The 144,179-nt window shown below is 41.7% G+C and overlaps 1 protein-coding gene and 1 long non-coding RNA gene across 3 annotated transcripts; both read right to left on the bottom strand.

Moving 5' to 3' along the window:
* Window positions 1-70,239: 70,239 nt before the first annotated feature.
* On the bottom strand, window positions 70,240-73,619 carry LOC117085624. Its single transcript, XR_004438018.1, has 3 exons — window positions 73,610-73,619; window positions 72,961-72,964; window positions 70,240-70,704 (listed from the first exon to the last, which is right to left on the bottom strand). It is a non-coding gene; the product is annotated as an uncharacterized LOC117085624 (long non-coding RNA).
* A 125-nt stretch (window positions 73,620-73,744) lies between these two features.
* Window positions 73,745-143,028, bottom strand: USP46 (ubiquitin specific peptidase 46). Of its 2 annotated transcripts, none has more exons than XM_033214699.1 (9): window positions 140,032-140,503; window positions 114,644-114,724; window positions 111,541-111,754; window positions 109,604-109,833; window positions 93,917-93,993; window positions 84,104-84,187; window positions 81,453-81,650; window positions 78,244-78,322; window positions 73,745-77,332 (listed from the first exon to the last, which is right to left on the bottom strand). In XM_033214699.1, the coding sequence occupies exons 1-9, from the start codon at window positions 140,044-140,046 to the stop codon at window positions 77,231-77,233; spliced, it is 1,080 nt and encodes a 359-aa protein (XP_033070590.1). In that variant the 5' UTR covers window positions 140,047-140,503; the 3' UTR covers window positions 73,745-77,230. The 2 variants fall into 2 exon arrangements, with proteins under 2 accessions (XP_033070590.1, XP_033070589.1); XM_033214698.1 differs by lacking the exon at window positions 140,032-140,503 and adding an exon at window positions 142,813-143,028 and having other exon boundaries at window positions 73,751-77,332.
* Between the last annotated feature and the right edge of the window lie 1,151 nt (window positions 143,029-144,179).

The following is a 144,179-nucleotide window of genomic DNA, read 5'->3' as shown; positions in this document are numbered from 1 at the left end:
ACACGGTGAAACCCCGTCTCTACTAAAAAATACAAAAAACTAGCCGGGCGAGGTGGCGACGCCTGTAGTCCCAGCTACTCGGGAGGCTGAGGCAGGAGAATGGCATGAACCCGAGAGGAGGTGCTTGCAGTGAGCTGAGATCCGGCCACTGCACTCCAGCCTGGGTGAAAGAGCAAGACTCCGTCTCAAAATCAAAAAAATAAAAAAACAAAAAACAAAACTTCTCTGAGCTAAAGGAGGATGTTTGAACCCATCACAAGGAAGCTAAAAACCTTGAAAAAGGTTAGAAGAAAGGATAACTAGAATAAACTGTGTAGAGAAGACCTTAAATGACCTGAAGGAGCCGAAAACCACAGCACAAGAACTTTGTGATGCATGCACAAGCTTCAATAGCCAATTCAATGAAGTGGAAGAAAGGGTAACAATGATTAAAGATCAAATTAATGAAATAAAGTGAGAAAACAAAGTTAGAGAAGAAAGAATAAAAAGAAATGAACACAACCTCCAATAAATATGGGATGATGTGAAAAGACCAAACCTACATTTGATTGGGGTAGCTGAAAGTGATGGGCAGAATGGAACCAAGTTGCAAAACACTCTTCAGGATGTCATCCTGGAAAACTTCCCCAGCCTAGCAAGGAGGCCAACATTCAAATTCAGGAAATACAGAGAACACCACAAAGATACTCCTCGAGAAGAGCAACCCCAAGACACATAATTGTCAGATTCACCAAGGTTGAAATTAAGGAAAAAGTGTTAAGGGCAGCCAGAGAGAAAGGTCAAGTTACTCACAAAGGGAAGTTCTTCAGACTAACAGCGGATCTCTCAGCAGAAACCCTACAAACCAGAAGAGATTGGGGGCCAATATTCAACATTCTTAAAGAAAAGAATTATTCACCCAGAATTTCGTATTTAGCCAAACTAAGCTTCATAAGTGAAGGAGAAAAAATCCTTTACAGAGAAGCAAATGCTGAGAGATTTTGTCACCACCGGGTCTGCCTTACAAGAGCTCCTGAAAGAAACACTAAACATGGAAAGAAACAACCGGTACCAGCCACTGCAAAAACAGGCAAAATTGTAAAGACCATCAACGCTATTAAGAAACTGCATTGGCCAGGCACGGTGGCTCATGCCTGTAATCTCAGCACTTTGGGAGGCTGAGGAAGGTGGATCACAATGTCAGGAGATCGAGACAATCCTGGCTAACATGATGAAACCCCATCTCTACTAAAAATACAAAACATTAGCCGAGCGTGGTGACCAGTGCCTGTAGTCCGAGCTACTTGGGAGGCTGAGGCAGGAGAATGGCGTGAACCTGGGAGGTAGAACTTGCAGGGAGCCGAGATCATGCTACTGCACTCCAGCCTGGGCAACAGAGCGAGACTCCATCAAAAAAAAAAAAAAGAAAGAAACTACATCCATTAACAGGCAAAATAACCAGTGAACATCATAATGACAGGATCAAATTCACATATAACAATATTAACCTTAAATGTAAATGGGCTAAATGTCCCAATTAAAAGACACAGACCTGCAAATTGGATAAAGATTCAAGACCCATCAGTGTGCTGTAATCAGGAGACCTGTCTCACGTGCAAAGACTCAGATAGGCTCAAAATAAAGGGATGGAGGAAGATCTACCAAGCAAATGGAAAGCAAAAAAAAAGCAGGGTTTGCAATCCTAGTCTCTGAAAAACTGACTTTAAACTAACAGAGATAAAAAGACAAAAAGAAGATCACTACATAATGGTAAAGGGATCAATTCAACAAGAAGAGTTAACTATCCTAAATATATATGCATCCAATACAGGAGCACCCAGATTCATAAAGCAAGTCGTTAGAGACCTACAAAGAGAATTAGACTCCCACACAATAATAATGGGAGACTTTAACACCCCACTGTTCATATTAGACAGTTAACAAGGATATCCAGGACCTGAACTCAGCTCTGCAACAAGCAGACATAATAGACATTTACAGAACTCCCCACCCCAAGTCAAAAGAATATACATTTTTCTCAGCACCAAATCACACTTATTGTAAAATTGACCACATAATTGGAAGTAAAGCACTCTTCAGAAGATGTGAAAGAACAGAAATCACAACAAACTTTCTCTCAGACCACAGTGCAATCAAATTAGAATTCAGGATTAAGAAACTCACTCAAAACTGCTCAACTACATGGAAACTGAACAACTTGCTCCTGAATAAATAACGAAATAATGGCAGAAATAAAGATGTTCTTTGAAACCAATGAGAATGAAGACATAACATACCAGAATCTCTGAGACACATTTAAAGCAGAGTGTAGAGGGAAATTTATAGCACTAAGTGCCCACAAGAGAAAGCAGGAAAGATCCAAAATTGACACCCTAACATCACAGCTAAAAGAACTAGAGAAGCAAGAGCAAACACATTCAAAAGCTAGCAGAAGGCAAGAAATAACTAAGATCAGAGCAGACCTAAAAGAGATAGAGGGACAAAAAACCCTTCAAAAAATCAATGAATCCAGGAGCTGGTTTTTTGAAAAGATCAACAAAGTTGATAGACCACTAGCAAGACTATTAAAGAAGAAAAGATAGAACAATCAAATAGATGCAACAAAAAATGGTAAAGGGGATATCACCACTGACCCCACAGAAATACAATCTACCACCAGAGAATACTATAAACACCTCTATGCAAATAAACTAGAAAATCTAGAAGAAATGGATAAATTCCTGGACACATACACTCTCCCAAGACTAAACCAGGAAAAAGTTCAATCTCTGAATAGACCAATAACAGGCTCTGATGAGGCAATAATTCATAGCCTACCAACCAAAAAAAGTCCAGGACCAGATGGATTCACAGCCGAATTCTACCAGAGGTACAAAGAGGAGCTGGTACCATTCCTTCTGAAACTATTCCAATAAATAGATAAAGAGGGAATCCTCCCTAACTCATTTTATGAGGCCAACATCATCCTGATACAAAAGCCTGACAGAGACACAACAATAAAAGGGAATTTTAGACCAATATCCCTGATGAACATCGATGCAAAAATCCTCAATAAAATACTGGCAAACCGAATCCAGCAGCACATCAAAAAGCTTATTCACCACGATCAAGTGGGCTTCATCCCTGGGATGCAAGGCTGGTTCAACATACGCAAATAAATAAACGTAATCCAGCATATAAACAGAACCTATGACAAAAACCACATGATTATCTCAATAGATGCAGAAAAGGCCTTTGACAACATTCAACAGCCCTTCATGCTAAAAACTCTCAATAAATTTGGTATTGATGCAATGTATCTCAAAATAATAAGAGCTATTTATGGCACATCAGCCAATATTATACTGAATGGGCAAAAACTGGAAGCATTCCCTTTGAAAACCAGCAGAAAACAGGGATGCCCTCTCTCACCACTCCTATTCAACATAGTGTTTGGAAGTTCTGGCCAGGACAATCAGGCAAGAGAAAGAAATAAAAGGTATTCAATTAGGAAAGTGGAAGTCAAATTGTCCCTGTTTGCAGATGACATGATTGTATATTTAGAAAACCCCATTGTCTCAGTCCAAAATCTCCTTAAGCTGATAAGCAACTTCAGCAAAGTCTCAGGATACAAAACCAATGTGCAAAAATCACAAGCATTCTTATACACCAGTAACAGACGAACAGAGAGCCAAATCATCAGTGAACTCCCATTCACAATTACTACAAAGAGAATGAAATACCTAGGAATCCAACTTACAAGGGATGTGAAGGACCTCTTCAAGGAGAACTATAAACTGCTGCTCAACAAAATAAAAATGGACACAAACAAATGGAAGAATACTCCATGTTCATGCATAGGAAGAATCAAGATCATGAAAAAGGCCATACTGTTCAAAGTAATTCATAGATTCAATGCCATCCCCATCAAGCTACCAATGACTTTCTTCATAGAATTGGAAAAAACTACCTTAAAGTTCATATGGAACCAAAAAAGACCCTGCATTGCCAAGACAATCCTAAGTCAAAAGAACAAAGCTGGAGGCATCATGCTACCTGATTTCAAACTATACTACAAGGCTACAGGAACCAAAACAGCATGGTACTGGTACCAAAACAGAGATATAGACCAATGGAACAGAACAGAGGCCTCAGAAATAACACCACACATCTACAACCATCTGATCTTTGACAAACCTGAGAAAAACAAGAAATGGGGAAAGGATTCCCTATTTAATCAATGGTGCTAGGGAAAATGGCTAGTCATATGCAGAAAGCAGAAACTGAATACCTTCCTTACACCTTATACAAAAATTAATTCAAGGTGGGTTAAAGACATAAATGTTAGACCCAAAACCATAAAAACCCTAAAGGAAAACCTAGGCAATACCATTCAGAAAATAGGCATGGGCAAGGACTTCATGACTAAAATCCAAAAGCAATGACAACAAAAGTCAAAATAAACAAATGAGATCTAATTAAACTAAAGAGCTTCTGCACAGCAAAACAAACTACCATCAGAGTGAACAGACAACCTACAGAATGGGAAAAAAATTTTGCAACCTACCCATCTTACAAAGGGCTAATATCCAGAACCTACAAAGAACTCAAACAAATTTAGAAGAAATAAACAAACAACCCCATCAAAAAGTGGGCAAAGGATATGAACAGACCCTTCTCAAAAGAAGACATCTATGCAGCCAACAGACATATGAAAAAATGCTCATCATCACTGGTCATCAGAGAAATGCAAATCAAAACCACAATGAGATACCATCTCATGCCAGTTAGAATGACAATCATTAAAAAATCAGGAAACAACAGATGCTAGAGAGGATGTAGAGACACAGGAATGCTTTTACACTGTTGGTGGGAGTGTAAACTAGTTTGACCATTGTGCAAGACAGTGTGGCGATTCCTCAAGGATCTAGAACTAGAAATACCATTTGACCCAGCCATCCCATTACTGGGTATATACCCAAAGGATTATAAATCATGCTACAATAAAGACACATGCACACGTATGCTTATTGTGGTACTATTCACAATAGCAAAGACTTGGAATCAACCCAAATGTCCATCAGTGACAGACTGGATTAAGAAAATGTGGCACATATACACCATGGAATACTATGCAGCCGTAAAAAAGGATGAGTTCATGTTTTTTGCAAGGATGTGGATGAAGCTGAAAACTATCATTCTGAGCAAACTAGAAAACCAAATACCATATGTTCTCACTCATAGGTGGGAATTGAACAATGAGATCACTTGGACACAGGGCAGGGAACATCACACACCAGGGCCTGTTGGGGAGTGGGGGGCTAGGGGAAGGACAGCATTAGGAGAAATACCTAATGTAAATGATCAGTTGATGGGGGCAGCAAACCAACATGGCACATGTATACCTATGTACCAAACCTGCACATTATGCACATGTACCCTAGAACTTAAAGTAAAAGAGAAAGAAGGAAGGAAGGAAGGAAGAAGGAAGGAAGGAAAGAGGAAGGAAGGAAGGAAGGAAGAAAGAAAGAAAGAAAGAAAGAAAGAAAGAAGAAAGAAAGAAAGAAAGAAAGAAAGAAGAAAGAAAGAAAGAAAGAAAGAAAGAAAGAAAGAAAGAAAGAGAAAGAAAGAAAGAAAAGAGAGAGAAGGAAGGAAGGAAGGAAGGAAGGAAGGAAGGAAGGAAGGAAGGAAGGAAGGAGAGAAAATAGATATACATTCATTACTCAGATTAGTAAACCTTGACTCCTAATATGACAACATTCCCTGAGTTTAACTAATGTTTGCACCTAGTTAAAATAGGAACCTGCTGAAAAAGATCATTAAGAAGGAATCAGTGGTCAGAGCTGGAGGCAGAAAGAGTGTGATGGGCTAAATTGTGTCCCCCCCTACCCCTGCCAAGATATATATGTTAAAACCCTAACTCCCAAGACCTCAGAATGTAACCATATTTGCAGATGAGGTCTTTAAAAAGTGATTCTCTTAAAATGATCTTTAGGGTAGGGACCTAATCCAACAGGACTGGTGTCCTTGTAAGAGAAAAAGATACCAGGGGTGTGTGTGAACAGAGGCCATGTGAGGACAAAGCAGCAAGAATGTGACCATGCACAAGCTGAGGAAAGAGGCCTCAGAAGAAACCAACCCTGCTGATACCTAGATCTTAGACTTCCAGCCTCCAGAAGTGTGAGAAAATAAATTGCCATTGTTTAAGCCACCCATTCTGTGGTAATTTGCTGTGGCAGCCCTAGCAGTGAAATACAGGAGAAAAAAGAAACCCTGAAGCAGGAGGATCTTTTTTCATGCATAAACCTTACTCCACAAATATGCTGACATTTTCCAGGAGAGCTTCCGTTGCACATCATTTTTATTATGCTCAATAAAATTATTTAATTCACAGCTAAAAGTGCCATTTTCATACTTTCATATGAATAACTTTTTATAAATCAGGGTGGAGGAAGCCCTTGTTGGGCTGCTGTATGAATTTTAATTCATTCTCTGGTCTTCTTTCCTGTAGCTGACAGGAAGACTTGCACATGAAGTTTGGGGCAGCCACACTTGGGATCAGCCCTTATCTGGCAGGCCTGAGGAACTGGGCAGTGGTAGGCAGAATTACAGCCCCCACCCCCACCCACCACCAGAGATTTCTACATCCTACTGCTTGGAACCTGTGAATATGGTCCACAAGACCTTGCAGATGTGACTGAATTAAGGATCTTGAGGCGGAGAGATTGTCCTGGATTCTCCAGGGAGGCCCAATGTAATCACAAAGGTCCTTGTGAGAGTAAAACAGGGGAATCAGAGTGAGTAGTAGGAAATGTAATGATGGAAGCAAGAAGTAGGAATGGTGCGAAGAAGGCACCATGAGCCACAGAATGCTAGCAGCTTCCACAGACTGAGAAAGGCAAGGAAACAAATTCTTTCCTGAAGCCTCCGGAAAGGACAGAGCCCCACTGAAACCTTCATTTTAAACTTCTGACCTGTGTTGTTTTAAGTCTTTAAATTTGTGGCAATTTGTTACAGCAGCCATAAGAAATGAGCACACTGAATATTCTGGTTTCCAGGCAGTAGGCTGTGATGGGCTTCTCAATTTAATGCAGATTTAGGGTTTGATGCATTGTTTTTGTTTTTGTTTTTGTTTCTGTTTTTGTTTTTGAGACAAGATCTCACTCTGTCACCCTGGTGGTGGATAATACAATAATGCAATACCACATGTTGCACTATTATTCTTTACATTGTACAGAAGTGCTTCATATACTCTAGTATAAAAAGTATGTTTTGCAATAACGTTTTAAAAATAAAAAATTGTTAAGAATTTTAAGACAAAGAAATATGTGAATTGGCTCAAGTCCAAGGTCTATGAAAGAAGCAAGAACAAAACTCAGTCTTCTGATACGTGTAGATTACAATTGTCATGGACAATTCTTCCCTAAATATGCTTAGATCAACATTAGCCCATCAAATGAGGATTCCTAAGATTTGCAGAATACTCAGTGCACATAACCTTAATTCTGAAGATGCAAGGGCTTTGTATAACGGACCTGAAAATCACTCTTGTTTTTTAGGGTTAATGTGTCTGAAAAATGATAATACATATAAAGTGCTAAAAGTGGTTCCTAGTACAAAATAAAGATTCAATAATTATTAATTGTTATTATTGACCTAGAGCTAAAGAATCATTTCAGAAAGTTTAAATTTCAGGGTGTTTAATGGAGTCAATATTTTACATCTTTTAACACTTTTATGTTGAGAACTGGATGTGGACTATGGTTTTTCTGAAATAGGAAATTAATAAAAAGAGAAATCTAAATTCACAACTATTGGAAGATTTGGCTGTGGTTATGAAGAATTCAAATGGTAGAATCTGGAAATCATTAGGTTTCAAGTGTTCAACTGCCAGAGGCTCTGGTGTATTTAACCTTCCACCTGCCTCCAGTCTCTTTTTGTGCTTGAATATTCAGGGATTCTATTGCCCTCAAGTTCCTTCCCAAACTGAGATGTCTCTTGGGATCTTTTCACATTAGAGGTCTTTATCCTTTCACTCAACTACCGTGTGCCAGGGGTCTGCATACTCTTGTTGATATTAACTTGGACAAGACAGAGTTGGACAGGAAAATCTGTTCCCCAACCGGGGCCTCCAACACCCACCCCCTTACTTCTTAAACTCCATCCTTATTTGGTTTCTCAGATGCCAAGAGAGCAAGCTAACTTGGGGTAAGAACAAAGACTCTGAAGTATGACAAATCTGGGTCCAAGTCCTGAATCTGCCATAGGCTAACAACATGACCTTTGCTGAGTTACTTACTCTCTCTAAACTTCTATTTCCGCATCCATACAAAGAGCCTAATATCAATTTCATAACAATTCATGACAATTTCATTATCATGAGCATCAAATCATATAATTCATGAGAAAGTATTTAGCACTAACAGTCACATACTAAACACTCAATAAAATGTTAACTATTTCTATACTCTCTTAGTTTCTATCAAGACCCTGCAACACCTCTGTTAGTTTCACTGCTTGGTTCCCCCTTCTCTACCTGCACCCTTAATGTTAGAGTTCCTTTTCTACTCCCACTTTGCACATCTGCCCAAGGGGACCTCACCCAGTCTCAGGACTTTCACTGCCACCTACTATGCACAAAACTCTGGGTGACAGCACACAGAGCTGTCTGTCCAACCCTGATCTTTTATCCAAGCTCTAGATTTGCATTTGCAATTATCTATTTATTGTGTCACCTTAGATACCCTATAGTTGCCCAAACAGAACCCACCATCATCCTCCTCTAACCCATTTCATTTCCTGTCTTCTCAAGCACACTTAATGGGGTCTCCCAGGGTAGAAATTGTGAAGACATTTACAACCCCTCATGCCCACTCACCAAGCCCTGGGATTAAAAAATGTCTCCTGACTCCAATATTGTCCCAATTCCTCCACCCTGCCACTGCCTTGGTTCTGGTCTTCCTTATCACACACTAGATGAAGGAAATAGCCTTCTATTTGTGACCTGTCAGCCCTCACACACTAACTCGCCCATATCCATTCATCCTCTAGTCCCCCACCCAATTCATCATCTTCAATACATGCCAAGGACTACAAAGATACTCTGAATGTGGGGAAAAGGGAACATCTTAACAAATATTTCACAGTGAAATATAGGGGGCATAAACATTAAGTTGAAGAAACAATCAAAAAAGACACCCGATTGTATTATTATTATTTAACATGGTTCTGGTTTTTATTTTTTTTACCATATTATTTAACTACCACCCTGATAGAACTAGTTGCTCTGACTTCTGGGGCCCCACTATGTCTTCACTACACATTTGCTTTAGCCTTTAATATATGTGGTAGTCCATCTGCCTTTCTCTGTTTAGCCTACATCATTTGCATCTTTTTACACCCAGAATCTGGTATCATGCCTAACACATAGTCAAAGCTTGCTAACCAGTAGAAAACAGTCTAATGATTGACTTTTCATGCTTCCCATTAGAAACTAAGAAAACTGACATTTTTCTTGAAATTGCAAAATGGTAGCATAAGTTTTGTTTTCAGATGAGGTTTTGCTCTTGTTGCCCAGGCTGGAGTGCAATGGCATGATCTTGGCTCACTGCAACCTCCACCTCTTGGGTTCAAGCTATTTTCCTGTCTCAGCCTCTGGAGTAGCTGGGATTACAGGCATGTGCCACTACTCCTGACTAATTTTGTATTTTTAGTAGAGACAGGGTTTCTCCATGTTTCAGGCTGGTCTCAAACTCCCAACCTCAGGTGATCCGCCAGCCTCAGCCTCCCAAAGTGCTGGAATTACAGGTGTGAGCCACCATACCCAACCAGTTTTTTGTTTTTTGTTTTTTGTTTTAATCAAAGTATTTTCCCTTCTTGAGAATTCAGGGTTTTTTATTTTGTCTTTATTTTGATCTCTTTTTCCCCTTCTAACGTTAAGTCTAGGCCCCAGGCATAGAAGGCAGATTCCAGCTGTAACTTTGAGTTTCAAACTAGACTTTTTATTAAAGTAATAGGAAGAAAGTCTCGAAGGAACCAGAGCTTGGAGGATTGACCGTGGAGTTATCACAGAAGGAGATACTTGAGGGAAGTTCCTGCCTCACTAGAAGGGGAAACCCTTTCCAGTGCTAAGAGGGAATCTGTTTTTCTCCTTTGCACACTCTAAACTTCAGCATTATCAGTGATCATGGAGCATTGAAGCTTATGATATCAGGCTTCATCCTAACTAAATTCATAAAAGAGCAATGTAGAAAGCACAATGTCACTTGTTTTATAACTGATACACCCATTTAACAAGGAAATGAGACACAAGATTAAGAATGCCACCTCTGGAGTCAACAGCAAGTGTGACTGGGGCCACATGACTCAGTCTGATTTTTTATTTAGTCCTTTAGCACAAACCTAAGAATGTTCCCTCAAACCTATAGAGTCTTGACCCTCTGTTCTCTTTGTACATGTAAGATCCTTAGATTAGCACATAGAACATAAGAAGAGACCTATAAATATCAGCCATACAAGCTGAGAGCCGAATCACATATGAACTCCCATTCACGACTGCCACAAAAAGAATAAAATACCTAGGAATACTGCTAAAAAGGGAAGTGAAGGACCTCTTCAAGGAGAACTACAAACCATGGCTCAGAGAAATCAGAGATGACACAAACAAACGGAAAAACATTCCATGTTCATGGATAGGAAGAATCAATATGGTGAAAATGACCATACTGCCCAAAGCAATTTTTAGATTCAATGCTATTCCCATAAAATTACCACTGACATTCTTCACAGAATTAGAGAAAACCATTTTGAAATTTATATGGAACCAAAATAGAGCCTGAATAGCCAAGGCAATCCTAAGCAAAAAGACAAAGCTGGAGGCATCATGCTACCTGACTTCATACTATATTATAGGGCTACAGTAACCAAAACAGCATGGTACTGGTACAAAAACAGACACATACACCAATGGAACATAATAGAGAACCCAGAAATAAGACGACACACCTACAACCATCTGATCTTCAGCAAACCTGACAAAAACAAGCAATGGGAAAAGGATTCCCTATTAAATAAATGGCGCTGGAAGAACTGGCTAGCCATATGCAGAAAATTGAAAATGTACCCCTTCCTTACACTATATGCAAAAATCAACTCAAGATGGATTAAGGATTTAAATGTAAAACCCAAAACTATAAAAACCCTATAAGAAAACCTAGGCAACACCATTTAGGACATAGGCACAGGCAAAGATTTCATGATGAAGACACCAAAAGCAACTGCAACAAAACAAAAATTGACAAATGGAATCTAATTAAACTAAAGAGCTTCTGCACAGCGAAAGAAACTATCAACAGAGTGAACAGACAACCCACAGAATGGGAAAAAAATATTGCAATCCATGCATCTGACAAAGATCTAATATCCAGCATCTATAAGGGACTTAAACAAATTTACAAGAAAAAAACAAACAACCCCATTAAAAAGTGAGCAAAGCACATGAACAGGCACTTCTCAAAAGAATACAAAGATACATGCAGTCAACAAACATATGAAGAAAAGCTGAACATCACTGATCATTAGAGAAATGTAAATCAAAATCGCAATGATACATCATCTCACACCAGTAAGAATGGCTATTGCTAAAAAGTCAAAAAATAGTAGATGCTGGTGAGGTTGTGGAGAAAAAGAAACACTTATGCACTGTTGATGGGAGTGTAAATCAGTTCAATCATTGTGGAAGAGAGTGTGGTGATTCCTCATAGACCTAAAAACAGAACTACCATTCAACCTAGCAATCCCAGTACTGGGTATATACCCAAAGGAATATAAATCATTCTATTATAAAGACACATGCACACATACTATTCACAGCAGCAGAGAAATGGAATCAACCTAAATGCTCATCAATGATAGACTAGATAAAGAAAATGTGGTACATATTCACCATGGAATATTATGCAGCCATAAAAAGGAACGAGATCATGTCCTTTGCAGGGACATGGATGGAGCTGGAAGCCGTTATCCTCAGCAAACTCATGCAGTAACAGAAAACCAAATACCGCATGTTTTCACTTGTAAGTGGGAGCTAAATGATGAGAATACATGGACACATGAGGGGAACAACACACACTGGGGCCTGTTGGAGGGTGGGAGTGAGAGGAAGGAGGGGATCAGGAAGAATAGCTAATGGATACTGGGCTTAATACCTAGGTGATGGGATGATTGGGTCAGGAGAGGAGCTAAAGTTGTGGACACCTGGTGTCTGTCCCCAGTGTGCTTCCTGAAGGTTGAACTAGAGTTCTGCTGCTCTTAGGCAATGTGTTATTTCTCTTTGGGCAATCTGTGGAAGCCAAATCATTAGTTGCTATTTGCTTGGTAAACATCTTGGCAAATAAGATTAAAAGCCAGGATGTCTGTTGGCTCACTGAGTCCTCCTAATGGGCCAGTCTCAGGCTGTCTTACTCTGAAGTATCCTCCACTCCTCAAAATCACAGATGAATGCTTCCAGCAAAAGTGGCATCTTGTTTATTTTCACAGAAGCTGCCATGTGTGCATCAGACCCATTTCCCCTTCTGCCTGGGCACACACCTAACCTTGTCTCCCAGCTTCCTTTTCAGTTAGGCCATGTGACATGCATTAGCCAATGCCATTGGTGTGGAAGCGATGTGCACCCTTCCTGGTCTTGCTGATAAAGTCCCCCCACAGGCAACCCTCTATGCTCTACAGGGACTTTGGAAGCCACATGCTGAAGACATCAGAGCCACAGGTGAAAGAAATCTGGGTCTTCGCATATTACTTGGGTGAGGCATCCGCTCATCAGCAATGCCCATTATGAACTTTATGTGAGGAAAAATAAACTTCTATCACATTTGCGCAATTACACATTCTTGAGTTTGTTTGTTACAAGTTCTAGGATTACCTTAACAAATACATCTGTCTCAATCATCATGAACCTATCATTCCTATAGCGGTGCCTGGTACACAATAAGAATTCATGTCTGTGGAAACTCTAGATTTTACTAGAAATCAGAGCCTGGTGTTTAAACAGAGTAAGAGTAATTATTGACATGCAGGAGACAGACTCTGGAACTCTGCAGACGAGTTTAGTTATCTACATTTCTGAAACATGAGGATGCCACCAGGAGAGGAAATATTAGATATTTTTTCCCAGTTTCAGTTCTCCTCAGATTTCATCAGTCTGATCATCCAGACTCAGAATTATCTGAAGTTATTTCATTCAGAGATGATAGAAACCGGGGCATTTAAGTATGCAGAGAGCAATTACATTCTGAGAAGAAACCTCTGAATAGCACAATCACTGATAGCTATTTAAAGAGAATAGAAGATTGAGACTACATAGGTGTGGAAAAGATCTTAGGTTTGACCTAAAGGGCTGAATAAAAATCCTAAAGGACACTTATGGCTCCAGAGCTGGTGCCTTCTGGGGGTGTGAGACCTGAACAGTTGGAGAACTGGCAGTAGTAACCAGAAAAGGATAGTATTTTGACAAACGCCTGAGGTTACATTCCAAATTCCTTCCACCTTACCCCACTTCTCATTCCCCAAATCATTATGCTCAAGGGAGGAGTCACAGTATATCAAATTTTCCATTGAGGCCATTAAGAGGTGTGTGTTGTTATACATCACCAGAAAGCATTTCCTTATTTCTCAAGGTCTTTTTTGATTAAAGAAGCAAAATCATACCAGCTCTTCCCAAACTCATCTTTCACTCTCCATTAAAGGGAAAAGCAAGACTATCAAGTAAGGCAAAGAGCAACCTACAAAATGCAATCTTGGACCACATGAGCAAGAAGATGAGCAATGGACAAGAGAATGGCATTGCAGGTGAGAGTTGGAAGTAGTATATATATATGGGACAGAAAAAGCCTTGAAATCTACAACCCTCATTGACCCCTCATAAGGGGTTATACTCAAAGCACTTCACCAAGCTTCTGCTCCATAAGCATAAATGGCCATGCCCTGCACCATGTGACCCCACCCCAGGCTATCACTAATTGAACCAGAGGTGGACACCCAACCCAAAGGTAGCCAATTTAGAATTGCCCAATAGCCTGCGAGATAGCCTGGTAAGAAATCTTTGTCATACACAAATAATGATGATAGAGGCATCAAATTATCTTTCTCTGGAATAGAAAATGAAGATGAAATACAGATATGATATAAAATGAAAATAAGGGGAGATTCTCAGGAATACGAAGAAGAGATAGAGGGAGAGAATCCATCTTCATTAGCAAGACAGAAAGAAAAAAAGAAGAAAAGGCAGGCAAGATTCTGAAGAATAATGAAAGGTCAAGAGAAAGCAGAAATTGTTATAGTAAGCAGAAGTTGTGAGGAGGCAGAAGTCCAAATATACATTAAGTAGAGCACAAGGGAGATGTTTAGAACAGGTTCAAGATAAAGGCAAAAAGGAGGTGGGCTCCATAATGCTAGACGTCTTGAAGATCAACAAATTCCAGCTTCTTGTATAAGCAGGGAGACAGGAGAGAGGGCTGACAGCAAGATCATCAGTCTCCAGGACATTTAACTGGACACTGAATGACCTTCTGCATGGGATGATTTATTCCGGGCTCTCTGGTGCTCTGCTGTCCTGTGGGTCTTGCTCTTCTTTGGATGTTATGTGGCTTTCCCCGATTCCCAGGAGGCCTGGCAACAAGCTTGAGATTCCTGTTTTCTTTAGTCCCACAAATATGCTAGCAAACTGTCCCCTACTTTTGCTTGAAGTAACACAGGTAAATGTATTCCTTGCTACCAAGCAGTGGGATATATTATTTGTACAGTGTGGATGTATGTGTTTGACCAGTGTGTTGTATGCTGGGAGGATGAGGTGAGAGGCCAAACGCAGAGGGCAGAATTGCCTTGATAAGTTGGGAGGACAGGGAGGTGATAAGGTAGGGAAGTCTGGGAATGGGAGTAATAGGAATGAGCAAACTAATTTAGGCTTCTTCACGTATGTCTGGCACCTGGTCTGTGGCTTCCTGAGTCCATCAGATTCCCTTTCTCTTAAATATACTGCATATCAAGAGAAAAGGGTACATGTCCCTTCTATGGACATTCCTAATCTATTATATTTATTCAGAAGGTCATCTCATCTTCCTCTAAAGAATGTGTTATAGGCCTGGAGTGGTGGCTCATCCTTGTAATCCCAGTAGTGTGGAGGCTGAGGCAGGAGGTGTGCTTGAGCCCAGGAGTTCATGATCAGCCTAGGCAACATAGTGGGACTCCGTTTCTACAAAAAAAAAATACAAAAATTAGCCGTGTGTGGTGGTGCATACCTGTACTCCCAGTTACTCAGGAGGCTGAGGCAGATGATCACTTGAGCCTAAAAGCTTAAGACTACTGTGAGCTATGATCGCACCACTGCACTCCAGCCCAGGCAACTCTAGAAGAACCCCGTCTTAAAACAACAACAACAACAACAAATGCTTTATAGAGTGTACTGGTCAGGACTCTTGGTCAAAAGAGGAAAAAACTCAATTTGGACTAGCCGAAGCTAACACCCTCCTCTTTTTCTCGCCTGTCTGTCTGTCTCTCTCTCTCTCTCTCTCTGTCTCTCTCTCTCTCTCTGTCTGTCTGTCTTTGAGACAGGGTTTCCAGGTTAGAGTGCAGTGGTGCAATCACAGCTCACTACAACCTCCAAGTCCTGGACTCAAGAGATCCTCCCACCTCAGCCTCTCTCAAGAGTAGCTTGGACCACAGGCCTATTCCAACACACCCAGCCCCTCCTCCTGAGTTTGCTCCTCCTGGCTTTTTGGGCACCTTCTCACAGCCTTGCTGTCTCCTTGAGGCTGAATCCTGAGAGCACAGATCCTGTGCTCACATCCTCGCAGCTTCACCTGCCCAGGTCGACACTCTTAGAGCAATTGCTATGACCAGAAGGGGACGGTCAGCTCCTATTTGAATCAAATGTTGAACTTTTGGCAAGAGATATGGGGCAGACTGAGCAAACCCACTAAAGGAGTTGTTGGGGTCCCCCACACTCACACTTTTCATCTGCTGCCAGAGCCGTTATTGCCCTCACTGTCTCAGATTTGGCCAGAACTTAGACTGCGGCTGCACAGGGACACTTCCCCTGTAGACCTGCTGCTCCCTTTTAGCCCAGTAGGAGGCAGCATTGCCCCTCCTTGCCCTGCGCCTTGCCCTGCTGTTTGATTCCAGGCTTCCAGCTCAGCTAGGAAGAGGGTCCATTAAAAAGATTTTATCTTCAGAAAACCTTATCACCCCTCAAATGTCAAGACTTTCGGAAATTAATCTAGAGTTTTCTCCTTTTCAGACCTCAAGTTTTAAAACAGAATCGTAAAATCCTAGAGCCAGGAGGAGCCTCTGGAGTCCTGTCACATCCCCCAGCCCTCTGTTTTAAAGATGAATAGATCGACCTAGGCAGAGACTCAATTACATATTCTAACATTTGGTACCAGATTGCGAAGTCATTGGAACCAAGCATAAAGAGCTATGAAGGAGAGATAAAAGATCTGAAGGAAAGGTTGCTTATCAATTTCTGGAAAGCTGGACTAAACTTTTAATGGGAAAACAATTTATAAAAAAACACCCAAGTAACCTTTAAGAATAAACACTTGCAAATAATTTGGACAAGCACTGTGCAATCGAAATACAATGTGAGTCACAAATGCAAGTCATAGGTGGAATTTTACAGTGGCTACTAGAAATTTTTAAAAAGGTAAAGAGAAAAGGTGAAATTTAAAAGACAGGTTAAGTAATACTTCAATAATATTTAACCTACATATCAAATATACTATTATTTCACCATGTAGTCAGTAAAGATGCCTATGAATAAGATATTTTGCCAGTGGCTACTGTGTTGGACGTTGCAGAATTGAACAACCGGTTCGTACAGAATCTTGTAGAGTCCTCAGGACAAGCTGCAGACATTTGAGCTCAACCAGGGCATTCTGGGGAAATGTATTATACCAACAGAATATAAAGGGCTGATATAGTTTATCAAAAAGAGCTGCTTGTTTGAAAAAATATATACTTTTAACTCCATCTCCTTTCCTCAGATAAGCTCCAGAAGGATGCCTGATCATTGCATCATCATTATTCTTAAACAATGAACTAAAGTGGACCAGTCAAGTGAATGCCAACGGGAGTTTGATGGAAGAGGGTGTCCTGTTCTCACCTAGAGTGACCTCACAATCTGTGGCCCAGGAGGATTTTATAAGATATCAGCATGCCTGCCGAGAACAAATGAATAGTTTTTTCCTTAGTGCTAAAAACACCAGAGGCAATTTTCACATACCCACCCTTCGTTTTTACAGGATGTGCTGGGGGAGTCAGGCTGTAATCACAGTGTGTTAACTGAGGATAAAATAGAGAGCATCAGCCAGATTGCTCTTCTTGAAAACAACAGCCAAAAAAGAAAAACAGCTTTCAGGATTTTGAGTTGCTTCACATGCTCAGGAGAGGGTGGCAGTTTCAAGCCCAACATCAAGAGGAAGGACAAAGTTGAGCCCAACTGGGCACCAGCAAGGAGTGGGTGCACCCATCCATGCCTCCACGCTCCTTCCTCCACAGTAAAAATGAGGGCTCCCATCATTTTGGGGTAGTGGGTGTTTCCCAGTCTGTTCTCCTCAGCAGCTTTGAAATTCTGAGTTCTGAATTCTGGTATTGTAGCCTGGCACAGAGTTGCAGGGACAAGGTTTGTTCACACCCTAATCTCCTACCCCAGCCTGCTGTCTTCCTGACTGTGCCACTATCTGAAGTCGAGAGTTTCTCACTAAACACGGAGCAGAGCTGCAGGCAGACCTTGACCTTGCCTCATATGTTCAAGTGAAATAAGCAACTACGCTAAAAAAGAAGCCAAGTTTTCCCTTTGTTGATGGATTCCTCCTTCTATGGAAGTATCTGTGATAAGGATACTATCACTGTGAACCACTGAGTCTTTTGTTCCAAAAATACTGATTGACAGTCATTGATCACTTATTGCCGGGTCCCTATAGTAACTCATTTAAAACTCTGCAAAATAATAGTCCTTCCACAGCCGGTTGTGGTGGCTCACGCCTGTAATCCCAGCACTTTGGGAGGCTGGGGTGGGCAGATCACTTGAGGTCAAGAGTTCAAGACCAACCTGGTCAACATGACAAAACCTATCTCTACTAAAAATACAAAAATTAGCTGGGCTTTGTGGAGGGTGCCTGTAATCCCAGCTACTCGGGAGGCTGAGGCACAAGAATTGCTTGAACCTGGGAGGCAGAAGTTGCAGTGCACTGAGATCACACCACTGCACTCCAGCCTGGGCAACAAGAGCAAAACTCCATCTCCAAAAATAATAATAATAATAAATAAAAATAAATTAGCCAGTTGTGGTGGCTCACACCTGTAGTCCCTGCTATTCAGGAGGCTGAGGCAGGAGAGTTGCTTGAACCCAGGAGGCAGAGGTTGCAGTGAGCTGAGATTGTGCCATTGCAATCCAGCGTGGGCAACAGAGAGAGAGTCTGTCTAATAATAATAATAATAATACTAGTAATAGTCCCTCCAAACTATCTTAAGTCCTTTGTATACTGTATTAGAGTCCTAGGTCCTAGGTCCACCATAACACAGTACCACAGACTGGGTGGCTTCAACAACAGAAATTGTATTTTTTCGCAGTTCTGGAGGCCAGGCATCCAAGATTTAGGTGTCAACAGTTTTGGTTTATTCTGAAGCTGTGAAGGAGACCCTATGCTACACCCCTCTCCCAGCTTCTGGGGGTTTGCTGGCAATCTTTGGTATTCCTTGGCTTGTAGATGCAACACCCTAGTGTCCACATTTGTCTTCACATGGCATTTTTCCTTTGTATGTCTGTATCCAAATCTCTCCTTTTCAAAAGGGCACTGGTCATGCTGGATTAGGGCACACACTAGTGACTTCATTTTAAGTTGATTACTTCTGTGAAGACCCTGTTTCCAAATAAGATCACCTTCTGAGGTCTTGGAGGTTAGGACTTCAGTGTAGGGGGACACAGTTCGACCCATAACACACATATTAACTCATTTATCTTTCCAACAGCTCTTCAAGGCAGCTTCCTGGATAATTTATCCCATTTGCATACATTTATCCCATTTGCAGAAGAGGGCACCTGGGACACAGAGAAAGTAAAAGACTTGCCATGGCCACTGCATTAGTCAGTTTTCATGCTGCTGATAAAGACATACCTGAGACTGGGTAATTTATAAAGAAAAAGAGGTTTATTGGACTCACAGTTCCACCTGGCTGGGGAGGCCTCACAATCATGGCAGAAGGTGAATGGCACTTCTTACACGGTGGCAGCAAGAGAGAAAACTTGTGCAGGGAAACTCTTCTTTATGAAACCATCAGATCTTGTGAGACTTATTCACTATCATGAGAACAGCACAGGAGAGACCTGCCCCATGATTCAATTACCTCCCACCAGGTCCCTCCCGAGACACGTGGGAATGGTGTGAACTACGATTCAAGATAAGATTTGGGTGAGGACACATCCAAACCATAGCAGTCACCAAGCTGGCAGTTGGTGGAGTCCCACAGGCTGTCTAGTTTGCGTGAGTCTGCTGTACAACCCCATAAGGATTGTTATTACTGTCTCAGACTTATGCCTGAGGAAACCAAGATATACAGTTCACAAAACCCACCAGTATTGCACAGTAAGTCATTGGCGGAGCTGGAGTTTGAACCCACTGCTGTTCAGCTTCAGCACCTGAGCTGGTAATCACTAAACTATGTGGCTTCTCTTACATAAAAATGTCTTCCCAGAATTCAGGAAAGGCTAATTTGCCACTCCACACTTTCCAAGGACTGCACAATTCTTTGGTGGTATTAGTTATGCATCACAGTCACCGTTGGAAGGGACTAGGGTTGGTCATTGGCATGGGGCAGCAGGGTGAGTTATCAGGAAATGGCAAAAGGACCCAGGGGGTCTGCAAGTGCTTGAGCCCCCACCCCTAGCACTGCCCTTAACCACCTCGGGCTCTGCCAAGGAACCAGGAAGAGGATGGGCAAATAGGAGGACAATTCTGGGCTGCTTTGGGTAAAATAAAAAGGGGACCGGAAATGAAAGGATTCAGACTGTTGAAAGAAGGGACTCAACAGATCCTGCCTTATCCTTTCTTCGTAACTGGAAGGAAGTGGGTCTTACTGTCCCATGAGGAAATGGGGGAGCCCAGCTCCTGGGCATTCAGGCCAATCTTGGTTTGATTCATAGTGTGATGATTTCTCTCTAATGTAGAGACACAAAAGCTGAGAGTTGAGAACTGTGTCTCATGAATGTCACAACTGGGGTCCACACCTACCCTCCTCAGGATTAGCTGTTCAATTCCTCCTGGAATTTTGGGAGAAATCCATTGAATCCCACCCCCCACTCCCTGTTACTAGTTGCTGGTGGTGGTTAAGAGAGCTTACGCTGTTTTCTTTTTTCACTTAGTTTGAGTCCTGTACACTCATTAAGTTATATCATTATCTTTCATTTCATTGAATCTAAACTATTTTCTCCCCATTTCCCTATTTAATGAATTTCCTCAATTTTGTTCTCACTAATTAAACACTATACTCGGTATCTAAAATAAATCCATTTTTTTTTTACACCCATAGTGTAAAACTCCCTGAAGGTAGTGATTTCATCTTTTGTTTACTTCTATATCCTGAGCACCTAGCAATATTGATAACGAAGGAATGGCTATGTGTAATTTTTTTCTCCCATTTTATATACATGGTGACTTGCTATACATACTGTTCTGCATATGTGTTTGTCTGCTTATCAATATATCATGGAGATTGTCAACATTTAGTGGGTCAACAGGCAGGGGACAGGACTTTTACATTTATTAAAATTACCTGCTTAGAGTTCCAAGCAGAATAAAAGCAATTCTCCATCCATGCATGCATAGACTAATCCCAGGAAGTAGCAGTCACCCAGCATGAATTAAATTTGCTATGCAAGGCATGCCTAGTATGCAATAGAGCTCTCTCACTTTTTTGTTGTTTTTAATCTGCATGACCGACACCATAGCCACTGTTTCTTAGGACACACCATTCATGATACAGCTACATTTTAAAATATCTATTTCACTCCATGGAATCCTTTTATCTTGCAATCACACTATACATGAGTGCCTTACACTTGATAGGTATTCAAGCGTGGGGAAGTGGTGTGAATGAAAAGTTAAGATATACTAAACCATAAAGTATATTAACTTTTTTTTCCAAGTTAAGGTAGAAAAAGGGATGAAATCAATACATTTTAATTTCTTTAAATGAGGTAAACTTTGAATAACCATGGAATTTAACCCAATAAACTATTACAAAATCATTTTGGTGACTTGTGCCTGGTGCCTGCCCATCCATCTACTTCATGACTTAGCACCAAGTTTTTTATCTGAATTTGAGGGTGTACCACTTCTGTAAGAAACAGCAAATTTGAGAGTGTCATCCCCAGATTGCAATGTCAAAGTTCTCATTTATGGCCTGCCGACAAAAACATTATAGTATGAAAAGAGGAGCATAGGCAGAATGATTGGAGTTTCAAAATTTGAACAATGTGAGACAAATGGGTGATCAGGGGTCAAAAAGGCTATTTATAGGGATTACTCTTCTCCTAGACTTTAATCCTCCGGAACACTTATATCATCCAGTGGAAGTATCTTGCCTGTGAGTTTTTGTTTATTCTCTATCTCCTCCCACTGTAAAGTATGTTCCATGAGAGCAGAGACTTCATCTTTGTTCACTACTATATATCTAGTTGCTGGCATATGGTACATGCTTAGTATGTATTTGTTGAATAAATGAATACACAAGAGAAGGATGAAGGTGACTTTTGGCTTCATCCCATTCCTATTGCTTAGGGGTCATTCATTTTAAGAACACTTCTGGAAATTACCAAAGAAAGTTTTTTCATACAAACAAGTAGGAGTGAAGCAGGTTCACTGTGCATTGATTACCAATTTATCTGAGTACAATGAGACAGAACACCCACACACAAGTTACATGAAACAGATTTATCACTTACAGATAAGCAGCAACGGATAACAGAAGTCAAGGCTTCATCCTGAGCTGGTCTCCCAAAGCTCACAAAGCTGCTTGGGGAGCACAGAGTCTCCAAGGCACATGCCCCACTTGCACTGCATCTGAGGGACCTGGAAAAGCAGTCTACCCTGGGCTTTACGCCCAGGGCCAAAGCACTGAAGGACATCCTATTTCTAGGGTGAGCTGGAACAGAGCCCAGGCTGTTCTGGCCAGTCCCCTACTATCTCACAACATTGCATTCCTAGCATATTCTACAGTTATTCTTAAGAATTACAAGTAAGAAAGTAGGGAGAACTGGGTCAGTCCAAGGCCACCTGGAGAACTGTCCTACAGGAGTCATTGAGAAGGGAGTGGCCATCTGGGGTTCAGTGGAAAATTTTCTCTTAAAATGTAGCTACAGCCTGGGGTCCATGGAGCTTGACTTTAATCTCACCAGTAATCTTTAGTTTTCCACTAACACCCTTTTCAAAGTCCTTCTGCCCACCACCCCATTCCATAGCCACGTCCACAATTTCAGGCTTCCATTGACTCTCCCAGGTACCTACCTCTGGATTAGTTATCAATTACTGATCGAAATATTACTTCAGAGTTAATGCCTTAAAATAAATACAGTATAATGGGAAATATATATCTGGTCTTTATCCTCAATTAGTGACCAACAGTTCTGAAACCCTTGGAATTCCCAGAGTGATAGGAGTGTTTTGGTATGTTAATGGTGATGACTCATGGCTGGTCACCCAAAAGACCAAGGCATGATTAGAGTGTTGTAACTTTTAGCCCAGCTCAACCTGCAGGACCAACAGCTAATGACTTCATAAACATCCCCTAACAATAGGGTTCAGGAAGCTTCCAGGCTGATGAACACATAAAGGTACTGGGAGGGTGGCATGCTAGAAAAAGGAATGGGAGCTCTGTGTACCCCTCCTTGTCCCTATACCTTGCCCTATGCATCTCTTTCATTTGGCTATGAGAATAAGCCAGTAAAAGTGCTAAAGTGTGCTCTTGAGTTCTGTGAGTCATTCTAGGAAATTATCAAACCTGAGGAGGTAGCAGATATGTGGCTGGTTGGTCAAAAGCACAGGAGGCCTGGGACTGAAGACCAGCATCTGAAATAGGAGGGACCGAGTCCTTCACCTGTGGGGCCTGCACAGGTAGAGTCAAAATTGGACGGAATCGAACACTCAGCTGGTGTCCAGAGAATCAGAAAATAGGTTGTTGGTGTGGAAAACCCCCATACCTTTCCGGTCAGAAGTGTTGTGAGGAGGCACAGCTCAATAATAAACATTTATTATCTCCTCATGTATGTGAGAAAGGAATTTGGGAGCAGCTTATCTGGTTGGTTCTGGATTGGAGTCTTGCCAAGAAGTTGTAATCAAGATGTTGTCCTGGGCTGCAGTCATCTGAAGACTTGACTGGGCCTGGAAGATTTGCATCCAAAGTGACCACTCACATGACGGTCTGGTGGTCACAGGTGTAGGCAGGAGGCCTGTTTCACCAGTTGGGGCTCTCCAGGACACTGCTCAGTCCATGACAGCTGGCTTCCTGCCCAGCAAGTGCCATGAGAGTGAAGTAAAAGCTGTAATGCGTTCTATTCCTAGCCTCCTAAGTCACAGCCTGTCATGTTTACAATGTCCTGTTGGTTACCCAGGTCAGCCCAACTGATTAGAGAAGTGAATTACACAAGAACATGAAGACCAGGAGGCGAGGCTCTTCAAGGGCCATGTTGGAGGCTGCCAATCCCCAGGGCTCAAATACATTTTTCAAATAAATGAACAAAGTATTTAGACAACTCCAAGTCCTCTGTACTCAGTCCGTTTGGATCTAACACGAGAGTTTAGGCTTCTGACAACATACAACGTTTTACTGGCTTTAGCATTTTCACTCTGGAAGACCTCAGACAAGTGATCTACTTTCATTGTGCCTCAAGTCTTAAAATAAGAACCGCAAGATCACCATGAAATTAAATAATTTTAGTGCCATGGAGAATGTTCATTAATGAAACCTTCCCACGGGATTGGCCCCACCCAAAATCATGAAGCTAAGGTAGCTTGCTTTTTCTAATGCATCTCCACAAATCTCCCCAATTTCCCCCACCCCTGCTCCCCGACCCTGCACATGCAATATTCAGTTTAATGGACAGAGGCACGTATTTTGCAGGATTTGCTTCCACATGCCTTGAAAAAGTACCAGTTGGAGATAATAATTGTGTATACATGCATGTTTCAGTAAACTCAATAAGGCCAATTTTTCCTGGAGCTTTAAAACATGTCACTGAATCTCAGTTGAACACCTGATGAAAATGGCTTACAAACACAAGTTGAAATGTATGAAAATCCTGAACACTGGAAATGTTTATTGTAGAGAGATCATCAAGGAGTGAGATCTCACTGAGGGGCAGTAGATTCCTACTGCTCATCTCAGGCTCACCTGAAGGGTGCATGAATTGAGTGGAAGGATGGATAGAGTTTGCTTGTTTGATCATTTAACATTTATTTTCCAAACACCTCCTTTGTGCCAGGCACTGTTCTAGGTGTTAATCTATACTCACTTGGGGTTTTTGCTCAAATGTCATCATTTCAAGAAAGCCTAGCCTGACTGCCATGTTTTAAATTGCAGTTTTAATTGCATCCTTCCCAATCCCTTATGCTGCTCTGTATTTTCTTGTTTCATAACATGTGTTATGTTTTACTACATACTGTGATTTACTTCTCTATTGCCTTTTGTTGTCTTTCTCCCCCCATCCAACTCCATGCCAGAATTTCAGCTCCAGAACGGCAGGAATCTCAATCTATTTTATTCATTGATACAGTGCCTGACTCATAATAGGAATTGAATTGAACACCCAGCTGGTGTCCAGAGAATCAGAAAATAGATGATTGGGGTGGAAAACCTCCATACCTTTGAGGTCAGAAGTGTTGTAAGGAGACACAATACAGCTCAACAATCAACATTTATTATCTCATCATTTCTGTGAGAAAGGAAGTTGGGAGCAGCTTTTCTGATTGGTTGATTGGTTAGTATTGAACAGTTGGTGAATGAATGCTGGCAGCGTAAGAGTGAATAAAACATATCAAATTCTCTGTCTTCTACAAATTCATTCATTCATTCATTCTCTCTCTCGCTCTTTCTCTCTCCATGTGTATAGTTGCCATTCACTGGGTTAAGTCCAGCTCTGATGCTATCACATCGTTCTGACCTGCAAATATCATTTCCTACAAATGCCCCAGGCAATCTGTGGCTTCTTTTCAGAGTAGTCTAAATGCCCTTGCTACAAAACCTAGATCCCTGGTGCACTGCATATTCTAATTTCCCATTTGTTTTTATGAAAATAAAGTTTGCCTTTCAAGTGTAAATGCTCCAGGGCCCCAGTCATGCTTCCTGAACTCTCTGCACAGCAGTACCTCTGGGTTTAGGGAAGAAAACAGATTTATTTTTACTTTCATATTGGTCTAACAAGGTTACAAAGCTATTACACACTTTTGTCAATAAAGTTAAGATTACCACCACCCCCCTTTCCAAACTATGAAAAAGACAAAACTCATTACTCTCCAAAAGCTACATAAAAGCAAAGACATTCCACTGACAGTTTAATAAAAAACAGGACATGCCAAACAGGAAACATACAGAGAATGACAACTGGGATTAACCAAGGGGGCTGGAGAGGACAGATTAAAGATTCTCAGTGAACACAATCAACAACAGGAATGTTTAAGGGAGGGTTTCATTAAAGTGCATGAAAATGGTAACTGACTTCAGTGATATCGAAAGCCTTTCAACACGGATAATGACCTTAGTGTATGAGATACAGAATAGACATCAGGAACTATTTTTCCAGATAGAAGACAAAACGAGAGCAAAAAGCCTTATATGTCAACACCCACTGGGTACAAAAACAGTGAAATGAAAACAGAATGTGAATAGAAGGGAAACATTGCTGAAACCAGCAATTAAGAGCTGTCTCAGGAATTTAAAGGAGTGTTTTGGTGGGAGGCATGGAGCAGGAAGGGACACAAAAAAATCTTTGTGGCTTTGTTTCTTTTGCTGAGGGATGAAAGGCCAGTCGTAGTCTTGGTCTTGCGAAGAAGGGAAAGAATTGTCAAACCTGCTTTTCAAGGGCTGAGCTATTTAACAAGGTAGCCCCTAGCCACATATGTGATTGAAAATTAAACGGAAATAAATTTTTTTATTATACTTTAAGTTCTAGGGTATGTGTGCACAATGTGAAGGTTTGTTCATACGTATACATGTGCCATGTTGGTGTGCTGCACCCATAAACTCGTCATTTACATTAGGTGTATCTCCTAATGCTATGCCTCCCCCATCCCCCACCCCACAACAGGCCCCGGTGTGTGACGTTCCCCTTCCTATGTCCAAGTGTTCTCATTGTTCAATTCCCACCTATGAGTAAGATCATGAGGTATTTGGTTTTTTGTCCTTGCAATAGTTCACTCAGAATTATGGTTTCCAGCTTCATCCATGTCCCTACAAAGGACATGAACTCATCCTTTTTATGGCAGGATTCCATGGTGTATATGTGCCACATTTTCTTAATCCAGTCTATCATTGATGGCCATTTGGGTTGGTTCCAAGTCTTTGCTATTGTGAATAGTGCTGCAGTAAACACACGTGTGCATGTGTCTTTATAGCAGCATGATTTATAATCCTTTGAAATGAAATAAAGTGTAAAATTCAGTTTCTCAATCACACCAGTCACATTTCAAGTGCTCAGTAGCCACACGTGACACACTGGACAGCACAGGGCCAGAACACTTGTTTCATCATTGCAGAAAGTCCTCTAGGACAGCATGCTCTAGGAGAATGGCAGATAGGAAAGCAAGTCTTGGTCAGTATCGACTCCAGCTTTACCTGTGGTTCTCTTACCCCCTAAAGAGCTACAGACTCCTAATGTTAGAGTCTGCAAGGACCATGCAACTGAAGTCAAAATTCTCATCACCCTTGAGGCTTCCCCCTCCACACACACAAATGAGGTTCAGAGCAGTTAGAATAAGGCATTTATTAAACATATCTTCATAAAGGTGCCAGGGATACTAAGGTGAATAAAACATAGACTAAAACCTCCAGGTGCTTACACCCTTCAGCCAGTAGGGTAGACATGAAAGAGACTAATGACATCAAGATGGTCAATACGAAAATAGAGATGCGTATGAGGCACTGTAGCATACTGGATTTTCAAAAAAAAAAAAATGGCCATGGCAAAATTTCCATTTTCACATGCTTTTCTAGATGCTTCCCTCTCCATCAAGAGTGGGAATCCATTTCTTCTCCTTTTCCAGCTAGGGAGCCTCATGACTGCTCAGCCCTATACAGTAGAACAGAAGTGATGCTATGTGACTTCTGAGACTAGGTCATATAAAAGACACACCTTCCTCCTGGCTTGCTCTCTCTCTCTCTCTGTCTGCCATGTGAAGTGCACACCTTTGTAGCCCTCAGCCACCCAGTAAAAAGTCTAGCTACTTTGAAGTTGTAATGCTAAAAAGACCATGTGGGAAAACAACAGAAATACAGAGAAAGATGCCCAAGGAGCCCCAGCTGTTCCATGCTCCAGAGGTTTTGCCCTTCCCAGCATCAGCCAAGCAAGTGAACATCCTCTCAAATGATTCCAGCCCAGGCTTTAAGTCTTCCAGGTGAGGTCCTATTAACACTCAAGGATGGCTGGAGTGCAGGCAGGTGTAGTAGAGGTAGGAGCTTCATTTATTCGTTCTCATTCATTTATCCAATAAATATATATATTGAACCCCATTGTGCCAGGCACGTGGTTTGTGCATCAGTTAAGACTGCTTTTGACTGAAAACAGCTGCACTCCCAAAAAAGTGGTTTAAACGCTAAGGACAAGTTGTTTATTTAATTAGAAAATCAGAGGGGAGCAGACCCAGGAATATGTTGCTGTTTCTAGCTAGCCTCTTGCTATCTTTCTCCTTCACTAACCTCAAAATGTTGGCTTTTTATCTGAATGCCTCATGGTCACAAGATGGCTGTAATAGCTCCAGGTATCACACCCTCCTAAGCTTCTCATGCCACATCCAAAGGGAGGAAGAAGAACAACACCAAAGTTTCCTCTTGTGTGCTCTCCACTTTTACCAGAGAGAAAAACATTTATCTGAAGTTTCCACCAGTCAGCTTCCCCTTATATCAGATCAACCAGGAGCAAATCACACAGCCATCCTAGCAGAGGGTAGATGAAATGGGGGGGGTGGGGGGAAAGTGAGTATCTGGCCTTTTCAGCTTCTACAGTGGAAAACAGACGAGGGAAAGGGGGATTGGAAAAATTAGGGGGAAGACAACCAGGAGGGCCTGCCACAGAGAGGCTCACCAAAGCAGTTGGGACATAATCCTGCCTTCAGAATGCCAGGGTAGGAAACATCCAATTATGCAATGCACAACCATGGAAAAGTATGGAAAGGCTGTAAGCAGCACACTTGCGACGTGGCACAATGGGAGGCAGAGGAGAGGAAAGGAAGGGAGATGGGTGGCGATACCTTTGCACTGGTGGCGATACCTTTGCAACAGGCAACCCCTACACACACACACACACACACACATCACACAATTACCATTTAATTCAATAAGAACAATAGGATGTATTAGAAAACTCTGCTGCCCTGTGGAGAGAGGTTGGATGGGACCAGGTCAGAGGCAGAAGAAAGACTAGATTTTTCTTTTTTTTTGAGACAGAGTCTCACTCTGTCACCAGGCTGGAGTGCAGTGGCACAATCTTGGCTCACTGCAACCTCTGCCTCCCAGGTTCAAGACATTCTCCTGCCTCAGCCTCCCGAGTAGTTGGGACTACAGGCGTGCACCGCCACACCCAGCTAGTTTTTGTATTTTTACTAGAGAGGGGGTTTTACCATGGGGTTGCTGTAACAAAGTATCATTAACTGGGTGACTTTTAGGCAACAGACATTTATTTCTCACAGTTCTGGAGACTAGGAAGTCCAAGATCAAGGCATCAGCAGATTTGGTGCTTAGTGAGGGCCCTGTTCCTGTGTTCTCACGTGGTGGAAGGAGTGAGTGGTCTCTGTCTGGGTCTTTTATGAGGGTATTAATCCCACCCAAGAGGGTTCTTCTGGCCTTGTGGTCTAATCAATGCCCAAAGGCCTTCCTTCCTCATACCATCACCTTGGCAGTTAGGATTTCAATGTACAAATTTGGGGAGACACATTCAGTCTATAACAATATAATCTACAGAAACATTAAAAATACCCTCCCTGGAATTCCTTTAAATTCAAATGGTTTATTTAATCAGAGAAATAGAATAGAGGAGGAGAGGCAGAAATCAATTTTTTTTTTTTTTTCTTTTTTTTGAGATGGAGTCTGGCTCTGTCGCCCAGGCTGGAGTGCAGTGGCCGGATCTCAGCTCACTGCAAGCTCAGCCTCCCGGGTTTACGCCATTCTCCTGCCTCAGCCTCCCGCGTAGCTGGGACTACAGGCGCCCGCCACCTAGCCCGGCTAGTTTTTTTTTGTTTGTTTGTTTGTTTGTTTGTTTTGTATTTTTTGGTAGAGACGGGGTTTCACCATGTTAGCCAGGATGGTCTCGATCTTCTGACCTCATGATCCGCCCGTCTCGGCCTCCCAAAGTGCTGGGATTACAGGCTTGAGCCACCGCGCCCGGCCAGAAATCAATTTCTTTAGATTAAAAAAGCTTTGGGCTGGGCGCAGTGGCTCAAGTCTGTAATCCCAGGCCTTTGGGAGGCCGAGGCGGGCGGATCATGAGGTCAGGAGATCAAGACCATCCTAGCTAACATGGTGAAATCCCGTCTCTACTAAAAATACAAAAAAATTAGCCAGGTGTGGTGGCGGGCGCCTGTAGTCCCAGATACTGGGAAGGCTGAGGCAGGAGAATTGGCGTGAACCCAGGAGGCGGAGCTTGCAGTGAGCCGAGATCGTGCCACTGCACTCCAGCCTGGGGGACAGAGCAAGCCTCTGTCTCAAAAATAAATAAATAAATAAATAAATGAATAAAAAGCTTTGCAGAGCATTAAGAGGGAACAAAGGAACTTACTAACACAAAGATAAGTGACAGTGGCAGACAATCCCCCAACCCTGACTCTCACACAAACAGTACACCCTTTCCCCATGCAGGAGGGGAAATGCTACTAATTTTTCACTGAACAATTTTCTCTTCTCCAGTCCAGGCTGGACTTAATAGATAGAAAATATTCAAACAAGAAATGACTCTGAGATATTGTAAAATAATAATTAAGCCACATACACAATTACTCTAGCTGAAAAGGTCTCTAAGCATTTTTCTGTGGATAAGAAATGCACATGTTTACCTGGGGGCTTCTGTGTGTTCATAGGATATGGAGAGTGTGATTAAACTGGAAGGTAGGCAAAACGTAAAAGTAAACTGGATTATTCTACTAAGAAAAGTTATCTTTTTGTTGAAAAATGAATCTACTACTAGGTCTTGCTTTTGTCTCAAGTAAGTGTTCAACCAGGAGATCTGAAGCTTCCACAGGATAAAAAAGGAAAATACGAACATGCTATGCGTATGGATTTTGAAAGGGGTTTGTGTATGAGGCAGGGGAAGGGAGGTGGAAGATTATATCTGAGATACTTACATCACTCTTTGGGCTTCTCTTCATCACTGAGTTGCCCCAGCCAGGTGTAACCCTGGATAAACTGAGGGGACCTCCAGGTACAGTGACAGTGGGGCCTGAAAAAGACAAGCAAATGAGTGTTCACTCAATCGCCTGAGTTGCTTGGCACTGTGCAGAGGCCTGATGGAGCCATACTCTACTCTTCCTGAGAACTCCATGCCCCTGGAACCAGTTACCCAGTTCCAGCAGGGGCATGGTGCATATGAGAGTGACGTGTTTGGTCATAAAATAGGAGACAGAAGAGTGACAATGAAACTGCTTCCTCCTACTCTCCCACAGCCCAACTCCCCCCACCCCTCTCTAATATAAGCATTGATGGTTAATTTTATGTGTCAACTTGGCTAGGCCATGGTACCCAGATATTTGGTCAAACATTATTCTAGATGTATCTGTGAAGGTACTTTTTAGATGATATTAACATTTGAATCAACAGACTTTGAGTAAAGCAGTGTATCAGTCCATTGTCACACTGCTATTAGGTTAGCATAAAATTAATTACCTTTAATTATTAATTTTAATGGCCAAAAAACGCAATTACTTTTGCACCATCCTAATATAAAGATACTACCAGATACTGGATAATATAAATTACCCAGGAATTTATACTATATTAAAGGAAAGAGGTTTAATTGACTCACAGTTCCACATGGTTGGGGCAGCCTCAGGAAACTTACAATAATGGCAGAAGGCAAAGAGGAAGCAAATACCTTCTTTACAAGGTGACAGGAGAGAGAGTGAGCACAAGGGGAGAGCCCTTATAAAATTATCAGATCAAATGAGAACTCACCCACTGTCATGAGAACTACATGGGGGAAACTGCCTCCATGAGCCAATCACCACCTCCCTCCCTCAACATGTGGGGATTACAATTTGAGATAAGATTTGAGTGGGGCCACAGAGCCAAACCATATCAAGCAGATTATGCTTCCTAGTATGGGTGTGGGTATGCCTCATCCAATCAGTGGAGGCATTAACAGAACAAAGTCTGATCTTCTCAAGAACAAGCAGGAATTCTGCCAGCACATGGCCTCAGGACCGTGACTCTTCCCTAGGTCTCCAGCCTGCCCACCCACTCCGCAGATTCTGAACTTGCCAATCTTCACTATTGCTTGAGACAATGCCTTAATCTCTCTCCTCTCTCTCTTTCTCTCTCTCTGTACACACACACACACAGGCACCCACACACATTCCATTGGTTCTGTTTCCTTGGAGAACCCTGACTAATACACACAAACACACACACACCCACACAGGCACCCATACGCACTCCTCCAAGGCATCAAATTCTTACTATTTAATTCAAAAAGACAAACTTGGGGTTTCTTAGATGTATCATCCACAGGTTTGACTGTGACTATCCGAATGGTCATGTTTCATCATTCATGACAAAGAATCCCTATTTCACAGTTTGCCTGTGATGATTAAACCAACCCCTCCATCCCCCACCCCAGGAGGAAGCACTCCTTCCCATAGTGCCTGTAAGTGTTGGCTGTTGACCGCTGTCAGCTGAGTCTCTCACCAGAAACTGTCCTTGGCTGAAGAGAATTATCTCAGCCAAGGTCACACACCCTCCCTGAGGCAATCCCACACAAGGCTGGAATGATGTGTGGTAAAGGGGTGGGGTTACGGTTTACCCACTTTGCCTCAATTTGCAATAAATCTGAAAGGTCGTCCAGCCCCAGAGCTCCCCTTGGAATCAGCTGTGGCCTTTGTTACACTGCGCCTTGGTTCAGCTTCTCTCTCTGCCCAAACGTGCTCCACTTACCACCGCCCTCAGCCACCACACTTGCTGATATTGAGACCACTCTCCACTATACCTCCTGCATGCAAATCTCTGCCTCAGAGCTCACTTCCAGAATCCCTGTGCTGTGGGTCCAGCCCACTTCCAAGCAGCCTTCTCACCATTAGTGGTATCCCGTACGTGAGGATTTGCCAAGATCTCAGGCAGTGCCAATGGCTTCCTGTGTCAATTGCATACCCCTATATGGATAGAATCAAGGAGGTTATTGTGGGCAGCACTGTCCTTAGACCTGTGCCTTATAGAGGGCCCTGTACCTTGGAGTGCCTTCATCAAAATCTTCTTTTTTTTTTCTTAGATGGAGTCTCACTCTTGTCACCCAGGCTGGAGTGCAGTGGCGTGATCTCGGCTCACCGCAACCTCTGCCTCCCGGGTTCAAGTAATTCTCTTGTCTCCGCCTGTCGAGTAGGTGGGATTATAGATGCCCACCACCACACCTGGCTAGTTTTTGTACTTTTAGTAGAGATGGGGTTTTGCCATGTTGGCCAGGATGGTCTCAAACTCCTGACCTCAGGTGATCCACCTGCCTCAGCCTCCTAAAGTGCTGGGATTATAGGCATGAGCCACCGTGCCCAGCTGCCTTCATCAAAATTTTCTAAGTCCCCCTCTGATGCCTGAGGGCAGTCAGGGCCAGCAGTGCCATCCAGGTGGGCCAACTCCTTCCTTGAGGTGGCTGCACCTGTATCTTCCAAGGGTATTCTAGCTACTAGACCACATGATTAGGCTCATGGCAATTTTTACAGGATGCCTAACAAACATGATCTTATTTGTCGTCTGCTCTGAATAAAAAGTGAAATATAGATTTTTGTTAGTGTTAGGTTGGTGCAAAAGTAATCGCGATTTTTGCCATTACTTTGCATGGCCTATAAGACTTAGACGTGGTCTCGGGGCACTCCCACTTTTCCCCTGCCACCACTTTGGCCAGGCTGTATTTTCTTCCTTTGGCTCTCAGCTTACAAGTAATCTTCTCTGTGAAGGCTTCCATACTCCACCCTAGCCCACTACTTCTCCTGCCACATGTCATACCATACCCCCAGCCCTGTGGAAATAATTCAATGATCCTTCATGTACTTCTACAGCATGTTGTATAAATCAATTTGAAAGTATTGGCCAGGCATGGTGGCTCACGCCTATAATCCCAGTGCTTTGGGATGTTGAGGTGGGAGCATTGCCTGAAGCCTGGGCAACAAAAAAATTAAAAAGTTAGCTGGCCATGATCATGCATGGCTGTAATCCCAGGTACTTGGGAGGCTGAGGTAGGAAAATGCTTTGAGCCCAGGACTTGGAGACTGTAGTGAGCCATTATCACACCACTGCACTCCAGCCTGGGTGACAGAGAGACAGAGACAGAAAGAGAAGAAGGAAAGAAGAAAAGAAAGAGAGAGAGAAAGAGAAGAAAAGAAAGAAAGAAGAAAGAAAGAAAGAAAGAAAGAAAGAAAAGAAAAGAAAGAAAGGAAAGAAAGAGAGAGAGAAAGAGGAAAGAAGGAAGGAAGGAAAGAAGGAAGGAAGGAAGGGAAGAAGGAAGGAGAAGGAGAGAGAGAAAGAGGAAAGAAGGAAGGAAGGAAGGGAAGAAGGAAGGAGAAGGAGAGAGAGAAAGAGAAGAAAAGAAAAGAAAAGAAAGAAAGAAAGAAAGAAAGAAAGAAAGAAAGAAAGAGAAAGAAAGAAAAAAAGAAAAGAAAGAAAAAGAAAGAGAGAGAGAAAGAGAAGAAAAGAAAGAAAGAGAAAGAAAAGAAAAAAAGAAAAGAAAGAAAGAAAACAAACCGATCAATGTGTGTTATTGTGAAGTGCTTATGTACATGTATGTTTCCCCACTAGACTGGGAACCCCTTGAGGAGGGAAAGGTTTTCTTTGTTGTTGTATCACCAACACCTAGCACAATGCCTGGTACATGATAGGTACTCAATATATGTTCTGAGTGTGTACAGAACTAAAAATACCTTATTTGTGTACACAACTCTTTGTCCTATCCATTTTTAATAAAGACATAAAGTTCTGCTTTGCTGGGCCATTTTGTAGCAAGACAAAATATGCTATTGTACTGTTTAGATATTTAAGAAACATCAGACAGGAGTCTTCTCATGCTTTCAGAAGAAAATACATGTGCTTTATGCTTCCACATAGTCAATGTATAGCACACAGGGTGTGCCCTGAGTTGAGTTGAATCACATCATTGCTTCAGGGAGAGCACTCTGAAGTTCCAAAACATGATTCCTAGAGAGTGCAAATCAACCTTGCTCCTTCATGGGAACTTCTGTGGCAAAACAGATATCTAAGCAATACTCCCCCTGGGGCAGGAAAGCTTTAGAAGTCAACCCTTACAATGAATTTTTTTCTTTTTAAAATTAACCTCCCTCATCTCTTTAATCTTCTTTAGAGATCTAATGGATTGTAGGGTTAGAAGTCAAAACCCATGATAGAATGTACCCAAGAGGTGTCTTCATCAGCTGTAATGGAAACGGAAATGTGTATGCTAATAGTACCAGACACATCAGAGCAACATCAGTTAATATAGAAGCACAGCTTACTGGAATTTTGTTGAAGTACCCCCAAGGCCAGACACTAAATCTGCAAAAGCGGAGTCCTGACGAAGATTCCATGGCAACCATCACTAGGGGAGATAGGCATAGTAAGAGCAAAGACTAACTGCCCTATTCCCTTTTAGAACTGTCCATTGGAAGAGCGAGCCAAATGCATGTCCCCCTTAGCCAGTGTGAGTTTACATTTTGTTTACATTTTGTCAGCCTGTTTGCTGACAACATTTTTTACATCTCTATTGTATCTTTATTTTTTTTATTTTTTTGAGATGGGGTTTTGCTTTTCTTGCCCAGGCTGGAGTGCAATGGTGCAATCTCGACTCACTGTAACCTCAGCTTCCCAAGTTAAAGCGATTCTCCTACCTCAGGCTCCCATGTAACTGGGATTACAGGCACGCACCACCATGCCCAGCTAATTTTTTCTATTTTTAGTATAGACGGGGTTTCACCATGTTGGCCAGGCTGATCTCGAACTCCTGACCTCTGGTGATCTGCCCACCTTGGCCTCCCAAAGTGCTGGGATTACAGGTGCGAGCCACCACGCCCGGCCTATTGTATCTTTATAAGTCCTCATAAATTAGTCTGGGAACAAAATGAGGAATAATGGAAATGGAGAGCACAGGGCTGTTGACTGGCTTTCGAGTTCACTTCCTCGAAAGTGGGCTTCTCTGGTATGATATCGAGCTAGAGATCAATAATTGTTTGTATGATAGAGCTCGATACCACTAATTCTTTTCTCCCGGACTGATAGGTTTTGCCAGAGAGAAATACTCCAATTTCTGCCTGGGATAAAGATGGCTGTAAAGCCTCTTTTCTGTTTTCATGTGTTTTCAGAACCTAGTGGAGAAAGGAATTAGGAAAGAGGGCACTAACTATTCGGTTGGTGTGCTCCTGTAATTTCGCCTTTGGTTGTTCCTTTAGTGTACACTGATGGTGGGAATGAGGTGGTTGGCTGAGGTAAGTGAATGTTTTCAACCTGCCAGAATTAACTGTTAAATCTTCCCATTGATGTCAGAGAGGGGTGGGTACCTATAAGTGATTGCATGAGCGAGAATATCTAGTGGCCATATGACATGGAGAAACACTCAGCTGAACTTTCTCTATTGGAAGCAAGGCTGTTCTTCAGTTTACCTGCAATTTCTTGGGCCATATTAACCTAGTGAGTTTTTTTTTTTCTTTTTTTTAAAATTATGCTTTAAGTTCTAGGGTACATGTGCACAACACGCAGGTTTGTTACATATGTATACATGTGCCATGTTGGTGTGCTGCACCCATTAACTCATGATTTACATTAGGTATATCTCCTAATGCTATCCCTTCCCCACCCCGCCACCCCATGACAGGTCCTGGTGTGTGATATTCCCCACTCTGTGTCCAAGTGTTCTCATTGTTCAGTTCCCACCTATGAGTGAGAACATGTGGTGTTTGGTTTTCTGTCCTTGCGATAGTTTGTTCAGAATGATGGTTTCCAGCTTCATCCATGTCCCTACAAAGGACATGAACTCATCCTTTCTTATGGCTACATAGCATTCCATGGTGTATATGTGCCACATTTTCTTGGTCCAGTCTATCATTGATGAACATTTGGGTTGGTTCCAAGTCTTTGCTATTGTGAATAGTGCTGCAATAAACATGTGTGTGCGTGTGTCTTTATAGTAGCATGATTTATAGTCCCAGTAATGGGATGGCTGGGTCAAATGGTATTTGTAGTTCTAGATCCTTGAGGAAACACCACACTGTCTTGCACAATGGTTGAACTAGTTTGCAGTCCCACCAACAGTGTAAAAGTGTTCCTATTTCTCCACATCCTCTCCAGCACCTGTTGTTTCCTGACTTTTTAATGATCACCATTCTAACTGGTGTGAGCTTGTATCTCATTGTGGTTTTGATTTGCATTTCTCTGATGGCCAGTGATGATGAGCATTTTTTCATGTGTCTGTTGGCTGTATAAATGTCTTCTTTTGAAGTGTCTGTTCATATTCTTTGCCCACTTTTTGATGGAGTTGTTTGATTTTTTTCTTGTAAATTTGTTTAAGTTCTTAGTAGAATCTGGATATTAGCCCTTTGTCAGATGTATAGATTGTAAAAATTTTCTCCCATTCTGTAGGTTGCCTGTTCACTCTGATGGTAGTTTCTTTTGGTGTGCAGAAGCTCTTTAGTTTAATTAGATTCCATTTGTCAATTTTGGCTTTTGTTGCTATTGCTTTTGGTGTTTTAGTCATGAAGTCCTTGCCCATGCCTATGTCCTGAATGGTATTACCTATTAACCTAGTGTTTTTCTAGGACACTTAAAGAAGTCATCACTGAAAGGTCCAGAAAAGAACAAGACTCTGTGTCTGCCATTGAGGCCCTAATCCACCTTCACTCGGTAGGGACTCCACATCTTTGAAACCACTGTTAGAGAGGTGTGGGTACATGCCAAGACAGTATGAGTTCACTTCCTCGAAAGGGCTCCTCCAGATTTCAGTACATGCTAGGGTCCTGCTGGTAGATGCCTTGTCTCCTTCTCTGTGACTGTCATCTCCAGAGTCCTCCCAGAGTCCTTCCCAGTGATGGCCCTCCAGGTTCAAATCTGAAAAGATTGGAGAAGCTGGAGGATTTGGGGAGGCTGCCTATTTTATTCGAGGCCCTCTCTTTTCTACATACCAAGGATACAACAGGGAAGAAAATAGGAAAACTCCTTGTTTACATGGAGCTTACATTCTCATGGGAATAAAATTTAAAGGCAGCAAGACCAATTTTAGGAAAAACGTATCCACTCATTCTAACTATAAGCAAAAGGTGACACGTGATGCATTTAGCTTCTAAATCTTAGGAAACAAGGTCTTGATAAACTCAAGAAGAGTGAAGACAATGGCCATCCAGGAGCAGAGTGGCAGACTGGTGAGTGGACAATGAGTCAACAAGGATCGCTGACTCCCAGTGGGTCCCTGGCCCATCCATGGAGGAGCTGGCAATCTCACATTCTCATTTCTATTGTCCGCATTTTTCTCTGTTGGGCATAGAAACACATGGATGTGCTGAGCACGGTGCCCAGGGACAAATGCTGATATTACAGCTGCTGGAGTCAACACCTGTTGCGGGAAGTCAGGGACCCTGAACAGAGGGACCGGCTGAAGCCATGGCAGAAGAACCTCAATTGTGAAGATTTCATGGACATTTATAAGTTCCCCAAATTAATACTTCTATAATTTATTATGCCTGTCTTTACTGCAATCTCTGAACATAAATTGTGAAGATTTCATGGACACTTATCACTTCCCCAATGAATATCCTTGTGATTTCCTATGTCTGTCTTTACTTTAATCTCTTAATCCCATCATCTTCATAAGCTGAGGATGTATGTCACCTCAGGAGCCTGTGATGATTGTGTTAACTGCACAAATTGTTTGTAGAGCATGTGTGTTTGAACAATATGAAATCTGGGCACCTTAAGAACAGGGTAACAGTGATTTTCAGGGAACAAGGGAGATAACCTTAAAGTTTGGCTGCCTGTGGGCTGGGCAGAACTGAGCCTTATTTCTCTTCTTTCAAAAGCAAATAGGAGAACAATCACTGAGTTTTCTCAGCAAGGAACATCCCTGAGAAAGAGAATGCATTCCTAAGGGGAGGCCTCTGAATTGGCTGCTTTGGGAACGTCTGTCTTTTATGGTTGTAGATAAGGGATGAAATAAACCCAGGTCTCCCATAGCACTCCCAGGCCTATTTGGACGAAGAAATTCCCACCTAATAAATTTTGGTCAGACCAGTTGTCTGCTCTCAAACTCTGTCTCCTAATAAAATGTTATCAATGACAATGCATGCCCAAAACTTCATTAGTAATTTTAATTCCACCCCAGTCCTGTGATCTCACACTGCCTCCATTTGCCTTGTGATATTTTATTACCTTGTGAAGCATGTGATCTCTGTGACCCACACCCGATTCGTACACTCCCTCCCCTTTTGAAAATCACTAATAAAAACTTGCTGGTTTAGTGGCTTGGGGGGCATCACAGAACCTGCCAACATGTGATGTCTCCCCCAGACACACAGCTTTAAAATTTCTCTCTTTTGTACTCTTTCCCTTTATTTCTCAGACCAGCCGACACTTAGGGAAAATAGAAAAGGACCCATGTTGAATACCAGGGGTGGGTTTTCCCCGATAAACACCTCTTCTTTCTACCCTTTTTTGTTCAAGGCTGTGAAGATAAATATAACGTAAAAGCCATTGGAACTCCCAAAACACTTGAAGTCTTGAGAAAGATGTGACTCTGATCTGAGTCAAATGTGGTTACAACATCTGTTCTCAGATTATAGATTAACTGACCAGATGATAGAAAACTCATGACTATTACATCCTCTGTAAAAAAAAAAAAAAAAAAAAAGTGAAATAGTTAAATGTACCCTTTCTAAATAGAAAAACTGCCTATAAGCAATTAAATTGCTGTAACTATGCAACAACCTTGGCTGAATAATGTTGTAATCCTGCTAAAAAACCCTTCTGGCTCTGCCAATATAAATAAATGAAACCTTAACTTTCCTATTTGTGAATGCTTACTCCATTCCTTTGGAGTTGGTGTTTCTGGGCGGTCCATCCTCACATTTTGCACTTGAATAAATTTTCTTTAAATTTGATGCTGACCATTTTGATTATTTTTAAGTTGACAATGCTGACAGAATATCCATATTTCCAGAAACATCTTTCTTATCTGAAACTTTATTTCCCCAGGATACTTGGATTCACACTCTAGATAAAATTTCTCAAGCAACTCTGAGTAAAACTATTGGGAAAATTGAGGTCTCCCTTTAATATTTAGGGGATTAAAGACTTCAGTTGTCTTAATGTAGAGCACAGGTTTAGGCAGGAATGGCAATGGGCATTTGTTGATTTTAGGTCATCCAGTATCCATAATAGGTCCCGTTTTCATTTTCTTTCAGAAATCCACGCTCACCTATTCTTATGTCATGTGGTTCAGATGCACACCAGCCCTCCCGCTGCTCCCAAGACATCACCCCATGAAGCACAGGGATGAAGAAGCATGTGACTAAAGCCAAGTGGCTCATTCAAACTCCTCACCACAGTGATTAGTCTGAGGTAGGAACACTGGTTCTAAGCAGAGCTAGTGAAATGCAATGAGACCTTTTGTGGAAATGCCAGAAGAGAAGCAGGTGCTCCCTGATGAACTTGAACCTCAGACATTGGAAGACCTAGGACTACAGCCATCTTTTAACCAGTTGGGCACTTGAGCTAAAATTGAGGAAAGACAGCTGAAAGACAGAGAGAGAGAAAAGGAAACACAAATGATACAAAAGAAAAGAAGGAAGACAGATTGGATCTTGGTGCCATTATTTGAGCCCTGAATCAAATTGTACTTGAAACTGGATATAGAGCTCAAGTTTTCATCCAGATGAATCAATAATTTCCCATTTTCACTTAAACTAGCTTGCAATACCTTTACTGTCATAAAGAAGAAGCCTAGTTGATAAGTTAGTGAGAAAGCAGAGAAGGGACGCCTCACTGATGTGACTCGAAGGAAAACAGGCCCAGGACCAGCAGACTTGATTAGAGAGATGTGCAAACAACAGATCAGAACTTAGGACTGCTAAGAGCTTGGGAAGAGGATGCCACTGTTTCTGTCAGGTAATGCAGTGCCTATGTGTTTATAAATCTGGGGAGGACAAGTGATTTGAGTGATTGCAATTAGGAAATAACAAACTGCCTAATAAAGTAGATTTCCTAGATCTCTCAGACCCCAGAAAGGAAAGTGATTCTCATAAAGTTCTACCATTTGGATTCACCAAAAAAATTCTGCAGCAAGAAAAAGAACCCAGTTCCTGCAAGCTAAACCCAGAAACTCTTCTTAATCTGAAATATAAAGTAAACGACCATAATGCTGCAGAGATTCAGCAGGCTCATGCCATATTTCCACTCTTTAAATTTCACGCTATGACAAACCCCTTCCGGTTGTTTAGAGGTTGCTGCGGTGATTTTGATAGCTGAGATTCCTGACCCGCAGTTTTGTCTGCCTCCCAAAACCAAGGTGCCTTTGTTTTCATGGAGTGGGCAGGTTTCATTTTGTGTTTTTCTTCAATTCCAAGTTTGAGCCTGGTGCCTAAAATAGATATGCTGCCCTTTGCTGCTGATCACGGTAACCTTCTAAAGGGTTTAGCCAAGAGAATAATCCCTGTTCATATGAAATACCCCTGCTGCGAAAGCTTAACTTAAACCACATTCCACAAATCACACCCCTCCCCCCAGGAAAAACCATCCTAAAGAGATGATTGCACTTTTTGTTTTTCAAATAGAGCTCCAGCCCCTGTAAATTGTATCAGGGATTCTCCATGGGATAACGAGATTTGGGAATAGGATTAATACCAGAGCATGTATCCCCAAAGTTTCAAAGAATTACTATATTTTAAATCCTGTTTTTCATTTTGTTAGAAAGTGAAGTTAAAGCGACAGCAAATTATTTGTTGGCCTGTTTGTTAGTTAAAACAGTATGGAGCAAGAATTTCATCTCTGGTCAGCTTTTTTAAAAAAATTATTCTCTACCCAACTGATATACTGTTGAATTCTAGAATGTGATTGCTATTTGGTCTGGGCAAAAAAGTAAAATAAAAGAAAACAAAATAAAACTAGGTATATATTGTCATCTGCTCAATTAGGTATGCTCACAAATAAACCCACTCTCAGTGGCATCACAGAAGACAACTGTATTTCTTGCTCCTGTAAAGCTCAACTGACTGTTGGGGAGGGAGCCTAGGGGGCTGCCTTCTAGCCGAGTCTTGGGGTTACTACATAGAACTTCTGCATCTGATCAGCAGAAGAGGGAAGAAGGTAGAGCAAGGAGGAGCATACAGGAGGATTTAGGTGCAGGCTGGAAGAAGTGAGCATCACTTATACCCCTCTGACCAGAACTCAGTGAGGAGTCCCTACTAACTGCAAGGGAGGCTGGGAAATGCAATCTTCCTCTGTTCCCAAGAAGAAACAGACATGGGTTTCGTGAGCCTCCCACTGTTCTCTGTCACTTCTGCTATGCCCATCACTCTAAGTCAGCATGCTGGCTTCTCTTTCTTCTGGATCTTCTCTGTTATCCACATCAAAATTATAATATTTGCATAATACTTTGCAGTTTTTAAAGCTTTTGCATGTCCAGTATTTCAATTAATCCTCACAACCACTCTGAGAGATAGCAATCATTAATCTCCACTTTAAAGATGAGTAAACTGAAGCAGGAGTAAATGAACAGCAGAGCTCAGTCTTGAACCCAAGTCTTACTGCTCTACTCTTCCAGGGAGGCGGTGTAGTGAGGTGGCCAAGGGAAGTGGCTCTGGTCCCAGATTGTCTGGGATGAAACCCCAGCCCTGCCACTGGTTGACCACACAATCTGGGGCATGTTATTAAGAAGACCCATCCCTGGGGACCTAGCCTGAGGTGGCCTTTGAACTGGGGATTCACATGCACTTTAACTATTTCATTTCAACACCATGAAAAATCTCTAAATATACCAACTCTACACCAGGTTTCTGTGGACTGTATAATTTACAAAGACATTTTCTCATTTGATCCTTGCCCCACATTCACCCCATGAGGGAGGCATGGAAGATATTATTCCCCATCTCTAAGGCTAAATAAACTGAGTTCTCAATTAAATGATCTTTCCAAGGTTATATGGCTATTAAATAGTAGGGTCTACACTAGAAGGTGCTAGCATATGAAGTGTTACTGCCTTTCTTAGTATGGAGTCTCCCAGAAGCAGACCTGAGACAAGGACTTGAGGGCAAGTAGTTAATTTTAGAGTCAATCCCAGGAAGTGAAGAAATAAGAGAAGAAAGGGAAGGAAGGCAGTAAAGCATGCATTATTGAGCAGGTGACTCTTGTGGGCAACTGAGGCTCATCCTGAAGGGGAACTCTGGGAGATGGTGTAAGACATGACCCTTGAGGGTATTTATCCTCCAGCCCCATCTCTGCTCTCACTGGCTGAGACCTCCTCCCAGGTGCATTCCCTCCCTGGCCCATTCATGCTCCCTCTAGCCAGGCTGATAGCAATCCTTTTTGTGGAGAATCCCCAGAACTTGCAGAGGTGACTCTGACATGTGCCTGAATGGTGAGGGTGACAGGGATGTTATTGGGCACCAATGCCTCTGCCAGGTTCCTGCTTCTGAACAGAGACCCCCATCATGCCCCTTCCTTTACCTCTACCCTATTCCTACTGCCTTCTCTACAGTGAGGCTCTTAGTAGAGATTGTGACTTTCCCAAGGGCTGCAAAGCATCCTGAGTGGGAAGGAATTCAAATTCTACATACCTAATAATGGAGTATAGATTAAATATTGAATCCAGGCCATTTCCTCAGGTAAATCAGCTTAACCTATTGGAGGTTATTTCCCCACCTGTAAAATAGGGATAATACCGATTGTAATAGATTATAGATTGGTAGGAGGATTAAAAAAAAAAAAAACTGAAGTGTAAGCCCCATGACAGCAGGAACCATGCAGGTCTCAATCATCAATGTATTATCAGCACTTAACACAGTGCTTAAGACATATAAATGAGTGAATGAGCGAGCAAAAGAGAGGAAGGAAGGGAGGGAGGGAGATAGGAAAGACTGAGAATATGAAATTGCCTAGCACAGTACCTAGCCCATTGAAGGCGCTCACAAAGTGTTGATTCTCATTCTGCCTTCTGTTTTCTTGGCCTGCTGATATACAACATTATGATAGCTGAATCAGGGAGAAAATGGAAACTTTAAGCAACACTAAATATTGTTTTATTTCTCATGGAAACCATGAGGTACAGAGCTAGAAAAGCATTTCCCCAAAAAATGGGCTGCATGTCTCTACCCCTTGCAGCCTCTGAAGTGTCACATGTCCCTGCCCTCTCTCCTTGCCCTGCCTCCACCTGGTGTTCCTTCTCTGACTGGTAGTTTACCCGCCCAGGACTGTCAAGTGCAAAGTGTAGGGGAAGCCAAAAGCTCTACTTTTCTTGCTGCCTTTGCACCTTTCTCCTTAACATCCTGCCTGCCATGCACCACCTCTACCTGGTCTCCTTCTCTCTCAACCTCCACCACACCCCAGCTGTGTGCCCAGGGGAGAACACAGACTCCTTTACCCATCTTGGGTTTCAGTGAATGTTACTGTGAATGCCTAAAACCTAAATATCATGAACTTTAAAGCCAGAAATCTCCACGCTTTTTTTTTTCTTTTTTTACAAAACACGTTCTGCTTATTGATAGCCACAAAGCAATGCTGAGACACCACAGGGCAAATTCACTCATACCACTATTATTAAGCAACTGCTATGTACCAGACAGTATGCTTGGCTCTGGGGATATAGTGGTGAATAAGTGGTGAACAAAGGAGCCTGTCGCTCCTCTTCTGGAACCTGAAGTCTAGTAGGCGTGGGAGGGAGTAAATAACTAATCACCAAATAAATATATTATTACTAAGTCATATGCAATGTGAAGGATATGTACAAAGCCTTATGGGAGCCTGTTATAGGAACATGCTACTTCATCTGTGAAGTTTCACTAGGTGTCCTCATAGTCTGTTTAGGTCCATAACAAATGCCACAGACCAAGTGGCTTATAAACAACAGACATATATTTCTTACAGTTCCAGAGACCGGGAAGTTCAAGATTAAGACACCAGCAGATTCATGTATGGGGAGGGCCTGCTTTCTGGTTTGCAGACAGCACTTCTCACTAAGTCCTTACATGGCAGAAGAGGCAAGGCTCCCTTGGGCCTTGTTTACACCAGCACTAACCCCATTTATGAGGGTTCCACTCTCATGATTCAATTGCCTCCCAAGGACCCCACTTCCTAATAACATTACATTGGCAATTTGGAATCAACATATGAATTTTCAGGGAACACAAACTTTCAGATCATAGCACTGAGAAAGTGGCATTTGGTGTGTAGATGCTAGGGGAGAAGATGTGAGAATGAAAAGGGAACTGCCTGGTAAAAAACCCTTGAGAGAAAAAGGAACCATACAGATGCAAAGACCCTAAAGCCCAGTGTGGCTAATACACAGTAAATAGTCTAGAAGGAGTGGGACTCTGGATGAAGCCTGAGAATTTCAATGATTTTCCTAAAGTCACACAGCCAGTTCACTGGGAACTAGACTAGATCTTGAGGGAGATTATGTGGAGCATTGTAGTTGAAGTCATTTATTACAGTGTTTATTGAGCACCTGCTGTGTGCCACACATTGTTTCAGGTACTGATATAGAGGAAAGAAGAAAACAAGGCCTCATCTCTCAAGGAGTTTGGATTTTGTCCAAGGAGCTCTAGGGGCCCCACCGAAAGAGAAAACACAATCAGACTTGTATTGTCAAGAGACTGTGCTGTGCTGCAGTGCAGTGACTGGGATGGGGGACCATTTCAGAGACCACTGCAGCTGTCAGAGAGAGAACAAATGGTGGCTTGGACCCAAGAGAGACAGAGGGGACAGAAAGAAGTGGATGAATTCAAGAGATATTTAGAAGGTATTGTATATATAACTTGGTGATGTCATGATGAGAATGATGAAGGCATCACAGGTGCTAGGATTTGAATGTGTCACCTCCAGAATCCAAGCATTGCCAATATGACAGTATTAAGAGGTGGGGCCTTTAAGAGTTGATTCATGAGGGGTTCCTCCCTCATGAATGGGATTAAGACTCATAAATCTGCATGCTCTCCCTTCCAATGTGTGAGGAAATCATGTTCCTCCCCACTGGAGAATGCAGCAACAAGGTACCATCTTGAAAGCAGAGTGCAGCCTTCACAGACACCAAACCTGCTGGCACCTTGATCTTGGAATTCTCAGCCTCCAGAACTGTGAGAAAATTAATTCCCATTCTTTATAAATTACTCAGCCTGTGGGATTTTGTTACATCAGCAGGAGAAGACTCAGGCAGCAAGTAACTCCCTGATTTCTGAAGATGTGGAATGCCTTCTGAGTCATCTAAGAATGATTAGTTTATGTGCAATGCAGTTTAAATATTTGGATTCCTTGAAAGCACAGACATTGGTGTATGACATGGTAGCTAACAAGAACTTGCCCTTTTCCCAAATGCATTTAGTTCAGGGTAAACAAAAGATGTATGGGGGAGGTGAATGTTTGTTCTGGCAGAAGTAGAATGTCTAGATTTGCCTCTAATTTCTTTAGTTTTGATTTATCTTAGATGTTCAGAGTATCCTTTATATCATGAAGGTTATATTGCCTTCCCAGGGCTGCCATGACAAATTACCACAAAGCTGGCAGCTTCAGCAACCGAAATGTATTCTCTCCCAGCTCTGGGAGAGAATCAAGGTATTGGCCGGGTTGGCTCCTTCTGCAGGCTCTGCAGGAGAAGCTGCTCCGTGCCACTCTCCTGGCTTCTGGTGGTTGCCAGCCCCTCTTGTCATTCCTTGGCTTGTAGACATAACACTACAATCTCTACCTGGTTTCACTGGCTTTCCCTCTGTGTCTCTCTGTGTCTGTTTCTCCTTTTCTGTCTCTTAGAAAGAAACCAGTCGTTGGATTTAGGATTCACCCTGAACACAGAATGATCTCATCTTGAGATCCTTAACTTAGTTGTACCCACTAACACCCTGTTTCTAAATGAGTGCACCTTCCCATGTATCCGGGGTTAGGACTTGATTATATTGTTTTGGGGGATTCAATTCAACTCACTACAAGGGTATAACCACCTATATATTAGAAAATATAATTGCAGACTTGAGGAGAGAGATTTCCGGGTTTTAAAGACGTGCATAGAAATATATTTGCTTCCTCTTTGTTGCCAAATGTTAATTACTATGGTCTTTTTTTTTTTTCTTCCTGAAATGCCCTAGAGCAGAGCAGTGGTTTCAGTAGTTACATTCCAAAGTTTATGTATAAACAGAGGAAACAAAGGATTTGTTCCATTGTGCATGGCCTTGGAGATATTTACAAATTCTTTCAAGCTGGGACTAATTGTTTAGTTTAAAGGCTGATAATTTATTTGCCGAAGAGTCAGAAAATAGCCAGAGATTGAAGAACAGCTGTGGATGAATTAATTTTATCCTCATCACATGAATAAGAGCTGGAAATGTACCAGGAGTAAAAGTAAATAAATGAATTGAAAATCCTGGGCATGTACATTAAACTTAAATCAATCATTTTGAATCTATTCTCCATCGCAAAGAATAGTAATGGAAGCTTAAAATATTAAGCATTTACTTTGTGCTTGCCAACTACTTTTCAAAGTATTTATTATCTCATTTGGTCCTCTCAACAACCCTATGCCAATTATCACCTCCATATTACAAAAGAGAATATTGAGGCACCAAGAGGTTAAATAACTTGTCCAAGGTCACAAAGCCACTAAGAAAGGACAGGCCAGGATATAAACTCAGGCAGACCATCAGAGCACCTACTTTTCATCAGTAAGATTTTTTTTTTTTTTTTTTTTTTTTTTTTTTGAGACGGAGTCTAGCTCTGTCACCCAGGCTGGAGTGCAGGGCGGATCTCAGCTCACTGCAAGCTCCGCCTCCCGGGTTCATGGCATTTTCCTGCCTCAGCCTCCCGAGTGGTTGGGACTACAGGCGCACGCCACCTCGCCCGGCTAGATTTTTTTTGTATTTTTAGTAAAGACAGGGTTTCACCATGTTAGCCAGGATGGTCTCGATCTCCTGACCTCGTGATCCACCCGTCTCAGCCTCCCAAAGTGCTGGGATTACAGGCTTGAGCCACCACTCCCAGCCAATTTTTTTTTATTATACTTTAAGTTCTAGAGTACACGTGCACAAGGTGCAGGTTTGTTACATATGTATACATGTGCCATGTTCGTGTGCTGCACCCATCAACTCGTCATTTACATCAGGTATAACTCCCAATGCCATCCCTCCCCACTACCCCCTCCCTACAATAGGCTCCGAAATGTGATGTTCCCCTTCCCATGTCCAAGTGATCTCATTGTTCAATTCCAACCTATGAGTGAGAACATGCAGTGTTTGGTTTTCTGTTCTTGGAATCATTTGCTGAGAATGATGGTTTTCAGCTGCATCCACGTAGCTGGAAAGGACACGAACTCATCCTTTTTTATAGCTGCATAGTATTCCATGGTGTATATGTGCCACATTTTCTTAATCCAGTCTGTCACAGATGGACATTTGGGTTGATTCCAAGTCTTTGCTATTGTGAATAGTGCCGAAATAAACATATATGTGCATGTGTCTTTATAGCAGCATGGTTTATAATCCTTTGGAAATATAATTGCAACTAGTAATGGGATGGCTGGGTCAAATGGTATTTCTAGGTCTAGATCCTTCAGGAATCACCATACTGTTTTCCACAATGGTTGAACTAGTTTACCATCCCACCAACAGTGTAAAAGTGTTCCTGTTTCTTCACATCCTCTCCAGTACCTGTTGTTTCCTGACTTTTGAATGATTGCCATTCTAACTGGTGTGAGATGGTATCTCATTGTGGTTTTGATTTGCATTTCTCTGATGGCCAGTGATGATGAGCATTTTTTCATGTGTCTGTTGGCTGTATGAATGTCTTCTTTTGAGAAATGTCTGTTCATATCCTTTGCCCATTTTTGGATGGGGTTGTTTGTTTTCTTCTTGTAAATTTGTTTGAGTTCTTTGTAGGTTCTGGATATTAGCCCTTTGTCAGATGAGTAGATTGCAAAAATTTTCTCCCATTCTGTAGGTTGCCTGTTCACTCTGATGGTAGTTTCTTTTCCTGTGCAGAAGCTCTTTAGTTTAATTAGATCCCATTTGTCAATTTTGGCTTTTGTTGCCATTGCCTTTGGTGTTTCAGATGTGAAGTCCTTGTCCATGTCTATGTTCTGAATGGTATTACCTAGGTTTTCTTCTAGGGTTTTTATGGTATTAGGTCTAACATTTAATCTCTAATCCATCTTGAATTAATTTTCGTATAAGGAGTAAGGAAAGGATCCAGTTTCAGCTTTCTACTTTTAGCTAGCCAATTTTCCCAGCACCATCTATTAAACAGGGAATCCTTTTCCCATTCCTTGTTTTTTCAGGTTTGTCAAAGATCAGATGGCTGTAGATGTGTGGTATTATTTCTGAGAGCTCTGTTCTGTTCCATTGGTCTATAACTCTGTTTTGGTACCAGTACCATGCTGTTTTGGCTACTGTAGCCTTGTAGTATAGTTTGAAGTCAGGTAGCGTGATGTCTCCAGCTTTGTTCTTTTGACTTAGGATTGTCTTGGCAATGCAGGCTCTTTTTTGGTTCCATATGAACTTTAAAGCAGTTTTTTCCAATTCTATGAAGAAACTCATTGGTAGCTTGATGGGGATGGCATTGAATCTATAAATTACCTTGGGCAGTATGGCCATTTTCACAATATTGATTCTTCCTATCCATGAGCATGGTATGTTCTTCCATTTGTTTGAGTCCTCTTTTATTTCACTGAGCAGTGGTTTGTAGTTCTCCTTAAAGAGGTCCTTTACATCCCTTGTACGTTGGATTCCTAGGTATTTTATTCTCTTTGAAGCTATTGTGAATGGGAGTTCATTCACGATTTGGCTCTCTGTTTGTCTGTTACTGGTGTGTAAGAATGTTTGTGATTTTTGCACATTGATTTTGTATCCTGAGACTTTGCTGAAGTTGCTTATCAGCTTAAGGAGATTTTGGGCTGAGACAATGGGGTTTTCTAAATATACAATCATGTCATCTGCAAACAGGGACAATTTGACTTCTTCTTTTCCTAACTGAATACCTTTATTTCTTTCTCTTGCCTGATTGCCCTGGCCAGAACTTCCAACACTATGCTGAATAGGAGTGGTGAGAGAGGGCATCCCTGTCTTATGCCAGTTTTCAAAGGGAATGCTTCCAATTTTTGCCCATTCAGTATGATATTGGCTGTGGGTTTGTCATAAATAGCTCCTATTATTTTGTGATACGTTCCATCAATACCAAATTTATTGAGAGTTTTTAGCATGAAAGGCTGTTGAATTTTGTCAAAGGCCTTTCCTGCATCTATTGAGATAATCATGTGGTTTTTGTCTTTGGTTCTGTTTATATGCTGGATTATGTTTATTGATTTGCGTATATTGACCCAGCCTTGCATCCCAGAGATAAAGCCCACTTGATCATGGTGGATAAGCTTTTTGATGTGCTGCTGGATTCGGTTTGCCAGTATTTTATTGAGAATTTTTGCATTGATATTCATCAGGGATAGTGGTCTAAAATTCTCTTTTTTTATTGCGTCTCTGCCAGGCTTTGGTATCAGGATGATGTTGGCCTCATAAAATGAGTTAGGGACGATTCCCTCTTTTTCTGTTGATTGGAATAGTTTCAGAAGGAATAGTATCACCTCCTCCTTGTACCTCTGGTAGAATTCAGCAGTGAATCCGTCTGGTCCTGGAGTTTTTTTGGTTGGTAGGCTATTAATGATTGCCTCAATTTCAGAGCCTACTATTGGTCTATTCAGGAATTCAACTTCTTCCTGGTTTAGTCTTGGGAGAGTGTAAGTATCCAGGAAATTATCCATTTCTTCTAGGTTTTCTAGTTTATTTGCATAGAGGTGTTTATAGTATTCTCTGATGGTAGTTTGTATTTCTGTGGCATTGGTGGTGATATCCCCTTTATCATTTTTTATTGGACTATTTGATTCTTCTCTCTTTTATTCTTTATTAGTCTTGCTAGCGGTCTATCAATTTTGTTGATGTTTTCAAAAAACCAGCTCCTGGATTCATTGATTTTTTGAAGGGTTTTTTTGTGTCTCTGTCTCCTTCAGTTCTGCTTTGATCTTAGTTATTTCTTGCCTTCTGCTAGATTTTGAATGTGTTTGCCGTTGCTTCTCTAGTTCTTTTAATTGTGATGTTAGAGTGTCAATTTTAGATCTTTCCAGCTTTCTCTTATGGTCATGTAGTGCTATAAATTTCCCTCTACACACTGCTTTAAATAAAGTGTCCCAGAGATTCTGGTATGTTGTATCTTTGTTCTCATTGGTTTCAAAGAACATCTTTATTTCTGCCTTCATTTCGTTATGTACCCAGTAGTCATTCAGGAGCGGGTTGTTCAGTTTCCATGGAGTTGAGCGGTTTTGATTGAGTTTCTTAGTCCTGAGTTCTAGTTTGATTGCACTGTGGTCTGAGAGACAGTTTTTTATAATTTCTGTTCTTTTACATTTGCTGAGGAGTGCTTTACTTCCAGCTCTGTGGTCAATTTTGGAATAAGTGCAATGTGGTGCTGAGAAGAATGTATATTCTGTTGATTTGGGGTGGAGAGTTCTGTAGATGTCTATTAGGTCCACTTGGTGCAGAGTTGAGTTCAATTCCTGGATATCCTTATTAACTTTCTGTCCCGTTGATCTGTCTAATGTTGACAGTGGAGTGTTGAAGTCTCCCATTATTGTTGTATGGGCGTCTAAGTCTCTTCGTAAGTCTCTAAGGACTTGCTTTATGAATCTGGGTGCTCCTGTATTGGGTGCATATATATTTATTTAGCTCTTCCTGATGAATTGATCCCTTTACCATTATGAAATGGCCTTCTTTGTCTCTTTTGATCTTTGATGACTTAAAGTCTGTTTTATCAGAGACTAGGATTGCAACCCCTGCTTTTGTTTGTTCTCCATTTGCTTGATAGATCTTCCTCCATCCCTTTATTTTGAGTCTATGTGTTTCTCTGCATGTGAGATGGGTCTCCTGAATACAGCAAACTGATGGGTCTTGACTCTTTATCCAATTTGCCAGTGTTTGTCTTTTAATTGGACCATTTAGTCCATTTACATTTAAGGTTAATATTGTTATGTGTGAACTTGATCCTGTCATTGTGATATTAGCTAGTTATTTTGCTCGTTAGTTGATGCAGTTTCTTCCTAGCATTGATCATCTCTACATTTTGGCATGTTTTTGCAATGGCTGGTACGGGTTGTTCCTTTCCATATTTAGTGCTTCCTTCAGAGTCTCTTGTAGGGCAGGCCTGGTGGTGACAAAATCTCTCAGCATTTGCTTGTCTGTAAAGGATTTTATTTCTCCTTCACTTATGAAATTTAGTTTGGCTGGATATGAAATTCTGGGTTGAAAATTCTTTTCTTTAAGAATGTTGAATATTGGACCCCACTCTCTTCTGGCTTCGACAGTTTCTGCCAAGAGATCTGCTGTTAGTCTGATGGGCTTCCCTTTCTTGGTAACCTGACCTTTCTCTCTGGCTGCCCTTAAGATTTTTTCCTTCATTTCAACTTTGGTGAATCTGACAATTATGTGTCTTGGAGTTGCTCTTCTCGAGGAATATCTTTGTGGCGTTCTCTGTATTTCCTGAATTTAAATGTTGGCCTGCCTTACTAGGTTGGGGAAGTTCTCCTGGATGATATCCTGAAGAGTGTTTTCCAACTTGGTTCCATTTTCCCCCTCACTTTCAGGCACACCGATCAGACATAGATTTGGTCTTTTCACATAGTTCCAGATTTCTTGGAGGCTTTGTTCATTTCTTTTTCCTCTCGTTTCTCTAGGCTTCTCTTCTCACTTCATTTCATTCATTTGATCTTCAATCTTTGATACTCTTTCTTCCAGTTGATTGAGTCGGTTACTGAAGCTTGTGCATTTGTCACGTAATTCTTGTGTCATGGTTTTTATCTCTATCAGTTCTTTTATGTCCTTCTCTGCATTGATTATTCTAGTTATCTATTCTTCCACTCTTTTTTCAAGATTTTTAGTTTCTTTGCGCTGGGTACATAGTTCCTCCTTTAGCTCTGAGAAGTTTGATTGACCAAAGCCTTCTTCTCTCAACTCATCAAAGTCATTCTCCGTCCAGCTTTGATCAGTTGGTGGCAATGAGCTGCATTCCTTTGGAGGGGGAGATGCGCTCTGATATTTTGAATTTCCAGCTTCTCTGCCCTGCTTTTTCCCCATCCTTGTGGTTTTACCTGCCTTTGGTCTTTGATCATGGTGACGTACTGATGGGGTTTTGATGTGGGTGTCCTTTCTGTTTGTTAGTTTTCATTCTAACAGTCAGGACCCTCAGTTGCAGATCTGTTGGAGTTTGCTTGAGGTCTACTCCAGACCCTGTTTGCCTGGGTATCAACAGCGGAGGCTACAGAAGGTAGAATATTGCTGAACAGCTAGTGTTGCTGTCTGATTCTTGATCTGGAAACTTCGTTTCAGAGGTGTGAGGTGTCAGTCTGCACCTAGTGTGGTATGTCTCCCAGTTAGGTTACTCAAGGGTCAGGGACCCACTTGAGCAGGCAGTCTGTCCGTTCTCAGATCTCAACCTCCATGCTGGGTGACCCACTGCTGTCTTCAAAGCTGTCAGACAGGGGCATTAACATCTGCTGAGGTTTCTGCTGCTTTTTTTTATCTATGCTCTGTCCCCAGAGGTGGAGTCTACAGAGGCAGGCAGGTCTCCTTGAGCTGCAGTGGGCTCCACCCACTTCGGGCTTCCAGGTGGCTTTGTTTACCTACTTAAGCCTCAGCAATGGCTGGCGCCCCTCCCCCAGCCCCGCTGCTGTCTTGCAGTTAGATCTCAGACTGCTGTGCTAGCAATGAGGGAGGCTCTGTGGGCGTAGGACCCTCCAGGCCAGGTGTGGGTTATAATCTCCTGGGGTGCCGATTGCTAATACCCTTGGTAAAGCATAGTAGTAGGGTGGAAGTTACCTGATTTTCCAGGTGTTGTATGTCTCAGTTTCCCTTGGCTAGGAAAAGGGATTCCCTTCCCCCTTGCACTTCCCAGGTGAGGCAATGCCTTGCTCTGCTTCAGCTCTCACTGGTTGGGCTGCACCAGCTGACCAGCACCGATTGTCCGGCACTCCCCAGTGAGAATGGCACCTCAGTTGAAAATGCAGAAATCACTCATCTTCTGCATTGCTCGTGCTGGGAGCTGGAGGCTGGAGCTGTTCCTATTCGGCCATCTTGCTCAGGATCCAGTAAGCTATTTTTAAAGCCATCTTTGTTCAAAAACTAGATATAATATATATAAAATAGAGTTTTTTCTGCTAAAGGCAAAAATATGAGGAAAATTCTGCCAGCCACTACCAAGTACTTACATTTTTATTCAGCTTTCATCTTCCTGCCTTCCCAAAATGATTTGATTGTTTACAACATGTCTTTCTCCAAAAAATGAGAGGTGAAAATATAAGAGAGTAGAGTGATGGTTACCCGAGGCTGGGAAGAGTTGGGAGGGAAGGGGGAGGTATGGTTAATGGGTACTAAAATATAGAAAGAATAAGATCTAGTATTTGATAACACAACAGGGTGACTATTGTCAATCATAATTTAATTGTACATGTAAAAACAATTTAAAAAGTACAACTGGATTGTTTGTAACACAAAGGATAAATGCTTGAGATGATGAATGCCTCATTTACCCTGGTGTAATTATTATGCATCATATGCCTATATCAAAATATCTCATAACCCATAAATATATACAGCCACTTATTATGTGCCCACAAACTTTTTTTATTTAAAAAAAAAGAAAAAAATACATGTTTCTCAGGGTAGGCAATCTCTACTAGCCAATGTATAAAAGACTCTGGGCGTTAGGACAAGGTCACATAAAGGATCCTCTCCAAGATTAACAGTAAGAATATTCAAACTGTGGATTTTGTAAAAGGAAGGGAAAGGGAGGGGAGGGGAGGGGAAGGGAAGGGAGGGGACTGTAAGGAAAACAAAGGGATGGAGAAGAAATCTGCAGATTAAGAGAGTTAAAAAAATTAGCCAGACATGGTGGCATGTACCTGTAGTCCTAGGCTGCTTGGGAGGCTGAGGTGGGAGGATCACCTGAGCCTGGGAGGTCGAGGCTGCAGTGAGCTGTGATTGTGCTACTGCACTCGAGCTTGGACAACAGAGACCCTGTCTCAAAAAATAATAATAACAATTTTTCCATGGTTAAACAAACCATAGTGCTCAACAATGTACACTGGGTAATAAAACTATTTTTAAAAACACAAGACAATTATAGCTATAAAAGTCAGGAGAGTGGTTACTTCTGATTAGAATAGGGCAGGTGGAGGGGCTACTCGGGTATTTGCCAACATTCTGTTTCTTGTCTTGGGTGGTAGTTACAAAAGTGCTCAACTCACAACATCCCATTAAATTATTCATTGGTTTTGTGTGGTGCTCTGTGTGTCTTATTTTACATCAAATGTATGTTTGCATTTTTAATAGTAACTTAATTTCAAAGTAATTTAATACAAATTAGGTAATTTGTATTATTTATAAATACAGAGGTAAACACCAGAAGTGGCCAAAACAGGCAAGGGTGGTTATTTCTGGGGTATTGCATAGATTATGGGTGATGAACTCCTATTTTGCATTGTAAATCTTTTGGTGCCAGATGTATGTACCATGTTGATGAAAAATGACTTTTAAAATAAATTATCCCAGACCAGGGAAGACTAAGAAGGCATGACAAAAAAATGCAGTGTAGTAACCTGGATTGGATCTTCAGACAGAGAGAGAACATCAGTGGAAAACTAGTCAAATCTGAATAAAGTCTGAAGTTGTATTAGTCCGTTCTTACGCTGCTGATAAAGACATACCTGAAACTGGGTAATTATGAAAGAGAGAGGTTTAATTGACTCACAGTTCTACATGGCTGGGGAGGCTGCCACAATCATGGCAGAAGGCAGGGAGGAGCAAGTCACATCCTCCATGGTGGCAGGGAAGAAAGAGAATGAGAGAGCCAAGCGAAAAGGGAAACCCCTTATAAAATCATCAGGTCTCATGAGACTTAGTCACTACCATGAGAACAGTATGGGGGAAATTGCTCCCATGATTCCATTATCTCCCACCAGATCCCCTCACAACACATGGGAATTATGGGAGCTACAATTCAAGACAAGATTTGAGTGGGGACACCACCAAACCATATCAGAAGTTTAGTTAAAAACAATATACCAATGTTGATTTCCTAGTTTTGACAAATGTATCAAGGTAATGTAAGATATTAAAATTTGGGGAAGCTGTGTGAAGAAAGTGCAGGAACTCTCTGTAACTTCTCTGTAAACCTAAGTTATTCTAAAATTCAAAATGTATGTTTGCCCTTCTGCCATGTGAGGACACATAAAAGGTGCCATCTATGAGGAATCAGCCCTCACCAGACATGGAATCTGCTGGCACCTTGATCTAGGACTTCTCAACCTCCAGAATTGCATCTTTGTAAATATCTTCACCCCATGATACCCCCACACCGCTTCATTTCATAAAGCAACAGTAACGCAAGGCTCTTCTGGGAAACAGACTTATGGTGATGATTTCGAATGGAATTTGAGAAGACCTATTAGGAATAATTGCTTTTGATTTCCCCAAGAATTCTATTCTTGATATCCCCAAGAATAATAATGGAATTATTTAACCAGATTATCTAGCTTTATAAATATGAATACACTTACTTTTTATACCTAAGGTGCCAAAAATATTTCAAATAAAAACATAAAAAATATTTTAAGTTATTTTTATGAGCTGCCTTTTAGATTGTCTTATTACAAAAATTTTAGACACACACACGTGCACACACACACACATACACGACAACCAACTAAACCTGTCACATGGGAGAGGGGTGAGTCATACTTCTGAGTATGTCAAGTGCCAGAATGGCTTATTCTGACTTTGGAGTAATCCAAAAGCTGTAGGGGGGGTAAAAGAAAAAAATTTTAACGAAAATTCACCTTGCCGTTAGTTCCATTTCAAGGTAATGGCAATTTCTTACTCTATCTCTGTTTTGTAGCTGAACTCCTGGAACGTACGGGCCAACCAACTGGAAGCAGAACAGAGTGAGGAAGAAGTTTTAAAGGAGAGAGTCGGACCTGCTCAAGGAACTGGACAAAGCCCAGTGCAGCCAGAACTCAGTGCAAGGAAGAAGCATAGCAGGATAGAAGCAGGGATTGGAGTGTGTAGGACCTTAATATGGAACAGCTGACTCCACGAGATGCCGCTGAAGGATGATATGCCCGATGGGAGCACAGTCTGACCCACTGGGCTCAAAGGTCCTTCTGCTCCTGATGTGATAACCTGAGAGGAACCCTACCAAACATGCATCATCTGGATTTACTCATGAGGAAATCTCAGACAAACCCAAATGGGGGAGTGTAGTATAAATTACTGGTCTGTACTCTTCAATGTCACAAAAGACAAAGAAAGCCTGAGACTAAAGAAGGCTGAAGACACATGACAACCAAGTATCCGCCCAGGATTGGATTCTGGAAGAAAATAACTTTTTAGATAGAACATTTTGGGGACACTTGGTAAAATTTGAATTTGGACTGTATAGTAGATAAGAGTATTGAATCAGTGTCAAATTTACTGATCATTGTAACTGTAGTTATGGAAGAAAATGTCCTTGTTAAAGGATACAGACTAAAGTACTCAGGAGCAAAGGGTTATGATGTCTCCACCATACTCGTAAATGAATCAGCAACAGTAATGTAGTCACAGTAACTGTAATAATCAAAATATGCATATATAGAGATAAAACAAATTATTAAAATTGGTAAATCTAGATGAAGGATAGATAGTTGCTTGTTGTCTAGTCTTGCAACTTTTCTGTAGGTTTACAATTTTTCAAAATAAAAAGACAAAAGAAAGCCCTCAGGTTGCTGTGCCATGAATGGATTGAGGAAGCAAGACAGTATGGTGGCCTGGACTAGGGGGTTGGCAATAGACATGAAGCAATACCTCTGTAATTGATGTATACATTGGAGGTGAAGGAATGAACCTGGAGGAATGAAGGAAAGGAGGTGTTTTATTTATACTTGCCATCATCACAAATCTACCTGGTCAGTTTTTTTTTTTTATTGGTCTATCAGTATAATATCTTTCAAGGTATGACAATAATCATTTAAAATCACTATAAGCATAAATGTAAATAAGTATCATCATTTATGTGACTACCACAAACATCACACCAATAACTTATTTCCACTGATATAGTAAATGCTCCTGGGTGAGCTGGAACCATGCCAGAGTCTGGGATTTGGTAGGTGTTATGGTCATCATCTATGTTCTGGGAGTTCAGCTATGAATCAGAGATAGAGTAAGAAATTGCCATTACCTTGAAATGGAAGTAAATGAAAGGTGAAAAATTTGATCAGGTCATAGTTTTTCATTCAATAGATGAGAAACTATGCTACTGTTGCTGGTGCTGGTGGTGTTGCTGGTGCTGCTGGTGCTGGGGGTGTTGCTGGTGGTGCTGGTGGTGATGAAAGTGTCCTGCTGGCTCTGATACAGTCAGGCTGGAGAATTCCTGCTCTAGGCATAGTCTGGGTTTGGAATTCAGATTCTACTCCAGCTGCACTTTGCCTCCTTCAGTGTTTCAGCAGAAACCCACCCTCAGGCTAGAGTGGGTTTATTAATCATTGACGCAGGGATTGTCTAACAGAGGAAGAAGATCATTCAAGAGACTTTCAAGTCAAAGCAAGGGGGTGATATAATCCCTTCACTAAGGATTTTGAAATGGTAGCTTCTTAAATTCTCTTCCCAAGTCCTAGCCTTCAACTTTTAGATTTCCATGTTTTATCTCAAGAATAGCAGAATAAATTTTGTGGCATTTACAATTTATGTCATATGACTTTGGCAATAATTTCAAGAAAACCCAAATCAAGGAAAAACATTTCAGCAAAAAGACAAGTTTCACAATTAGACCAGTTGGAAATTCTAGACCCTGTTGAAAGGGCAACAGTGGAAAAACACACATTATCAACTTTCAAGCTTCTCTTGGGCCCGGAATACTCAAGAGGAAAGAATTTCAAACACCAGATGAGGACAGACATCAAGCCTATTATACTGTCTTCCAGTAATCTTAAAATTATATCTCAAATTACTATACTTAGATGATGGTTCCAGGCCCTGTGTTCATTAAACAAATGCGAAACTAAAAAAATCTCTTTTGGCATTCATAAAACCAAGTAGCTCTAGGGTTCAGTGTTAGCTCTTGGTCCAAAAGATTTAATGAGTTCCTCTAATTTCCCCAAGCACTTTCTCAGGACGAATTCAACACTTGCACATGGATACAGCTAAGCCTTCCAAGCCTACCGGTGTAAGTCCTTCCTGCCCTATAGGGAAAATTTTTAAGTTTAAAAATGCTGTTTACATGTGTGCAAAGATATTCACTCCAAGGTTTTTGTTGCTGTTGTTGTTGTTGTTTGTAGGTTTTGTTTTCGTTTTGTTTTGAGACAAGGTCTCACTCTGTCAGTTGCCCAGGCTGGAGTGCAGTGGCACAATCATGGCTAATTGCAGCCTCAACCTCCCCGGGCTCAAGTGATCCTCCTACCCCAGCCTCCTGAGTAGCAGAGCATGCACCATCACACCTGGCTAATTTTTATATTTTTTTGTAGAGACGGGGTTTCGCCATGTTGCCCAGGCTGGTCTTGAACTCTTGAGCTCAAATGATCTACCCCCTTGGCCTCCCAAAGTGCTGGAATTATACACATCAGCCAGCTTGCTTGGCCTTGCAAGGTTCTATGTATATATAAAAGTAGCTATGGTATATATATATTATGGAATTATATGCAGTAATTTTTTTTGAGATGGAGTCTCACTCTGTCTCCCAGGCTGGACTGCAGTGGCATGATCCTGGCTCACTGCAACCTCTACCTCCCAGGTTCCAGTGATTCTCCTGCCTCAGCCTCCTGAGTAGCTGGGATTACAGCACGCCACAACGCTCATCTAATTTTTTGTGTTTTTAGTAGAGATGGGGTTTCACCCTGTTGGCCAGGCTGGTCTTGAACTCCTGACCTCAAGTGATCTGCCCACCTCAGCTTCCCAAAGTGCTGGGATTACAGGCATGAGCCACTGCGCCTGGCCCAGGAATTTATTTTAAATGAAGTCACTTTAGTATAGAAAAATCTTTAAGACTATTAAGTTGAAAGAAAGAGCAAGTTGCAGAATAAAACTTAATAATCTTTGTTTTAAAAATTAAAACTAAAAACATTTATATATCTATGTGCAAATATACATGTGTTAATGCAAAAACGGGTCTGTAAGGGCCTACCACAAACTTTCATGAGTAGTTATCTTTGGGGAAAAAAATGGAACTGGAATAAAGGGGAACTGTCAGTTTTCACTCTATTTAACTGGATATTTTTGGTGAATTTTTAAATATGATCATGATTTGTGTGTCAAAATTACTGCATATAATTTCATAATATAGATGTATCATTGTTTATTTAAAGAACATTTAGGTCTTTTTGATATTATGTGCAACTTTGCAGTGACTATCTTCACACATATGTAAACAGCACTTTTAAACTTAACACTTTTCTACATAGAGCAGGAAGGTCTTACACTAGTAGGCTCAGAGGCTTAGCTATCCATATGCAAGTGTTGAATGAGTCAAGTAACTTTATTTTTTTAAATGCATATAGAAGTCAAACTACCAAAATAATAAGAAAAAAAGCCTTGTGAAGATTCTTTTTTATTATGTTTTCCTAATTGTGGACAATAAGCATTTAGTACTTTCATCTTTTAAATAATACAAACATGTTTTAACAAAACCAAACATGTGATCTGACTGGAACTAGGGAAACTCAAGAATGTTTCTGTATAAGAAGTTTCCTGAATGGCTCAGGTAAGAGGTTGCCAAATTGCTATGATTTGGAGCCGTTGGTGTTGGCCAGGCCATCTTCAGTGGATCAGTAGCGGCAGAGAAGGCTGCCCTCACCATGGCCCCCACTGACTTTGGGCTCCGGAGAGGTTCTAATAGCTGTGAATATGGACCTCTGTGAGCACCGACTGCCCCTCTCTGAGTGGGTCCCTGGCATACATGTGAGGAAGGCTTGTGTCAGACAAGACCCTCTGTCCTCCAAGAAGTGCAGAAACAGCACTTGTGAATAAAATGCTGACTTTGTTGGACACCAGCAGGCTCCCGGGGGCAAAATTTGTCCCAAAGCTAAAATAGGAAAAGTTTGCTCGAAGAACAAGAAGTATGACTTGATGATATCAGCTCTTTCTGCCCTCTCTTTCATTGGCTGACAAAAACAGCATCCATCTATGTGCAAGAGCCCAATCTGCAGGGTTTGTTGCCCTAAAAGAAAAGAAGATATTAGAGCTATTTTTGGAACCAGGCCACAGCAGACACTGTATATGATCCAAAGAGGTGATCATACCTTCAAAGAATAGAGGAATTAAGTTAAATGGTGTTAGCACAGTCTCATTTTGTTTCTTAAATTATTGCAGGTAACTTATACTTATTCCTATTTTAAACATGTGCTTCAGTGGAAGATTTGAGTGGTTCTTCCATGTTCAGCTAACTCAGGCCTAATAATGAGTTAATAATAACAAAATAACAGCTAAGACTTTCTAACCACTTACATTCCAGCACTGAATGTACTGAATGCACTGAACATAGGCACAGGCATTATGTTATGTGTTTGACACACTTTATCTCATTTAATCCTCACAACAACACTTAGACATAGGTACTGTTATTATTTCCCATTTTACAGATGAGGAAACTGAGTTTCATACAGTTGGTAAGTGGCTGAGCCAACATTCAAATGTGTGTTATTTTTACTTCAAAGACTGTGCTCTTAACTGCTGTGTTATTGGGGAAAGCTCTATTCTTTCAGATGAACAAAAGCTTGCTTCTAAACCACCTCATCATTTGTACCTGAAATTTGCAGCAGGTAGCCTGGGTGGTCACCAGAACAAAGGGTTTCAAAAGGACTCTCAGAAAGCTCTTTTAAATCCTGGCCTCAGTGTTCTCATCCCTAGATGGGAATGATAATGAGAGAGAGAACCTATCTCACAGGGTTATTGTGAGAACCCAATGATCATGTAAAGTACTCAGCTTATTACTCATCGCAGAGTAATTGCTTAATAAATGTGTGAGAAAAATAAATAACATTTGCAAAAGCACACAAGTAAACATATTGGCTGGATTAGCTTGCTACTATAGCTAGAAAACACCTAGCAGAAAGTAGCATCTAAGTCATGGGACACTTCCCATTCTGTAAGTTTTGATAAGGCAGAAGAAAAAAATCTGGATCACAGCCCCCAGGGATCTCAGTGTGTGTTGGGGGCACAGGGAGCACAGAATGTTCAAATAGAGCAGCTTGCTACCATGTTTTCCTAAAGGGAAGGGGATGCCAAAAACAGTTCAGCTCCAGGACTGAAGAAGTCGTAAGAAAGAAGTCCACCTACTTCACGATTTTACTTAGTGCTGACTCGAACCCACCCCTTTATGTCACGGGATGGAGGGGGAAAGAAGGGAGGTGGGAATGCTAGGTCCCAGGCAGAACAAGCAGCCACTTTACCCTTTTTTCCATCCTCCTACCAACCACAGTGCTAATTTAATGAAATTTAGTTAAAATGAGTTCAGCACCACTCTAAAGGGGAAAATAAGCCAAGAAAGGGCAGCGGGAAAGGCTGAAAAACGTTTGGGGTGAGGAAATAAAGGAGGCCTTACTTCTTCAACACCAGATTAGTGGTTTTCAAACTATGTTCTATAGAACCCTGCTTCAGGGGTTCCACAAATGTTTTCATTAGAGTTTCACGTTTAAAATATAACTTGGCTTAATAACCAACAGAAATATTCAACTGTGTTATAAATCAAATTTGAACTCTTTGGAGACTCTAACCGAGGTAATCTGAGAGGTTAACTTATTTTAATGAAAAATCTTAAAAATAAAAGTTTCCCCACTATTTTGGTTTTATTGAAAAGATCTTGGAGATTGCAAGGCAGCTGTTTAAAAAACAAAATGAAACACAATATGCAACCATGTATCAGTGCAAACTTGAATTTTCATAATTTCATGTGAGTGAAATAAAAGTTCAGATGTAAACTGGGTGCTGAGACCAATAAAAGAATACTATTGTCACTGACAATCCTTGATTTCAAAATTTCATGTTCCTCAGATAGTTGCACTGTTCTCATTCTAAAAATAATTTATAAAAGGAATGCATACTAATAAAATGCCATATAAAACACCATATATATATACAAGTGGTCAACAGATATATGAAAAGATGCTTAACATCACTAAGCATCAGACAAATGCAAGTCAAAATCACAATGAAACATCTCTTCATGCCTGTCAGGGTGGTTATTTTCAAAAAGTTGAAAGATAATTGCTGGTAAGGATGTGGAGAAAAGAACCTGCTATGGTTTGAACGTGTCCCTGAAAAAGCACGTGTTAGTAACTTAACCCCCAATGCATCAGTGTGGGGAGGTGAGGCCTAATGGAAGGTGTTTAGGTTATGAGGGCTACACCCTCATGAATGGATTAATGCAGATAATAAAGTGCTTGAGGCTGTGATTTTGACCTCTTGTTCCCTCTTGCTTGCACTCTCTTTCCCTTCCACCTTCCACTGTGGGATGGCACAGTACTAAAGCCCAGGCTCAGAGGTGGGCCCCTTGATCTTGGACCTCTCATTACTTCAGAACTATAAGAAGTGAATCTCTGTTCTTTACAGATTACCCAGTCTCAGCTATTTTGTTACATGCAGCACAAAATGGACTAAGACAGAAGCCTTATACACTGCTGGGGGGAATGTAAAGTGGTACAGTCATTACACAGAAAAAAGAATGGAGGTTCCTCAAAAAATTAAAAACAGAAATACCACATGATCCAGCAGTTCCACTTCTGGGTATATATCCAAAGGATATAAATTCAGTAACTCTCAAGACATATCTGCATTACCACTTCACTGCAGCATTATTTACCGTAGCCAAGATGCAAAGCATCCTAAGTGCCCATTGACAGATGAATGGATAAATACATGTCATTCATATATATATATATATATAATGAAATATTATTCAGCCTTCAAAAAGGAAGAAATATTGTCATTTGCAAGAACATGAATGAACCTGGAGGACATTATGCAAAGTGAAGTAAGCCAGATACAGAAAGGCAAATACTGCATGATATCACTTATATATGGAATCTAAAAAACTGGAACTCATAAAAACAGAGTAGAATGGTGGTTACTAGGGCTAGAGAAGGAGAAAATGAGGAGGTATTAGTCAAAGGTTACAAATTTCAGTTTCAGATGAGTAAATTCTTAAAATCTAATATATAGCATGGTGACATAGTTAATAATAATGCATTATATACATGAAATTTGCTGAGATCTTAAATGTTCTCATCACACATACACAAGAGTATTTGCTAATTAACTGTAGTCATCTCACAACGTACACATATGCCAAACCATCCTGTTGTACACTTTAAATATATACAATATTTATTTGCCAATCATACCTCAATAAAGCTGAGGAAAAATATGCCATATACACACAATTAGGTTCTACATTAGATTTTATTTTTCAAAAAGGTTGTGCTACTGAAACAAGAGCTTGAAAACAGCCCTAGATCATTTGGGTGATGGACTGGAGAGGGTGAAATTCTATATATAAGACCCTTTGGTTTCTGCTCTACCTCCTGATTGCTAAGAGCAGCTCTTTTTCTTTCCTTGCCCCAACCCCTGCAGTCCAGGCCTCCACATGCTTCTTTGAGCAGGCACCAGGGAGAGATGGAGATTTCAAGAGCTACAATTGAGCTTGCACTCCCTTCCTCCTGCAAGCGCCACCACACAATAGTGACTCTGCTTCTACTCTGGGACAACGGTCACCAGTCCCTCCTTTTTTACTTTAGGTAAAACCAACTTGAAAAGTGATGCAAGCAAGTATTGATAAGATCTCAGGGCTTCTGTTTCCTTATCTTGACTTTGGAAAGTTTGAACTGTTTTCCAGGAACTGTCTTTCCACTCTAGCATTCTTTGATTTAATGCATTGATCAGTAAAATCTTCTAATGACATGCCACAAGAGAAAACATCAAAAGGAAAGGGGCAAGACAAACATAAATTTTGAGTCTTGCCCCATCCTTTTGGGAAAATTTCAGAAAAGTAAGGGTAGACGGAAAAGTGAAAACCTAGAAGGCATGTAAAACAGCTGTGAGAGGTAGAAGTTGTCACTTTTGCATATGTATATTCATAGAACTATATTCTATAATCTATATTAGTTATAAAGTGCTATTGTTTCAGTACAATTTTCCAAATAAATGTGGTTACTTCCTTATACTGCAGCTTCAGTCTCATTATTTTTTATATTATTTAGCCATTGTAAAAGTTAAGGACATTTCTTTTTTTTTTTTTTTTTTTTTGAGACGGTGTCTCGCTCTGTCGCCCAGGCTGGAGTGCTGTGGCCGGATCTCGGCTCACTGCAAGCTCCGCCTCCCGGGTTCACGCCATTCTCCTGCCTCAGCCTCCCGAGCAGCTGGGACTACAGGCGCCCACCACCTCGCCCGGCTAGTTTTTTGTATTTTTTAGTAGAGACGGGGTTTCACCGTGGTAGCCAGGATGGTCTCGATCTCCTGACCTCGTGATCCACCCGACTCGGCCTCCCAAAGTGCTGGGATTACAGGCTTGAGCCACCACGCCCGGCCAGGACATTTCAACAATTAAATCTCTGCATCACAAAAATGTTTTTGCATTTATGCTAATGATTATGTTACTTCAAGTTAGAGGATGACAAAATACATGGAAAATCCCTTAGAGTTGGTTGTCAATCTAAACCACATCAACACTTCATACATTTGTCCTTTATAGGTTTGGAGATCCTGAATAGTTGAGGGCCTGTTCATTTGATAACTTTCCATTGCCATCTGAAAATTCCAGCAGTCTGAAACAAGATTGGCTATAATTAACTGTTGAAGCTGAGTCGTGGGTTCACAGAGGTTCAGTATTCTATTCTTTCTACTTTTGTACATGTTTTAAATTCCCCATGATAAAGTTTTAAAAATAAACTATATCTATTTTAAATCTATTTTAAAATACATTCTATCAGGCAGATTTCTTTAAATTTTAGTGTGACAGAAGTCACTCACTCACCAGCCACGCCTAAGAAGAATGCATTAAATCTCTGCTCCCTTCAGCTCTGCTTCGCCATTTTTCTCTGTTGAATATTCTCCTTACACTTCCATCACTCACTTATTCACAACACTTGTTCTCAGAATGTCACTATAGACTTTTTATTTTTTTGAGACAGGGTCTTGCTCTGTCACCCAAGCTGGAGTGCAGGGGCACAATCATGGCTCACTGCAGCCTCTACCTCTCCAGGCTCAGGTGATCCTTCCACCTCAGCCTTCCAAGTAGCTGGGACTTCAGGTGCATGCCAGGAAGTCTGGCTAATTTTTCTAATTTTTGTAGAGATGGGGGTTTCACCATGTTGCCCAGGCTGGTCTCAAACTCATGGGCTTAAGCAATCTGCCTGACTTGGCCTCCCGAAGTACTGGGATTACAGGTGTTAGCCACCATGCCCGGTCGACTTTCTGTCCAATACTCCATTCCTCCATATACGTAAATGGGGAAGAGAAAAAAATCCTGTACCTAATGTAATTAAAGTTCTATTATGTAGCTTAGAGTCTGGGGTCAGCAGACATAATTACAAATAAATGCTTCTAGCAAAAATAATGAAAGCTTCAAAATGCAAAACTATTTTCCAGAAATTCTAAAACAGTAAATGAGTTTCTATCCTACATCACTTTTTTTAAAACGATAAATGAGTCCCTATCCCATATCACTTTTGAGAGGTCTCACAGTTTTTGCCTACAAAAATCAATAGCTTGCAAAAAATTGTAACCAAAACTTGAATAGCAGAAACAAAACAGGATATTTGTTCTCAGGTAGGGGAGGACTATAAGGATTAAAATTATGCTTTGCCACTTTAGTTGGCTTGCCATGGGGCTCTTTTCCTGTACCTCCCAAAATCAGAAAGTGGCTCTCAGATCTTTTATTTAAACCCTTACATTGATTTCTCCATTTTCTTTCTTTTCTTCTTCTGTTCTTCTGTGAAAAGAAAAGAAAATTTCAGGACCTTCCCTATTTATTATGCCGAGGGCAAAAGTTAAGCCCTGGAAACTGAGTCACAGTTGTTTTTCTTCTCTGGTGAATGACTGTTGCTTCTTGATCTTTGTGTTGAGATGTTATATATTAACCAGACTCCCTAATCTTTATTCAAACCTAGGCTAAATGAGATAAAGACCCTCATGATTTTTACCTCTTTACAATTAGATGTTAAGCAATCCTTTGGAGTGTAATCAACAGTAGCCAATCAAATCTTGTATCTCTGTGTTAGCCTTTGTATGGAGAATGTTGTGATTCTGTTCTACACCTATTTTTGCCTATATAAACAATCTTCACTTATCCCCACACCGGGAACCCTAGTAATCATTCATAAACAATCTTCACTTATCCCCACACCGGGAACCCTAGTAATCATTCGCTGGTGTCCGGGTATGCCTGGACAGCTACCCTCAGTCTTTGAACTTAAACTATTTTAATTGGATCCTGACTAATTATTTCAGGTTGACCTTTCCTTTCCTGCTTTGTAACGTTAAAAAGCTAAATAGGAATAAGAATCACTTCTCCTCTCTTCTTAGATTTCTCCACACTAGCCCCACATCTCCTTGACACACATTTGTTTTAACTCGACAACCCTTTCTAGGCACCAGCTTCAGAGAGGGACAGGACACTGTCTTCATGGAGAATGTCTTCTTCTCCCTTTTCATGATCTCTTGTTCCATTGCCCTGTCTTGCAGAAAGGTAAGGGCTTAACTTCAGCCTTGGTTTGGATTCAAGATCACTGTTGTCACATTTGGGATTTTTTTTTTTTTTAAACAAAACACATACAAGTAATGTAAGTAAAGTAAAAGCAAGACTTGCACAATAGCTCTTTTGAGGACAATCAGGAGGTGTCAGTGGGCCCTTCAAACTAGAGGGCACCGGACCCTGTCCCTGCATCTTCAGTCATCTCTACTGCCACCTGCCCTATCCACACCAGGATCATCCCTCCCCAACCCAGCCCTATGATTCTGGAAAGCTCTTGAGCACATATAACAGGATCCAGACAGAACTTGGACTTTCTGTTGGAGCAAATCGGAATTCCTGAAATTGACTGAACCCTCCATACAGAGGGAGCTCAGTCCCCATCTCCTCTGTTTCAGGCCCTGCCTCAAATACTGGTTCTGACCCCTCAGGAAAACAAGGGTTCGAGACACAGACACACCTGAGCCTGAGGGACTCTAAGGGGAGGTGTGAAGGTGCCAGGAACTATGAACAATGAGCAAAGCATGTCAGTCTTACCAGGCCATGCCCACTATCACACTACACGCTTTGCAGCATTTCTATTCATTACAAACCTGCTTTGACCTTGTTTTACAGGTTAGGAAAAACTGAAGTCCAGATTTCTCCAGAGTTACTTGTAAGAAGCCTCCTTTGGTGTCTGGGCCAACACCACCAACTCCGTGGGCAGGAGGAGTTGCTGCAGATCAATGAGGCGCCAGCATACCAGTAGCCATCCTGTTTGTGTGTATGATGCTCCTTTCCCCCTTGCCCTCATGAGAACAGCAGACCTCAGGAAATGACTTTTCAGTCTAGCACTCTCCAGTCAGACCACTAGAAACACAACTGTGGTTGAACAAATGCTCAGTGCACTGAGAGACCACACACTCTGGCGGACTGTGGGGCATCTCGTAAGTGGCTGTCAGAAAGAACCCTGAGGATGGAGGCCTTGCTTAGGTCATTCATGGGAATGTTCCGCAGATAGGGGTGTGCTTTGTATTGGGTGCTGTCAGGAAGTGGGGGAGATGATCTGATTGAGATCGCAGTAAATCTTATGTAGCACAGATGACAGAGAAGCTAAAATGGGAACTGGTGATGAGGAGAGTGGGAGATGTTTGTGATTTCGTGGTTTATACAGTGACCTTGTGTTTGTCTATGCTGGGATGAAATTATGAAGTGGTCTTGTTTTTCATCTCACTTCATCACAGTCACGGCATGACCTTGTCTAAGGCTGGTGTTCTGTGTGATTTACGTCAAACAAGAAACACCACAGCCCAGCGATGAGCGCCAGGATGGCTCCTGACAACATCAGAGGGTGGCTGTCTCAGGCTAGCCCCTGGCTGTCAGGGGATGCTTGTTTTTCTCACGTCTTCAGCGTCGTATTTCATGCCTAGGAAATGTTAGGAAATGTTGTGGGGAATAAATAAAACAGTAGAGCCTGTTTCCCAGAACTATTTATGATTTAAGTAGCTAGTATGATATACTTTCCACTGTGTTGCCAATTGGTCTCTCCCCCTTGGGGACTTCTGTGGAAAATGGCCCCTCCACCAACTACCACTCATTAGCATCCTACCCCAATACTATGTCTAACATCTGAGTTAGGCAAACCAGGAAGCAAAGGCCAGGACTGAACTAGGATCTCATGTCTCCTGATCCTTGGCTTTCCCATACGCTAGGGGGATTGCATCGGCTGGTGACCAACCCAAACTGGAACCTGAACTCCATTGAATTGAATCTAAAATTCCATGGGAGAGCGAGGTCAGGGAAACAACAGAGAGGGCAGAGAATGTGTAGGTTTCCTGTCAGCGAGGGACAAAGTGGGGTTTACCTGGGTCCCAGCTAACCTTGCAAAGCACACACACACACGTGTTGGGCAGGTGCTGCGGCAAGACCCAAGACTAGAAGCTAAGCAGTACCAGGAGTCTTAACCTTATTCCCCTCCTCTTACTCCTGAGACTCACAGCCCCTTATTCTTCTACATTGTGTATACATTTCCATCTGAGGGGAGGTTCTATGGTGAATTCATTCTTCATAAACCTTCACAGACTCCTCAGATGACATAATCAGTTAAAAGACCAAGTCAATCATTAGCCATGCAGGAAGAAAGTTTTCTCTCCATTCTACAGCCTTCACCCTTCTGCTGAAGTCTCATACATCTGTGAAAGGAAAAGAACATCTCGGGACCCCAAACTCACTATACCAAAGAAAAAAGTTAAGCTTGGAAGCTGGGTCACAGAAAACTGTCTTTCCTTTTGTTCCTAAACAGATAGCAAAAAGAGGCCATGTCTCCCCAGGTGGCCTCCTGCAATATGGGACAAGAGGAGAATAGAAATCATCCCCACTGCCCACCTTGAGATAAATGCATATTTGACTTCTTCTTCTATTCTGTTTATCTTTTGTAAAGTGTAGTTTTACTGAGTAGGAGACATACATAATTTACTGTTCCTCTACCTATTCCTTTCCACACACCGCATGTGGATTCAGCGAGTGTGAATCAAAGCCTCCTAAGAATATGACCATACTCTCCCTCATTTTTTTTTTCTTTCCTCCTTCCTCCTCCTGCCTACTTTTCCCCTTTAAATACTGAAGCCCTCAGATTCCTCTTTGTAAAAAGCAGGGGCCATAGATCATACTGTGGCTTGTGTCTCTTTTCCCTGGTGTATCTTCAACTTTGGCAAAATAACCTGTACATTGATTGAGACTTGGCTCAATCCTTTTCTTTGGTTTACATGTCGAAGCTGGCACATATGACATACTTAGCCTAGCAATTTATACTTAATATTTGTTCTCCGGGCTTTGGGGTAGCACAGATAGAACAATATACCGAAGCCATTTCTCTTCAAAGAGTTTTCAAACAATTTATTTCACAGGAGAGGTGGAGGTCAATCTTCTTCACACAAGTTTTATAACCCATTAAAAAATTATCTTTCTAATCTCCTCAGGGTGGAAAACAGGTAATTCTCAACCTGGAGACAAGCTCTAAAGTACAGAGATATCACCTGCTGCGGGAGACGTGAAGGCTCACTCTTAAAGTTTTCTCGCATTTATTTTCCATTTTCTTAGCACAGAATGTTCTTTTCAGCAAGGTCCATGAACACAGAGTGAAATATGAATACAGCTGTATTGGATTCCTGAGGAGGACTTGATCAAATACATAGAAATGGTGGCTCCAATGATCAAATTATTTTGCTTCTAGCCAAGTCGGATACAAGTCTCTGTTTTCTTTTCAAAGCTCCCTTATGCTGAGAGGAAGTAAGAACAGAATCAGATGCAATCTAAACACAAGTGCCTGAACTCCTTTTCCATGAAGAGCTTCTATAGAATTCCACACTGCCTTAAGCACGACCTCACTCTTTCTCTCACTCTTGGTAGAGAAAAAAGTGAAAGATGCATCCGTGTAATTGACAACCTGAGTACGACCCCACCAAGGTTAATACATAGTTTATTATAATCATGTGGGAATTAAGCACACAATTAGAAGTCTTTTCTACACAATCTAACGTCATTTCTGACTCTGTCATCTCATAGCCAAAATGAAGTTACTTTTCCTTTGGAAGCTCCTAATGTCTTTTGTTCAAATCACTTTAAAACATAAAGGAATCTTAAGCAAACAAAGGTTGATGCACCAATAAACCACTTATGCCCTATCTTATTTTGGTAAGTCTACATAGGCTCTAATTATTTAGTCATAATGTAAACAGATTGTTTAGAAATAACAGATACTTGATTCATAAAGCCCACTGTTGAGGCTTTCATGATACTGGCTCTTTTAACATGAGAAGAGGCAAAACGTGAAGTTCATTGCTGCAACATAACTGATTTCTACTTTTTTTTTTCAAAATGTGTTGTCCCTGAGCTAGAGGGCAGGCTGGGAAGAGCGTGGGGCTCCCAGGAAAAAGGATGAGGTGGCTTCATCCAACAGTGCCACCTGCCTGGTGAGGCTGGGGCTGAATACCAAACTGTGCTGAATTGCAAGGAGTTTCCCGAAGAAGTGTTATTTCCACAACTTAAATTTCTTTCTCATCCAGACTTTTCTGAGACAAAAAATGAGTCTGTAAGAGGGACCCAATCTGTGTCACCTTTTTATGTGCCAACTCCTGTCACAATGCCTAGAATGTAATAGTTGCCAAACAAATGCCTAATTAAAAATCTCTCCACCTGGGGCATCTTCACAAAAAGTCTACATGGGCTATCTTTAGTACTAACCCCACAACCAAAATTTTCCCTCAGTAAAAGAAAAATGACTGATATGGTTTGGCTGTGTCTCCACCCAAATCTCATGTTGAATTGTAATCCCCAGTGTTGGAGGCAGGGCCTGGTGGGAGGTGATTGACTCATAGGTGATTTAGCACCATTCCCCTAGTACTGCCTCGTGACTGAGTTCTCGCAAGATCTGACTGTTTAAAAGTGTGTAACTCCAGCCGAGCAAGGTGGCTCATGCCTGTAATCCCAGCACTTTGGGAGGCTGAGGCACCTGAAGTCAGGAGTTCCAGACCAGCTTGGCCAATGTGGGGAAACTTTGTCTCTACTGAAAGCACAAAAATTACCCGGGTATAGTGGCACATGCCTGTAGTCCCACCTACTTTGGAGGCTGAGGCAGGAGAATCGCTTGAACTTGGGAGGCAGAGGTTGCAGTGAGCTGAGATCACAACACTGCACTCCAGCCTGGGTGACAGTGAGACTCCATCTTAAAAAAAAAAAGAAAGAAAGAAAAGTGTGTAATCCCTCCCACTTTGTTCTTTTCCTCTTGCTCCTGCCACGTAAGATGGGCTTGCTTTCCCTTTGCTTTCTGCTGTGATTTTAAGTTTCCTGAGGCCTCCCCCAAAACAGAAGCCTGAACAGCCCATAGAACCACGAGTCAATTAAACCTCTTTTCTTCGTAAATGACCCAGTCTCAGGTATGTCTTTATAGCACTGCCAGAATGGACAAATACAATGACTTAGCAAATATTTTTATCTTCATGTAAATACAAGGCAATGGAAATGGAACACTTGATTTTTTTAGTAAAGGTATTTTAAGTATCAATACAAAGAGAGGAAAGGAAATTTGAAGAAATGGGAAAATACATTCTCTAGAATTTGTGTCACCTTGGTAGTGACAGGCCTATCCTATAAATTCCACTGACAAAGTGAGGCCTAGGAAAGAAAAACACATTCCCAAGAAGATCTTCTTTTTTTTTTTTTTTTTTTGAGACAGAGTCTTGCTCTGTCACCCAAGCTGGAGTGCACTGGCCAGATCTCAGCTCACTGCAAGCTCTGCCTCCCGGGTTCATGCCATTCTCCTGCCTCAGCCTCCCGAGTAGCTGGGACTACAGGCGCCCGCCACCTCACCCGGCTAGTTTTTTGTATTTTTTAGTAGAGACGGGGTTTCACCGTGTTAGCCAGGATGGTCTCGATCTCCTGACCTTGTGATCCGCCCGCCTCGGCCTCCCAAAGTGCTGGGATTACAGGCTCGACCCACCGCGCCCGGCCAGATCTTCTCTTCCTTTGGCCTTCATGGCAGTCAGAAGTGACTTTCCCAACAGTCTCTGTTTCAGCTCAGTCAGGTTCAACTGCACTGCCCTGAGAAGATGGACAGCAGCTGGGAGACTCAACACTTACTGGCACATTCCCTGCTCTTTGTCTGTGAGGTTTTATTCCCATAAATGGACCCAAGCATATATTCAGATGACAATCTGTCCACCCACAGATGCCCTGGGTGACTGATACGGAAAAGCAGCCCTACCCATGATTACTGTAGGCTTCACTGAGGCCACATGGCATGGACCTGTGCCTGCCCCCCTTCTGGGGCAGGGAGTGGTGTGAACCCACCTGAGGATTTCTGAAGCTGGGGGTTCCCCGTGGCTCAGAAACAAGCCCAGAAGTCAGCTGGCTATCAGGACACCAGGGACCAACCACACTCCTACTCCTTCCTAGAAACCAGATGCTGTAGGCTGCCTCCTTATTTGAGGAATGGATCTTTCATTTCATAACTGGTTAAGAGGATTTTATATGCAAAGTCCCCAAAAAGAAATTCACTGTGATGCCTAGTTAACTATCCCTAACTTCTTTTCACTGATATTCTCAATTTGCTATTCTCCAGATACTGTTCCCTGAATTAAATTCTGTTGATCTTTTTCACTCAAAAAAGTGATGAGTTCTCTCCAGAACATTGATTTTTATCAACCTTGAGAGTAACGCTGCCTTTATATATTATAGTGACCAGAATGTTCTGTACATTTCCACTGCTTCAAAATTAAGTTTGTAATAATTACTTGACATAAGACTTGCCACTGACTCACACTTTATAAAAATGATTTTAAGTCCATGTGTGTAGCATTAACCGGATATAATTCTCTAGAAAGAGAATTTCCATTTTATTCATTTATTTATTTTTTGCAAACAATTTTAGAGGCAGGGTGTTAAACTGATTAAAATTTCACAAGATTGACATTATTGCTTAAAGTGCTTGAATTGGTTACATTTTAAAAAATTAAGGTACAGATTATTTTAAATAAAAACTACAATATTTTTAGCAACAAAATAATAGGAATGCCACACAAATACAGTAACTATTTTGGTTACACAGAAATGGAAGCCAAAAATAAATTAATGTAATACTGGAAAACAGAAATTTAATTAGGCAGAAAAGTAGGAAATAATTTTCCCTGACCCATGCCATTTACATGAGTTCATTACAATAGTGCTGATAAATGCCTTGACCATATAATAGCAAACAAGGGCAAAACATTTAGTGCACAATATTTTAATACACATGAATATACAAAGTTGATCAAAATGCAATGTTGAAAGATAAAATCCATCTGTAATAAAGCTACACTCCAATATCTAAAATAAGCCCTAAGCTCCAGTTAGAACATAGATCATTATTCGGCATGCCCATGAAATTAAGGGTATCCATGAAAATAAATGCATAGGGACCATTTCTGACATTTTTTCCCCATTTTATCTTAAATCCAAAATATACCAGGCCATAAAACCAAATATGACTGACTTCCTATTCAAACTAATGCCCTGCTTATGTTGTGCCTCACTCTCTTCAGACCAGTCCATTTCCTATGACCATAGAAGGGAAAATGCACCAACACAACAGGACTTGATGCCAGCATTTTACCAACATTTACTTTTAAACACATGATTTTTTAGCATTTTTTATGCCATAACCTAGAGGCTAAACTAGTAAGTAACCAATAAAGCAAATGTTCCTTCTGTTTTTTTTTTAAGTGTAAAACACTGTAACTTATTTTATAACACCCAGCAGTTAAAAGAAATATAGCAGGCCTACTCACTTCTGCAGATGACACAGGAAATCCTTGGCCATTGGAGGGAATACTGAGGAGCCTTTGGGCTATTGCTGACCTCAGAATGGTCTCACATCTCCCACACCATTTCCTGTTTTACACTATGAATGAGGGATGTAAACTAAAAGTGTTTGCATGTTACTGTCTTTACATAAAGATACATGATTGGGAAAAACTTGTAGCTGCCTAGTGTTTGTTTCATTTATTGAGGAGGAAGAGTGAAAAAATTAGCAGATAGCTCTAAATTTTAAAAAGCTGATGGAGTGTTGCTGGAGAAGTGTGTTTTGGTCTTTTTCCAATCTTCTTTTTCTGCACCATACAACTGTTTTAATGTCTTTGCAATGTTTTCCCTTACTTACCCTTTTTCGTTCTAAAAATCTATCCATGAATGCTGAATTTTAACTGACTCTTTCTATTAAAAGGAATTACTTCGATTAAATCACTGGGAAAAACATTTTGCACAACCAAATAGAAAAGAAATATCCTGAACTTATGACTGAGCATTTAAACATTACTTCTACAGGCTTCCAATCGAAATATTTTTTCTAATAAATTAGTTTCAACAGTTGTTTCAAAGATAATTTTAATAGCTTTTCTTATGAATCAGTTCCAATATATTAGAGGCCAACCATCATTTTCTTAAAACTTTGTAACTTGCAGTCAAATATATGGATTCTATGTAGTACAAACATTTTCCTACATTAATCACCTTCAGTCGGAAAGTGCCTCTCCTTAAAAGGAGACAAAGACTCACCTTCCAGGTAGTGATCACTGCATAAGTTTCATGGAGGGAAAAACAATGCTTATAAATGTGAAATTGCCTCTAAACAAGGCAAGGTACATTTCCATCACTGTAGAAAACAACAACATGAAGATCACCCTGTTTTGTCTTCTCCAGTGAAAAGTAAAACATTTCACTTCAAGCATAAACAAATGAAATGTTGGCATGCTTACTTAAGTTCTGAGCAATAAACAGTTCAAGATATTTCAAAGATAAGAAATCCAGTTTTCATCTAGATAAAGTGCTATCCTCTTCATTGTTGCAAGATGGCCACTAACATTTTCCATTTCAATTTTAGTTCACATTATGCCCAAAGTTTGCATGTTCATTAGCGGATGCATTAGGTTACAAAAATATGTTCACAGTTTATTATAGTGTATGGTAGTTACGTGACTTCCAAAGGAAGCCAAGATCTAAGACTCAAAAACCAGCTCAACGGCAAAACACCAAACGACCCTTTTAATTAAAGGTACCAATATTCAAATGCTCTAATAAATACATATATAACAAAAGTGAAAAAAGTAACTATAGTGAGATGAGGTTCTTCCAAAAAAATTCTGTCTTGTCAAGCATTTTAGGAGTCTGAGCCAAAGAAACAGCGCCATTTTGTTCATTCCTCCCCCTGCCCACGGACACTTCCTTTGAGCCACCTTCATACCCACCTAACTCTGGTATTCCCTCTAGGGAAGGTTCTGTATCAGCCCTGGGACTCGCCAGTGCCTCAGTAAACAGACGGACTATGTTAAAAAGTTAAGTTGTACAATGTGCTGATGGCTGGAAAGATGCAGTACCTTTGTTATTCCTGATAAGGAACAATGCCGTGCTGACTGGCTAAGGGGAGGTTTGCCAGCCCAGCAGTCACTGACTGTGACACATCAGCAGGATTGGAAAGATACCTTGAAAAGCTTAGCAGTGCCCGATACAGGATAAATACAACTCACAGGGCCTTACAGAAGTGTCACTGAAAATAAACAACATAGAGTTATTTTCCTGAAACTTGGGTTTTGGTAGAAAGGTATGAAAATAACTTTTCATTGTCCACAAAAACTTCCCCCTCTTGGCTTTGCCTGCCCTGAGCCTTCTTAGCCCCTGGAATTCTAATAGCTAGGTCAGCACAGCCTAGTGCCAATGCCAGCCAACACCACCCACCGCGGACAGCTTCTCTTCACCCTGTTTCATGTGAAGGATGATTTTAGTATCGAGGTTATTCACTTTTCAACATTTTCACTTGCACAAACTTAAAGCTATCGTTTCACCTCTAAAAGGTGAATATCTACCCAATTCTTCTGTCCTTTTATCAGAAAAGAGGCAGAGAAGCTGAAGATGGGTAGCAATGCTTCCAGGGACGAGTTAAAGGAATGCATTGTAAGAAGACCCTGGAAGCGACAGAAGTTTAGCAAACACCTAAAATAGACCATAGACATTCATAGGAAATGTCATTCTAATACAGCCAGACATAATGAATGGCATAGCTTTCACCCAGTCCTAAAATTAGCAACTGTTATTCATATAAATCAGACTACAATCTGATTGCAGTTAACTCTACATCAGACTGAAATAAAACCAAGAGTAGTGCTGCATGTAAAAACACAAAAGGAGAGAGTCTAACTCGGCCAGACCATTGAGACTCAAGAGTGATACCATTAGTGGGCCACTGGGGAAGAAGAAAGACTGCAGAGAAACCAGGTAATAGTGCTTTGAACATTTTCCCCTACTTGACTCAGTTCCACAGTTCTTTAAGTTACTCTCTTGACTGATAGAATAAAATATATCCAGATTCTGAATTTTTTGATATATCTGATGTCAGGCCATAGAATTCTTCAATAGCTTGAGCATCTATTTTCTGCAATAAAGGAGAAAGAAAACAATACAATTATATAATATGATTTCTGGGGAAAGGAGATACAAACTAATGGAATATATATTAAAATGCAAGGAGGACAATTTGTTATGAAATCATGATTAGGAACTTTCAATAGCAAATGGAGAATTCCACCGACTTGGCTGAAGGACATCATCACATAAATTGTACATCTCTGGGAAAGTAGGCAACGCCTTCATGCATTAGCAACCCTGTGTGGGCACTCTTTGAAGAACAAGACAAGACATCTCCCAAATGGTAAACTGATGGGTCCTGGAAATAGCCTTAAGTCTTTCCGGCCACCAGAGTTTAGTGTTATTCCACTTTTAGTGTTATTCTTTTAGTGTTATTCCGCTAAAACTGCTACCCTAGTGGGTTAAAATAGATCATGTCTTTGAGTGTAGAATTCATTCCAGCTAGTATTCTTTTATAACAACATCATACATAGAATGTATTGGTGTAATATAAAGATTTCCAAATCCAACAGACTGAAAAAAATATTTTAAACAATAATCGATACAAGAAAAATTTGTTATAATAAAATAATTTTAATAGAACTTTGAAGTCTATTGTTTGCCCTGTATCAGAGGGGGCTTTAGTCATGATAGGAAACAAGACTTATACTTAAGTATGATTTACGGTGGCACAGATAGAGAGAGCCCGTGTCTATAGCTGAACCGTAGAGAACACTCGTCGGTGAGTCCGTGATCACACCCCTTCTCCCTTTCCATGGAGCGTGGGGATTAGCAGAATTTGGTTTTGAATAGAAATTTAAGTTGTTTTCAAATTACATTGTGGGGAAACAGGCCTATTTTAGAAAACATCTATACGTATACATTCCCTGAAATACTATTGATGCTCTATGACTACTGGAGAATAATCTGCGAACCAACCTCTACAATGTCATCATCAAATAAAAGCCAGAAGCCGTGACTTTTCACGATAGTGATATAATGCCCACGATTAGGACCACTGGAAAAGAACAAATAAAAGAAAGCAAGTTAACATGTATCTCTTTATAAAACTCTACTTAGCTCTTTATAAGCAGTGATTCTCTGGGAAACAAACTATGTCATCAGCATAAAGAACTTGGAATATAGTTCATGTCTATGTTCATGACACTATGCTGGACACGGGAATACAGAAGTGGACAGAAGAGATGTCTTCTAAGGACTCATAATCTAGCAGCAAAAACAGACACTCAAATTCAGTAAATATTAACAAAAAATTACTCTCTACCTATTCTGTGCCAGGCCCTATTCTAGCTGTCAGGGGAAGAAGCAGTGAACAAAACAAAGACCTCACTTACTTGGGACTTGGGGTAGGGGCTAGATTGGCAATACACAAACTAAACTTATAAATGTATGTCAAGTGGTGAGAAATGTCACGGAGAAGGATGAAGCAGGTTAATGGGATATGAGTGATGGGAGGAGGTAATATTTGATGGAAAGTGAAGGGAGGCCACTTTGATAATGTGAGCAGAAGGAAATTTCCCTGAAGGAAATGGCAGGGGTAGGGGTAGGGGTGGGGTTGGGGTCGGGGCGTGGGGAGAAGCCATGTGACTCTGGGATGGAAGTTTCAGAAATAGGGAATAGCAAGTGCAAACGCCTGGGGTGGGTGAGTAGCACTTGGTGTCTTCAGGAACAGCAGAGAGGCCAAAGGAGACCAGAGCAGCAGAGTGAGTGAGGAGGGGAAGACGGGAGGGGGCTGAGGGGCAGGTGTAGGAATCGCAGGTAAGATTTTAGGCTTTGCTTCGAGCAAGCCAGGAAGAAATGGGAATTTTAAGGAGTTGCATGATCTGTGTTTTAGAAAGACATTAACAAACCAATAAGCATAGTAACAAGTGTTAAAAAGCCATATACTATGCTATATGGAAAAAAGCAGAAAGGACAACTAAGCAGTTGTCACTATGTAGTTAGGTTAGATTTGCACAAGTGAGGAGATTTTAATCCTAAACCTAAAACTGTTTTTTAACGCACTGTTAAAGTTGAAAAAGCCAAACTTTCCCTTTTGTTTACCCTCTTTCAACACAAGATGATGCCAATGATCTGTTCCTGCCCTTTCTCCAGCCTCCTCCAGCTACTGTCTCCCTTTCCCTCTGAGCTGCAGCCCATCGGGCTCCTCTCACACGCCACCCCCTTCACATTATGGGTCTTTGCATTGCTGTAAACTCTGCCAGAGATAATCCTCCCCCAACTGCATTCTTTTTAGCCCTCAGCTCAAATGTCACTTCCCCAGATAAATCTCTGCTGACCACCTCACCTGAAGAGGTATTTCCCATCACTCACTCATCTCCCTGTTTATTCCTGATAGCACTGATCAAAATCAAATTATCTTGCAGTGGTTTGGTTTTGGAGGTAGCAGGGCAGTGTGTTTACTTGTTTATTATCAGTCTTTCCAGAGAGATTATAAGTTTTGTGAGGGCGGGCCCCTGCGCTGTGCGTCTTTTTGTTACTCTATCTTCAGATCCTGGCATGGAACCCAGAAAATATGAGCTTAAAAAAAAAACTTGCAGCAGAAATCAATGCATGAGGCTATGCACCTGTTGCAACTGTGGGCCTGCCTTCCTGGCATGGAAGGGAAGGCAGGCCCAGCTCCCTAACCTCAAAGCTTTCCAGTGCTACCTGGAAGCCACCCAAATCCGCATGCATAGGCCAACCCTGCTCCACATAGGAGAACAATGCTACTTCTGTGGGGAGGAGTTTGAAGAATCCTAGTTAGTGGCATGCATGACTTGGCACCAACTGATTTCTGCTACCAGGGCTCTTCTGACCTTGTGCTCACATTACAGAAACTGATCTTAGAGAACCCAATCTCCCGCTGGACGTCCAGTTCCCTCACCTGGGTCTCTGCCAGTCCTCCCAAGGATTTGAATTGGGCACCCACAGAGACTCACACTGAAAATCCTGCGTACCCTGTGCAAGGGGACCCCCTGTTCACACCACCCCTGCCACCCACTTTAGCCACAATGCCCACCAGGTCCCAGGCTCTGCCTGCCTTAAGACCTTCCTGAACCCTGCACCAATGTGAGGGCTCACCCAGTGCTCAAGGCTAGGTTCCAGGTCACTGGAACCCTGTGTTCTTCAAAAGAATAACAGCTCTTCTTTAGGGAGAACACCACAAAACTGGCATATAACTAGCCAATAAATATCATTTTACTGAGAATACAAGAAAACATCCAGTGACTTAAAGTTAATACATGCAGGATAAAATATGGGGTGGTTCAGATGTGAAGTTACAGTTTCTGATGCCATCTACCCTAGTACACAATTAAAAATATGTCAATCTATTCCTGCGCGTGGCAATGGTAGTCTCCTGGTAATGGTGTGTTCACCATAATCCAATTTTAGCAGATGGTGGAGAAAGACTCTTACTCTGTGACACACCCCAATCTAAAACCTACAAGGGCAGGGGAAAGCTGTGTCTACTCCCAAGACAGAACATATACCTGTCCCAGCTGAGCAAAGAATAACAAACAGGTGAATTTTCAATATATTTTTCTTTCCTTATACCAAATTATGGAATAAAAAATATCTGCTCAAAGGAATTTCGGCAAAATGCTTTGCCTTTCCATATCTAGAGGCCTTCTCTCTCTTATCTTTTTTCTGATTATATACTTATTACAGAATGTTGGGGAAAGAACAAAAATAACAAAGAATATTTTTTGAGAATATATTTTTAATCACTCGAAGTGCCAAAAAAATATTAAATTTGATCCACTGCTTCCAGTCTTTATTTATACATCTTAAAATACTTTTGAGATCATACTATAAATGCAACTTGGCTTTTTAAAAATTAAAATCATAGCATAGACATTTCTCCATGTTATTTCAAATTCCTCATAACCATCATTTCCATGCAAAGGAGATTTATTAAGTCATTTCTCTCATGATAGGACATTTAGATTTTCATTATTGGAATGCTCTTTATTTTATGTGTCTGCAGGCATGTTTACATACTTTTTGTGATGATCAGTAAGAGTTTGGAAGATATCCCAAAAGTACTGAGTGCCACGGCCCAGGAAAGGTGCAGCTGGGTATGCTGCAGCGAAGGGGCAACCCTCACACGTACCCTGTGTGTCTGCTTCCATTCCTGCCCTCACCTGCCACAGTGAACGACCACAGCAACCAGGTCATACATGCGGTCCAAGTTCACCGCATCACTGGAGGTGTTGAAGAGCCGGAGTTCCAGAGGGAAGACCACACGGTAAGACAGCTTGGTGTATCTGTGCAGCTGCTCCATGTACTTGAACCGCTTTAGGTGCAGGGCCAAGATCATGGGCAGCTTTTTTACCCTCATCCTAAGAAACCACGAAATAGAAAATCAGTTGTACCCAACACCTATCAGGGGAAGAGAATACACTGTCATCTGCACAAACAGAACAGGAGGAAGTTCTATCCAACTTCAAACCAGCAAACAACCAAACAGTTTGCAAGGATAAAAGTATGTTGGCTTATATAGAGCTGATTTAACCTACATCCCTGGCTCCCAGGAGCATCCCAGCAGGAGAAATGTACAACAGTGTGTGTCTATTTGTTGAAAGGAGATGTTTCAGAATTTTTGTACAAATAAAAATAGGTTGTGCAATTGTTCTCCTGTGCCTTCCCAGAGAGAAATGATACTTGGATAGTCTACCCCCTCAGATGATGGGGAAGAGGGTTGAGAGCTTTTGAGAACAGGAAGATGGGAGGAGGACAAGGTAGACGGTGCCGACTACTGGACTCACAGGTTCTGAGGACTGGCAGGAGGATGGATGCTTCTGACACACACTCTTGGGCATTCGGACACCAAGCGTGCCAGGCTCACTCTCATTCCGACCCTTGTGATCTTGGGCAAGTCACTTCCCTTCTCTAGCTCTCAGTTTCCTCATTTATAAAATGCAGGGGTTGGTTTAGGGCTACATTTCGCAAACTGGGTGCATGAGAGCACTGGAGATGTTAACAGATGTGATGTTTCTGTGGCTAAGTAAGTTTGGACGATGCTACTTTCTGCTTTGAAGATCCTAAGTGTACATTACCACACTGAAGATTTTGAGAAATCCTGCAGTAAAGGAATTGTTCTGTTGCTTGATGTTGGACTTCCCAAACTTATATAAACATACAAAGGTTTTTTACTAGGTGATTGTTAACATTCCTCAGTAAAAAGTCACAAAGATAACAGTTTATGCAGAGGATACTGCTAGAATAACAGGTCTTCCAGTTATCTTCCAGGCCCCCATTCCACGAATGTACTGAAATAAGTGTAAATGCCATTTAGTTGGCATACATTTTTAATGCATAGCATGTGAAAAGGACAAATTTTAAAAGAATAGTTTTAAGGAATCTATTAAGGAAAAGCCCTGTTCATACAAATAAGCAAGTAAAACAACACTAGAGAAATAAGAATTATGGGGAACCCCATATTTTACGGGAACACATGACATTGTAATGTATAAACTCCCCAGGGCTGAACGAAAAATATCTTAATGCCACAAAGGAAGACCCAAGGCCAGTCTTAGGCAGACTGAGGTTATAAGGATAGGGGGCAGACGTGAGTGACCTTCTTTACTAACAAAAGATATCTACCTACCTCCTTGAGGCCTGCCTGCTACAGTGACTAACCATCTGCAAGTTTTGCAGCAAAGAAAAGTGTACACGTTTGGAGTGAACGCCTGGGAAGGCTGGGCAGAGAAATGATCTCAACCTCAGGTCTAGACCCCTGATGGTTTTAGACAGCAGTACTGAGCATCAGCCAGCTGCCTTGAATACTCCAGACCACTGACAAGATAGATTTAACTCACGGAAGCCTTTGCAGGATGACTGAAATGGCAACTTTCCTGGCTTGTAGGAGCAGATTAATGGGGAACAACTGGTTATTCCAGATTTTCCAAGTGCTGTAACTGTCTGGTGTGCAGAAAAGATGGTGCAATAACTTTCTTTCTTATCACCTGTTCTTTTTCTTTTCTTTTTTTTTTTAATACGGAGTCTCACTCTGTCACCCAGGCTGCAGTGCGGTGGTGTGATCTCAGCTCACTGCAACCTCTGCCTCCTGGGTTCAATTGATTCTCCTGCCTCAGCCTCCCGAGTAGCTAGGATGATAGGCGCCCACCACCACGCCCAGCTAATTTTTGTATTTTTAGTAGAGATGGGGTTTCGCCATGTTGACCAGGCTGGTCTCAAACTCCTGACCTCAAATGATCGGCCTTCCTCGGCCTCCCAAAGTGCTGGGATTATAGGTGTGAGCCATTACGCCCAGCCTCTAATCACCTATTCTCTTATAACTGATGTGTTAATAATTTCCTCATGAGTCCTTATGAAATGATATATATTTTTTAAACCTCTGTCTCTAAATAAGAGGTCCCAATGTTTAAGCAATACAAACAAAAATAATATTGGGTGTCTACTATGTGTTATATACTCTGCTAAGTATTTATATAATTTACCTTTAATCTCAAGAGAACAGTGATTACATTTAATCATTACTTGTTTATCTGGCATAGTATCTGGCACACGGCAGGGCTCAACAAATATTTGCTGAATGACTGAATGAATAAACAAATAAGTAAACAATCGGACAGACAACTCTCCAAGTTGTCCTCTCCAAGGTCAGCGTTCTTATCCCAGTTTCACTGGTGAAGAGGGTAACTGACTTCCCCAAGGTTCCATGGCTACAAGCCCAGGAAGCTGAGATCGATTCAAAGCCAACCCTGCTGGGCCCCACAGTCTGGATCCTTCTCACCACACAAAGATAACCCTGAGCTAAATCTTTACTTACCTTTTCTGGGCTTCTTGTTTGCTGCAGCATGTTTCACAATAATATTTTTGTTCACTACACAGTGTTTCTGTGTTGCTGAAATCTCTGTAGAGGAAAATATTTTCATCTTTAAAAAATGTCCAAATCTACTTGGTTTACCATGTTTTAAATCCCTCAATTAACCTGTAGGGTAATTTTTAAGTAAAAACAGGAGGAGTAATAAAAAAAAAATCCTACTTAAAACTAGGATGGAAGAGAAACTACAGGATAAATAAAAAGAAGGCTGGGTGCCATTATGATGGTAGACATGTTCTTTTCATCAAATCATGAATTTACCATGAGAGATTCAAATATAGTTTTATTTATGGGATATATAAAGGCAGATACAAATTAGGGTTTCCAACTGGATTCAGAAAAAAAAACTCATGATTTAATGGAGAATACCTATAAGCTAGAAACTAAAATCATAATAGAAAAATGCTGTTGAGTAAAAGCTCACCATAAACACTAAAACTTAGGTCCAAAAAAGTAAATCAGATAATATGCAAGGTGACATTATTGTGTAGTTAATGAAAAACAGTATTTCTCTGGTAGTTCGTATTTTCAAAGAGCACGAAAGTAAAGATAATGAAATTTAAACCATATTCAAAACTGCCCTCTTACTGAACTAAAGAAATCCTGAATTAATCAGATGACCACCTCCTACCAACCATTGCTCCCCACTGCTCCCCCGCCAGAGGATATGAACTTTTGCCTGCCTCCTTTGGAGAACAAAAGCCACTGTATTTGTGATATGTGTATCTGCCTTATCTTGAGGTTCTACTCTGCTACTTATGGTTTTTATTTTTTAAATGTCATGGTTTTTCATTATTTTCCAGCCATCGAGATTCTACTTAACATTTCTGTGGTACTGCTTCAAGGGCTGAAAAGAACATCTGGACTAACACCCTACAGTTTTGAAAAATTCTGGGACATTTCCTTGTTCACAGAGTGTCCTAGTACCACAATAACCAGATTTTATTAAACATAAAACGTTATTTAAAATGTGTTAGGTGATTCTACCACTTACACAGAACACATCAAAAGAAAACACGGATTCTTTCATTCATTAAGTTCCCAAATGTTTCCTGCCAGTCCTCTTGGCTAGATTCTGGGGATCCACAGAAAATAACTGCCCTCATACGGCTCACACTTCAACAGAGATGCGTGTAAATGAACCACTGACAACATGAAACGATCAGTGCAGCTTCAATAAAAAGTATTACATGATTCCCCTGCTGAAACCCTCCAGCAGTTTCCACTGCACTTATCCACCCTGCCTCCTTCTCTCTGCTTCAGTCACACTGGCCCTGGGATATCCTCTTCTTACCTTAGGGTGTTTGCAGGTGCTATTTTCTCAGCACTGAGACCTGCCTCCCAGAAGCTTCCATGGCTGGCTAACATGGTTGTTCAGCACTCAGCCTAAACATCCCCTCTTTGGAGAAAACTTCTCTGGCCACTTTGTCCAAGCCTATCCAGCCCCTATCACATTGCCGTCTTATTTCTTCCCAGCATCTGAAACCAATCTTCTGTTCATTTGATTACTTGCCTCCCTTCTATGTGGGCAGTGCGCTTGTCATTCCTATATCCCCAGCACGACACACAATGGAACGCATTAATATTTGTTGGTTGAATGAATGAACCAACAAAGACAGAAGCAGGTGTAAAGTCCAGGAGAAAGCACAGAGAAAGAGGGAAAGTGTGCCAGGTGAACAAGCGAATAAGAGTCAATGACTCCAGAGAGAGAACACCGCAGTGCAGAGGCCTGGAGGTAGGGAATAGCAGCAGCGGTGTATTAGTCTGTTCTCATGCTGCTAATAAAGACACACCTGAGACTGGGTAATTTATAAAGAAAAAGAGGTTTAACGAACTCAGTTTCACATAGCTGGGGAGGCCTCACAATCACAGCAGAAGGCAAAGGAGGAGCAGAGTCATGTCTTACCTGGCAGCAGGCAAGACAGAGCATGTGCAGGGGAACTCCCATTTATAAAACCATCAGATCTTGTGAGACTCATTCACTACCACGAGAACAGTATGGGAAAAACTGCTCCCATGATTCAATTATCTCTGCCTGGCCCCTCCTTTAACACATGGGAATTACTACAATTCAATGAGATTTGGGTGCAGACACAGCCAAATCATATCAGGCAGCAAGTCACACAGCCTGGAATACGTTACCAAGATGCCAGCATGAACCCTAACCAACAGTCTCAACAAAGAAAAGACATCATCAGGTAGTGCTTTTTGGAAATTCCACTTTTGACAGCATGGTGGAGGGGGGACTGGAGAGGGCTAAAAGGCAAGAAAGCCATTAGAATGCAAATATACTAGACTTTCAGATTTCAAGTACGCGGTATATAAAACAAACTCATACTTAGCTGATTGAATACTTCAATTGAGTAAGTGCTGTGGAATCTTGTTTTGGCTGCATGGGATTGACTGGAGTGGAACCAGGGAGCCAGAGGCAGGGAGGTGAGTAGGGGCGTTATGGAGCTTCATATCCTCCCAATGTCTACTGTGGACAAGCTGTACTACCAAGCTAAAGGGTCACAATAGCCAAAGAAAGGCCAGCAACAAACAGGGAATCATTCATTCCTACTCATTCTTATTTTCCCCAAAAAGTTATTTGATTTGTACACCCAGACAGGTGGAAATGACCCATTTTACAAAGAAAGTCGCTGACAGAGTAATGCTCTTAGGGCATCCATGAGTTGAGAATTAGAAAATGAAGGTAAGTTAGGAGAAGGGAAGGACCCCAGCAGTAAATGCTGAGGCAGAGCAGCTGTCAGTTAATGCTCTATACCTGTTAGAACAAAAATGGGCAACAGTGGTGTAGGAAACTCTTCAATGAGAAAGACAGAGGGGCACTTGCTCTCTCCCACACTTGGGATAAATTACCAAAGCATAGAGCAGAGGTTGGGAGAAAAACACAAAATTCTTTGTATTGCTTTAAAAAGAGGCAGAGCAGCAATAAAGTATTACTTAAAAATACACTTTGGGGCTTGATATAGTTTGGATCTGTGTCCCCACCCAAATCTCATATTCAACTGTAGTCCCCGATGTTGGAGGTAGGACCTGGTAGAAGGTAACTGGATCATTGGGGCAGAATTCTCACGAACGGTTTAGCACCATCCTCCCAGTGATGTCCTCGTCATACATCGTGGTTGAGTTCTTGCGAGATCTGGCCATTTAAAAGTGTTTAGCCCCTCCTCCAACCCCTGGCTTCTGTTCCGGTTATGTGATGTGTCTGCTCCCCCTTCACCTTCTGCCATAATTGTAAATTTCCTGAGGCTTCCCCAGAAGCCAAGCAGATGCCAACACCATGCAGAACCATGAGCCAATTAAACCTCTTTTCTTTATACATTACCCAGTCTCAGGTATTTATTTACAGCAATGTGGGAATGGACTAATATAGGGCTGCTCCAAAAGTAGTGAGTTATCTCAACTGATGGTTCACCGTCAGTTATAGATCAAACTCCTTGTTCTACTTTTTCCTCCGTTCTCAGGAAGGAAGGAAGGAGGGAAGGAGAGAAAGAGAAGAAAGAAAATACACTTTGGGAACAAATCTAATAAGAAATGCATGCTTTTACAAAAAAGGCACTAAAGCCTTATGCAAATATTTTAAAACTTAAAAAAATGGAGAAAGACTCTTTTTGGGGAAGGCTATCATTTATTGTAAACACAGCTATCGTGTCCAAGTTAATGTCTATCTTTGATACATTTTCAATTAAAATCTTCTTTTTCACTCATCACAATAATTTAAAATCGATATTAAAAATCCTCAAGCAACACTTCCCGATAATTTCCATGTCATGATCCACACAGAAATACTACCATGAGAAACACAGTAGGATATACTGACGAGGCTGCTCCTATGGCTGGCCATGGGGCTCTGGCACTGCCAGGCCCTCCCAGCCTCCCAGGAACCGAGGAGATGAATACATCTAACCCATTTTCCCTGGCTCACCAGTTGGGAAGTTTTATTCTAGAATCTAGTGCAGTGGTTCTCCTCCTGCTCGCCTGGCTGCTCGTTAGAATCACCTGGGGAGCTTTAACAACAATCCCAATTCCCCATCCCACACCCCTCCACCCCCGACTCTCCCTCCATTCAATTACATCAGAATCTCTCCAAGTGGAGCCCAGGCATTATTGTTCTTAAATCTTCCAATGTGCTGCCAGAATTCCAATGTAAAGGCAGAGAGTCATTACTCCAATGCTTCCCAATAACCTGGGGATATTGTCGGCACTGGGAGAATGGGAATTTAAAATGAGAGGAAGACAGAGGAAAGGGAAGGTGGTTTTAGAGTACTGAGCATTTGGAGGAGAAAGGGGAGATTCTGGGAAGGAGTCATGGGGAGGGTCTAAGGCACTCAAGTGGAAGACAAAAATAACCAAAAAGGCCATGTAAGGATAATTAAGATAAACTTCACATAGTTTAAGTTTTTGCCTGAGGCCAGCCCTGAACTTTTCACAAGGAAAAAACATCTTTCTTTCTCAGTATTCTCCTATGACACAAATGGCTTACTCTGCCTAAGACACAATACTGAGGTTTGAAATATTAGAATTATAGCTCAGCTACCACACAAACTTAATGGTTTCTCCAGATCTGTATCCTGAATTTAAACACTATTTATATCATTTCTCTGGAACAAAAGTTCAGTGAAAATACATTATAATTCACCACCTAAAAACTTTCTGGAAGAAGGTGCCAGAGATCTTACATTCAAACCCCACCATTTTAGCTTAATTTTTTATTTTTTAAAGTTATCGAAATGAAAGAAACATATCAGAAGAGAAATGCAGACATAACATTAGAGAAGAAAATTCATAATTCTAGTTTAAAAAACAAATCCTCAAAAATGCAATCCACATTAAACCATGAAAGGGGCCAAGCAAGAGCCCACCCTTCCTTCTCTTTTGTCTCAGAGACAGAGAAAGCTAACGACTCCACTGGCATCAATTGCTCCCTGCATCTTTCTCCCGCAGGTCCTTCTCCCATCATGGAACTCTGAGTGGTGAGTGGCAACACCTGGCAGGCTTCTCGTTCTGCTGTAGAGGTGACATCTCACACACATGTTAGGGCAGGTATAGCCGAGTTGGTCAAGGTCTAGTTTAGGTGTGATGTAAAACAAGGGAGTGGGAGGCACTTCAGAGATATCAGCCTGCACAGTGCAATAAGACAGAGTCGAATGTTTAAAAGGCATTCAGAGGCTACTTTATACTCACCCACCCTAGCCTGAACATTTCCAAGTGCCTCTAGCCTGACTTCACCAAGTATGGATAACCAATATACACATTTCTCCAGGAAAAAAAATTATGGAAACCTAAACTTCAGTTCTATTTCTTATAACAAGGTTTCCCAAAGGTTGAAATTATCACCAATCACTTAACACTTTACCTGGCTGATCTCAAATCTACAGCCACTGCCACCTGCCCTTCTGAACAGTTCAAGTAATTCCTGGAAAAGAGGGAAAGTAGCCAGCCTCCCTAACTCCAAATTCTCACCAAGGAGGAGAATGGGCATATAATGGCTTTCTCCCATTCCCTCATCAAAAACTAATGATGGTACACCCTTAACGTTTTCCACGACCTGTGATCATAAAACCTTAGGAAATAAAAAATGGCTTCTTTTCACCAGAACGTTAGGAACTGATAATTGTTTGGCTCTGTGTCCCCACCCAAATCTTATGTTGAATTATAATTCCCAATGTTGGGGGAGGGACCTGGTGGGAGGTGATTTGATCACTGGGGTTCTTGTGATCCTTACTGTTCTTGTGATAGTAAGTTCTCACAAAATCTGGCTGTCTAAAAGTGTGTAGCACTTCTCCCTTCACTCTCTCCTGCCACCATATGAAGATTATGCATTTCCTCTTCACCTTCTGCCACAATTACAAGTTTTCTCCTGTATAGCCTGTGTAATTGTGAGCCAATTAAACCTCTATTCTCCATAAATTGCCCAGTCTCCAGTATGTCTTTATCACAGTGTGAGAACAGACTAATATAGAAAATTGGTACCAAGAGTGGAACATTGCTATAAAGATACCTGAAAATGTAGAAGCAACTTTGGTACTGGGTAACGGGCAAAGGTTGGAGCAGTTTGGAGGGCTCAGAGGAAGACAGGAAGATGTGGGAAAGTTTGGAACTTCCTAGAGACTTGAATAGTTGTGACCAAAATGCTGATAGTGACATGGACAGTGAATTCTAGGCTGAGGAAGTAACAGATGGAAATGAGGAAGTTATTGGGAATTGAAGTAAAGTTCACTCTTGTTATGCTTTAGCAAAGAGATTTGTAGCATTGTGCCCCTGCTCGAGAGATCTCTGGGACTTTGAATTTGAAAGACATGATTTAGGGTATCTGGTGGAAGAAATTTCTAAGTAGCAGAGTGTTCAAGATGTGTTCTGGCTGCTTCTAAGTCTATACTCGTTTGCATAAACAAAGATATGACCTGAAACTAGGACTTATATTTAAAAGGGAAGCAGAGTATAAAAGTTTGGAAAATTTGCAGCCCAACCATGTGGTAGAAAAGAACAATCCATTTTTAGGGAGGAATTCAAGGCTGCAGAAATTTGCATAAGTAAAGAAGAGCCAAATGTTAATAGCCAAGACAATGGGGAAAATGCCTCCAGGAAATTTCAGAGACCTTTACGGCAGCCCCTCTCATCACAGGCTTGGAGGCCTAAGAGGTGTGAGAAACACACTCACCCATCCAAACCCAAAGAATGGACTTAGAGTCACAAAGAACAGTGGAAACAAGACTTTTAATGGTAGTCTTGCAAAATCGGATGTCTGGTAGGCAGGCACACCAGGGGCAGGTACAGCAGCTAATTTCAGTAGCTAATCTATCTCCTAGCACACAAGTCCCTCCCTCAGTTCCTCACTGGTTGAATACTATGGGGTTACAATCTTCCCGGACATTGCCTAAGTTTCATTATTCCCTCATAAGGTCATACCCCAGTCCCCTTCCCTGCTTAAGTTTCAATTTCCCAATAACAAAACTTTCTTCCCTTTTATGTGCTGACCCCTCCTCTATATCCTGTTCACTTATAGTGACTTTCTAGGTGCCATGAGCTGTGCAGTTTGTCACAACCGCAGGCTGGCTGACAGTACTTAGATTTATTATGCCTTGAAAACAAAACATTTAAAATGTTTTCTCACAGAGGGAAAAATGGTTTCACGGGTCAGGCCTAGGGCCTCCACTACACCTTGCAGCCTCAGGACATGGCAGCCTACATCCCAGCCACTCCAGCTCCAGCTATGGCTAAAAGGCACCAAGGTACAATTTGGGTTGTTGCTTCAGAGCATGCAAGCCCTAAGTCTTGGCAGCTTCCATGCGGCGTTGGGCCTGTGGGTGTGCAGAAAGCAAAAGGTGAAGTTTGGAAGCCTCCACCTAGATTTCAGAGAATGTATGGAAATGTCTGGCTGTCTAGACAGAAGTCTGCTGCAGGGGCGGAGCCCTCATGGAGAACCTCTACTAGGGCAGTGCAGAGGGGAAATATGGGGTCGAAGCCCCCACACAGAGTCCCCACTGGGGCACTGCCTAGTGGAGCTGTGAGAAAAGGGCCACTGCCCTTCAGACCCCAGAATGGTAGATCCACCAACAGCCCACCCTGTGCACCTGGAAAAGCTACAGGCACTCAATTCCCACCTGTGAAAGCACCTGCAAGGGCTCCTCCAAAGCCACAGGGGTGAAGCTGCTTGAGGCCTTGGGAGCCCACCCCTTGTGTCACTGTGCCCTGGTGTGAGACATGGAGTCAAAGGAGATTATTTTGGATTTAAGATTTAATGACTGCCCTGCTGGGTCTCAGACCTGCATGGGGCCTGTAGCCCCTTTGTTTAGGTCAATTTCTCCCTTTTGGAATGGGAGTACTTACTTGATGCCTGTACCTCCCATTGTATCTTGGAAGTAGCTAGCTTGTTTTTTATTTTACACGCTCATAGGTAGAAGGAACTTGCTTTGTCTCTGATGAGACTTTGGCCTTGGACTTTTGAATTAATGCTGGAATGAATTAAGACTTTGGGGGACTGCTGGGAAGACATGATTGGTTTTGAAATGTGAGAAGGACATGAGATTTGGGAGGGAACAGAGGCGGAATAATATGGTTTGGTTCTGTGTCCCCACCCAAATCTCATATTGAATTGTAATCTCCAATGTTGGGGGAGGTATCTGGTAGGAAGTGACTAGATCATGAGGGCAGATTTCCCCCTTGCTGTTCTCAAGATCGTCAGTGAGTTCTCATGAGATCTGGGGGTTTAAAAGTGTGTAGCACGTCCCCCTTTGCTCTCTCTCTCTCTCTCCTGTGGCTGCTTCCCCTTCACTTCCACCATGATTGTAAGTTTCCTGAGACCTCCCTAGCCATGCCTCCTATACAGCCTGCAGAACTGTGAGTCAATCAAACCTCTTTTCTCCATAAATTACCTAGTCTCAGGTATGTCTTTATAGCAGTCTGAGAATGGACTAATACAGAAACTCATGCCGTAAACAGAAACATTCAGAAGAAAAAAGAGGCCATCATGGCCTATAAAACTCTTTGCAAACAAAGAAATTACAAACTTGTCCCAGACACCTGGACACAAGCAGAAAAGCCAAACCAATAAGAAGCACTCAGGTAACTATCAGTGCCAGGGTGGGGAACTCTGAGCCCTGGGAAATGGGAACGCAATCAGCCCCCAGCTCACACAATACATTACACCCAGATGAACCAAGAAGCTCTTCCAAGCTGTTGTTGGTGCCTTTTCCCTGAAAGATGGCTTTCTAACTGCAACCACCACAGCCAAATCCCTTTAATCTATTCTTCTAAAAGGTTCCAAGTAACCTGAGCTCCTGAAATAAAGGTTCTGTCATCTGGCCCTTACTCATAAAAATTATGATACTATAACAATGTCTCTGACACCCTGCTGGAACACCCCAAGCCTTGGGGAGGCCCATGCTGACCACTTGGTCTACACAGGCACCTCCAGTACCAGCCACTCTTTAGACTTGTTTTATTTCCTTCAAAGCAATGATTACTGTCTGTGCATTCCCACTAGAATGTAAGTGCTGTGAAAGCACAGGCCTTGTCAGGTTCACTCCTCTATCCCCAGTGTCTACAACACAACCAGGCAAATTATAAGCACTCATGGCCTCCTGTTGAAAGGAAGAAAGGCAGAAGGGAGTGAGGGGCTCAAAGGGAATTACGTCTTTACAACAACTCTGAGCACATTTTCAATGCACAAGTCAATAAAAATGTCTACAGTAATCCTGGGCAAGCATTACTGTTACACTCAGGGCTCCTTATCTTCTCTTCACCCTCATGAGAAAGAATTTCTTTCCATGGATGATCTCCATAGAATGCTTAAAAGATGGAGGAACAGGCAACTCCTTCATTAGTTCTCAGCCCAAAGTGCATAATATTTAAAATAATAAAATAGATTATCTTAGAAAAAGAGTAATCATAGGCATCTATAGCCTTTATTAACTTAATTGTATGAGAGAGAGAGACTGTGTGTGTGTATGTGGGTGTGTGTAAGAAAGAGCAACACTGATTGATGAAGGCCAAAGCCTACATCTGCATTAAAGAGTAACATTTTATTTTTAAATTTAACAACCAATTACTTCTATTTTATGCTCTTTTTTCTCAGTGGGACTCTTCTCCAGACCACATAATCTCTCTTGGGAAAGGAGAGATAGAAAATAATACGATCATATTGGTTTAAGAGGAGGGTAGATTATGTCCTGAAGAAATACAGGATTTTCTCTCCCACTTAGTTACAAGCCTGATCAAAAGCTCAAACTGCCTCAGAGTTCATAAGGTTACCTTAGACAGTGGGTAATGGATGTATTCTGCTCCACATCAACAGAAAGGTCAAGAAAATCTTCATCTTTGCTACTAACCTGAAACAAAAACAGGAAAAAATACATTAGGCATGAAATATGTAGTAGATAACACTTTGAACATGTATAGGTAATCATTGACTGCAATAAAAACCATAACTGTAGTTAAAGTCCTGCATGGACATGTATACTCATTGGCACCCAATTACCACAAAAGCAACCCAATCTAGAGAAAATCCCAAATTCTCAATTTAACCTCATCCCTATCCCAGTTTTGACTCACAGCTTTTAATAGTTAAAACTCAACCAGATTTCTCTTCCTCTCCATTCATTTCTCCCATTGTTTCAAAGTAGGGAGTACTAAATATCCATATAGCCCAGATTGCAGAGTGACAAAAAATGGAAACGGAAAAAGGACAAGAGACTTACAAAATCTATCACCCAGATGACCATCCCTTGTTGAGTTGTTTCCACTTTTTGCCAGTCCCTTGAAATCACTCCCTTTCTCCCTTGCCCCATCATTCAAACCGTGTGGCAGGCCAGGGAGCCTGACAGGCAATGGGCTGCAGAATCGCACTGACCACACATAAAGCTGTTCTTTGGCCAGGAAGTGGTCATCACATGCAGAGCCCTGTGCTGTCCATGACAATGACCAGACCTGGGGCTGGCGTGGAGCCTGGGCTCACACAGGCCCGCCATACTGTGGGCAGCTCTCAGCCGAGCTGGTTCAGTGGCCCCAGCTGTCTCTCAGCCTTCAACAGCTCACCCCACACTAATTCTGGATCTCATATATCTCAAAGCTCACTGAGTAAGTGCTTACTTTCCACTAATTCACTGACAACCCTGGGGTTTTACTGCCTTGTTCCCGGAGTAGCAGGAACAGTTGGCAACAACCTTCAGGTGCTCAGTCAATTAGCAGCAAAATGAAAACAACATTCCTTTTAAAGTGTGACAACTACCCTATGACCCAAAATTCCAGAAGTTATCTGAAGAAATATTCAGAGATGTGTATGCTCTCTTTTATACTTTCAGAAGTACACACGGGAGCCAGGCGTGGTGGCTCACGCCTGCAATCACGACCCTTTGGGAGGCTGAGGCAGGTGGATCACTTGAGGTCAGGAGTTCAAGACCATCCTGGCCGACATGGTGAAACCCCGTCTCTACTAAAAATACAAAAAATTAGCCAGGCATGGTAGCACGTGCCTGTAATCCTAGCTATTTTGGAGGATGAGGCAGGAGAATTGCTTGAACCTGTGAGGCGGAGGTTGCAATGAGCTGAGATTGTGCCACTGACTCCAGCTTGGGTGACAGAGGGAGACCCTGTCTCAAAAAAAAAAAAAAAAAGTACACACGGGAATGGATACTGAGACACAAGAATGGGTATTGCCCAGATCTGTATCCTGTCTCTGCCACTTATAAAGTCGATAGCTTCAGGCCAGTTACTCAGCCTGTTTCCCCATCTGTAACGTGGGGACAGCAAGAGTGTCTATCTCATAAAGCTGTTGTAAGGAGGAAATAAGATAGTACATGTGAAGTGCTTTAAAAAGTAAGGACTCAATAAATTAGGAAGTGGTAAAAAATTTTAAGTGGCCTAAAATGGTCAAAAAGTTGGGAATGTCTTTCTACATTGTGGTTATCATACTAAATGAAAAAGTAGGATAAAGTTATACAACTATATATAATTTAATCCCAATTTTGTATTTAAAAAAAAGGCATCTTTATACTTACACACATGCATCCCCTCCCTTGGCATTCTCTACCATCCTGTTTTAATTTTTTAATGCCATTTATTTCTGCCATGGTAGGATGCATTAGTAGCCCCAAATCCTCACCATTGCCTCTATTGGCTTCTTTGTCATATGGCTTCACAGATACTATCAAGAGATGATTATGTTTTGCCACCCTTGAGTCTGAGTGCGACCATGTGACTTGCCTTGGCCAGTGGGATGCTAGAAGACAAGTTACCAGCAGAAGCCAGAACAAGCATTTGAGAAACTGCTCTCTTGCATCACCATAAGAACGATAACCCCAGGCTAGCCTGCTGCTCCCAGAAAGAGGAGAGATCCATAGAGGAAAGCTGTCCTAACTAACGCAATCCAGCCAAGCCCAATCTAGAGTAAAACTCCTAATGATCTTGCAGACATGTGAGTGGGCTAGCTGAACTACAAATACACAAGTTCAGCTGAGCCCAGCCTAGACCAGTCGACCACAAGCCAACCCACCATTGCATGAGTTATAATAAAAAATGATAGTTTAAGGCTCAGAGTTTTGGGGTGGTTTGTGACAAAGCAATAGATAACTGATACGACTACTTATCCTTTTATATGTTTTATTTTTATATGTTTACTGTCCATCTCCCCCTCACTAAAATGAAAGTTCAAAAGACTGGCTTCCATAGTAACTAAGATCCTAGCACACCAATACTCTCCAGAAAACCAGAAACTATAAACTCACATAACCAAAAACTAAAAGCAGCTACCTGAAGGCACTGGAGAGTGAACACAAGCAAGCACATGGGGAGTCCACACTTAGAGGAGGATAGCCGTACATAACGAGTTCACGGTTTCATGGCCTTTAGCTGGGGGTGCTGAGGGGGAAACGCAGTCTTCCCGGTCTGCAAGCCGGAAGACTAAATCTGGGAAACCATGCCCACTGGAAAAAAAGGAAAGAGGGTATCTCCAACTCTGCCCACATGTGGCTGGCCCCTGATCCACCCAGGCATGGAATACACACAAAGCAACTTGGCTATTAACAAAATGGCTGCCACCCAAAATTCAAGCTGTCACCCAAGAAACATAGTGAATAGTTTGGATCCAACCAAGATAAGTGCCTGTTAAAACTAAAGAAACTCAATATGCATTAAAGAAAACTAACAGAATCTGGCTGGGCGTAGTGACTCACACCTGTAATCCCAGCACTTTGGGAGGTGGAGGCAGGTGGATCACTAGGTCAGGAGTTCGAGGCCAGCCTGGCCAAGACGGTGAAACCCCGTCTCTACTAAAAATACAAAAATTAGCTGGGCACGGTGCAGGCACCTGTAATCCTAGCTACTTGGGAGGCTGAGGCAAGGGAATCGCTTGAACCCGGGAGGTGGAGGTTGCAGTGAGCTGAGATCTCACCACTGCACTCTAGCCTGGGCAACAGAGCAAGACTCCATCTCAAAAAAAAAAAAAAAAGAAATCTAACAGAATCCAGTGTCTCTGCCACTTAACATTCTCAATGTTCTGAATAAGATCCAAAGTTAAAATATGTGACAAATGACTTACCTAAGACATTCTTAAAAGAAAATAAACTGAGACCAATCCTGGGATGACCCAGATGTTGGAATTCGCAGATAAGGATTTTAAAGAGGCCCTTATAACTATCATCAATAAAATAAAATATACTCGCAATGGATCAAAAAACGTGAAACCCCAGTAGAGAAATAGAAACAATATAAAAGAATCAAGCAGAAATTCCGGAACTGAAAAACGCAATACATTGAATGAATTTAACAGCAAAGTGGAGGTGACAGAGGAAAAAACAAGTGAATATGAAGACAGATCAATGGAAATCACCCAATGAGGACTAATGAAAAAAGACTGAAGTAAAAATTAACAGATACTTAGGAATCTTTTAGCTAATACTGTACATATAATCAGAGTCCTAATAGGGGAGAAAAGGGAGAACAGGGCAGTAGAACTATCTGAGAAAATAAAGGCTGAATATTTCCCAAATTTGGTGAAAGGCATCCATTAATAGACTCAAGACATTCAACCAACACCAAGCAGGATAAATACAAAGAAGGTCAGCCAAGGTGCCTCACAGGCAAACTGTTGAAAACCAAAAATAAAAAGCAAATCTGAAACATCTAGACCAAAAAAAAAAAAAGACAAGAGGATGGTTCAATTGGCAGCTAACCTCTCATCAGCAACTATGGAGGCCAGAAGACAGTGAAACATCTTTCATGTGCTGAAAGAAAAAAGTGATCAGCCTGGAATTCTCATATGCCATAAACAGATCATTCAAGAATGAAGGCAAAATGAAGAGAGTTCATTGATATAACAGACCTGCATCACAAGAAAGGTGAAAGGAAATTCTTCAAGCCAAAGAGAAATGACACCAGTTTGAAATCCAGATCCTTGAGAATAAAATGCATCAATAATGATAAATATTTGTGTAAATAAAAAAGACTTTTTTTCTCTTAATTTTTGTGTAATAGTTTTTTGTGTAATAATTTCCTCTTTAAAGGAAAAGGCATAACACTGTCCTGTGGGATTTATATTGTACATAAATGTAATACATATAACAACTACAGCATAAAGAAAAAGGTAGAGTGGGAGCAGAGGGAATATACACCTATACATTTACATGCTTTCTAGATTTCAGGTGAAATAGTATCATTATCTGTAAGGATACTGTGAAAAGTAAAGAATATCTATTGTAATCTCTAGCAAAATCACTAAAAATACACATAGGCATGCGAAAATGTACTCAGAAAAGATCAAGAGGAAAATTAAAATGGAATTATAAAAATATATTATTCAAATAATTCAAAAAGAAAATACAGAAGAGGAAGAGAAGAACAAAAAATAGAGGAAATAATAGAAAACAAAATCCAACTATACCAGTAATTACCATAAACATTAATGGACTAATAATTACAAATAAGAGACAAATATTGAATGACGGATTTTTTAAAGACAATACCAATTTGTATGCCATCCACAAGAGCTAAACTTTATATATAAAGACACAGATTGAAAGTAAATGGTTGGAAAATGACATACTATGCAAAGAGTTAGCATAAGTTTGTAGAGGGCTAATATCAAATAAAATAGATTTTAAGACAAAGTTATTAAGAGAAATAAAAGAGGACATTTCCTAATGATAAGAATATCAACTTATCAGAAAAACACAACAATCAAATATGGAGAGTCCCCACCAGAGTCTCAAAAACATATGAAGCTGGAACACTATTTCACCAATAAAGGGGAATAAACTCCTGATACATGCCACAACACCACTGAATCTCAAAAATGTTATGTAAGTGAAGGAAGTCACACATAAATGACCACATATTGTATGATTCAATCTACATGAAACATCCAGAAAAGGCACAACTCTAAAGACAAAAAGCAGACTAGTAGTGACCTCAAACGGAACAGGAATTAACTGGATCTTACTGGTGTGATGAAAATTTTCTAAAACTAGGTTATAGTACTGGTTATACAACTCAGCAAATTACTTAAAGAAAAAAAAATCACTAACTGGATAGGTTTTATGGCATGTAAATTATACCTCACCAAAGTTGTTTTTAAAAAGTCAAAAAATTCATAAAACAGAAACTGACAGAATTAAAAGGAGAAATAGGACAATCCCACAAAAATATTTTAATGTTCCTTTCTCAGCAACTGATAGAAAAGCTAGCAGGAAAGTCAACCAAGACATAAAGGATCTGAATAACTTTATCAACCAACATATCTAACGATTATAGAATGCTACACCCAACAACTGCCAAATATTCTTTTCAACTCAGTAGTTCTCAACAGGTGAAATTTGGCTTCCAGGAGACATCTGACAATGTCTGGAAACATTTTTCAATGTTGTATCTTGGGAGATGCTACTGACATTTAGCAGGTAGAAGCCAGAGATGCTGCTTAATATCCTATAATGCACAGGGCTATCCCCAATAACAAAGAATTATCTGATCCAAAAATGTCAATAGTTCTAACACTAAGAGATCCTGTTTTCTTTTTCTTTCTTTTTTTTTTGAGACAGTCTCACTTTGTCACCCAGGCTGGAGTGCAGTGGCATAATCTTGGCTCACCGCAACCTCCGCCTCCTGAGTTCAAGTGATTCTTGTGCCTCAGCCTCCCAAGTAGCTGGAATTACAGGCGTGCGCCATGACACCCGTCTAATTTCTGTATTTTTAGTAGAGACAGGTTTCACCACGTTGGCTAGGCTGTTCTCAAACTCCCAACCTCGGCCGGGCGCGGTGGCTCAAGCCTGTAATCCCAGCACTTTGGGAGGCCGAGAGGGGCGGATCACGAGGTCAGGAGATCGAGACCATCCTGGCTAACATGGTGAAACCCCGTCTCTACTAAAAAATACAAAAAAAACTAGCCGGGCGACGTGGCGGGCGCCTGTAGTCCCAGCTGCTTGGGAGGCTGAGGCAGGAGAATGGCGTCAACCCGGGAGGCGGAGCTTGCAGTGAGCTGAGACCCGGCCACTGCACTCCAGCCTGGGCGGCAGAGCGAGACTCCGTCTCAAAAAAAAAAAAAAAAAAAAAAAACTCCCAACCTCAGGTGATCCGCCCACCTCAGCCTCCCGAAGTGCTAGGATTATAGGCGTGAGCCACCACGCCTGGCTGAGAGATCCTGTTTTCAAGGGCAGATGGTACATTTACCAGGACAGACCATGTGGAAGGACACAAGACATATCTCAATAAATTTAAAACTGAAATCATACAGAATATATTCCCTAACCACAACAAAATTAGAAATAAATACCATTAGGATATATAAGAAAATCCCAAATATTTGGAAATTAAACAGCATACTTCCAATTAGAGTACGGATCAAATAAAAAAGATCACAGGAGAAATTAGAAAATATTTTCAACTAATGCCAAAGAAAACATACCATCAAAATTTGTAGCATGCAGCTAAACCAGTGCTTACAGGGAAATTTATAGCTTTATATTTTATGTTAGTAAACAAAAGAAAAGGGACCATTTTTCTACTTTAACTGCTATATCCTTAGTACCTAAAATAATTCCCAGCATTTAACAGGAAATAAATATTTACTAAATAAATAATAACTGAACAGAAGACTGAACAAATGGAAAGATATCTAAATGACAACAGTGGCATCTGAGTGGCAGAATTATGAGTTTTTATTCATTTCTGTTTCTAATTTTTAAAAATAATCCACAGTATTTTCCTTAATTGGCAGAACATTTTTCTTAACCTAAATGGCCCTTCTCTGAAATAAGAAGATTATAGCCAACTGAAACCATAAATAAATTAGATAGCTAGATCTCATTCTACTTAAGCTCTTAAACGAAGAAGGGAATAAAAACAAAAACATTTTGTCCTGTTGGATGCAAATCTTTTTCTGAACTTAATGGTTTTGGAGAGAGGGAGAAATGGAACAAATGTAATTCATTAACTGAAAAAAGTTTCTCCCAATTCCAGATGCAAACTGAATGAGAGTGTGTGAAAGTGCTGCGCAGAGGAATCACCCCCGTGGGGCCATCAAAACATGGCGCTAAACCTTTCCGTTTGGATTTTTCTCTCTCCTTGCCCCAGACTGACACAGTCAAAAGCAATTAATGATCAAATAATGTGGGGTTTTTTTGGGGGGGTGGGGGGGGCAGAGGAAGGTTTGGGGGTTCTGTAGGGTTTTTTTGTTGTTGTTGGGTTTTTTTTTGCTTCTCTCTCTTCCAAGAAAGCTGCCAGAAAAGAAAACCATTTTCTTCCCACACACAAGGATCTCATTCTGGTCTAACTGAAAATACAGCTTGTCTCCAAGGAAACATCTATCACTAAGAGACTCCAATACTCTTAGCAAGTGCAAGCTATATCTTATTCTCCTTTCTTCTCCCTCAATTTTGAGCATGGAGGTCTCTCAAAAACTCTTAGTTTAAAAGCATATAAGAGACCTCTCACTTAATATTCTTTTTAAAGTAATTAACTACAAATCAATTAATAAAATTGATTACATATAGGGTATACATATAAATCACGAGCTTTGCTAAGTTCTTAAGAAATTAAAATCATATTTAGGCCAGGTGCAGTAGTGGGTCATGTCTATAATCCCAGTGCTTTGGAGGGCTAAGGTGGGAGAATCACTTAAGGCCAGGAGTTCAAGACCAGCCCGGGCAACATAGTGAGGCCCAGACTACAAAAACGCCTGTAATCCCAGCACTTTGGGAGGCCACGATGGGCAGATCACCTGAGGTCAGGAGTTTAAGACAAGTCTGGCCAACATGGTGAAACCCTGTCTCTACTAAGAAATACAAAAATTAACCAGGCATGGTGACAGGCGCCTATAATTCCAGCTATTCGGGAGGCTGAGGCAGCAGAAGTGCTTGAACCCGGGAAGGGGAGGTTGCAGTGAGCTAAGATCACATCACTACACTCCAGCCTGGGTGACAGAGTGAGACTCCATCTCAAAAAAAAAATCTTATTGATCACCACCACCGTATTCCAGCCTGGGCAACAGAGGGAGACCCTAACTCTAAATAAATAAATAAATAAAGTTAGCTTCTAAATCCCCATATTCCTTTCTTGGGCTTAGTAGAAAAGGTGATGAGGTGGCAGTTCTGCGCTGTTCAATCATGAGCCGAAACTGTGCTGGCTTTAAAAGGTACCCAGTGGTGGGCTTGGGAAAAGTGCAACTACAGCCAATTTGAATGAATCTCTGGGACTCAGAATCTCCACTGAGTATCACACCTCCCTCCATTACCCAGCTCTACTCCTATCTGCAACAGCCTCAGAAGCTCTACTAATCAATTTGAACCTCTGCAAACAAAGCAATGAGGAGCTGTAAAATTGGTACTTAATAAAGCAGTTCTTAAAACAACCTTTTGGCTCCAGTAGCAGATACAGATGTGTTAAAGCCACTGAGAAGCATGGGAAAACCAGAGATTTGCAGAGCAAAAGCTCAGCTTAAATGGAAAGAGGGAAAATTAAAATAAACAGTGGCAAAATTAAGCTCCAACTGGGCTAACAAATCTTATGAACCAAACAAAAGAATAACCAAGGGAACATGCAAGGCTACAGTGGAAAATCCCCAAGCCCCAATTCTGAAGTGCCTTTATCAAGGTTATCTAGAAAAGTCAGCAATGAATTACCCCTTAAAATAGTCTCTCCAAGTCTATTGCAGAATGAAACTGTTTGTCTCCACAAATCCCTCAGTTGACATTTGCACTGCAAGCATAAGCAACATTTACAAAGGGTGAGACCCAGGAAAAAAAAAAAGAAAAAGAAAATCATCGTTTTCTGAAAGCACGAATGCTGGCAAAAAGGTTTTCCACAACTGAAGGAACTAGCAGCGGAGGCAGCGACAATGGCAAGGTACCCCCAGGGGCTAATTTGTTGCTCAGGATCTAGTGCCATTTAATCCCACAGTGAGACTTCACAAACATGGGTCTTGGCAATTCTGACTGAAGCACCATCTAAAGGCTGTCTGCCCTAGGCAAAGGATGTTACTCAAAAGAGGCACCCTGTTTCTCGTCCAGGTGAAGGAAATCTTTCACATTAGGTCTTCTTGCACACCAAGTACTCAACATTTTATAGTAACAGAAAAACCCTGCAGGCTATGTGTTTTCTTAGAAAGTACAGGGCTTTCTAACAATTAGAGCTTTCTAAAAATGGAATGCAACGCCTTGGGAGATTGATTCCCTGCCTCTGGACTGGGTCCATCAGATGCTGTTGACCAACTGGCTAGGATATCATAGAAGGGACTCAGCACTGGCAGAAAAAAAAAAGATTAAATGACTGCTAGGATCCCATCCAGTTGAAGGAGCTAAGAAAATGAAGGTGATTATCCAAGTAACTCCAGAGAAAAAACACTCTTGCCTGAAATCATCTGATCATTTCAGGAGGAAGAAAAGTAGGTTTTACAGATTGCCCCATTTTCCAGAAAGACATACCGGCACACTCTCATCTACTTCTACAAAACAAGTATAAACAGTTGGAATCCATTATAACAAATACTACAGTATCATCCAAAAATTTCTAAGGCATTTTTGGGCACAGGTTTCCCACTCGTGATAACCCTCCAGGAGATAACAAGCTAGGTAAAAGCTTTTGCAATATAAATACTTGACAATGCAATATTTGCATTTATTGAGGTCAGCTGACCCTTTCGTAAGGGGAAAAAAAAAAAAAACTACAGATGTGTCTGAGTCCATCTTCTGAGTCTTCCTGAAAATCCACACTGAGTAAAGATGGATTTAGCAACAGTGTTAACTGTAGAGTCTGGTACAGGTTCTCTGGCTACAAATGTAGGAACTGAAGCCCCCTTGTTCTGGTTCCCATATCATAAACTCATGAAGTACTCTGTTCTTCTTCTTCACGGCATCTTGCAATTATAATTACTTAACTAATTACTCATTTTGTCATTAAAGACTGTGTCCATGCTGGAAGTTCCAGAAAGGCAGGGCTCTCACTGTACCCTCAAGTGCCTCAGGCTTTTATATAGCAAATGTGGAAAAAAAAAACCCCACACATTTACTGAATAAAAGAATACTGTACAAAGCCACTAGATTAGCAAAAGTGAAGATATCTGAGAATAGCAGGGATAGATGATGTAGAGAAATGAAAGCACTCACTCATATACTGAGTGTGTAAAGTGGTATAACCATTTTGGGAATTTGACACTTTCTAATGATATTAATGAAAAGCATACCATATGACCTAACACATTTACTTGATGTGCATATCCTAAAGAAACTGGGTTCATGTGCACTACAGTATATGTATTAAAATGTTCACAGCTGCATTGTTCATATTGCCCCAAACTGGCAACAGCCAAATATCCATCAATAGTAAAATGAATCAGTAAACTGTGGCATATTCATGCAATAGAACACCATATAGCAATAAAAATGAAAAAACTAAAGCATCATGCAACAACACAAATGAATCTCACAAGGGACACTGAGCAAAAGGCAAAACACAAACGATACATATTTATGATATTATCAAAATATCAAAAACAAGCCAAACTGAACTATATATTTCAGATATGCAAAAATAGGTCATCAGTTCTATCAAACATTAAAAGAGATAAAAACTTATAGAAGCTCTTCCAAAGAAAAGAGAGAACCAATTTTACAAGAATGTTGATAGCAAAACCAGACAAGTACAGTGGAGAAAGGAAAAGTTCAAGCCAATCTCACTAATAAACATAGTGGCAAAAAAATCCTAAAAATTTTAGATCTCACAATCCAACCATATATATAAAAGATAAAGCCCCAATTCAGTTTATCACAAAAATACAAAGTGGGGTCAACATTAGAAACTCTATTAATGTGGCCACATGCTGTGGCTCATGTATGTAATCCCAGCACTTTGTGAGGCTGAGGTGGGCAGATCACCTGAGGTCAGGTGTTTAAGACCAGCCTGACCAACATGGTAAAACCTCATCTCTACTAAAAATACAAAAATTAGCTGGGTGTGGTGGCACGCATCTGTAATCCTGGTTACGCCAGAGTCTGAGACAGGAGAATTGCTTGAACCTGGGAGGCAGAGGTTGCAGTGAGCCAAGACCATGCCACTACACTCCAGCCTGTGTGACAGAGGAAGACTCTGTCTCACACACATACAAAACAAAACAAAACAAAAAAAACCCAAAACTCTACTAATGTAACTAACTTACCACCACTTTAGAAACATTTGGCACTACCTAGGAAATCTGAAGATGCACATGCCCTATGGCCAGCAATTCTGCTCCCAAAAGGATACCCCAGAGAGAATTTTGCCCATGTGGGCCAGCAGATAGTTTGTAGCAGCACTGTCTATAAGCCAAAATTAGACATACCATATAGAAGAATAGAAAAACAAACTGCAGTATATTCCTACAATGGTATACTATAAAATAACAATGAATGAACCATGCTACAAAGAAATGGCCAATTCTCAAAAATATTAATATAACCTTTAATGATAATAGCAAGTTTAGAAGAATACATGTATATGATTTCATCTATATAAAAGCCATAAACATGCAGAACTAAGTAAATGTCTAGAAATACACATGCATATGTATGTAAAACTGCAAAGAAAAGATAGCATTGACACACAAAATGGAAGACAGTGGTTATTTCCTGGGCAAAGGATGAGATTGAGAGGAAAATTAAATTGCAAAGAAGTACACAGAGGGTTTCAAAGTTATTGTTAATGTTCCATTTTTTATAGGTGTATATGCCCATGGATTTTTTAAACTATTCTTTAAAATGTATATGTAGCCTATATATAAACATACACTATACACACATACACTTCTTCATAAACATGATGTATTTCCTAATTTAAAAAATAATTTCAATACTTACCAGTCTAGACCAGGCTTTACTATGAATCATTCCTCAATTCTAGCTCATGAAATAAATCAAAATATTTTCCCATAACATATAGTTTTCTTCTTCAAGAAACATGACAAACATTTTCATTTATTTATTCACTCAACTATTTATTGAGTAATTATTATATGTCAAATACTCCTTGGGCACCAGAGAGAGAAACAAAACTGGCCCTATCCCTGTCCTCATCAATCTTATAGTTTAGTAAGGAAGATAGATGCTGCATACAAAATACATATAGATAAACATATAAATACAACAAAGTGCTATCACAGAAAAGTAGACTATTGTAAGATTATACAAGGTGACTTCATTAAGTTGGAAATTCAGAGAATTTGGGATTTAACACAAGTTGAAACCTGAAGAGGTTTTAGTAAAGCAATAGGGGCAGGTGGTGTGCATTCCAGACAGAAAGCGGCATGTGCAAAGGACCTGAAGCAGGAAGGGGTTTAAAACACTTGAGAAGCTACACTAAAGCTAGAGTAAGAAACAGAATAGCAAAGACGACCCTGCAGAGACAGACAGAGCCAGATTATGTAAGAATTTGTAGGCAGTGGTATTTTCAGTGAGACTGCAGGCCACTACTATACTTTAGGTAGGAGAGTAACATGGAGGAAGTCCAGAGGAAAAAACAGAGAATCCAGTAGGAGTTACTACAGTAGTGTAGTTGAGACTGCCAGCCAAGAGTTGATGGGTGCCTGAGCCAGGATGGTAGCAGGGAGGAAGAAAAGTATATTAAGGGAGATACAGTAGACAGGGAGTGGCAACAGAATAGATGTAAGAGGTGAGGTAAGGATGGCGTGAAGGAGTACACCCTTATTAAATGACAAATATTGAAAATCTGTCAATTGTCATATTTACAATATAGCCCTAGTTTTGATGTTTAAAAGTATACAAAATTATTCTGAAAATAAGTTGAATATCAAAAGGAATAAAAAACTATAATGGATTAAAACACACGAAATATATTAAAATTCATGAATTCATCACTAAATGGTAATACAAAAGACAGAGAGGGAGATAAAGTATATTAAAGGCTCTAACATTGTTGGAAAAGTGGGAAAAAAATGAAAGAAGTCAAAGATGCATGTTGTAATCTCTAGAGTAACCTCTAAATGAATTTGGAAATGTAATATATTAAATGCCAAAAGATGAAAAATATTTCACTGACCCAAAAGAAGAGAGAAAAATGAATATAAAATAGATTAATTAAATAAAAACAGAGTAGGGAACAGGTGCGGTGGCTCACGCCTATAATCTCAGCACTTTGGGAGGCCAAGGCAGACAGATTACCTGAGGTCAGGAGTTCGAAACCAGCCTGGCCAACATGGTGAAACCCCGTCTCTACTAAAAATACAAGAGTTAGCCGGGTATGGTGGCAGGCACCTGTAATCCCAGCTACTCAGGAGGCTTAGGCAGGAGAATCACTTGAACCCGGGAGGCAGAGGTTGGAGTGAGCTGAGATCAAGCCACTGTACTCCAGACTGGGCGACAGAGCGAGACTGTCTCAAAAAAATATTTTTTAATAAAATAAAAATAAAAACAAAGAGTAGGGTGGTAGAAACATACTGCCATTTTACCATACATGTTAAAGTACACCACAAGGATGTTTCCAGAATGTGGGAAATGCTATAGGACAAACACCCTGATTTCTTCAAAAAACAAATTGCAAGGAAAAAAGGGTGGCGGGGGGAGGTTGGAGGTGAGGATCAGGATTGGCCAAAGTGTTAACAATCACTGATCCTGAATGATACACACATGGGAAACACCACACTACTGCCTCTACTTTGGTATTCATTTGAATTTTACTGGAATATAAAGTAGAAAGGAAGAGAGGGAAAATGGGAGGGAGAGAAGAAGAGAGAGCAATACAGAGATGGTGGCAGGGAGGGAAGATCTCTGGATACTTATTGGCATATTTATGTGCAGATAATGTTTTGGCAGGATATATTTTTAAATGTTCAAGTGGTTATCTCTGGGCTAATGTGATCACAATTTTTAGAATGTTACAAATTCATCATCTCTAGGTGGGAAGATTACTGGTAACTTTTAGTCTCTTCTTGTTTAGCTATGTTTTCTAATTGCTTCTACAATGGGTAAAACAGAATGCTTGACTCAAAAATTGTTCAAAAGGATGGAAGAAAGACTGCCAAAACCCAAAAAGCTTCTCCCAACATAGATGTTGATGTGTAAATCTACATTTCTTAAATATTTCTGGGTCACAGCTCGCAATGGATTGAATGTCTGTGTCCTCCCAAAATTCATCCGTTGAAACTCTCATCTCTAATGGGATGGTATTTGGAGATGGGCCTCTGGGAGGCAAACAGGTCATGAGGGTAGAGCCCTCATGATAAGATTTGTACCCTTATAAAAGGAGACCCGAGAGAGCTTGCTTTCTCTATCTCCACCAAGTGAGGACACAGCCAGAAGGCAGCTGTCTGTAAGGCAGAAAGAAGGCCTCACCAAGAACCTGACCCTGCTAGCACCTTCATCTGGGACTTCCAGCCTCTGGAACTGTGAGAAATGATTTTCTGTTGTTTAAGCAATCCAAGAAGGATTGCGTTGTAGGCAGACCAGACTAAGACACAGGCTCTTTGCAGAATCTGACAAAAGCTACTAACTCTCTTTCCAGAAAAATGCACAATCTTATAGAATTTTTCATACAGTGTCAAGAAAGTTTGAGATCCCTAATGAACCCATAGACTTTCTATGCTGTCAGTAGTAGTTAGAATAAAAAATTATAGCTGACATTTATTGCCCACTTGCCATGTGCCAAGCATGGCTCTAGGTGTCAACTCATTTAATCCTCCCACCAACCCTCCAAGATGGGCATTCTCATCATCCCCATTTTATAGATGAGGAAAGTGAGGACAGAGAAGATTAATAATTTGCACAGGGTCCACTAGTTATTAAGCAGAAAAGCCATCATACAAACTTGGGCAGCCTGGTTCCAGAGCTCAGCTCTTAAGCAGCAAAATATGAGGCCACCCACAGAGTTGAAGTTAAACATGCCAAGCAAATATGACATCCTGAATCATGCTCTGGAGAACGTATCTTCAAATTCAATTAACATTAAGTACCTACCATGTGTCAGACCCATCCAAACACATAAGCTCATCCAACCCTCAAAACAGTGCTGTAAGTAACTCGCCCCAAATACGCAGTTAACTGCTATAAAAACAGGAGTCTAGTCTGTCTTCTGACTCCAAGTTCAACATACCACAGCTGATTGCCTCTAAATTGGGGTGATGGTCCTGTTCCACATTACACATGACCTCCCAATGACCAAAATCTTTGTAAGGTAACTGGTTGACATCCAATTCAATAGGTTAAATCTGTAGACCCCAAAATTTGCCCATGATGTAAAGCAATTCAGCATTTGAGATTTTTCTTCATTACTCAGCTTTGGCCTGCTGAGACATCCTGGATGGATATGGGCTTCCAAAAGTTTGCACTTGAGTTTCATATGCATAAATAGGATCATTTACATACACTGCAGATAACTGCTAAATGCTATAATACCACATTGCAATCACATGCAACATAGCCTACATAAATATGAACACGCGAGTTACATGAGAGCTCCCCTAGTACTTACAGTTTCACAGTTCAAGCATCGAGTTTCATTGGTAAGCGTTCCCTGAAAAATCTCATGGACCCAGGTGAGTTCTGGTTTATTATTTTCCGCAGGTTCATTCATGTTGCCATTTTTTAATTTTCCATTTTGTTTTTCCTGTTTCTTCTCCTCCTGCAGGATGTCCGCAATAGTGTTCAGCAAATAATTTAAAAATTCATGAGCATCCTGCTGCATGTAGTTATCAAAGAGATCTGGAAAGGAGAAGGTGGTTATTTCAGTCTCTGCTTCTTGAAAAGCAAATGGACATAGTTAGTGTTACATGCCATACTTAATTTTTTTTTTTTTTTTTTTTTAGAGATGGAGTCTCGCTCTGTCGCCAGATTGGAGTGTAGTGGTACGATCTCAGTTCACTGAAACCTCTGCCTCCCAGGTTCAAGAGATCCTCCTACTGCCTCAGCCTCCTGAGTAGCTGGGGCTACAGGTGCGTGCCACCATGCCCAGCTAATTTTTGTATTTTTAGCAGACACCAGGTTCACCATGTTGACCAAGATGGTCTCGATCTCTTGACCTCATGATCTGCCCACCTCAGCCTCCCAAAGTGCGGGGATTACAGGCGTGAGCCACCATGCCCAGAGCCCATACTTCAATTTTTATACTGAAAGGGTGAACAGGTATGGAATATAAACATACTCATCTCTACGAGGCAGCTTCAATGAGTAAGTTTCCAAAGAATTTTTTTAATTCATTTCCACTTTCCACCACGTACCAAGAACAAAATTTCCCGTATCTCCCTAGTCATCACATTTATATAAAATTACCAAAAGTTCTATTTGTTCTACAAAGGAACAGAAGTTACCAGATAAGTTCCCTGATAAAATATCAATTTTTAATATGATGTAACTACCAATGATCAATTAATTATTCATTGGGTAATTTATTCAGAACAAGTAGGGTGTCTTCCCAAAGATCATATCAAACCCTGGACCAGCCTGGAAGCAGCCTAGATGAAACACAGAAGGGAGATGAGGGATATGTGTGAGCATGCATCTATCTGATAGTGTTCTGAAACCAAACACAAATGATTCCAGAAGCCTACTCCTGCTCCCCGCCATAAGGACAAACCATCAAAAGATGAATGCAGCTGTGAACCTTCATTATTAATCACATTCACAACTTGACAGAGTGCTCTGTTTCCTTCTCCACTCAAATTAGTTTTATTCTGGTATGTATAAACTGTAACTTCAAAATATAGCAATCAAATTAAAAGAGATTTTATGAAACAAATACCTGATTAACCATGCACATCTGATGCAGGAAGGCTGAATCTAAGATAAATAGTAATTGCCATAACAAATATCTTTATAGTCATAAAAATTGCCAATACAAAACTTCTGGAATATGTACCTAGTTTCTACTACCTACTCCCCAAAAGAAAACAGAAAAACCAGAAAAATCAGGACTTTTAAACATCATATAAAGCAATCAATTTGATATCCTTCAATTACCTTAGGCAAATGAAAATCAGAGGTATGATATTTAAAACAGTAGAGGCTCTGATTAGATAATAGGCACTTATTTTAATCACCTATGACAAGTGTATAAACCAGTACTATTTTATTCAATTATTGCATCAACCAATTTAGGCCAATGAGTATCCCACTCAGAAGGCTGCCTTGGACACTTTTCTCTCTTACAATGATACTGCCCAGAATGGAGCAAATAAAAAGGTCATTCTAAATTGGAAAAATAAATGTGCATTTTTAAGCATGTTTCTAACCCAGTTTTGTTTTATGTTTACTGGGCAGAGAAGAAATGTTTCTTAAAAAATGACACCGAGTAGTTAACCATGCTTATTTTCCCTTTTCGAAAAAATCTCAGCTCTTTCTTTTGAGGAGATACAGAACCATCAATTCTCCTTATTTCAGAGGCTTAAACACATTATACTGCTTACTACTCACCATTCTCTTTTCTCAGCCTTGAAATGAACTTCTTTGGTGGGATGACGCCAACCTTCTTCTTCTGCGTGGCAATGCTGTGGAAAAGGTCCGCCAGGCACGTCAGCAAGTTTTCCTTCTTCTTTTGCTGGGCCTTGTATGCCAACACATTCTCCCGGAATGGACGGCAGAAGTACAACGCCTGAAGCACGGAGTTACAGTAGCATGTGTTTCCAAACTGCCAAGGGACAACAGGGATGGTTCAAGTCACTGCCTGGGGATGAGCCACCTTTGGAATAAGTAGTGAGGGTGAGAAGGTCCCCACTCCATGAACTGGCCTGGATGTCCCTGTATTGGAATCCAGTTCACCGTATCAGAAAACTAGTTAACTACTCTAAACACCAGTGACCATCTGATCCACAGAGAAATGAAGAAAAATGCACATCATTCTGGTGCTTCTCTAGCCCATCAAAGTCTCGAGAATGATAACAAGCACTCTGCCTCAATAAAGAGTCTAATGAGACCTGCTGGTGCTTAAAAAAAAGAGAGAGAGAAGGGAAAAAAATCTACATAATGTGGAGACTCAGGAAAGCAGCTGGCTAAATAAAAGATGCACATTGCAACACATCAAAACTCCCACGACAGGGAAAATAAAAATCTGAATCAAAGAGAAATCCAGTAATTAGGAACCACTTGCTCGGCTGAAACAGCCTAAACTGAACAGGGGCTGGTTTTCATTTTTCAATATTCCAGCGCTCCTGCCCACTGGCTCAGACCACATTTCCTCACTTAACCCCGAGCAATGCAGGCAAAAATATGCTGCCTCATGTCACTCTCCCAGCTTCCCACCCTCTGGACTTCTAAATGGCCCTTGATCTTACCTCTGCCAAGGCAGCAATTGTGCCAATACCATACTACCCAAGTTCCTAGCCTGCAATCACATTAGGGCCCACCCAGTAACATTTTATCCTCTCACAAAGCATGGATACTGAGATTATTATTAAAGAGGGAAAACGACTCACTGATTTTCAACTGACTGTAAGACCACCTCTGTAGAAGAACACAGCTGAGACTATCACTTTAGAATTTTTCGTGCACAATAAAATTTAAAGAAAAAAATTCTAAGGAAATAACTAACAAGATTAATAACAGATTACGAAATGCTATGTAGGATTGAAATAGAACACGAACACCTTCTCAAAACTGGTTGTTGGCTTGTGTGTCGTTTAGCCAAAAGCGAGACAGATGCTCTGCCATACTTAACATGACATTTCTACGTATGCTAAGATAGAAGACTTCCTATTTTTATATTTTAATCTACTTTGACACAATTATGTAACAGGAGACAAACCTCTTTGTACAGAGATGCTGGAACTTTCATAAATTACCATTCAAAGGGAACATAAATGAAGCTATTAATAAACACAGATCCCACAATCCTTACACAAACTAGGAAATGGCCTTAATTCTTTCTTTCTTTCTTTCTTTTTTTTTTTTTCCCGCTCTCCACAATCTGCATTTGTTATTTTTCTTAGCCAGGGCAGAATTCCCATGCCTTGAATAACTCACTTCACAGGGCTAAGCAAAGGCTTGTGCACAATGGCTAAAAAGTTTGTTTTAAAATTTTAAGTCAGTATTTCACCAACACAATGCCCTATATTCCAGGACTTAGCTTTCCTCCTTCCATTCTTTTCTTTTCTATTCAGTATCTCACCTTTCCCCAGACACCCTTCAGTAACACTTGGCCCCAATTCAGTGGATAACTCCTGGGAAGGGAAAGGAACTAACATTTACCGAGTGTCCACAGTATGTCTCAGCTTCATGTCAGGGTTTTAAATAGGCGCTCTCATTTACCCTTCATTATCACCCAAAGGTTAGAAGCCATTATGACCCCCATTTTACAGATGGGGAAATGGAGGCTCAGAGAAAGCAAGTAATTGCCCAAGATCACACAAGCTAGGGAGTAGCACAGGCAGAATTCAAACCGAAGTCTGTATTACATTAAAGCCAATGTTATTCCTATTATGTCATGGGCAGCACTTACTTGCAGAGAATATTTCCAGCTTTCCCAGTGGAAATTACTATTTACCACACCTGGGCACTGACAGACTACGTTCAGCATAATTATTCAGAAAACCAATTGTTTATGAGTTAGTATTTGATGTCACTTAACACCTATATCACAGAGAAAAAGGATCAAGTGAGGAAGAAAGCTCATGAGGATAGAGGCACACCGCCTCTACCGTATTACTACTCCGTTATCATCAACCTACCAAGGAAGCAGAGCTGCTGGGTCCAGCCTTCTACAAAGGAGGTTACTGAGCACAAAAAAAATGAGACCAGGAATTTCTGAGATAAAATGGTCCCAGTTTTCCCTCCCAACCTGTCCTGCTTCAGGTACACCACCAACTTACACTGTTAAAGAAAGACACTGGCAATGTGCTGGTAACGTTTTTAAAAAACGCTGGTTGTACTGATGCAAACTTAAAGAAAGACTGGCTAAACAGTTCATTCAGAGGACACAGGGAGAACATATAAAAGCAGATTTGGGGCCTGGTGCGGTGGCTCACGCCTGTAATCCCCGCACTTTGGGAGGCCAAAGCGGGTAGATCACCTGAGGTCCGGAGCTCGAGACCAGCCTGGCCAACATGGCAAAACCCCGTCTCTACTAAAAAATCAGCCAGGCATGGTAGCGCACGCCTGTAATCCCAGCTACTCGGGAGGCTGAGGTAGGAGGTGGAGGTTGCAGTGAGCTGAGATTGCGCCACTGCACTCCAACCTGGGTGACAGAGCAAGACTCCATCTCAAAACAGAACAAAAAAAAAAAAACAGATTTGGCTACAAAGACTAATGAAGTTATTATGAAAGTTATGCGTGCAAAGGAAATTCCTTAAAGCATGGGGGGGGGGGATGTAAATTTGACCCAAAATGCAATAATTAAATGTTTTTTGCTGGGACAACTCATACTTTCAAAAATAGGTTAAGTTGCCTCCTCCCCAACGCTGGCATTCTACTAAGGAGCATAACCAATCATTTAAAAATTGGCAGTGATAAAAATGCACTTAGAGTGGAGTTGCTTCATATACCCTAAAACATTTGATGAAAATAAAACATTTTACATACTTACATTGACCAATCCGAAATAGTGTTCATTGATTGGAAACTGCTCTGGACCAATGTCTTTTTCCAGAGCAGAGGCATTGGTGCCCTAAAAGAGAAAAATAGCAAAAGTTCTGTTGCATGTAAAATAGATGAAAAGTAAAATCATACTTAGAAGAGTCTACTATTGAGACAAGCATCTCCCCCGGTCAACATGGTATTTGGTGATGTTTGCGCTTAAGGAAAATGTGTCAGAAGTAAAGCAGAAGAGCGGTTAATAATGTCAGCCTTATTCTTCTCATTGAACTTATTCATCCCCTCAAACCTAATCTCCTTGACTTCAATATTCTTCCAATTAGAAAAGAAAGTTTGAGATAGGCAAATGAACAAACAATCGCCAAGAACTTCTGAATAAGGAACATGGGCATTTCAAACAGCTACAGCAGTTTTTGTAATATTTGATGGCATACAGAATCATATTACCACTATCAAAGTCAATGTCTTCATTTTAATAAAGATTTACTGAGCACCCACTAAGCCAGACACTGTTCTCTAGGTCTGGGCATGGATAACAGAATAGTGAACTAAACACACGATGCCTGCTCTCATGGAGTTTGCATTTTAGCAGATGAAGACAGACTGAAAGGAAAAGTGTGTTGGAGAGTTTATTTAAAAATAATAGTGCAGGGGCTGGGTGCAGTGTCTCACGCCTGTAATCCTAGCACTTTGGGAGGCCGAGGCAAACGGATCACTTGAGGTCAGGAGTTCGAAACCAGCCCAGCCAACATGGTAAAATCGCATCTCTACTAAAAATACAAAAATTAGCCAGGTGTGGTGGCAGGCATCTGTAATCCCAGCTACTCAGGAGGCTGAGACATAAGAACTGCTTGAACTCAGAGGCTGGAGGTTGCAGTGAGCCAAGATTGTGCCACTGCACTCCAGCCTGGGTACAGAATGAGACTCCACTGGAAGGGAAGGAGAAGGGGAATGGGAAGGGGAAGGGGAAGGGGAAGGGGAAGGGGAAGGGGAAGAGGAAGGGGAAGGGGAAGAGGAAGGGGAAGGGAGATGGATGGAGGGAGGGAGGGAGGGAGGGAGGGAGGAAGGAAGGAAGGAAGGAAGGAAGGAAGGAAGGAAGGAAGGAAGGAAAATACTGCAATGGAGAAAAATAAAGTAGGAAATGGGGATGGGGAAGACAAGGAGTAAGGATGGGGGAGAGGTATGCAGGCTGTAGAGGGTGGATAGCAGCACTTTTTTATTTTATTTTATTTTTTGAGACAGGTTGTTACTCTATCACCCAGGCTAGAGTGCAGTGGATTATGGCTCACTGTAACCTCAAATTCCTGGGCTTAAGTGATCCTCCTACCTCAGCCTCCCAAGTAGCTGGGACTACATGTGCACACCACCATGACCAGCTAATTTTTTTTATTTTTGGTAGAGACACGGTCTCATTATATTGTCCAGGCTGGTCTCAAACTCTTGGCCTCAAGCAATCCTCCCACCTCATCCTCCCAAAGTGCTGAGATTATAGGTGTAAGCCACGATGCCCAGCCTGCACCTTTAAATAGAGTGGTCAGGGAAGGCCTTACTGAGAAGGCAAATGTCCAAAGAATATTGTAAATAGTGAAGAAATACAAGTTAAAACCTAACCTTTCCCAAAAGCATCAAATTGGTAAGCCACATGACAATCCGACATGATAACAGCTACTGGGTACACCTTCTATGTGCCACGGACTGTGCTATTTATGCTCACAACAATCCTGTGAGGTAAGTACTATTACTATCCCCATTGCACGGACAAGGAACTTAAGACTCAAACGCATTTAAGAATTCACCTAAGGTCCATTGTAAGTAGTAGAGCTAGGACTTGACCCCAAGAGGCAGACTTGAGAGTCCACAATCATAAGCAAATGCTGTACACAGCAATTCTAATATTAAACCTTTTGCTGAGTCCCATTAAGGGTCAGTTACTGGCAAATGATTATCATCACTTCACAAGACCTGAATGAGTCTTCTAGGATTAGGAAAAGTGACCCAAGTTCAGTCCAATATGGTAAGTAGTTTGGGAAGCAGGTAAAATAAGACTCCATTTGTACCATGGACTCTATCATCATTCTAGAGAAGGCTCTGTCTACCTTCGCAGACCATCATGGAAGACTAACAGCTCACAGAAACTCAAGACTTGAGAGACAGGTATTTTTAAATGAATAAGAAAAAAGTTTTGGCTGGACATGTTGGCCCACACCTGTAATTCCAGCACTTTGGGAGGCCAAGGTGGGTGGATCCCTTGAGCCCCAGTGGTTCGAGACCAGCCTGGGCAACATGGTGAAACCCTGTCTCTACAAAAGATACAAAATTTAGCGGGACGTGGTGGCACAAACCTGTAGTTCCAGCTACTCAAGAGGCTGAGGTGGAAGGATCATCTGAGCCTGGGGAGGTAGAGGCTACAGTGAGCTGTGATGGCACTATTGCATTCCAGCCTCGGCAACAGAGTGATACCCTGTCTCAAAAAGGAAGACAGAAAAGAAAAGAAGGAAAGGAAAGGAAAGGGGAAAGGAAAAAGGAAAGGAAAAAGAAAAGGAAAAAGAAAACGAAGGAAGGAAGGAAGTTTCATTTTTAAAAATTGATCTGCTGTTATTATTTATTCTGGACTCACAACTGCCATCTCCTCTCGCAGAAAGAAATGACCAAAACATAACTGAGAACCAGTCAAAATGGCCACTTGTCCCTAAGTAAACAATATATGCAAAATGACCCTCCTCAGACCACAGAACTACAGTAGAAATGGCACACAGCTTCCCCTTATCATAACATCCTTCAAATTCCACTTGTTTCCTAGGTCCTTAATACTGTTGCACCAAACTGATAACTCCCTTTACCTGTCATCTGAGACTTAGAGTTCAAGGATCATTTGTGTCTAGGATAGTTTCCATGTTTTTTCATTAGTCACTGCCTTCACAATAATGTGACACTATATACAAGGCTGAATTTTTGAAATAACATATCAAATTACGGTAGGACTTTATAGTGTAGACAAAAATCACTAAAAATTTTTAATAAAGTTATATCTCAAGCATAAATCAATGTAAATAATGCATATTAAATATACCCCCATAGCCATTTTTCAAGCAAAATTAGGATATATGGCTTAGAGCCCAGGAGGAATATCAGATATAAAAGTATAGCACATGGAGACAGATACCATTAAATCTTTCTTTATGAGGTAGGAACATATTCAAGTTAATCCATGATTTTTGCTATTTGGAAATTCTTAGGTTCGGTTTGCTTCTTCTACCTATCTTAATATTTTCCCATTTTGGGAGGTGGCAACCTGGAGGTGGAGGTCATGACTCATACAAAGGATGGCAACCCAGGGGCCAGTGTTCAAGAGAAATACGCTGGAGACAGAGGCCTGGCCCACCCAGGCAGGAAGCTGGGTGTACCACAGCACAGCACAGCACAGCACAGCAAAAAATCAAAGTGAGCTCTCTGTGCCTTCAGTGAAACCTTGCTCTACTCTGAGGTCAGCACTTCCTCACCACCCCTCAGGTTGAGTTGCTTGGGTCTGGAAGGGTCATGTGGAGAAGTTGGCTGGGCCCTGATCCTTGGCGCTGCTTCTAGACCATGATACCCTCACCTTCTTGTAAAAACACTTCCCTTTCTTTTTTTTTTCTTTTGAGACGCGGTCTTGCTCTGTCCCCAGGCTGAAGTGCACTGGCTTGATCTTAGCTCACTGCAACCTCCACCCCTCAGGTTCAAACAATTCTCCTGGGCTGGGCGTAGTGGCTCACGCCTGTAATCCCAGAGCTTTGGGATGCCAAGGCGGGCAGATTGCCTGAGATCAGGAGTTTGAGACCAGCCTGGCCAACATGATGAAACCCTGCCTCTACTAAAAATACAAAAATTGACCAGGCGTGATGGTGGGCACCTATAATCCCAGCTACTCGGGAGGCTGAGGCAGGAGAATCACTTGAACCCAGGAGGCAGAGGTTGCAGTGAGCCGAGATCGTGCCATTGCACTCCGGCCTAGGTAACAAGAGCAAGACTTCGTCTCAAAAAACAAAACAAAACAAAAAAATTCTCCTGCCTCAGCCTCCTGAGTAGCTGGGATTACAGGCACCCGCCACCATGCCCAGCTAATTTTTGTATTTTTACTAGAGATGGGGTTTCACCATGCTGGCCAGGCTGGTCTCAAACTCCTGACCTCAAGTGATCCACCTGCCTCGGCCTCCCAAAGTGCTAGAATTACAGGTGTGAGCCACCGCGCCCAGTCAAAACATCTCCCTTTCTGAGGCCTATAACTCCCACCACGGTAAAGCTCCCTCCTTGCCCCTCTTCTTGGCTGACCCCAGCTCATGAAAGACCTACACTTATACTACAACTCTTATCATCCCAGGTGATTTCAACACCCATGAGCCATCCCACACATGCTCTCGCAGCAACTTGATGTCCTATTTTTCAATTGTCTTTTATTTCACTCCACTTTTTAAAATTCCATTCCACGTCAGCTACCCCTCCCATAGACACCCTGGATCTGGTCATCACCCTGAAATCCTCAAATGCAGGTGCCCACAATCTACCCAAACTCAGCTGTCAGCTGGCTGCTTCTACCTCTTCTTTTTTTTTTTTTTTTTTGGCCTCCTTATACCCTCCAGGCAATGTTACCACTGGCTTCTTTTAAGCCCGCAGTCCTAGCCACACCTACATCTCTCCAGAACCTCTAGTCCTCTACTTTCTCATTCAGCTTTGAGTCTGTGGATAACGGATCCAGTTGCTCTTCTAAATAGCCCTCACCCTGCCCTTTGGCCATACCATCTGGTAAGAAAGCCAAGCCAGTGTAAACCAAACATTTTCCTCTCTGAACATACACCCAGACAAATGTGCAATGCTAGAGGGAAAAAAAGTCAAACAACCAAGCTGACTAGATTCATTGGAATGCCCCCATTTCAAGTGGCCCACAACAGGTCCCATATTCCAGGGTTTCTTCAGTGCATTCACTTTCCACTCCACAGTGCTCATTTCCAGCGGTCCCCAAGCTCCTCAAAACCTTGCCATCCCCTTGACCCTTCTCACTGGCCTTCCACTCAACAGAAAAAAGCAAAACAAAACATTAACTGTTAGACAGGGACTCCCCCAACTTCCTACATGCCTCTTTCTTGCTAATGACAGAGAGGTCTCTCTTGTCCAAGGGCAATCTCTTCTCCTCTATCAGATCCTTCCCATCAGCATTTAAACATGCTCCAGCTCCCATATCAAAAATATACACACCCACACTGTCCCAAACATCACCTCCAGTTACCAGGTCCTCCTCACTTCCCCCTCAGAGCTAAACTTTCTTAAACAATTGTTTATTCTGAAACATTTATGGATGAATCAGATGATTTCTGAGACGGGTCTCAAACAATCTGGTGGTGAGGTGAGGAGAAGTGGGGGTTGGGGGGATAAAGCTATGTTGTTGAAGTTGAGTGATGGGTGTGTAGGAGCTCACTGTGCTTTCTGTTTATTTTTCACATATATGTATATAGGCAAAATAGTAGCCCCCCAACCTCCATAACTAGAGAATACATGACCTGACATGGCAAAAGGAAATTCAGGCTGTAGATGGAATTAATTTGCTAACCCAGTGACCTTACAATAGAGAGATTGTCCTGTATTCTCCAGGTAGGCCCAGTGGGATCAATCACAAGGGTCCTTCCAAGTGAGAGACAGAAGAAGAAGAGATCAGAGTGAGGCAATGTGTGAGGTCTCAGCTCACCCTCACTGGCTTTGAAGATGGAGGAAGAGGCCAGAGACCAGCAAGGCAGGCAGCCTTTGGAAAACAGGAAAGGCAAGAAAATGGGTCTCCTTTCAGCCTCCTGGAAGAGCACAGTCTGGCACCACCTTGATTTTAGCCCGGTGAGAACCATTTCAGACTTCTGACCTCCAGAACTGTAAGATCAAAAATGTATATTGTTTAAGACACTAAGTTGGCCAGGTGTGGTGGCTCACGCCCATAATCCTAGCACTTTGGAGTCTAAGGCGGGCGGATCACAAGGTCAGGAGTTCAAGATCAGCCCGGCCAATATGGTAAAACCCCCGTCTCTAGTGAAAATACAAAAATTAGCCAGGCGTGGTAGCAGGCACCTGTAGTCCCAGCTACTCGGGAGGCTGAGGCAGGAGAATTACTTAAACCTGGGAGGCAGAGGTTGCAGTGAGCCGAGATGGTGCCACTGCACTCCAGCCTGGGCAACAGAACAAGACTCTATCTCAAAAAAAAAAAAAAGACACTAAATTAATGGTAATTTGTTACAGCAGTAATAGTAAATTAATACAAAATGTCTCAGGCATTCCATAATAAAATCATTTTTTCTTTTTTATGAGACAGGGTCTCACTCTGTTGTCCAGACTGCAGTGCACTGGTGTGATCTCGGCTCACTGCAGCCTTGACCTCCCAGGCTGAAGCAATCCTCCCACCTCAGCCTTCCAAGTAGCTGGGACTACAGGTGCGAACCCCCACACCTAGATAATTTTTGTATTTTCTGTAGAGACAGTTTTGCCATGTTGCCCAGGCTGGTCTCAAACTCCTGGGCCCAAGCGATCTGCCTACTTTGGCCTCCCAAAGTGCTGGGATAACAGGTATGAGCCACCGCACCCAGCCTCCTAATAAAATCTCAAGACTTGTCTCTACTTCCTCATCTCCAAATCACTCCTCAAAAAGCCCCTTCTGGGCTCTACCCTCACTTCATGGCAAACTCCATGGCACTTTTAGGTGGCTGACTTTTTCCAGGGGCTGTCTGGGGCCCTCCACCCTCTCCCAGGCCCAGGCAGGAACCACTCACATGGCTTTAATCAGCTGCTATGTGCCAACCATTTCCAACTCTTTCTCGGCAGCCTGGAAACCTCATTTGTGAGCTCCAGGCTGAATGAATACTGGCAAGTCCACTTATTTGTCTCACAGGATCTCAAAATCAATTTACCTAAAACTAGATTTTTCACTTATCGTGTGTTTCCCTGCTCAGAAAAGGACAATACCCTCCTCTTCTTGGCTCATGCCAGAAACCTACAGGTCATGCCGACATCGTCCTCTGCACTATTCACCCATCCATCACTGTCCTATTGCCTCACCCTCATTAAATCTCTCGATCCCATATGCTTCTCTTTTACTCTACTGCCACCAGCTAGGTCAGGCTACCGGATCTCTCATCTGAATGACAACCACATGCTGAGTGGCCTCTACCACCCATCTTACCTACCTCTAACCCCACCATCAATGCTGCAAAAAGTGCTCTTGTAAAATATGACTCTGCTAAAAATCCTCCAGTGACCTTCACTGCTGTCTCCAACCTCATCTCCTGCCCCCATCCCCTGTCCCAATGGCCCTCGTGCTGTTCTTTGGTACCTCAAATGCCCCCTGCTTACTATCTGAGTACTCCTCCTTCCTGCTTCTTCAGACGCCTGTGTCCCAGCATCCTGCAGGGCCAGCTTAAAGGTCAGCTCCCAGGAGAATTCTACACTGGCACCCCTAAGTTAAGTCAGCCTCTGTGACAGAGAGAATACTGCCCCTCCCAAAGTTGTCCAGGCCCTAATCCCTAGAACCCATGACAATGTTACCTTATGTGGCAAAAGGGACTTTGCACATATGATTAAATAATTAAGAACCTAGAGGTGGGGAGATATCCTGGATTATCCAAGAGACCCAGTGTAATTACAAGTGACTTCAAGAGAGGGAGGCAGGAAGGTCAGAGTCAGTGGGGAGATTGACAACAGACGTAGAGGTCAGACGGAGAGACTGAAGATGCCATGCTGCTGGCCTTGAAGAGGGACGAAGGAGCCATGAGCCAAGGGATGCAGGCAGCCTCTACAAAGTACAAAAGGCAAGGAAATAGACTCTCCCCTAGAGCCTCTGGAAGGTGTACAGCCCTGCTGCACCTGGATTTTAAGGCTTGTGACCTCCAGAACTGTAAGATAATATATTTGTGTCTTTTTAACCTACTAAGTTTTTGGTAATTTTTACAGCAGCAATAGGAGAGTAATACACCCCTCCCCAAGCTCCACTTCCCACTCATAGCATCCTGTATGTCTTCTTTGTATATTCCAGTTATTATTTATATAATTATTAACATCTGTCCAATGCCCTAAATTATATATATGTATTATATATATATAATTTTGTGTGAATATATACAGATATTGCTCATGTGAGCAAAGAACATGTCTGACCTGCCCAATACTGCGCTCTCAGTGGCTAGCACTTAGTAGTCCCACAATACCTGCTGCATGAACTGATGCCTGGATGAATGCGTGCATGGACTGGGTAGGGCTGCCTGGGTAGCTTCCATGTGTATGATAATTTGGAAACATATGTTTGTGCACTCCCTATGTACTGTTCAGTGAGGCATAAGCAGTACCCTTCATCACTTCCCCATTCTCCCTTCCCTTTTATAGACACATACTCTAAGAATTGGTTTCCATGGATACAGAATGTCACTGATATTGACATTTGGAACCAAACTCTTACTTCACATGCTAGCATTTTTCATTGGTAACGTGAATTTTTGTGCATCCTTAACAGACTTAGGGCTTAAATATGTGAAATGTAAATGTTTGCATGATAAAAGAACACAGACATGATGGGGAATGTTTCATGAGATGACGATGATAATTGCTTAAAGATAAACTAAGCAGTAGTATCAAAGTTTTAAATGACCACAACCTTCAACTCTGCAATTCGACTTTTTTTATTCTACTATATTTTCATACAGGTGGAAAAAGAGATAAAGGCTGTAAAAAGACTCAAATAATATAAGTGTGGCTTAAACAAGATGGAAATTTATTTTTCTCTCATGTAAGTATGCAAGAGGACACAGTGTGGGCTTGATACAGCAGCTCTGCAGTGTTGAGGACTCAGGGTCCTTTTACCTTGTTGCACTGTCATCCTGAAGAGCCAGCTTCTATCTTTGGAACCAATATGGCTACTCTAGCTCATACCATCAAAGGACCTCTGCCAGGGGGCAGCAGAAAAAAAAATGGGAAAGGACTGATCCTCTTCTTTCAAAGATGCTCCTGGAAGCTGCACAAGTTACTTTTGCTCACAATCCTGCTAGCCAGAATCTAATCTAGTCATATGGCCACACCTAGCTGCAAGGGAGCTTGGCAAAGGTGGTCTTTACCTGGGCAGCCATGACCAGGTAAAATATCTCTAGAAATGAAAAATGCATTTTTTTTTTTTTTTTTTGAGACAGCTTCTCACTGTGTCGCCCAGGCTGGAGTGCAGTGGTGCCAACAAGGTTCACTGCAGCCTCAACCTCTCAGGCTCAAGTGATCCTCCTACCTCAACCCCAAGAGTAGCTGGTACTACAGGCATGTGCTACTATGCCTGGCTTTTTTTTTTTTGTAGAGTCAGGGTCTTGCCATGTGTCCAGGCTGGTCTCGAAATTCCTGGGCTCAAACAATCCTTTCCCCTTGACCTCCTAAAGTGCTGGGATTACTGGTGTGAGCCATTGTGCCTGGCTGAAAAATGGATACTGAGGGGACAATCAGCAGTCATATCCCTGCAGCAAGGTTTGTATCAGGAAAAAAGAAAAAGAAAAAAGAAAGTAACTTGAATTGGTTAAATAATTATAGTAATTCATATGATGGAATACCATGTAGCTAATTTAAAAAGTAAAGGTACCCTACAGGTACTGCTATGAAAATTTGCCTAAGATACAATGATAAGTAAAAACATGTTAACAGAGTAACAACGTGTTGTATGGGACAATACTGTAAATGTAGTTCATTCCATCAACAGACACTGAGCCCTGCGGTGTGCCTGGCTCTATTCTACATCTGAGGGACACAAGGTGAACAAAGCAGACCAGGCCACTGTATTCAACATCTACATTTTAATGGAAATTTCTGAAAGAACACTTAAGAGATTATAACAGTGGTCCCCAGCATCGGGGAGTAGGCCTAGAAGAAGAGGAGGTTAAGAACGGGCTTTTCTTATTATCTTTTTAACTATTTGGATTTGCACTATTAGCATATATTATTTTTTATTAAAATTTTAGGTCAGGCTCATGGCTGTAATCCCAGCAGTTTGGGAGGCCAAGACAAGTGGATCACCTGAGGTTGGTAGTTCAAGACCAGCCTTGACCAACATGGAGAAACTCCATCTCTACTTAAAAAAAAATACAAAATTAGCCAGGCGTGGTGGCGCATGACTGTAGTCCCAGCTACTCAGGAGGCTGAGGTAGGAGAATTGCTTGAACCCGGGAGACAGAGATTGCAATGAGCCAAGATCGCACCATTGTACTCCAGCCTGGGCAACAAGAGCAAAACTCCATCTCAAAAAAAAAAAAAAAAAATTAACAAATTTTTAAAAATGTAAATAGAAGTTTAGCAAATGAATGCCCTGTAGACCAGTTGCCTAAGGCCCTTGGCAAATACCTCAGAGTTGTATTTGGCCTTTTTTTTTTCACCACTATGTAATGCCTTTGATTTCAGTCACTTTACCTCTTTGTGGCCTTAGCTTCCTGGCTGAGAGGTTGGGCTGCTGATATCCAGTCTGACTATTCCTCAGGGCAGCAGAGAGAATGAAGCAAAAACTGGGAATGTTATCAGCACTGTATAAATCGTAAAGTATGTTACAAATCCAAGAGACTGCACTTCTATTGCTAGCACCCTGCACAAGACACAAAAGGCAATCAGGGGCACTGAAAAATAATTGCTATATGACCAGATGGTGAACAAAGTACCTATCTAGTGGGCTAAATCACAGGGTCTAGAAGCATAAGAAACATAGGGTTCTTATTTCCATCAGTAAAAAATGTAGTAACCTTTGAAAAACAATGCAGCCAACTTTATTAAAAATAGCATCTGAGCTGGGACAAGTTCCAACAAGACTATAATCTTAGCTCCTCAAAGCACCTCTGAAAGTAATTCCATGACTACCAAGGGGTGCTACTAAAACACAAACAACAATAACAAAATCCCAGGAAGGATGATTCATAAATGCATAAGATGGAAAAAGAAAGAAATGTTTTGAAGCAATTTAAAAGAAAAACAAGTTAGAATTTCTTCCTTGGTTGGGAGGTAAAGGATGAAGATGGCCTTGCCCAGAAGGAGGAAACAATGAAAACAATGGCATTAAAAGGTCTGGAAAAACCAATGAGAACTCTGTCGAAATATGGAAGAGCCTAAAACAAAAACACAGGGACCAGGAAGGTCCTTGGAGAAGAGCCAGACCATGCCACAGATTAAAAAACGAAGGCCCAAAGAAGTAAACGTACTTGCCCAAGATCTTTCCAAGGCAGCTCATTTATCTGCGTCCTAGGACATGCAACCTTTCTTTCAAGTTTGTACAAGGAAGGGATACAAGAAAGGCCAAAGATAACATGTAAGGATTTCTAAGTACATAGAGAATAAGTCATTAATTATGCACCATAAATTAAAGTAGATGACAGGAGAGGTGAACATTGCTGCTAAAACCACATTTGTAGATCTATGGTTCAAAAGGCTACTCTACTTATCAACTATACTTTCAAAGTACAAAGCACATAAAGGACCTATTTTCAAAAGGACTAGTGTTCCCAGAAATCTGATAACAAAGATCATTCCTATAGTCTTATGGAGAAAGTGAAGCAAAAATGAAGTGATTCAGCCCAAGATCTCAGGATGAGTCAGAAGTCACCTGACAGAATTTAAGTGTGATCACAGAGGAATTATGGCCACTGATGCCTCTCATGTAATTAACAATAATAGAGAACTCATAAATAGCATAGACTGTGTATAGTCACATTCTAGGGATTTTACCTGTATTTCATTCATTTTAATCCTCATAATAACTCTGAGGCAGATGCTGCTACTGGCCTTATTTTAAAGATAAGAAAATTAAGAGGGCAGGGAACTATTCAAGTTCACACAGCTGCTAAGTAGTGGAATTGGGTTTGAACTTGAACAATCTGGCTCCAGTGTGTGTACCCCCAACTACTACATAATATTGACTCTCAGGGAGGCAGAGTCTCCTTGGAACCACAGAACTGAAAGAACTGAAGAAACCGAAGAGGTCACGAAGTTGTCAGGAGAACCCCCTTCCTTCTGAAGCACCCCTTGAAATTTTCCAGAATGAGAACACACAAGTCCTTTTCCGTGAAATCTCTACGGAGTACTGGCAACCTGTTTAGAGGAAACATAAAATTGAGATCGGGAGTCAGGGGAGACATGAGATGTAGTCAAGAGGAAAGCAGATTTTTTTTCAAAATCATTTCAAAGACTGTGGATCTTTTATCTAGCCAAATAATAAAAACAAATAATGTCAACTTTTAAAAAGCTAAAAGAGAAAACCATATCAAAAAGCGAATTTGAATTCTAGGGAGTAAACCATTTTACACCTAATAATGAAATAATGTGCAATCTTCTCTACTAAATACTTGGATAGATACTGACAATAATATAACAAAAACAATGGAAAAGGGAGAGAGAGAAAGTGCATACGCAGAACAAAATGTGTTAATATATTAATGTAGCTTATCTCTTGGTAACATAGCTTATCTCTTGGATTACTGCAGGGAGAGGGGTGGGGAAGGACAGAACTGGCAATGAATTAAACCGAGGAAAGAAATTATTTACTTTAATCCAAAGAAAGTTGCAGAATATCTGTTATGCCTTTAAAAGATACGAACCCACAGACCAGCCAGGAGCACTATCCATCTCCTCCTCTAGCTGCCTCTCCTCATCATTTATTTCAACGTCACTCTTCAAAGCTACCTTCCCTGACCCTTCCCACTCATAGAATCCTGTCTGTTCCTCCACAGCCCTTAGAACAATCTGTAACATCATAATTGTAATTATTTAACAATTGTCTTACCACTAGACCACAGGTCTGCAACTAACAGCCCATGGGCAGATTATGCCAATTGTCATAAATAAAGTTTTACTGCAACACAGCCATGATCATTCATTTACTTATGGCAGCTATTTTCACAATATTAACAGCGGAACTGCGTAGCTGTGATACAGACACTACGGCCCACAAAGCCTAAAACATTTACTGTCCAGACATTTACAGAAAAGCTTACCAACCCCTGTACTAGGCCATAAACTTTATAAGGGCAGCAATTAGGTATGATTCATTTGCCAGCACCTAGTAGCATGTCTGGTGTATAGAAAGCACTTGATAAATTTGCTCATTGAATAAACTGGGGAAGCAGGGGGAACGTTAGCAGTAGGTGCCACTCATTCAGACAACTTCACATCTACATATTCATTTAATCTTGCTTGCTAACCCAAGGCAGATTACTCTTAATATCCTCATTCTACATATGAAAAAAATGTACGGAACCTGCCCAAGCTCACTCAGCCAGTAAGAGCAGATGTGGGATTCAAACCTACGTCAATTCCATTCCTGAGTCTGAGCTCTGGACCACAAGTCAGGAGAGAAGATATTCTCATTCACATTTTCAGTAATTCTTTAGCTACAGATGTAAGGCTTGGGCAGACAGCCAGAACTGTCTCTGAGTATGTCCACTTTGGCTGCTAGCTGTCACACATTACCTAACCACCGGGCACTTACCCAGAGTGGCTACGAATGCCTGACCCGTTTAGTTAGCAACATGTCACCACTGAGCCCCTGTCCCACTGAGCAATACTGAATGTGACTCTCTCTGCCAAATAAATCATTGATGGGAACTCATTATCCCTATGTCATAGCTGAAGGAAATTAGGTTAACTAAATTGCCAAGGTCAAGTGTTAGCATAAGGCAGAGGTAAGTGGTGAACCTATGATCTTAACACCATTATTCTACAACACTGGTTCCTGTTTCAACAGCCCATTCCTCTCCAGGCTTTAACAGGGAAAGCAATCATGAACAAGAAGGCAGTTAAGGGGCATTTTCATTCCACAGCATGACAGCGTGTCACTTCTATGTCTTATATCAGGGGTCCCCAACCCCCAGGGACAGTTCTGTGACCTGTTAGGAACCAGGCAGCACAGCAGGCAAGCAGGCATTATCACCTGAGCTGTACCTCCTGTCGGATCAGCAATAGCATTAGATTCTCACAGGAGAGTGAACCCTATTGTGAATCCTATTGTGAACTGCGCAGCAGAGGGATCTAGGTTGCGTACTCCTTCTGAGAGTCTAATGCCTGATAATCTGAGGTGGAACGTTCATCCCAAAACCATCCCCAGCCCTGCCCAGGTTTGTGGAAAAGTTATCTTCCACAAAACCTGTCCCTGGTGCCAAAAAGTTTGGGGACCGCTATCTTACATGATACTGAATTTTAAAAAAACTCTGAAAAAAACCTTGGGGCAGGCGCAGTGGCTCACACCTGTAATCCCAGCACTCTGGGAGGCCAAGGCAGGCGGATCACAAGGTCAGGAGTTTGAGATCAGCCTAACCAACATAGTGACACCCCGTTTCTACTAAAAATACAAAAACTTAGCCAGGCATGGTGGCACGCACCTGTAAGCCAAGCTACTAAGGAGGCTAAGGCAGGAGAATTGCTTGAACCCAGGAGGTGGAGGTTGCAGTGAGCTGACATCATGCCATTGCACTCCAGCCTGGGGGACAGAGAGGGTCTCCATCTCAAAACAAAAACAAAAATTAGCCAGACATGGTGGCATGTACCTGTAATCCCAGCTACTCAGGAGGCTGAGGCAGGAGAATCGCTTGAACCCGGGAGGCAGAAGTTGCAGTAAGCCGAGATCACGCCACTGCACTCCAGCCTGGGAGGTGGAGAGAGATTACATCTCAAAAACAAACAAACAAAAACAAACAAACAAAAACCTCAACATGACTCCATTTAATAATTGTACCCAGAGGCCAAAACATCTGCCACTGAAGAAAGCTGACCCTGGGATACTTGACTACATGACCATCCCAAGTCATTCTAGCAAGGAGCGTTAAAAAATAGCTAGAAAGAAGCTTTGGCTGGCAAAACAATTCTCCATATATTTAGAAATAACACAATGAAGTCCTCATGCAAAACTAAAACTTCAAGTCAAAAGCAGAACAAAGAATCTTGAGACCTTGTCTGTTTTCTAGCTGCAGGTGGAAGACAAGGAAATAGCCACTCATGCCACTGAACTCAGTGAGCTAGAAGCAAGAACATCATTTTCAATTCAATCTTTCTACAAAGCCACCAAGATGCTGCCTGAATTATCGTGTCCCTTAAGCTCCTACTTTACGCAGAAATACAGTTCCCATCTCTTCCCAGAAAGGCAGCAGAGGAGGCTGGGGTCCTTGCAAAATCCCAGGTCAAAGAGGCCTTGATATGGTTTGGCTCTGTGTCCCCACCCAAATCTCATCTAGAATTGTAATTCCCACAATTCTAGGGGCCTGGTGGGAGGTGACTGGATCATTGGGGTGGTCTTTCCCCTTGCTGTTCTCATGACAGTTCTCACAAGATCCAGTTGTTTGAAAGTATGTGGCACTTTCCGTTTCCCTCTCTCTTGCTCTCTCCTGCTCCACCATGGTAAGATGTGCCTGCTTCCCCTATACCTTCTGTCATGATTTTAAGTTTCCTGAAGCCTCCCAGTCATGCTTCCTGTTAAGCCTTTGGAACTGTGAGTCAATTAAACCTCTTTTCTTCATAAATTACCCAGTCTCAGGTAGTTCTTTATAGCAGTGTGAGAATGCACTAACATAGGCCTGCTCTGCAAATTTTATTAATAGGGTGATTTCATCCTCCTATCTTCTCATCCAAGCTCAAGGTCTTCATCAGTGAAAATCACAACTCCTGCATTCCCACCTCACAGCATGGGGAGCACTGCAGGCGTCAACATGCCTCAATGCACTTGTGCAGCAACCCTGCCCTTGGGAACCAGTCCCTTCTGGGTCAGTATTGCACCATCAGAGATCTTTTCAACAAATGTAACAAAAACATCCTGAAATGTGCTGATTATGAAATATAAAATATAAAATTCTGGGCTCTCTCCTCCCACCCCCGATAGGGTAGCAATGGGAGAAAAAATATGAGCAAGTTGTTCTTTACAGCAATGTTACTCAAAATGCTCTGTGGTGAGCTACATCCAGAAACTGAAAACATGGAGATAAAATGAGTGGATAGAGTAATTTTGTATCTGTCAAGTTTAGTAACAAAAAATTAAGGCTTGCATTTTATTTCTCTTTGGGTTTTTTAAATTCAATTTTGCTAGTTATTCCTTTTTATTGTATTTTACAAATATATTGGTCTGAGACAGACTGAAAATAACAATAAAACTGGTCCTTCCCTGCAGACTCTGAAAATAATTACCAACAGCAAGGCATTTAAATAAAATTGAGTTTATTTTCCTAAATGTGTGAATAGCTGCTAAAGCTCACTTCTAATAAGAGAAATGCAAACTACAAATTAAGACACCATCTTTCCCCTGACTGGCAAAGATCAAAAGGTTTCTGGGTAGCAAACTGCTTTGGCAAGGCTGCAGGCAGCCAGAGTCACACATATTGCTGATGGAGGGCAATTTGGCAAAATCCATCCCAGTTACAAATGCAAATCCATTTTTAGGAAGTCGGTCTACAGATATACTCCCACATATGGACAAAGTTGTTCCTTACAGGCTTGTTTGTAAAAACCAAAGACTAGAAAACTACCTACAACATGTCCTGCTAGTCAGTGAGGGCCTGGTTCAGTGAATTCAATACACTCAAGCAACTGAATACTCTGCAGTGATTAAAAAAAAGAATGAGGCAGCTGTTCCCACGGACCCTCCTACAAGACACAAACAGCAAGGGGCAGATCAGGACAGATCAGGGTATACTCTATGTACTGTTTGTGTTTTTAAAATCTAGGAGAGAAATATAAACACATTTGCTTGTATATGCATGTAACTCTAAAAGGAAGCATAAGAAACTATAACTATTGATAGATGCCAGAGATAAGAATTGGACAGTGGGTCTATTTTCAACATACAACCTTGTCCACATTTTGAAATGTCTGCCACATAAACTCAGAGTACCTATTCAGACACTTTACTTAAAAATTTAAAAAAGAAACTGCGCTTAGCTACTTCATGTATTTCTCAGTTAGGAAGGCTGTGTGCGCCAAATGACACAAAAGAGTGTGGTATAAGCTCATTCAAAGACAACATATCTTTTACTCACCACGTGCCCTCATTCTCAGAAAAAGGAAAAAACACTGTATCTTGACTAGTGACAACAAAAGCTTGGCCACACCCCACCAGCATGTGTCTTCCAATGGCATTTTGGTCAGAAATCATAGCTTCTTCCTCCCTTTGTCCTGCAGCCGTTCCCTAGTTCTCCTTGACTGAAAACCATAGCTGGTTTATAACACACACGCTTATCTTCTTGCCACTGCTCACCAGCAGGAGTGGTTCTTATTTTACAGACCCAGAGAGGCCTCAGTGACTTGCCCAACATCGCTAAAGCTGGAAAGCAATCAGAGCCCAGGATTTCTGAGTCCTAGCTCAGGGCTCTGTCTACTACAGTGTTTCGTGGACTCTTTCACTAGTGAAAACAAGAAGGGCACTGGAAGAAAGTGGTAATGCAATGCCCAGGCAACAGGCTAAGCACTAAACATCAATCTCTCTGGTTAAGCCCCACAATAACCCAGGAAGGTAAGTTCTCTCATCACCCACAGGCTATGGATAAGAAGCATGTCTTTACAAGGGTAGAGAACATCAAGCTCTCATACCCAATCAACAGTGGTATAGAAAGTCCAACCAGATCTCAGCCATGTGCTCACCTGCCTCCCAAGGAAGCTCACTGACCAGATCCATCATCTACAAAGCAGTTCAACAAATGGTGCTCCCCCAAGAGCCGGTTATTTGAGCCACTACAAAGAACCTCTCATCTGAGCCAATGTCACCCAAACTATGGGCCATGAATCCTGGAGGGAGGGGAATTACTCTTAGATGGCACCAGTATGAAACAGTTTTAACTGTAGAAATAATGTTTTTGAAAAGGATTAGAAAAGCATAAAACTAGCTCATCAAACCCATCATTTTGCAGATGTTTCAGAATGAGGTCAAATTAGGGTGAACAGATTAAGGAAAACTAAGTAAATAAGTTCAAGTGATACACAGATGTAGCAAAAACCATGAAGAATGATGACAAACTGACATTTGAGTATCACTGACCTAAGCAACTGGATCCATCCCACAGTTTTTCTCTAGAGTAAGAAAAATTTGGAAATAATAGGTTATTCACCCCTACCCTGCCAACCATACAATATGCATTCGTTCTGAATGTTATTTTTATTTATTTATTTGTATTTGCCTTCTCTCCATTACTATAGTACCCCTCTGATTCACGAGGCAGAGAAACCCAGTTCCCAAAGCATCCTGAAACTCTGCATTTAAATGGGAGTGTCCTCTGGTGGCTTAACCTTAGAGTGACCTACCTCGAGTTTGCCCTGAATAGCTCAGATCACACCTATAGATCAATTAATGCTTTATAGTCACTCTGAGCATTCTTTTTCGTTTTGAAAAGTATCTGACTTCAGAACCCAATTAGACAGTTTCCTGTTGTCCTGTCACCCGCTACAGCGCTGATTAGAAGAGTCCTGTGGGCCTGTCTCTACCTGTTTCTCCCAACACCACAGCTTTAAAGACGATATCTCATTGACTACCTTTGTTGTAAAAAGATAAATAGGCTCTAAGATTTACCAAACAGAATTTTGAATTCCAAACTTCTCCACTTTACAACTATATAGAAAATAGAAGTTGTTTTGTTTTTCCCAAAGCTTTGCTGTTCTAAAAATGGTCCTGTAACCAGCATTATCTATATCACCAGAGAGCTTGTTAGAAGTGCAAAATCACTGCCTTACCCCAGACCTGCTGAATCCAAATCTACATTTTAACTAGAGCTCCAGCTAATGCCTATGCATAATAAAATTGGAGGCATATTGCTGTACTGCAGGGCAATTCTTCCATTCTACCAAATTACATCCCTTCATTCATTTATCAATATTTATTTATTGAGCACTAACCACATATGTGCTAGGCACTGTGCTGACAGCTGGGAAATCAACAGTGAATAATACAAATAAATATAGTTCCTGCCCTCATAGAGTTGTCAGTCTAACATGGTAGTTTCTCAACCTTGGAAGCTCACATCGGAATCAACTGTGGCACGTAAAATACACACTCACACATACACACACAGGTGCCTAAAATTCACCCCAGACTACCTACATCTACATACTGTCAGAAACGCTTGAGACTAGGACCCTAGAAACTGCATGTTAAAAAAGCTCCAATTGGTGGAACCACTTTGGAGAGCAATTTGACACACCTAGCACAGCTGCAGATGGGCGCATCCTAAAAACAGCACATTGACTTCCAGGATTATATCCTAAAGAAATGAAGACACTTGAGCAAAGAAGACAGAAACAAGAACATTCACTGCAGCACTGTTTCCAGAGAGAATATTGTAGAAACTACCAAATTGCCCCTAAATAAGAGAATGAATAAGTAAACCATGGTTAAGTCAAAGAATCCTGTTACAGAGCAGTCAGAATGAATAAACTTGACCTCTATGTGTTGACATAATCTCAAACATACCTGTTGAGTAAAGACGGTTGCAAAAGGCTACACAGTTTTATCCATACACAAACGTTGCAATCCATTGCTTATGAATTCATAAATACGAAGTAAAGTATAAGACATGTTTGGTAAACACCATACCAACTTTAGGAAAATGGTTTGCTCTGGGAGGAAGAGAAAGGAAAGCGATAGGGGTGAATAAGTGTCTATTTTTAAGGTAAAAGAGTCTAAAAAGAGTTAGTGTTATTTTTAAGGTAATGTGTCTAAAAATAAAAGTAACCAAATATGGCTACATTTTAATATCTGTTAAATCTGAAGGGTAGGTAAACATATATAACATTATTTTTTTCATGCTTTTTTGTATGTTAATGTTTTGTGATTCAATTATTTTTAAAATTTCTTTCAAAAGCTTCACAGGTGATGTGATACAAAGCCAATGCTGAAAATCTCCATTCTTAGAACATATACTAATAAAAAACCTGGCTATTTAATATCAAGAAAAAGTTAAGTTGGCTGGGCGCAGTGGCTCACGCCTGTAATCCCAGCACTTTGGGAGGCCGAGGTGGGCGGATCACGAGGTCAAGAGATCAAGACCATTCTGGCCAACATGGTGAAACCCTGTGTCTACTAAAAATACAAAAATTAGCTGGGCATGGGGGCACGTGCCTGTAGTACCCTACTCAGGAGGCTGAGGCAGGAGAATCGCTTGAACCTGGAAGTGGAGGTTGCAGTGAGCTGAGATTGCACCACTGCACTCCAGCCTGGCATCAGAGCGAGACTCCATCTCAAAAAAAAAAAAAAAGAAAAAGAAAAAGAAAAAGAAAAAAGAACAGAAAAAGTTAAGTTACTAGCTTAAATAATTTTACATTCATTTTTTAAAAACTTTCACATGGAGTAATTTATTAAGCAATATTTCTTAAGAGGCTAGGGTTATTACCCAAGGGAAGCAATATTTCTCCAAGCATGGCCCTCAGCTCACCTATAACAGAATGTGGAGGGAGTAGGAAGGAGGAGGGAACACTAATTTAAAAGGCAGATTCCAGAGCCCCAACTAAGACCTACTTAATCAAACTCTCTGGATGTTGAACCCCCGAGTCTAAATTTTTAATAAGAGAATGCACATGTGGGCATCATTCTTTGGTACACCAAAGAACCTAAAACCATACATTTCTTTGTTTAATGAGGTAATACTCGTCATACTCTGAAAATTAAAATGAAGTATAGAGAATACTTTCTAAATATTTGAGACAGTAATTCCACCAGTATATATTCAAGCAGATCCAGATAAAAATTTTCCTGCACTGTGTACCTAACCTGAAGGACAAAGAAATGTATTTTAGGAAGATAACCATCATTTCACAATGCCTTTCTAAAAGAACTTGAAAAAGCAACTGGGTAAACAGGAAAACTCCGCAAGTCCAGTTTTGCTGCTGTTCTCACCAGGACAGGCCCCAGACACAATTTTCACTAAAGCCAATTTCAATTAAACCAAGCAAATGTGGCTCGACCAAGGCCTGGCTGGCACAGGAAGGTCTCCTGAATTTACTATCAAAATTCAAGATATCTTCTCAGTGCTACTCTATTATTTTTTTGTTACTCGTTTTCACCCCTCCACAGTGATTACCTTGTCATCATTTTTTTTGCCTGCATCTTCCAATCCACCCCTACCTTTCATGACTTTTGCTTTGGTCTCCTTGATTTTCCTCTTCATTGTCCTTTCTTCATTGTCCCTGTTTTCAGACAAAACCAAAACTACAATCCTGACTTTCAAGCCCTGGAAAACTGCTCCCAAGCCCCTGAGTTGAAAACAAACCAGCATAATAAACACATGAAAAGATGTTCAACCTCCCCTAGCAAACAGAAAAAGTGAAATTTTAAACCACAAAGGCACAATTTCACACCCATCAGATTGGCAAAACATCAAGTCTAGCAATATCAAATATCTATAAACATGTGAAGCAATTGGAACCCCCAAATGCTGCTTGGTTGGAATGCACATTGGGACAACTTCTTTGGAGAGCAATCTGGCAACTTATTAAAGAAGACGGTCTAATTTCTTTGACCCAGCAATTCCCTTCCAGGTTTACACCACAGAGAAACTGTCAACTGTCAACTGTGTATACTATACACAGGGAGATGAGTTCACAACTGTTCATTGCACTAAAACAGCACTCACAAATTTGTAAGCCTGCTTACAACATTACAATGAATGTGTCATAGCATATTTATATAATAAAATGTTGTTATACAGCAATTAAAATAAACTAGGATTATGTGTCTCTCAATAGCAAAATCACAATTTAAACAATAAAAGCAAACTGAGAAGAATGTTTAGTATTATAAAGCATGTTTAAAACATGAAAAAATACACTATATCTAGTTTATGAATGCACACAAATCTAGTAAAAATATAAAAATACACAATAAACAACAAATGTAGAATAGTGGTGGAGGGACAATGAGACCAGGAAGGACTCATAGGTGGTTTTAAATGTATATATAGTATTTTATTTCTTCACGGGGTGGGGAGTACACGAGTATTCACTCTATTATTCTACATTTCTGTTTGTCTAAAAATCACCATCACTCAGAAAAAAAGCCAAAGTCTAAGCTAATTTAAAAGGATCTGAGGGTTCTGAAAGTGGCATTGGAACTTGAGGAAGAAAAGGAAGGTTGGCCCTATGAGTGTAAAGTGAAGCTTTGGGGACCATGGAGTCCCACCACCATGATTTTAAAACTATCCATCACAAAGAATCATTCTCAGAATTGTGGTAAACTTCCATGTACAGCACTTAAAACATCCCTCAAACTTCAAGCCATAGTCCCAGAAGAGAAATATTCCAAAAACCCTTTACTGTTGGGGTTGGTTGGTAATACAGAGTTTGTCTCAAGAATGTTTTTGCAGCAGGGCACAGTGGCTCATACCTTTAATCCTAGTACTTTGAGAGGCTGAGGCGGGCAGATCAACTGAGATCAGGATTTTGAGACCAGCCTGGTCAACATGGTGAAACCCTATCTCTACTAAAAATGCAAAATTAGCCAGGCATGGTAGCAGGCACCTTAATCCCAGCTACTCGGGAGGCTGAGGCAGGAGAATCATTTGAATCCAGGAGGCAGAGGCTGCAGTGAGCCATCACACTCCAGCCTGGGCACCAAGAACAAAACTCTATCTCAAAAAAAAAAAAAAAAAAAGATTTTGCTGGTTGATTTTTGGGTGGCCTTTCCTCTTAAAGACCACCAAGGCCTTTCAAACCCTTAGGCCAGCATTTGGTTCCACCAAAATTGAAGGTTTGTTATAAGAAGCTGCATTAAAATAATTAGACCAGAAAAGTTAACTAGACTAAAAGACACCACCTTTTACATCTCTTCTAGTTAGCTTTGGGTGGCTTCATGGGTAGGCTAGTGATAGAGATAGGTGGTTACCAAATATCCTTCTGATGATACCACAGAATTTAATACCATCATGGAACCCTAATCCATTCACACTAACTAGAAAGACCAGGAGGGGGGAAAAAAGACATCTGAGCTAGAGAAATTTCTCTAAATTGCTAAGAGAATAAAAATTGAAAATGTCTTTCAATTATAACCCAAACATACCAAAATTCCACTTAGTAAAGAATAAATAAACAGGTTTTACGGTATGAGTGAACTGAAGCACATAAAGTTGCTATTCAGAAAAGGTATCATAATCTTTCATTCTAACTAAATACTGGCATTCAACTTCGTTTTCTTGGAGGAGAGCAAGAAAAATCCGCAGAACTAATTGTCAGGTCCCGACCTAACATAAACCTCTGCATATGAGACCAGTGGGGCCAGAAAAACAGAATTTCTTTTCTTTAAACATTAACTCACCTCACCTCAGACTGTATTTTCTAACCCCAGCAACTATCAGAGTAGACCCTCACATGACTTTACACCTAGCTGATACATTAACTAAACTTACAGTTGCCAACTATCTTTGAGAATGGAAAGCATGAATAACAATAACAGAGGAAAAGGCAAGATATCTGTTCCCCCAAATCATAAGACTGACATATTTTTTAATAATTAAAAAATTGTTTCCAACCATTCTCAAAATACTTGCCTTAGGTAAGTAGTTATGAAGATAAAACTATAAAAATTCTCTAGTTTTCTTTCAAAATTTTAACATTTACTTTCCCTTTATTTCAACATAACTTCATTTATTTATATGTATATGTTTTTATTTACATGATTTTATTTGTTTGTTTTTGGTAGAGATGGGGTCTCACCATGTTGCCTAGGCTGATCTTGAACTCCTGGGCTCAAACAGTCCTCTTGCTTCAGCCTCCCAAGTACTGGTATTACCAGTGAGCCACCATGGCCAGCCTACTTCATTTATTTAAAAGAACTAAAATCTGGCACTCAAACTGGTGTCAAAAATTATCCTGAGGCTGTTCTACAGATGCTAAAATGCTAATATCTCATAAGTTTAATGCAGTTTTAAACAAGGCAGTTAGGTAACGAAGTGGTTGCTAACCAATTAAGAGGTGCAGATTTTCATAAAGGCTTTATCTAAGAAATTCTACTAAGAAGCTTTTCATGACCAAAAACAGAAAATCAGTTTTAGAAGATGAGAAAAACGAAGGTCCCCAGAAATACAACAATTTGCCCAAAAGCACCATTAGATTCATGCTTAACTGGAGAGACACCCAATGGTGCTGATTTCAATTCTAACTCACATTGACTATAATCATGTCCTCATATAAAATAAAAGCCAGAAGTAGAACGTGTATCCAACTTTGGTCAAATGAGAATATATTTTTGAATGTCCTGTTGTATTAATCGGTCTTTCCACTGTACAGCTGCTGGGAGTTTGTTCAACCTCTATCTGTGCTGGTATCACACTGTATTGAAATGGTTTCATCTTTACCAATGTTACACCCACAAGATAAGGAACAGCTGAGCCCCTTGGGGACAGGGACCCACCTCATTCATTTATTAAGCAGTTGAATACAGTCTGTGCCAACACTAACATAGCAGGTCCTCAACAGATGGCCACTTATCAGAACAAAACTCATAATCTATTTGATACACGGCATTTTCTCAGAGGTACATCTTACAGCATTATTAACAAATGAAGTAAGATTAGAAGATCTGGACCAATTTGCATTGATATGTCACATTTGGTTTCTTCTAACTAATGCTTCCCTTTTAGAAAATTCCTCAAGCTCTTCAAACAGGAAACTTAAAAAAACCCAAAAACAAAAACCTTCCATTTGCAGGGCCATAAATATATATAGGAAGTTAAATCCATTGGTCTGGATAAAAATCAGAGGATTATCAACAGAAGACATTTCCTCATGCTTGGTAGCAGCTAGTGCATTATGAAAATTACAACACACCAGCCAAACAAGCTTTACTATATCTTAACCAGACATTGCTGTGTGGCCAAGCTGCCTTGCCCTGAGCAAGTTCATCAAGAATTACCATGGCAGGAATTCACACGGAAGAAAAATTAAAACAAATGGAAACTAGTACTAAACTTCCAGTGGACAATAAAAGTTCAGCAAGTGGGTGGGTAAGTGGAGGAAATGAAGATATTTTCCAAGTTTTCTATATCTAAAACTGGCACAAGAAGTATGGGGAAAAGAGGGGATGTTTAGTTCTCAATCACACGAAGTATCTGCCACAAGTTTGGTTTCTACTCTGCCGGGTCCTTTCTTATCTGGTGGAGGAAACAAATCCACTTTCAATGAGAGATCTTCATTTTTTCCTGTTACCCAGAAAAAATGGTATCTTCTAACATCCTTTCTGGTCACATATCAGCCTGTTCAAAATATGTCACACGATCTGCTTAAAAAAAAAAATGTAATCCCCACTTGCTCTTACTACAACTACTCAAACCAGCTGGGACCAAACAAACTTAGGAGTGGGAAGGGTCAGTAAGAGGCCCACAGAGAAGCTAAGCAGTGAGAAGGGACCTGTAAGACACCTACCTGGAAACAATTCATTATTGAGCGAAGAATCAAGGTCCAGTGAATATTTACGTCTGATCCAGTGAAAAGACAGCAGTTTTCTCATATCATTTCTCCTCTGGGAAGGAAGACTGGGAGGGGCGGTAGGGGCGGTGGGGGGGGGGTGACCTGAGCAGGGGGCGGGGTTAAGGATTCCCACTCCAGCCTTCCTATACGTGGGCAGTGTTTATATTAGTGGTTGCTTCCACCAGGTCTGAAATGGCATGATCTCCACTGTCCCTTAAACACCTGGTAGATGACATAACAATGAGAAAGATGATGTTGACAATGACACTGAGTTCTAGCCATGTACCAGGCCCTATGCCCAAGTAATACAATATTAACATCTCCTTTTGGTAGATAAGGAAAGTCTAAGACTGGGCAACTTGTTCAAGGACACAAAGCCAACATGTGTTAGAACCAGGACCTGCTGAGCATGGTGGCTCACAGCAGTAATTTGGCGCTTCGGGAGGCTGAGGTGGGAGGACCCCTTGAGCATAAGAATTAGGGACCATCTTGGGGAACAAAGGGAGACCCAGTCTCTATGGAAAATTTAAAAATTAGCCAGGCATGGTGGCACGTGCCTGTAGTCCCAGCTACTCAGAAGGCAGAGGTGGGAGAATCGCTTGAGCCTGGGAGGTGGAGGCTGCAGTGAGCCACCATGTTCATGCCACTGTACTCCAGCCTGAGTGACAGTGTGAGACCCTGTCAAAAAAAAAAAAAAGGAACCAGGACCTGAACGCAGAAAGTCTGACAGTAGAACCCAAACTCTGTCACTCTCTCCAGACACGGCGTCTAAATAGGCACATCGGACTCCTTAATTAATGAATTACTCGTTCCTCACTTCATCTGGGTGATGGTCCTAAATTTGGTACCTTTTTAGGTCTCCACCCGAGATGTCAACTCTCAGGGTAGTATTGGCCTGCTCCTCGCAGGTCCTCCCCACACCCTGTCTCCCTGGCTGAGTTTCACTGAAACACATTGTGACATTCAGCCCAGGTGTGCCAGAAAGCCCCAACAGCACTGAGGGCGGGAGGGAGGCGGGTGGGGGGAGGTTGGTGGCTGGCTTCCTCTAGGGACATGCTAGCTCTCAAGTTTCCAGCCTGCTTCTACACAGAGAGGTGTAACCACACACAAGCTGGACAAGACCACCACCAAGGGCTGGGACGGAGCCTAACTACCCTGTAGTATCCTTAGGCCTGCGGCCACACCAGCAGACATGAAAGAGTATTCAAGCTGCTCCTGATTCACAGTTCCCTCAGAAGCTGGTCGTAGGAGAGAGAAACTGAGAAGGCATCACCTCTTCACAAGCAGCCCCTCCACAAGAGTAAGAGTAAACCTGTCTCCTCGCAGAGAAAGGAAAAAAGAGAAAACAGAAAGGCTCCACGATCCACTCCCTGTATGGAACTCGCCCGGCACCAACCAATACCTGTGCAGCTATCACTCTGGGAGGCCCCAGCATTTGCTCTGCTGGCCGTGACAGTGGCACGTCCCACTGTGCTGAAAGCTGAAGCCAGCAGGTCTCAATTCCACCCCTGAGCTAACACAAGGTTTCTTAATGCTCCTTTGCCATGTGTTGATCTTGCAACAGAATGTGGGACAGAAGATTTAAAAAGCTATGTGATGGGGGAAGGGCAGCCAGATCACCTTACACCAGGGCTTCTCCATCAAGCTTCCTTGGATTCCCTTTAGGGGCCAGTATTACTAGCTTCTAGGGAGGTTTTCCTCAAACTGGCACTGTAAGAGCACGTGTTGCCTCCGGGGACCAGCTTGGGAGGGGGCTGGAGGGGGGCGGGGTGCAGTCTAAAGAATGGAGCAAAGCACACATCATCTCACCCTGCAAGGGACAGCAATGCCTTACTCCAGTCTGAGCTCCCAAAGGCTCTGACAAGTGGAGGTGCCAGCAGGGTCCACCCTGGGGACCCAAGGGCTGGAGATTCTTCCTACAGAAAAAGGGAAAGCAATGGGGGAAGCCCAAATTAAAATGACCACCGCGTCATGGGCTCGGACTGCATCAGAACCCAGTGATGTCCCTGGCTGTATCCATGCCCGCCAGCCTCCCCTAGGTCTACAGCGGATAAGGTAGGAAAACCCTGGAGACCTCCTCCAAGCCCACAGTCGGCCCCACCCTTAAGGCCTGCAAATATTACCGCTACAGACCCTTGTCCCTTTTTCACAGATGGGGAAACTGAGGCATGCGGAGCAAATTACGGTGCTTTTTCAAACCAGGTTGAAGTTCACTTCTCTAGCCACTATTTTGCACTTTTTTACAGCTTTATTACATTTCCAATTTCTCCAGATACACAATTGGTGTTGCAAAGTGAATTTTAAACACCACTGAAGGACTGAACTCAAAATGACAGGAGGGCAGTCTGGGCGTCCAACAAGGCCGACTTGACCGCAAGAAGAGGATGGGTGCCCCCACCTCCACCTTATCCCCCACCCCTCCCTGGGGACGTTCAGGTTCGGTCGCTTCCCTTCCCTCAAGCCGCTTCCACCACAACCCGAGGGCGGGGGCGCAGCAGCTGGGCCCCGGGATCGCCGGGCGGGCTCTGATGTACCGGGGCTGAGGCGGGCGCGGGGGGCTCTGGGACCCTCCCGGCCGCTGAGGGGGCTGCGACCGCGCGCCCAGCTCGGCGGCCGGTAACTTCTGGCGGCGCGGACCCCGCCGCCCCAGCCGCCGGGCGTGTGGTGCAGTTCGGGCTTCCCTTTCTTTGCCTCGCCGCGAGTCGGGCGCGACCCCGAGGCGGCTCGGCCACTCACCATATTACAGATGGAGGCGATGTTTCGGACAGTCATTAGTCTAAAGGTTGCAGCGATCCCTCACCGCCATCTTTACAAGGGGAAACCGGGACTGCCCATGGTGGCGCGCTGGCGGGGAGGCCGGGCGGCGGCGCGGCGGCCTGGGGTCCAGCTTTCAGTTTGGCTGGGAGAGGGAGGCCGGGAGGAGGAGGCGGCGGCGCGGGGAGGGCGGGGAGGGAGCGCGGAGGGGCGGGGAGTGGCGGAGCGAGGGAGCCTGGGCCGCGGCCGGCGGCGCGAGGAGGAGGGGCAGCCCGGCGCGCCGCGTGAGTCCGAGCCGGCCGCTCCGAGCGCTCCGGGCTGGGTTCCCGGGCCCCGCCGCGCCGCCTCCCTCCCCGCCCGGCTTGGCCTCCTGCTTTTCCATTTGATTCCCTGCCTCTCTCTATTCGGACTGGAATGCCGGGCCAGGCTCCGGGGCGCGCCGCTGCGGCAGCCGCACTCCGCAGGTCTCCCTGGCCGACTCCGACGCGGAAGCAGCGGCCCTCCTCGCCGTCGGGGAGCCAGGGAGCCGGGGACGGCACGGGGCGCGGGGTGGGGAGGCGGGAGGCCCGGGCCGGGGCGAACCCGGGGCCGCCTTCCGTCCTCGCTTTTTCCTCGTCGCCTTCCTCCCGCCGCGCCTCGGCAGCCTCCGGTGTTTAGTTTTTGGCGAGGCGTAGGGGTGGTAACGTCCAACTTTTAGTTCCTCCCGAGGGTTCCAACCAGATGGCACCGGCGGGGACCCAAGAAGTAAAATGGGGCGAGGACACCGGAGCGGTCAGAGAGCCCTCGCCAGCCGCGGGCCGGGCGCCCGAGAAAGGGCGCCGGGAGGGGAGAGGAATCCGGGTCTGGGCGGAGGCCAGCAGCGGCGCGCTTGGGCGGCTTGTAACATTAGCGGGTCCAAAGGAGATGTGCCGGTTCCGCGCAAGCACTAAGGAGCGGAAGGAACGAAAACAAAACTTTTCCGTATCTTCAAGGCAGGCATACCCCTCTCAGGCATGCCCAGCGTCCAATTGTTGAGATGGGCGCTGTATGGGATCATGCACATTTCCCGCATTAAAGGTCGTGTCTGTGGGTTCAGAGGGTGAGTCTGTGCACCACTTAGCAGATAGGTCCACGCGAATTGAAGGGGCCGGTTTCTGAATGTGTGAAACAGTTACACATAACAAGGTTGCAATTCGATGCTTTCATGGGAGAAGTTGTACAAGTGAGATGTGTGGTAAATTCTTAAATCAATATATTTAATGACAAATTGAATCAGAAGAAAAATTAGTTGAAGATAGCTTTTATCTAACCAAGAGTAAACATTTGAGAGCCGTTGATTGCTAATATCCCTAGGATCTGGGGAGGAAACA

The sequence above is a fragment of the Trachypithecus francoisi genome, unplaced genomic scaffold (assembly GCF_009764315.1).
Source record: "Trachypithecus francoisi isolate TF-2019V2 unplaced genomic scaffold, Tfra_2.0 Lachesis_group1, whole genome shotgun sequence".
Classification (NCBI taxonomy): Eukaryota; Metazoa; Chordata; class Mammalia; order Primates; family Cercopithecidae; genus Trachypithecus; species Trachypithecus francoisi.
Note: the sequence above shows the minus strand (reverse complement) of the source record. Positions and strands in the feature narration are given on the sequence as shown.

Bases quoted from the DNA above. Each gene is read 5' to 3' on its own strand.
- USP46 (XM_033214698.1), bottom strand. From the start codon at position 142,848: ATGACTGTCCGAAACATCGCCTCCATCTGTAATATG. The intron at 84,188-93,916 runs GTAACCTTATGA...TTTCCTCTACAG, and splicing joins TCCATTACCCACTGTCTAAG to AGATTTCAGCAACACAGAAA. The intron at 81,651-84,103 runs GTAAGTAAAGAT...GTGGTTTCTTAG, and splicing joins AAACAAGAAGCCCAGAAAAG to GATGAGGGTAAAAAAGCTGC.